This window comes from Lepidochelys kempii, chromosome 18, assembly GCF_965140265.1.
Source record: "Lepidochelys kempii isolate rLepKem1 chromosome 18, rLepKem1.hap2, whole genome shotgun sequence".
Taxonomy (NCBI): Eukaryota; Metazoa; Chordata; order Testudines; family Cheloniidae; genus Lepidochelys; species Lepidochelys kempii.
Window position 1 is genome coordinate 18493964 of NC_133273.1, and position 144179 is coordinate 18638142.

The following is a 144179-nucleotide window of genomic DNA, read 5'->3' on the forward strand; positions in this document are numbered from 1 at the left end:
CCAGGTCTCAGTCAGCACTGCTAACTGCTGGGAAGAGAACACTGTGTAGTTAGCAGATACATTTAAGTTGGTTATATCCCCGCATCATCCCATATGGCTTCCCTCAACTGTAACATGTTCCACTTCAGTTACAACTGTGTGCGAAGACGCAAGCCAGTGTTGCTAGGAATATTTTCTGTCCAAATGTAGCTGGACTGTCGATTCTGGCATATAATCCAAGCCAAATATCCAGACAGGAGAATTTAAAATCTATATTGGATAGAGCGTTGGATTCATAGCAGCACTCTGCACTTGTCTAATCCCTTTCATCTCAGGATTTCAAAGCACCTGACGAAGCTAGGAAAGTATTTTCATCTCTGCTCTGCAAGTGGGGGTGCAAAATCAGAGGGGCTAAGTGTCTTATCCGAGGTGTTGCAGGGAGCCTTTGGAAGAACTGGGAATGAAACTCTGGAGTCTTGAAGTCTGCACTGCCCCCCAGAAGGGAATCTTGAGAGCTGGGCAGCAGGATGTGAGAGCAAAGCGCGAGTGGCAGGCTGTGGGGAAGGTACGAGTCCATTGAGGGCTGCATGTGAGAAGCCATTGAGACAGATACACCTTTACTAAGAACTACCACTTTCCGAAGTCCACTAAAGGACCCAGATGTGACGGTGACTTTCTCCGGGATACTAGGTGCTCACTCAGTTAAGATTATGTATCCCTTACAGCTCTGTGAGCATCCAAATAAAACCCGTGAATAGCCCAGCATCAGAACTTTCCTCAGCTGACCCTTCAGGCCCTGCTCTCACTGCCAAAGTAGCTGAGGTTTGTCTTGGCCAGGTTGTTGAGCTGATTTTTCTAAGCAAGTATATGGTTTAAATAGAAAAAGTTCTAAAGGATCCTGCAGCCAGCAGCTGGTTGGAATTGCACACAGGGAGGCGAGTTCCTGTGCTGATGGTCGCAGCGCCTACCCACACAGTGAGAAAGGAGAGACGCCTGCTTTCCAAGAACCACTCTGGTTTGAAGATCTTGGTCGCCCACTTCCCATCCCGGAGAACCATTTCCTTCCCTTTCCTTTCCCCTTCAGACAGGAGTGTGTGACACTAAACACCCCTGAGCTCCTGTAACTTCTCAGCAGCCAGTTTCCCAGTGACCCGCTTGGGGTCAGACTGGGCGGGGCTAAAAAGTAACAAGATTTCTGCTCATATCCAGAATGTGTCAGATGGTCTCTGTCAACTCAGGTCAAAGGCCTTCGCTGTATTAAACTTCAGTAGCCTCTTGAATAACCGATATAGCGCAGCAATTAGAGCCTCCAGCAGGCTCCTTTATCAGCTGATTCATAGTCCATTCAGAAGAGAAGTGGGTCCAGAATCAGAACCCTCCATCCAAACTTTGCTATTGTTTGGAATCTGAACCCAATCCATATTTTGCAGATAACCCTATAATTTTCTAGAGCAGGCCAAAGCAAGCCTCCAACTCTTCCAGACGTGGCGGGTGTTTGGGTTCTGAATTCAGCTTTTGCAAACTTATACCTATGTGGTCTTGGAACTCAGCCTGGGACTCAGAAGAATGGGGTTCAAAGACTGTGACCTTTGGCATGTCAGAGAGGTTAGTCTCTTTGTGCCTCAGTGTCCCATCAGTAAAATGGGGATGCTGATACTGCCCGCGCTCACCAGGGTGTTGAGAATAAATACAATAGAGTGTGAGGTACTCAGTATTCCGGTGGTGGGAGCCACAGATGTACCTGTATAGATGAATATCAAGTTGAGACACTTCTTGCATTGTTGGTGCTTACTGGCCTGACAAAGGGCTGACGCACTGGGCCGTGGTGGTGTTACGCATACGCTAGTGAAGTTAACGTTCTTCCGGCAGTGTTTGCTAGCGGGGTTTTTCATTTGTGTCAGTACTTCTCAGCTGTAGCACAGACACGACCAGAGGGGTGTAGTTCCCAGCGCGGGTAGACGTACCTGGACTAGCTCTGCTCAAGCTGTAGTGCGAGTGGCTGTTGCCGCACGGGTGGTGGCTTGGGCTAGCCCACCGCCCGAGGTATGTATTCAGGCAGCCACGCTGCTGCTGTTAGCATTGCTCGCTTGAGCAAAGCTAGTGCAGGGACCACAACCCATGCTGGGAACTGCCCCTCCCCGCTGCTTTGTAGAAATACCCTCACTGGACAAGAACCACTAGTCCGAGCCCAGAGACCAAGTGCCCGTTGCAGTTCTAGCTCTTCCTTGCCTTCAGGGCTTTGCCCCGGCTATGTCTCTGCTCTCACTGCCTGCTAGTCTTCCTCCTCCTTCAATTCTAACCGCCCTTTCCTACCCTACCTTCTCCCGTGCTGCCCCCTGCACTGGCTACTTCCTCCCTATGCGCCATGCAATCTGACCCCCCACCCACCCTTATTCCAGTTCTAGTCCCTCTGTGAAACGTACTGCTGCCTCAAAGAGGCCATGGCGTAACAGTGAGGGGAAAATGTTTGTAAAATTTCATACAACCGTTTTTTTAACTTGTTCCAGGACATTTCAAAATCCCAGAAACTTAATTTTTCACTAAATTCCCAGGAAGTGACCAATTCCGCACTGGAAGCATGTGAACTTCCAACCGGTAATAGTTTTGGTTATGAACTAAGGGATTTTTTTTGTCTCAAATGAGATCGTTTGTAAAGACACATCAAAGTGCAGAAATCATCCACTTTCTGAGGATTTCAAATGTCACTTTGGATTTTTTTTTTATTTTTTTTTTTTTAAAAACACTAGCTGGCAGTGAGCATTTACCCTCTTGGGAAAGCAGGAGAATTGCAAAGTCCTGCGTCTCACATGCCTGGCTGTAACCAGATAGCACAGTGATGTCAGTTCATAGCCTCTTGTTATCAAACATCTAATCCTGAAAGGCTGTGCTGGCCGGAAAGGCCAAAAAATCACAAGCACAAGATGAGAGAATTTCTGGCTAAGACTTTCAGTAGCAACTAGTGATTTTGATTTGGTGCATTAAAGGGGCCTGATTGTTCAGGGCATGCCAAGCCCCCTCCCTCTTAAAACCAGGCCCTTTGGAGTCCCCAGTCGAGACTCTTAAAATAAGTTAAGGCACCCAAAACTGCCACTCGCTTCTGGAAAGCTTGATCTCTGTGTCTCAGTCCCAGATCACTGAGCACTTTACTCCCCAAACCAAAACACAACGGGGTCCTTTAGGACTCTCTTGCCCATTTCCAGTAAGGAGTGAGTTGATGTTTAACTTCATCTAAGCTTTTGTAAACTGACCAAAATCTTCAAAGCAAAAAGGCTTTTGCTGCTTTCAGCCCACAGTTGCATTTTTCATTCTGCTCCTGTCAATGGCCTCTGGCAAATGACCGCTCTTCTACCGTGAAGTATCCCTCATGAACCGTTCCCAAGGCATGATGCTGGCTTCTGGATTCCTTTTTCTTCCCCTCCCCTTTTTTATTACATAAAGCTGACAACTACAGATTTGTCCCATGCTGACACTCAGCCAGTCAAATGAAGGAGTTCATGTTCATCCCAGCTTGCTTCACTTTGCTGGTTCCTCCTCCAGCCCTAACTTTCAGCTCAAGTAACATGATACTTCTTGGCAGGGGCTAATATAATCCCTAGCACATTGGAAAGCGGCTTAATGTAAAGTCTGCATTTTTTTAAATTGCTTTTTGAAAGGCTGGTGGTGGTTCCACACAAATTTTGACTGTAGGGCTCCTCGCAAATGCTCCAGATGCAACTGCGAGCAGGGGGGTCACAAATACAGTCCAGAAATTGATTATTTTCTCCCTCCCCCCTTTTTTTAATTAAAGGCAGACATGGATCAAATGGAAGGACTTTCTGCAGACAGAATCAAGGGCTCTCTTTCATCTGACGAAGAGAAGTGTGGTAGATATAAATACATTGTGGGATTTTTATACCTTTTCCCTCTGGTGGCTTTGTTGGCTACTCTGAAAGATCCAGTTGGAGCTGCAGCTCAGAAATCTCAGGTAGGGATGGGATCAAATTCTCAAATGCTTGGAATGGGATACAAAATATGGAGAGAGAGAGAGTGTGAGTGTGTGTAATGCAAGGGTGACCTAAGTTAGCTAGAAACTCCTTTATCGCTGGCTTGTCAACTCCAGTATCTGTTTGTATCTAGTGAGTCCCTTTCTGCAAAAGGATCTGAAAGGGAAGTGAAGAACCTGAAGATTAGGGTTAGAGGCTGATTCCAGACTTCTAACGATATGACAGACATTTTCTTTGCTATATCCAACCAGTAAATTATCTAAATCTCTTGGTGTTTCTGTCCCACAACTTGGCATGTGGAAAAACTCTTCAATTTGGGAGAGAGAGCAAGTAGCCTGAGAACTCAGCTCTCCCAGCCCAGTGTGATGTGGCTCATGCATATCCCAGCCTTGTAGCAGCTGAGCCAGCAGAACTCCGCGGAGAGGGCTATTGCGAGATCAGATGGTCCCCAAAGTAGTGCTGGACCCACCGAACCCAGTAGCTGCTGCTGTGATAAATTATTCTTATTCTAGGGGCATCCATTAGCAAGGTCTTCCGAAGCAAACTGGGATTCCTGGGGAACTAAGGCAAAGATGAGGGGGCTCCCAGTAGCCAATTTGATTTTGCTGCTTATGTCCCATCATGAAAAGTCTCTCTTGCTTCCTCTCCTGTTTGTATGGATCATTGGCTGGCAGTGGTGGTTCTAAGCTATCTAGCTGCACTAGAGCTTCACTAATGGAAATGGGACTCTATGAATCGGACAGAGATAAACGGGAAAGAACTAAAGTCTCTGCAACTCTATGCGGTAAACTAGTTTAGACAAATATGGACAAACAGACTCTGCAATAATTGTAAGAGGGTGGGTGGGTAGTGTGAAATAGGTGTACACATTCATGCTATCTTTGTGTGTCTTGGACTCCATTATAATGAGTAAAGATAGTCCTGAATCAAATGCCTGGATCTGAACACCCTCAAAACCTCTGGGTATTTGAAGGCTTAACTCAGGTGGGCCCCATCTGTACAATGGGCTGAATGGCAGCCCAGGTCAGAACATTCCCAACAGGCTTAAGTTACCTCCGCTGGGTCTGATTCTCCCTTACTCTGTTACGAGGCCAGAGCTGGGGAGGACAACGTGGCTTTAAACCACATTTTTAAACTCCTTTTATCCTGGGTCAGTGCCCAGCCCCTGATGTCAGTCAGAGCAGCTTCAGGGTTGCTTTAATGTACGTTGTGCTTCCCATGAGCCCTGAGAAATAGACAATAGCATCATGTCCCCTTGCTGCACATCCGGTTTGCTCTGACACCCAGGGACTGGGAGCAGGGCAGGGATGGAGTCAAGACACCAGCTCTGCACCAACTGAAGTGGCCCCCTGTTCAGGGTATTCCCAGGGAGCTGTTTCTACCCATTTTTATGGCTGCCTTACATTGCCAGAGCGGCATAAAAGGGCCCTACCGTAACTGAGAATGGGCACCACTAAGGCCAGTGGGATTGCTCCTGCCTTAAGAAAAGCAGCTAAGGCAAAACCCAAGCATGTAGGACTTGCTTAATTCATTGTCATATGTGACCTGCTTTGAAATTCTTGGATCAAAGGTGCTGCAGAAGAGCAAAAAGTACCTGATTAGTTGTTATCCCCCGGTCCACCTGCTCTGGTGTCCCATGCCCAGCACTGACCAATCCCTGGGCACCAAGGCAACCTTGAAGTCCTTACATTTAAAGAATTCAGTTGTTTTCAGTTACTCCCCAGAGAACAGGAATCCATGTCACTAAACTGGGTCAGACCCACAGCTGAGCTGGCGTGAGGCCTGTCTCCCCAGTGAAGACAAGTGGTGCTTCCAGGTTAGGATTCAACCTAAGGTTGGGACAAGGGGGAGAAGCCAGGTAACCTATAGTTGGTGGACCTGGCTGGTGGACACAGAAGAGACTCAGGTTCCCAGCTACAATGGAGTCTCTTGGCCTTTTGACAGGCAATGTTAGCTAAGGGGCAGGCCGCGCTGTCTGGTAACTAGAGCGTGGGCTGGTAGACAGCATGTTTGGGTTCTATCTTGCCGCTGCCCCTAACTTGTTGTGTGACCTTGGGTCTGTTGTTTCACTTCTCTGGGCCTCGGCTCTTTCATGTGAAAAGTGAAGATAATTCTTGCCTTCTACACGGGGGTGTTGTGAGGCTTAATTAAGCCACGTTTGAGAATTATTAGTCGTATTGCTAATGTATTGTATTATTATTGTTTTGACATCCTTGGAGCAAAGACATACAGTAAATACACAGTACGTTAATCCTGAGCATAGGAGGCAGAGTTAGTAGAAGGTAGCCTTCAGGGATCAGTGTTGCACCTCGTCCTTTCCCTGTCTGCCAGGAGAACTCAAAAGAGCCAGGCAGGCCTCTTGCCTAATCCAATAAAGTTGGGGACAGCAGCAAACTAAAGGGATTGCTTTTATTGTTTTTAAAGTGTCTCCAATGCTTCCAGTTTACTTTCAGGGTGTTTCAGGTCCACAATCCAACTTCATAAAGAGCTACCCCGGCACAAATGTGAGCCTGTTTGACTCATTCACCCAGTGTTTCATCTCGCATATGGATGATGCTAGAGAAAGTTGGCAAAATAAAATGAAGTGAGAACTTTCCAGGAACTGCTGCGATCCCTGTGGCCACAGACTCTCAGGCTTTGACTCATTCTGCGCCACCCAGCACAAGTTAGGGCTGTACAGAGGCAGGTCTAGTAACTTACACCACTGACCTAAGGTCCCTTAGACTCCGGAGCAGTGAAACTCTGCTCCCTTTCCTTCCTGCCTGTCCCCTGTCACTAAGAACTCCCCCCAACACACCCCCTTACTCCAGGGTCTGGGGGTATAGTTGTGGGAGCCACCTTTCCCAGTGGGGTTTCCTGGTTAAGAGGAAATTCTCCACTGACTTTCTACTCTATACTGGCATTAGCAGACCAGAGAATCCAGCCAATAGATGTCAGAGACAGAAATGGCTGATGAGCTCCCATCTAGTTCATCTCCTGCCAGGAGAGGACTCCTCTCTTTTGGCCATTCCTGGTGCTTTGCACCCTCTGGTTTCTTGCATAATAACCTTTAGAGCAGGGGTGGGGGGGAGGGGCCGGGGGCTAGCCTCCCCGGCTGGGAGCTCAGGGGCTGAGCAGGACGGCCAGCCCGTGAGCCATAGTTTGCCCACCTCTGCTTTAGAGCATTCTGAATAGTCTGTCAAGATAAATCTTGCTGTGTATTTTCTGTGCTAACACAGTGCAGACTCCCACACATGAATGGACTCCCTAAAACACATTCCCAGCCCCAGGCACTAGGAGGGAGTTGGTCGGGGGAAGATGAGGAGGTTGGTTTTCACCAGATCTCCTCGCTGGGGGTACAGTTTAGGAAGATTGCAGCATCAGACAGTCAATGCTTTGCAGTCCTACCAGAAGCATTACTGTTTTGGGAGGGACACCCAGGGGCCCACAAGTAGGTACCAACATATGCAAGTGCCCTTAAATGGGCAGGTTTAGACACGCTGCTTGAGCGGCTCCAACTCCTTTAACCTCCTGTTTGTCTTTTAAGGAAGATGCCATATCGCCTGGCTTTCGGGGGGTGAGTGCCCCAGCTCTCCCACACCTACCCCGTACACGGAGAAAACGATACACACTTACACCAGGGCAGCTGAAATGGGACCACTTCAACCTGACGTACAGGTATGAACATGTGTTAACTCTGCCTGTGCCGGGTCTGCAATGTTTGCTTTGTGCCTTCCTGCATTTGACACGTACGTTTTCCAGCTGTGGATCCTTGTGCTAATTGAACTGCTTGTGAGCAGTGGACAGCTGGGAACAATTAGTTATCCAGACACACATTAGAGTAGGCTCTCTTCATACAAATACTGCTAGGTCTCTCCCACGGGTTGCACAGATCATGCTCCGAGCAAGACTCATTATATAAGGAACCAATGCATGGTATGCCATTCATGGTATGATGCTTGCTAACATCTGCAGAAACCTACAGGTTTCTACTGGATTTGGTGCTGATCTGGGATGAATTCCGGGTTGACACCCCTACAATTCCCTTTGACTCCATCGTGTGGTCCATTCACCCCTCCAAGATAAATATGTTTGGTCCTAGTTCACTCTGGGTGGGCTCAGCACTGGCTGAACTGCTCTCCGTGAAGTTGTTTGTAAAATTCTCCGTGTCTTCAATGGGAGCAGAGTTAGTCCAGCACAAAAACTCTGAGCTTGTGGCAGAAGTTGAACGTTATCTTTCAGATTAGATCCTAAAAACCAAGGTTTCATAGGGTGGTAGAATTACCTGGCACTTCTCATAAGAATGGAGGGTTCAACTCAATATCAATGGCCAAATTTCCTACCCACAAACATGACTGTCCAGAATATTGTGTGCCAGCTGGCTGCTTCAGAAGTGGCTGTACATTGGTGACACGTTGTAGCTGTAAAGGGAGTGATGATCTGTTCTGGAGGGGGTGGAGCGATATGCATGTACAATGATGATGGCATTTTCCTTTGTGAAATAAGCAGGCTGCTTCTGCCAATAGCTCAAAGACCAAGTATCTGTGGAACCAAAAGATAATAAGGAACCTAATTCACCACTAGTATAAGCTGGTGCAAGTCCTTGAACTTGGTGGTGATGCACCAGGTTGCAGCAGAGAAAATGGCCTTGTGTGCGCTGCACAATATGTGTCATATAGACTCCAACAGGAGAGCACACCCCAAACTTGAGTCAAAACAATGCTCTCTGGAATGACACAATCCTAAATCTATAGGCCAGCTCCTCTGCTGGTGTGAGCTGACATAGCTCCAAAGTTGTGCTGAATGACACCACCTGAGGATCTAGCCCTTTTTTGTTACTTTCTGACCTCACTGCAATAACTGAAATTGCGAAGTGTTCAGCCCTTAGGCAAAACACCCCCTGAAATCACCAATGGATGAATAGCTTCTGGCCTGCCAATGTGTGCCCATCAGTGAGGCAGGCCAACCATGATGGACAATGGCATTGATGTCCTGACGGATGCTTTGCCTCTTTGGGATGCTGAGGAGCAGTAAGCAGACGTGCTGGATGGTGGGGGTCTGTTGAATGTTTCTCACGTACGTTAGCAGGAGTGCAGACACAGCAAGCACAGTGCAGCGAGTGTGCCTGGGGAATCCCTCCAGAGCCAGCTGAGGCCTGGTAGGTGTGACCATGCCATTCTGGTGAACCTCAGGCAGCAGGCCAGGGGTCTGGATGTGGTTTGTACCTCAGCCTTGGCAGGAGTCCTCAGGTGTTGCTGAAGAAAGGTCCCTTGTTAACATCCTGGCTGAGAGGGGAGGGCGCCCTTCTGGGAACTCCTGAGTCAGTTAAAAGTTTATTTAGTGTAATATGTGGTGACAACCACCCCTTTATGATACACCCCCCCCCCAATCTGGCCAGTCCTTTAAAGTACAGCAAGCCCTCTCTGAAGTGATTTGCCAAGGCAGCAGCTGCTTAGCAGATGCAGGTCTAACCAGATTAGTCTCAGAGACCTGAAAGTGGCCTCTGGCAGCAGGGAATGCCTGTCATAGCCTCCACTCTGCATTAGGAGGAGGGTTGTTTTGGGGCAGGAAGAGTCTTGCTCCAGCTGGGAGGCTTCCCAGACCAGGACTGAAATGGATGGGAAAGTCTCTAAACCAATAAACAAGAAAGGAAGGAGGATCCAGTTATATTTGCATTAATTTGATGTAGGCAGCGGAGAGGAATGGGGCTCTAGCTGCCTGTGGCTCTCAACCAGCCCCTTTCACCTACACAGGAGCTACGGAATGGGAGTTCCTGAGGCACTGAGAAAGGGGTCGAGTGGACATTTCAGTGTGAGCAGCAGGCACAGACTGGCACTCCCTGCTCAGTCTAGTAGTGCCACTCCCTGGTTTCCCTGGGTAGCAGTTCCATCTCGCTCCTTCAGCCACATAGCTGTCTCACTGCAACTTGTCCCATGTTCCCCTTCTCCCCAGCACCCACTGAACCATCCCAGTCAGCACTAGGTCAAATCCCCCAGCAGCCATTGTGGGGTCCTTTTCCCCACAGCCTGGCTCTTGGGGTCGTAGACTGTCCTACGTGCACAATTGTCATTGTCACCTTGTCCAGTCAGTGGTGGTGAGCTGCTGGCCAGTCCTTCCAAATGGACAGCAGAGGTCAGTGCCGGCCACCAGCCCAGACAAATAACCAGGGATGCTGCAGAACAGCACAAATGCCCCGGCTCCCTTCAGCCCCTGAGCAGAGCAGTGAAAAGCCAGAGCCTGCTGTAGCATGGGCAAAAATTAAGAGCCATTAACTTGTTGGCTTCATGTTGCCCACCGAGCATTGTGGTATCTCCTCATTACACAGATTAAAGAGTTAATCACCCTAATTAAACTATCTGCTATTCTGCAAATAGGGCCTGCTCTGAACCCATAAAGTCAATGGAAAGGTTTTCACTGATTGCAATGGGCTTTGGACTAGATCAATAGTCTAGTTCAGTGAAACTCTTTAAGAAGGGAACCTTTCCAGGTGAGCAGTACAGGAACCTTCAGTTGATGCAGGAGGATAGTCTGGGATCTGTCTAAAGCCAGTCTGTGCCCTGGTCTACACTAGGACTTTAGGTCGAATTTAGCAGCGTTAAATCGATGTAAACCTGCACCCGTCCACACAATGAAGCCCTTTATTTCGACTTAAAGGGCTCTTAAAATCGATTTCCTTACTCCACCCCTGACAAGTGGATTAGCGCTTAAATCGACGTTGCTGGCTTGAATTTGGGGTACTGTGGACACAATTCGATGGTATTGGCCTCCGGGAGCTATCCCAGAGTGCTCCATTATGACCGCTCTGGACAGCACTCTCAACTCAGATGCACTGGCCAGGTAGACAGGAAAAGAACCGCAAACTTTTGAATCTCATTTCCTGTTTGGCCAGCGTGGAAAGCTGCAGGTGACCATGCAGAGCTCATCAGCACAGGTGACCATGATGGAGTCCCAGAATCGCAAAAGAGCTCCAGCATGGACCGAATGGGAGGTACGGGATCTGATCGCTGTTTGGGGAGAGGAATCCGTGCTATCAGAACTCCGTTCCAGTTTTCGAAATGCCAAAACCTTTGTCAAAATCTCCCAGGGCATGAAGGACAGAGGCCGTAACAGGGACCCGAAGCAGTGCCGCGTGAAACTGAAGGAGCTGAGGCAAGCCTACCAGAAAACCAGAGAGGCAAACAGCCGCTCTGGGTCAGAGCCCCAAACATGCCGCTTCTATGATGAGCTGCATGCCATTTTAGGGGGTTCAGCCACCACTACCCCAGCCGTGTTGTTTGACTCCTTCAATGGAGATGGAGGCAATACGGAAGCAGGTTTTGGGGACGAAGAAGATGAGGAGGAGGAGGAGGAGGTTGTAGATAGCTCACAGCAAGCAAGCGGAGAAACCGGTTTTCCCGACAGCCAGGAACTGTTTCTCACCCTAGACCTGGAGCCAGTACCCCCCGAACCCACCCAAGGCTGCCTCCTGGACCCAGCAGGCGGAGAAGGGACCTCTGGTGAGTGTACCTTTTAAAATACTATACATGGTTTAAAAGCAAGCATGTGAAAGGATTACTTTGCCCTGGCATTTGCGGTTCTCCTAGATGTAGTCCTAAAGCCTTTGCAAAAGGTTTCTGGGGAGGGCAGCCTTATTGCGTCCTTCATGGTAGGACACTTTACCACTCCAGGCCAGTAACACGTACTCGGGAATCATTGTAGAACAAAGCATTGCAGTGTATGTTTGCTGGCATTCAAACAACATCCGTTCTTTATCTCTCTGTGTTATCCTCAGGAGAGTGAGATATAATTCATGGTCACCTGGTTGAAATAGAGTGCTTTTCTTCAGGGGACGCTCAGAGGAGCCCATTCCTGCTGGGCTGTTTGCCTGTGGCTAAACAGAAATGTTCCCCGCTGTTAGCCACAGGGAGGGGGGAAGGTTGAGGGGGTAGTCACGCGGTGGGAGGAGGCAAAATGCGACCTTGTAACGAAAGCACATGTGCTATGTATGTAATGTTAACAGCAAGGTTTACCCTGAAAGAGTGTAGCCACTGTTTTATAAAATGTGTCTTTTTAAATACCGCTGTCCCTTTTTTTTTCTCCACCAGCTGCATGTTTCAATGATCACAGGATCTTCTCCTTCCAAGAGGCTACTGAAGCTTAGAAAGAAAAAAAAAACGCACTCGCGATGAAATGTTCTCCGAGCTCATGCTGTCCTCCCACACTGACAGAGCACAGACGAATGCGTGGAGGCAAATAATGTCAGAGTGCAGGAAAGCACAAAATGACTGGGAGGAGTAAGTGGCGGGCTGAAGAGAGTAAGTGGCGGGCTGAAGACAGGGCTGAAGCTCAAATGTGGCGGCAGCGTGATGAGAGGAGGCAGGATTCAATGCTGAGGCTGCTGCAGGACCAAACCAGTGTGCTCCAGTGTATGGTTGAGCTGCAGCAAAGGCAGCTGGAGCACAGACTGCCACTGCAGCCCCTCTGTAACCAACCGCCCTCCTCCCCAAGTTCCATAGCCTCCACACCCAGACGCCCAAGAATGCGGTGGGGGGGCCTCCGGCCAACCAGCCACTCCACCACAGAGGATTGCCCTAAAAAAAGAAGGCTGTCATTCAATAAATTTTAAAGTTGTAAACTTTTAAAGTGCTGTGCTTAAAGTGCTGTGTGGCATTTTCCTTCCCTCCTCCACCACCCCTCCTGGGCTACCTTGGTAGTCATCCCCCTATTTGTGTGATGAATGAATAAAGAATGCATGAATGTGAAGCAACAATGACTTTATTGCTTCTGCAAGCGGTGATTGAAGGGAGGAGGGGCGGGTGGTTAGCTTACAGGGAAGTAGAGTGAACCAAGGGGCGGGGGGTTTCCATCAAGGAGAAACCAACAGAACTTTCACACCGTAGCCTGCCCAGTCATGAAACTGGTTTTCAAAGCTTCTCTGATGCGCACCGCGCCCTCCTGTGCTCTTCTAACCGCCCTGGTGTCTGGCTGCGCATAACCAGCAGCCAGGCGATTTGCCTCAACCTCCCACCCGGCCATAAATGTCTCCCCCTTACTCTCACAGATATTGTGGAGCACACAGCAAGCAGTAATAACAGTGGGAATATTGGTTTCGCTGAGGTCTAAGCGAGTCAGTAAACTGCGCCAGCGCGCCTTTAAATGTCCAAATGCACATTCTACCACCATTCTGCACTTGCTCAGGCTGTAGTTGAACAGCTCCTGACTACTGTCCAGGCTGCCTGTGTACGGCTTCATGAGCTATGGCATTAAGGGGTAGGCTGGGTCCCCAAGGATACATATAGGCATTTCAACATCCCCAACAGTTATTTTCTGGTCTGGGAATAAAGTCCCTTCCTGCAGCTTTTGAAACAGACCAGAGTTCCTGAAGATGCGAGCATCATGCACCTTTCCCGGCCATCCCACGTTGATGTTGGTGAAACGTCCCTTGTGATCCACCAGAGCTTGCAGCACTATCGAAAAGTACCCCTTGCGGTTTATGTACTCGGCGGCTTGGTGCTCCGGTGCCAAAGATAGGGATATGGGTTCCGTCTATAGCCCCACCACAGTTAGGGAATCCCATTGCAGCAAAGCCATCCACTATGACCTGCACATTTCCCAGGGTCACTACCCTTGATATCAGCAGATCTTTGATTGCGTGGGCTACTTGCATCACAGCAGCCCCCACAGTAGATTTGCCCACTCCAAATTGATTCCCAACTGACCGGTAGCTGTCTGGCGTTGCAAGCTTCCACAGGGCTATCGCCACTCGCTTCTCAACTGTGAGGGCTGCTCTCATCTTGGTATTCATGCGCCTCAGGGCAGGGGAAAGCAAGTCACAAAGTTCCATGAAAGTGCCCTTACGCATGCGAAAGTTTTGCAGCCACTGGGAATCGTCCCAGACCTGCAACACTATGCGGTCCCACCAGTCTGTGCTTGTTTCCCGAGCCCAGAATCGGCGTTCCACAGCATGAACCTGCCCCATTAGCACCATGATGCATGCATTGGCAGGGCCCATGCTTTCAGAGAAATCTGTGTCCATGTCCTGATCACTCACGTGACCGCGCTGACGTCGCCTCCTAGCCCGGTATCGCTTTGCCAGGTTCTGGTGCTGCATATACTGCTGGATAATGCGTGTGGTGTTTAATGTGCTCCTAATTGCCAAAGTGAGCTGAGCGGCCTCCATGCTTGCCTTGGTATGGCGTCCGCACAGAAAAAAGGCGCGGAACGATTGTCTGCCGTTGCTCTGACGGAGGGAGGGGCGACTGATGACACGGCTTACAGGGTTGGCTTCAGGGAGCTAAAATCAACAAAGGGGGTGCCTGTACATCAAGGAGTATTTCAGGCAGGACTTCACGGAGGGTTCCAATAAGAAATGGTGCACCTAAGTTATCGTTCTTATTGGAACAAGGAGGTTAGCCTGGCCTCTGATTGATACATGGCTAGATTTACCTCGCTGCACCTTCTCTGTGAGTGACTGCAGTGTGAACTAGAGGAATGAGTCCCCTAGACAGGGGAGGAGGCAAATGAGTACAAAACAAATCTGGTCTATTTCTTGTTTTGACCCACTCCATCTATCTTTTACATCTTTGGCTGGCAGCAGACGGTGAAGAAGGACTGCATGCCATCCACATCTCATGGCTGCTCGGCAGAAGATGATACAGTACGACTGCTAGCCATCGTCTTGCCTGCCTGGCAGAAGATGGTACAATACGACTACTAGCAATCCTCATCTCTTGCCTGCCTGGCAGAAGATGGTACAGTACGACTGCTAGCAGTCCGTATCGCCTGCCCGCTCACCATAAGACGGTTCAATAGGACTGACTGCAGGACTAAAGAGAATGACCTGGTCAAGTCACTCCAAATTTAGTCCCTGCGCCCATGTCTGCCCAGGCGCTCCCAGCTGACGTGGCCAGGAGCACCTGGGACATGACGATGACGGCTACCAGTCGTACTGTACCGTCTGCTGCCACAAGGCAAGGGGTTGCTGCTACTGTGTAGCAATGCCGTACCGCGTCTGCCAGCACCCAGGAGACATAGGGTGACGGTTACCTGAGCGGGCTCCATGCTTGCCGTGGTATGGCATCTGCACAGGTAACTCAGGAAAAAAGGCGCGAAATGATTGTCTGCCCTTGCTTTCACGGAGGGAGGGAGGGAGGGAACGGGGGCCTGACGATATGTACCCAGAACCACCCGCGACAATGTTTTAGCCCCATCAGGCTTTGGGATCTCAACCCAGAATTCCAATGGGCAGCGGAGACTGCGGGAACTGTGGGGTAGCTACCCACAGTGCAACGCTCCGGAAGTCGACTCTAGCCTCGGTCCTGTGGAAGCGCTCCGCTGAGTTAATGCACTTAATGCACTTAGAGCATTTTCTGTGGGGACACACACACTCGAATATATAAAACCGATTTCTAAAAAACCGACTTCTATAAATTCGACCTTATTCCGTAGTGTAGACATACCCTTTGTCTCCCTGCAGAATCGTGTCCTTCCCGAGAAACCTCATTAATGAAAGTGACACACGGAAGGGGTTGGCAGCTGCTTTCCGAATGTGGAGCAACGTTTCACCATTCAACTTCAAGGAGGTGCCACCCAACTTGTCTAGTGACCTGGAAATAGGTAGGTCTGCAAGCACCCTGGGGTCCTGCGCTAAAGAGAGTGGGCTCTGGCACTAGGGGATGTTCTGTCTCCAAAAGGGGGTCTGTGTTCCTTGGAGCATTTGGTTGCAGAACTTTTGGGGTGAGACCCAGGAGTCCTGCAACTGGAATGCTCCTCCCCACAGCACAGGCTGGACCACACCCTCTGGCTGGTATTGGAGATGCAGCCCCAGACCTTCGGTGCACCTGCCTTCCCTCTGGGAGGAATCTAACTCAGTGTATTTGGCAAGAGAAGGGGCTATAGTATTTATCACTTCCCTAGCGCCTGCTATCCAGGGAGCTCAGAGAGTGAAAACTCCCAACACCCCTGTGAAGCAGGATTATCCCCATTTCAGAGATGCGAAAACTGAAGTGCAGAGAAGTGAAGTGACTCACTCAGAGTCACAGTGAGTCTGTGGCAGACCCCAGAATAGAGCACAGTTCTCCTGGATCCTAGACCGGTATGCTGACTGGTAGCCATGATGCCTCCTGGTATTTTATTTATAGAGAAATCCTAATAGCACTCCACATGCCCCAGGAGGAAGAACACCTCAGCAGTATTCTCCCTGCTGTTCAGCCTGCTTCCTCTTCCTCATGCAGAGCAAGGTCTACCTGTATATTTATATCACACTTGTCCCCAAGGTATCTGAGCTGCTCTTACAGGTACAAACACACTAACTGAAGAGGAAGTTCAATACAGCTTCTCCTTCTCTGGGCTAGCAGTGGTGCCTAGTGGACAGAACACTGGACTGGGACTCAGGTGACCTGGGCTCTATTCCAAGCTCTCCCATTGGCCTGCTGGTGTCCTGGGGCAAGTCACTTCACTTCTCTGTGCCTCAGGTTTGCCATCTGTGAAATGGGGATAATGATACCTCCTTTGTAAAGTGCCTTGAGATTGCCAGATGAAAAGTACTGTACAAAAGCTAGCTATTATTATTCTCTCTCCCCACCCTGCTAGCTCTCCAGGTACTCCAGACCATTCTTTAAATCCGATTAGTTATTCCTTAACTCTGGTTCCTTTCTCACCATCCACTGTGCAATCCCTTGCAAAACCAGGCCTCAGCTTCAACCTCAAGGATTCGGCTGCACGTTGGTAGGTTGCTTCAGCTCCCGTTTCCTTGTTTATCTCCACAGATCTTACTGAGCCATTTCCCTTCTCAGCTGCTATGCAGGTTCACTGGGTGCCTTTCTGAAGCTCTCAGCCCTGGGCAATCACAATGCAGTTTTTAATCCTGGATCATCTGGTTAGTTTCACATTCAAATTCCTTTAAGGATTTATGGCCTATGGGAGACATGATAATTCCTTCCTGTGCAGACTGCGGTGTCTTCAGGATTTCCAGCAAAGTTTCCATTGTTTTGCAACATGTTTCTCGCTCTGCTATTGTGTGACACCACCTGAAAGCAGATGATCCACCTCCCCAGGGGCCTTGCCTAACAGAGCGAAATGCTGCCACGTAGGAGCTCCACAGAGCCCTATTCCAGCAGGCACCTATTAAGAACTGCATGAAATGTAACTAGAGCGCAGGCCTGAGAGCCAGGTTCTGCGCAGTGGCCTGGAGCAAGTCACTTAACCTCTCCATGTCTGTGTTAAATCCAGATTTAAAATGGGGACAACACTTATCTGCCTCCCAGAGGCATTTGTAAAGAGCTTTGGATGGACATTCGTTGCAGGCAAGTGGTTATAACTAAATAACCCTTTATAAGTAGCAGCAGCTCAGCAAAGGAGTTCAAATTATGGCCTGGGCACTATTGTAAAGACTTGGTCCCAGCCCAAGGATCTTTGTATGGCTTTAGATGATCATACCTCGCCCTTCTAGGAATAGGCGCTGACTCCATGGGTGCTGCGGGGCTGGAGCACCCAAGGGGAAAACTTGGTGGGTGCTCTGCACCCACCGGCAGCTCCCCCCCCCGCCTCCTCCCGAGAGCTCCCCCGTTTCATGTGGCAAGTGCTGGGAGGGAGGGGGAGTAAGGGGAATGCAGCGTGCTCAGGGGGGAGGCGGGGCTGGGGAGGGGGCCCAATGGGGCAGAGACGGGGGCGGGGGGGACACGAGCACCCACTAGCACCAGAAGAAGTTGGCTTCTAATGCGTATTTCATCTCTAGATCTCAAAGCTCTTCACAAAGTTTCCCCAGTTTACAGATGGGGAAACTGAGGTGCAGCGATGCGAGTTGTTGATCCACCCAGCAGGCCAGTGACAAAGCCGGGAGTAGAACCCAGATTTCCTGAGTATCAGTCCAGTGCCCTAAACGCTAGGCCACCCTTATAGCAGAGTCTCCACCAGCTGTCAGTAGTAGCAGAATTGATAGTCTCCTCCCAGACCTCTAGGCAGTAGCTAGAGAGCCCACTGCAGACATGGGAGGGCTCACTCCTGGGAAAACATGGAGAGATTCTGACACTGCCTCAATCACTAAACTAATTCCCCTGTGGGAAACCTGGATTAAGCAGAGGCTACAGGCTTGTATGCCAGACTGGTACACGTAGTAGCCCTGTACAAGACACACACAGTGAAAGGCATTTACAGTTGCAAAGAAAGACCAAAATGATCCAAGCTGCATTAGATGACTTAGAGTAAAAGTTCACATAGCTTCTTGTAGGAGTGCAGAAAGCAGTTGTTGACCAGAATGGGTAGAGATCGGGGAAGTGGTTTCACGTGACGGGAGGTGGGCATGCTGGGCTGTGGTTGCTGGTGTCCATACAGTGCTTAGGCTTAGCATTTGATGGATTGGGTCACTGCCTCCTCTTCAGTGCCCTGATTAAAGAAGAAGGAGTTTCCATTGGTGTTGAAACAGGAGCTCCTCTCTGAAGGGAAGCTTGACTTGTGTCCTTTGGAGACCACCCTGAATCCAATGTCAGCCCAAACAGTTCAGAGTTGGACCTGGTTTGTATTATTCAACCCTCATTTCTAACTATCTCTTTAAGTTCGGTTTTCCTTCTGTGCATCTGTAGGATGGAAAACTTGCATGTTAGAATATGTCCCTGAGACACTTGTTCATTCAGTCATGCATGTATGAAGTATACTGACTAGTCTCACTCTATGTATTCTCTTTCACAGGCTTCTATTCCATAAACCACACTGATTGCCTGGAGTCACTCATCCATCATTGTTTCGATGGGACAACAGGGGAGCTTGCCCATGCTTTCTTCCCCAAAAATGGAGAAATCCATTTTGATGACCATGAATATTGGATATTGGGAAACACCCGGTTCAGCTGGAAAAAGGGTATGTAACTTGTCTCCACGGGGATCTACATCTCCAACAGACTGATTGCATCTTTCCACAATGATGTTGCTCACTCTTCTCAAAATCCTGAAAGGTTCACAAGACACACATGCCGATGGAGGAGGTTGTTGTTAGGGACGGACCCGCCATGTTGCAAAGTCTGGTTCCAGACTGAAACTTCCCCAGCACTCAGAGGGATTTTGAACCTATTTTTAGTTGTTATGGAGGCACAGTATCAGTGTCATAATTAAGTCTGCAGGAGCCATTATTTTCTAGATAGATATTACTTTTGATGGACCAACCTGGCGCATGCTACTGACCTATAAAAGGTGTTTCACCCCATCAGTTCAAGCCTTTTGGAAGATGTTTCCAACCATGATCCATTTTTCTCAGTGTGTGTGGAAGGGGGTGATGAACCTGCAGCTAGCTAGATTGCGTTGATATCCATTGTCCCTGCAGAAGGAGAGGCATTACTGACTTCATGAGACTGTGATGGAATGGAATGTATAACTATCAGGGGTTTACTGCTGTAGGGGCCAACTTCCTCACACAGTCTCAGCAGCTTGAATAGAACTGCTTGTGTAAGGTGAGCAAGATTTGGCCGTAGGTCTTTATTTAGGTGCAGATTTTCTCACTGTTTAATCAATACTGGGAGAGACAAAAGGAAAGTTTGGTGTGATTTTTGTGGCTGTTGGTATTGCTGTCGTGTGACTGAACTCCAGCCATGGAATATTCTCGTTTTGGTGGCTGTTCCAGCTCTTTCTGAGTAATTCAGTGGGCTCCAACCACATTACAAATAATCAGGACTGGCTTCAGTCCAAGCAGCTGTGCTATCTCTGGGGAGGGCCACATTATGTTACTTAGATTTCTTGGCATGGTTGTTCACATTTTTGTTGTCCTCTGTAACCAGCTTTCCTGCATACATGGTCATTTTCAAGCTTGTGGGCACCTAAAGTTATCTTGGTTATTTTTTTTTTAAACAATGTCTAAAGTAACATTAAATTACAAGCAGATGGTCCCTGACCAGTCAGCAAGCTCATTTCATAAGGCAAATGTTATTTCTTTGAAGTTAAGTTTTTTGTTTGTTACCAAAAAAGCAGGGTAGGAGAAGCTTTAGAAATGTATCCCGTGTGTTCCAGTTTTTTTATCATTTTAGCAGAAGGTCTTTTATCTCTTTTTTGTGTTTGTGTGAGAACACATGTTCTGTAAATGTAAGTAATATTACATATATGACATATCTGTGCATGTGTATGTTTACTAAGATGTTTTTAAGTGACTGGTGATTCTGGGTTTCCAACTTGAGACCTCTTAGAGGGACTTGACTTTTCAGAGAGCCATGCTCTATTCTTCCTGACAATCAGGGTCATTATAGTACTTCCGATTAGGCAACCAAAATCTCTAGTTGCTTTCAAAAATATTGACATTTTATTTATACACACTATTTTCAATTCACAAAAAAGATCATAACATGACCGAACAGTTGACATGTAAGTGAAAGATTGGGAACACCAAGGATGGAGAGGAATTACTTATGGCTTGTCTCTATGGGGACACTTGGGAAAGTCAGGATATGTCTGCACTACAGAGACTACACTGGCATAGCCCCGTAGTGTAGACGCAGCCTACGCTGACAGAAGGGGTTTTTCTGTTGGTGTAGGTACACAATCTCCCTGAACAAAACACTTGAACTTTTAGGTCACCATAGCTACAGCTATAAGGCATATGAAAAATTCAGATTCCTGACCAAGGTAGCTATGCCAATTTAGCTGCATCTACACTGGGGGTTCTTTGATGGAAGAATGCTTTTGTCGATGTAAAAAGAAAAGGAGTACTTGTGGCACCTTAGAGACTAACCAATTTATTTGAGCATGAGCTTTCGTGAGCTATAGCTCACTTCATCGGATGCATACCGTGGAAACTGCAGCAGACTTTATATACACACACATATATATATATATATATATATATATGCTTTTGTCGATGTAGCTACTGTCAGTCAGGGAGGCGGTGTTCCTATACCATCCATCAGTATGGGCTGTCTTTGCACTTTGGGGTTATGCCAGCATAGCTATAGTTGATAGTCTCCATGGTGTAGATGTACTCAATGTCAGCTGTGTCAATGAAAGCCTTATTTCATTGTCATAGCTGTGTCTACACCTGGTGGTTACATCGCCAAGGGGTGTGTGGTTTTTTCACACCTCTGACCATGTAGCTATGCCAATATAACTCTTGAGGGTAGACCAGGCCTTAATTTGAATTAGCTTCTCAAGTAGATTAGTTAAATCATATTAAAACCCTGTATGTATGCTCTCATTCAGAATTAAAGCAACCTTAGTTTGGTTTAGTTTAATTCACTTTGAAATTAAAGCCGCTTTAATTCTGAATGTGTGTGTTTCCACACGGATTTAATTGGTTTAACTAATCCACTTTAAATGTACAGCGTTTTAGTTAATTCAGATTAATTTTTCCCAGTGTAGATGAGCCCTTAGATAGAAGTAATGGGATACAATTAAGAGAGGGAAAATTTAGGTTTGCTATCAAGGAAAATATCCTGCTGGTGAGAGTTCCTGGGCTAGAATAATCTCCAATGGGAAGTAGTGGAAGCACTTGTAACATGTTATAGTTAAACTGGATAAAGCACTAGAAATAGTTCTGCAGTGATGGGGGAAAAGACAAGGGCTGACTTGCACTGCTATGCACGGGGCCAGCACAGACCTATACACCGTATAATTCCCACTTAGGCCTATAGCAGGCACACAACATCAGAGTGCTTAACCAGTGTGAAATGGGAGGGTCAGATTGGCAGAAAATTGGACAGTTGTTGGGCCACTTCTGAAGGTGGAAGTCAGACTGAGTAAAGCAGCAGCAGCATGAGAGTCTCCTAACTCCCTGCCAATATCACCTCTGTTCTGGAGAGGGTAGTTCAGGCTCTGCGGTGAGCCTGGGTCTCTCTTCTGAGGCTGCCTGTCAGGGGTCAGATATGGGTAATAATTTTTTTTATGTGGACACTGGTCCAGTGGCTTACAGCTCATTACAGTCACTGTGCATCTGAATTGCTGCCTTCAACTAAAAGATCCTGCATTCTACTGCTAAAGTAAGGTAGGAATTAAATGATGTATACAGTCTGGTGCTGGCCCTCTGCACAGGGGTGGATTTCACCCCTAATCCTTTCCCAGCCACTGCAGAATTATTTCAAGTGCTTTTTTACATCTTCAGGACAAGGATTTTTGGATTTTGTTTGACTTTTTAATTTTAACCTGTTGCGAAGTATGTCACATGCTTACAGAGCTATAGAAAAAACAACAAACAGCTCAGACAACAGGGTTATGAAACCAGTTGGGAGAGAGAATTTCAGTGATAATCCAAAATGACTTGTAACAACATTTTTTCCCTCAAAGCACAAGGAAATAGAAACTAGACCAAAACAAAACCCCAAACAAACCTTCCAGGGACTAAGGCTGTTTGTAAGGCATTTAAAGCAGGAATGTCAACGTATATTCAAAGAGAGATGGAGCGAGGTCATGTTACAAGATTCTCTAACATTTGTATTGGGGGAGGGGAGAAAAAACCGCACAAACCCTGAGCTGAAGATTAAATGCATTCCATGGCAGTGTGATGGTGATACTAAAAATCCGATGTTCGTATTTTATGGGTGTTGTCTGCTAGCCAGCAAACCATATACTTATCAACTGGTAACTTGTTTTTCTGCAAACAGCTGCTGGTACAACGTTAACCACATTTGGGTTTGCAGTAGTTACAGTGGGTGAGTGTTTGTCGTCCCCACTCCACCAAGAAGGTGGCAGAATCCAGAAAGATATCCGCATAAACCATGAAGCTCCCTAAAAGCTATTTCGAGGAAACGAGGTATCGCAGTAAATTTCTTAGCCACATCAGGAATGATGGGTACCAAGTGAGGAACAGGGTACATCTGTCAAGGGTTCAGAGCACGAGGGGAACTGAAGAGTTCAAGTTCCTAGCTGAGGGCAAGAAGAGCTGTGTGTGTCACAATTCAATTAAAATCGTATTTCCAAAGTCTCAGGGTACAAAGGGTGGTTCTGGGGCTCAGGCCTCGGCCTGGAACAGGAAGTCGGGAGACCGGAATTTTATTCCTGGCTCTGCCACAAACTCCTAGACCTGATTTCCCACTCTCACTGGTTTGGCAGCAGTGTAACCCCATTGACTTCAGTAGAGATGCTTCTGAGTTGCAGTGACTTGAATGAGAGGAGATCCAGTCCCTGTAATTGCTTGCCTTCAAAACAGCAATGATGATACTGATGTTGCTGCAAGGGTGACTTCACTAATGTTTGTAAAGCACACGGTGCTCCTCAGATGGACGATTCTTCAGAAGGGCTGCAATATGTGGGTGCACAGATGCAAATTAACATCACAATAGACAGGGACAGAAGATTCTCTCATCCACCATCGAAAAGTGCCTTGAGACACAGCCAAAAAACAAAGGTAAACCAGCATTTCCAGAGACTCCCATTTAATGCATTAAGCAAATTTGTAAGATGCGATCTTTCTCTGAGCGCTGCTCTAGTTCAATCACAAATTGACTTGATGCAGAAATTGTTGGGTGAGATTCTCTGGCCTGTCTTATGAGTAGATGATTATCATCATCATCATCATCCTTCTGTTAAAATCTATCCATCTCTGCTGCTAAGTCTCCAAGAAGTTGCAGTTCAGTTCTACATCTTAAGGGGATGCTAAGTCAGTACAACAAAAATGTAACCTGCCTTGTAGGAGTTTTATCCCCAAGTGTACGCAGAACAATCAAAACAGCGTGCTTTATACATGTAAATGGCTAATGGTTTCATCCTTAAATGATCATGTCCTAGTTAAGCATGATGCTGTAGGAATAACAAGGGAGAATGTTGCCAGAAACACATTGGCCTGGTCATGCTGGGGTTTTGTCCTGATTTCAGGCACAAATGTAGCAGCTCTAATGTAAATTCTTACAGGCAAAGCTGCTGTTTGCACAGTGCATGAAACCAGGGTACGAGCTGCTGGTGCAAATATCCACTGCTGATGCACCGGAGATGGAATTGGGGCAAATCCCCAGACAAAACAATTCCTGAACAAAGTCTGAAATTGCGTCCTGACTGAGCTGAATCCATTGTTATACTTTGAGGTGAGTGAACAGAACCATGCTGTGTAACTTCTGCTGCTGTTCTTTTCCCCTCCCAGGTGTTTGGCTTACAGACCTCGTACATGTAGCAGCTCATGAAATTGGACATGCCCTGGGACTCATGCACTCCCTGAACTCTAATGCCCTGATGCACATCAATGCCACTTTAACCGGGAAAAAGACCATCTCCCAGGATGACATGTGGGGGATTCACAGACTCTATGGTGAGATGAGAGGAAAGGGTTTGTTTCTTGTAGCTGTTAGTGTAAAGAGCACCAGACTAAAGGCCTGATCCTGAGCAGCACTGATTTCCTGATGCCTATCATGGCTTCAAAATGACATTGCACTGCACAGCTGTCTACTGGCATTAAGGAATAGTGGGTCAGACTCACCTAGTGTCGTAGCTCCATTGAAGTCAATGGGATCAGACCTTCACCTGGGGCAAATTCACAGTTCCACTGAGGGTCCAGCCTAGTGCATTCACTGCCTGCCCATTGTTAACTAATGTAAATACAGGAAAGTGCACACTACTTATGTTCTTATTTAAGGCTGATTCCTACCCATGGCAGATCAAGCTCACACAATGTGATCCAATGTTGTTTTATTGCACATCACGTTCTTTCACATACAGAAATGGCACTTGTCCCTTTAATGCTTTGTCTCCTTTCATTTCAGGCTGCACAGACAGACTATTCGTATGTCCATCATGGACTCGGAAAGGTTTCTGTGAGACTCGTAGGAAGTTGATGAAAAAGCACTGTCCGTCCAGCTGTGATTTCTGCTATGGTATCAGCTCCTCTTCCAGGGTTAAGGGTCATAAGAGTTGACAGAGGGACAATGTTAAATTGTGTGAGCTATCTGAATGTTAGTGACAAATTACTGAATCCTTTGGTCTGGAAGAGTCTTGTTATCAGTGATGCCCTTAACACCCTTGCTTTGCCTATTGCATTTCAGCCCCAGGGCATGTTGTCTAGAGTATGGAAAAGTCTGCTGTCCTGGTCAGTGTTCCTCCTCTCTGATTTAACTTTATCCCAAGACCCTGAGAGTTTGTGAACACAAGAATTGTTCCATGTGCCTTGTGCTGCTTCCCTATCAGATCCTCTTGAGGGCAAAATTCAGAGGTGAGGTATTTGGTAGCATAATTTACATGGCGAGGTGGGAAAGTTGTGAGCTAAAGTTGGTTAGTCTAACTTGAACTTGACCCTCTAGATCTAACCCATCCCTTTGGAAATCTGAAACCAGGTAATTGCTTTGTTAAACAAATTTTAGGCTATTCCCCCATCTTATCAGAGAGGAAAAAGTATGTCATTAACTGCAGTTACTACACTTTGGCTTTGAAGAATGCAAGCCGATAGTTAGTGCTGAATTGCAGATTAGGTGTCGTTTGTTAATCATGCAGTAGGAACATATTTGTGAGCTCTAAGGTGCCACAAGTACTCCTTTTCGTTTTATATTTGTGAGCCTGGACTAAAGGAAAGAGGGCACTGGGGTTGTGTACCTCCATTCAGACTAATAACAAGTATGTCTTAGAACAGTATTTCAATGACAGTGATTACATTTTATGTAAACTGTTTCCCTGCACAGATTCTCCTGTAAATCCAGGACCTAGGATAAACCTTCCTCTACCCGCCCCCCTTCCGAAAAATCAGCAAATATCATGAGACTTGCGCTAAAATCACAAGTGTTGGCAAGGCTGTGGTGATAGAAAAAAGTCAACCAATGTCATCTTGTGCCATGTAAATGCACTGAGAGGATGTTATTTGTCTATGGAAATTATGATAAAGTAATGCCTTTCCAATACTTGCTTATTTAGGAGGAAGCTTTGAAGAACTACTATACAGAAAAGGAAATCTAAAAGGCAGTGTGGTTCCTCAAATACTGTTATCTTCAGCAATGCTTTCCAATGGCATAAACTGACTTAGCTATTTTTTTTCCCTCCTTCTGGTGGACAGAATTCCCTTTTCCAACAGTAGCACCAACTCTTCCTCCACTCAGGACGAAAACCAAGATTGTTCCTGAAGGCAGGAATGTCACCTTTCGCTGTGGACAGAAGATTATTCATAAAAAAGGCAAAGTTTAGTAAGTACTCTTCCCCCATTCCAATCATTTGGGACACGCTGCATTTTACAGACAAAAACAATATCAGACATCCAGAAATAATGCTCTGAGATGGGTTTTTCTTTGAATTAGTAGTGATTTCACTGGAGTAAAGTGTGTTCAGAACACTTTTCCTCATGGAAGTGACACTACAAAGTAGCAGTTTAGTCTGAGACCCATGGATTTAAGGCTTCTCTTTATAGCCATTAAAATTAGAATGTATCATTGATTATTTGTATTGCAGTAGTATTTAAGAGCCCCTGTCAGAGTGAGATGATGCTGCACAAAACAAAAACACGTTTTACACTTAAATTGTGCGGGACTAAGAACAGGTGGAGGAGCACAACAAACAATGTAGAATTTAACCCACCAGGGAATGCTAGAGCCCCTCCTCTCAATGTGGATGGGATGCTTTACTGAATGCAACAGTTAGCGTCAGGTGGTATTAGTTTGAATTTTTTTAAAGAACCCAGGATCTATGTGCAACACTATCAGAATGTCTCTCTTTCACAGTAGCTTATTTACTTCACTTAAATAGTAGGAACAATAACTCTAACCCCTAGGGAAATTTTCTGGTCTATGTTATACTAGAGTAGATCATCACAATGGTCTGTTCTGGCCTTAAATTGATGAATCTATAAAATTAATACTACTTTCAACCTATTGTGGCAAGTAACAAAGATTAGAAAGGGAAGAAAATCCTTATTTTTCACTTGGCTACAATGTGCATGACAGGGCTGTCTCTAGTCATTTTCACTGTCTCCCTGGGTCTTTCACAGGACAGAGCATGAGAATTGTGTTTTAAACATGATAAAATCACAAATACTGCCAGTAGGACTCAAATGGGGTCCTACTAATAACTCATTTTTAAAATTTTCAGATGTATTTAAAAATGCAGATAAACTGTGAAGTGCCTAACTCCCACTGATTTCAATGGGAATAGAGTACCTAACCTGCTTGGATGTTTTGAGAAGGTCGGTGGCACCTAACTACCTTTGTGGGTCTGGGTCTGGCCCTAACGAACTTAGGAAAATAGAATTTAGGGGCTTAAGTGATTTAGATCCAGATCTTCAAAAGGTATTTAGCTGCCTGATTCCTAGGGATTTAGGTTTCTTCTAGTGGCAATTTCAGACATGTCTAAGTCCCTAGGGAGGTAGAGGCTTTTGAAGTTTAATCTACATTTCAAATTGGTCTTGTCTGTGCTATGATACAACCCTAATACAAATTCTTATTACTGACAAGCCTCTTCAATGCACTTTGATCTATGCTGTATGTTTAACTCTCACTATTTTCCTTATGACAGCTGGTATAAAGACAAGGAGCTTCTGGAATACTCATATCCAGGTTACTTAGCCTTAAATGATGACCACATGAGCATTATTGCCAATGCAATTAACGAAGGAACCTATACCTGCATTGTGAAGAAAAAGCAAAGAATCCTGACTACCTATTCCTGGAGGATTAGGGTTAGACACTAACAAGGGTCTTGAATGAGGACATCAGTTACGGCTAGTTGTTTCAGACAAAAATCCCATCTTCTTCCGCATTTTATGTTTAACCTCCAGCAGAGCAACCCAGCTGCTACCAGGGGAGGGGCAAGAAAGTTGGACATTGGAGAAATTTTTCCAATGATCAAGAGTTTACTATCAAGCAAAAGAGGGGAAAAAAATCTTAAAGCCAAGATTACCCAGGTAATTGTAGATCATTTAAAAACTAACCAATCCACTGTATTAATGGAACCTGGCTTTAGAATAAAAATGGGTCACCAGCTTGATGTTGCAATAGCTTTGGATATATATTGGAAACAAAAGGACTGGTTAATGTTCCAGGGTTTGTCATGCTGTCAAGCATTTCTTTGTACTTTAACTTTCTAAAATGCCAATATATGGCAGCGGGGCTTGAAACAAAAGACTAATCCCTGGCTATATTCTACATGGATGCTGTTATTTGAGCACTGAAGGAGGTCTGAATGAGTTTTTCCAGGGAAAATTTCTCTAATTATTCCAAATGTTACATAACTAAAATAGCCAGGGAATGCGTCTTCCCCCTGTAAATGTTTCTGTGATTTGTATTTATCACAATGTGTTGTTTACCTCTGTCTGTAGCTTCCAAGCCTGCATCAGATGTCATTCTTAGATAAGTTACCAATAAATCACTATGGAAGTGCTTTTGTTTCTTGGATCAAGTAAACATCTGATGGATAATGGGACAGCCCCGCAACAGGGCATTGCTGTTTCTAGACAAAAACTATTACTTGGTTTTAATGCATACATCATTACTGATTATATATTATTCATCTCCTGCAAGTTCTATAGGTCAACTAGAGGACAGAGCCTTAGCCACTGTAAACTTGACTGTAGTGGAGCTAAGTTGCTTTACATCAGTCTAGGGTATGGCTCAAAGTAGGCCCTGTTCATCTTTCTACCACATTCCTTCCCCCCACCAAGACATAGGAACTATTTCTAATACTACTGCACTACCATTTACAGCTGGCTTAGAATAGAGTGTTCTCTGCCTGCAAACTACCTTCTTTCAGAGGGCTTTTCCCTCTCTCCGCTCAGGGAGTCCAATGACTGGTTGGTCCCTCCAACAAGTTTATCCTGTCCTGTTTTAAATGACTCAAGAACTAGGCTTTCCACCGCTGTTCTACAGTCAAATAGACCTTACCCTTCAGGTGTCTTTTTTTTTTCCTGTGCTCAAATTCTAAAGTGTGAATCTCCTTCCATCATTGTTGATGGTCAGGTAAAGGCCGCCAATAATATTATGGAAGTGCTGAAAACTCCTGTGTCTTTAAGAGGAGTTCCCCTTTTCTCACCCACCACCTGTTTTTTATCTAGGGCTACATAGATGGCTTCTGATGTACCATTTCTGACTATTCAGCCCAGAAGCTCACATTTGCTTTCTCTGCTGCCATACTTCATTGCCAGCTACTATCCTGGCTGTTGTCTATCACCATGTGGACATTGCTGCTTTCCTAGAAGTTTCCCATTGACCATACTTTTCATTTTAAAATAGTTCTAACACCCATCATATTTATTGCCCTGCCCTCATTGATGTTTGTAGTTGCCAAATGTAAAATATTCACATTTAACTAATGTGGAGTTTTACCCCTTTCTTGTAGGTAACCAAGATGGTAAATAAACCTACATCTAACACTAATCCCTGGCTCTGATGCATTTTCTTGCCATAAACTCTAAGAACGACTGTCCTGGCAGTTATATATCGGACCATGCTTGCATGCATTTCAGGAAAGACAACACTATTAATTCAAAGGCTGGATGATAATCTAGTGAAGTTCAGCAGTTAAACCTGGGGCAAGCAATAGGACAGGTGTGCGTGTTGAAAGATGTTTGCACTAGACAGATAGGTACAATTGTAAACTGCCCTATGGACAACTTATTTTGGAGTTGAGTTTAAAGCCTTTCCAAAGTGACATGTACTAAACTATGAAAAGCTGATCTTATTCCAGAAAAAGTGTGTCCACAGAGGGATGTATAATCTCACTTTAAATCCACACCTTTAACAGTATAGCTAACTCTAGGAATACCTTTCTAATTCCACATCTCCTGTCACCACCTCATTGTGCCCAAGTATATCACAGGGACAATTTTCCCACAGCTGCTGAGAGACTCAGTAACTGGCTCAGGCAATTTTTTTTTTAACATCTCCTATTCAGTTTAAGCATGGTGGAGCACAGGGAAATCATCATGCTTTATGATAAAGTTTTTTGTTTTACTCCCATTAACTGCTGCTGTAACTATGGTTCTTTCTAAAATTTCACGATTCATTTAACAACCACATGTGATGTTATGTCAATAAAATAGGCATCTTAAAGCTGCAGCAAACTCAAATTACAGAACCAGCTTTCTTCCATCAGTGTTACAACCAAAATGTTCTCAGGTTACTTACAGTGCTGTGGGGTTAAAGTGAACTTCCATCTACCCAGACAGAGACAAGAAGAGATCTGAGGAGGGAAAAGGAAAAAAAATAGGTGTTTCTTTTTAGGGTCTGGGGGTCAGTTTACAGCTAAATCTCACTTTCTGAGACTGCAGAGGCCCTACTGCATCAAATGTTTTGCTAAAAGTCCCTGCCTTGTCTCATGTTTGGGATTAACTGTAGCTCTTAGTTTCTCTTCCACCCATCACAGCGTGGATTTCAATCTCTCTATGCCCCAGCTCCCCATCTGTAATAGGTGGATAACATTTCCCCTGCCTAAGAGGGTTGTAAATTTATTAGTGTATGTGAGCTGCTCTGATAGCGTGTTACAGAAAGCCTATCAACAGAAACTCATGACACCCCTCCAGCCTTGCTTGTGGGCTGAGATCTGCTAACAGAGACCCCTGCTCCCAATGACATTTCACAGGGGTTCTGAGAGAGTGGATCCTGAAGGAGTAACAGCTGTGTGGTTTTGTTGTGGAGGGATGAGTATTTTGTTTATAGGCTTCCTGTAGAGCTAAAGTCTTCTGTTCAGCTGTTTTCCCACAGAGCCAGGCTGGCTGTTGCTCAGATGGATGGTGGAGGAGGGAATGCAGGAAGTGGCTTACTTAGCAAAGGAGAGGATCTGCAAACCATCCAGCCCTGCCCTACTATCTAGATGCCATTCATACACCAACTTTAACTAACCATGATGATTTCTCGAAGGGTAGAACAGGACTATGACAACAAACCTACTATATTTCTAGTCTTAGAATCATAGACTATCAGGGTTGGAAGGGACCTCAGGAGGTCATCTAGTCCAATCCCCTGCTGAAAGCAGGACCATTTTTTGCCCCAGATCCCTATATGGCCCCCTCAAGGATTGAACTCATAACCCTGGGTTTAGCAGGCCAATGCTCAAACCACTGAGCTATAGTCATTGATGGAATCTTTCTGGAAAAGCAAGATAAACACAAGCAAAACAAATTTAGAAATATTTCAGGCCTTCGAAGAGCAAACAAGTGCCAATCCCATTTTCCCCACAGTACAGGAAAAATCAGATATTTAAAAGCCTTGTATTCCCATTCCTATCACCCAACTTTGATACTAAAAACACATCACCATGGTGGAATTATAGTTAAATTTCACGTCTGCTGTTATAACAGTTGATTACTCTATCCTCAAAGCAAACTTTGTTAACAACATTGCAAAATGTGCAAGCATTACAAAAGTCCTTCCATTTCTGCTCATGCTCAGAGTAGAATCTGCACATTGGCCTGTGTTGAAAGCTTATGGAAACAACACCAGACTGAATTCAAATGCTTGAAAAGAGTGGTTCTGAACAAACTGTTTTCGAAGTATTTTCTTACCATAGTTCAGTTTTACAGAGCTTAAGATTTAAAAACAAAATTTACCCACCTTAAAGGCTCAGCTTTAATATGGAAAACACTTGGCCAGTCACATCCAAAATGTATATGTAGGGCCTATAAAAAAAAATATCAGATTTACGGCTGGGAAAACATGATTAGTATTTCACTATTATTTCTGTTTATTTGTACAAAATGGATTAACATGGGACTTGATTTTATCAAATTAATTTAGCTACTTTCTGAGGGTAGGGGAATAGAAAATAATCTTTTTTGTATGGACATGTCAAGCTAGGATCATACACAGTAAGCACTCCATATGGAAAAACAGACATTTTTGAATTAAAAGATTACGTGTTTTCTTTGCTTGTTTCATTAATCTGAGGCAGACCAACTGGAATGCTGCTCCACAGAGGCAAGTAGTAATATTCCCTTCCCCTGGAACATCTGGAATCACACACTTTTCAAAACCAGACAAAATTCCCATCTTAATCCAGCTAAATTTGTTTTACTAAAAAATCCTCTCTTGCTGGGAATCAGACTTTTCTATGTGCAACGTCCATTGGTGGCTATAGCCGCTGTTGCCAAGGGAACGATACAAAAGTTATGATGCGCAAAGTTTACAGTGGCATTTGACACACAATATAAAGTCACATTTTTAATCCTTTATCAGCTATTGTGCCGGTCACAGCCAGATGTTGTTCTGCTCTGCAGTCTGAGAGATGTAGTATGGAGTCTGCTTTTCCATACATTAACAACTGCCACATACTCACAATACAGTATGATCTTGCCAAAATTTTTAGTCTTGTTACCTGTCTGCTTCTGAAATTTCAGAAGCAGACAGGTAACAAGACTAAAAATTTCCTTCCCCTTCCCACCCCCATTCACCACAAATTAGAAAATTAGGCCTAAGAGAAAATATTTGATACACTTCTATTTTCCTCCAAGAATATTTTACTTTTAAAATTTACGACAATCTGTATATATAAAAATCCTGTTTCTAAGGCTCTGATCCAGCAAAGCACTTATTATGCTTAACTTTAAGCACATGAATAGTTGCACTGAAATAAATGGGACTACTCATATCATTCAAATTAAGCACTTTACTGGATTGGAGCCTAATTCTAATTGCATGAATGTCCAGCTTTTTATAGTATTCCTTTCTGACATCTCCGCTGAAAAGGATAGTTCAGTTATAAATTAGAAACGCAAAAGAGTACAACATTTCAGGACAATTCCTATGGAAGGCTAGTCTATGTAGGTGTTGGAAGGTAGCACTGTAAATTCAGTACACCTACCTTTTCTTTTGGGGAAAAAAGGGGAGACATTAACAAGACTACCTTCAGAAAATAATGATTTAAATCTTTTTGATTTATAAAAAGAATATTGCAGTTCTTGGTCTGCACCACAGCCATTATGAATATATACATACAGTAGGTCAATCCATCAGAAACCACTTGGGGCTCTCAGAAAAGGTCAGTAAGTATTAAGCGTGGCACAGAATAGGAGAGACATCAGAAATGCCTTTAGGGTTTCTTGCTGAAATAAGCAACTGAATTCAAAGAGATAATAATCTTTACAAAAGAGCTTTTCTACCTGTGCTGACAATATGCTTCAATTGTGTAAGCACAAATGGGGATGATGGAGAGAGAAAAATCTCTCTAAGTTTCCTCTCTAGAAGATTTAGTGCCACCACCATCCAAGTCTGGTGCAGGTGAAGAAAATGAAATCCTTCACACTGTTAAACAATTAAAAATGGATTTTAATTCTACAAATTTACAAGCAAAAAAATTAAAAAAAAAACAAAAAACAGTTCTGAGATTGTACTTCAAGTTTTCCTTTTTGAATTTTTGTAATGATCCTTGGCTTTTCGGATTAATTCATTCCAGTCCCCTGAATGAAATGCAGCAGTTATATTCCACACCCAGCAAGATGACATCTGGCTATTTCTGTGTAAAATACAGAGTCTTCCTGATGCGAAGAACAAAACTGGAGCACTTTGAAATCCATTCATCAACAGCACGGTTGAAGTCAAAGCTCTGTCTTTTTCCCCTCCTCATATTAAGTTTAAAACTTGAGGCTGAAGCCAGGTCCTGCTGCAGATGCTCCTTGATTTGTGGTAGTCAGGTGAAAACCTGTATCTTTCAGATCATCATCACCCTGTGAAAATGAATATATAATTCATGTGTTTATAAGTAAGAAATGTATGTCTCACTGTTCTAACACTACAATAAAAGCAAAGTGAACAATATTTATAAGATACAGGAAATACCATGTTAAATTTAATGGCCTCACCATTGAGCTCTAAGTGGAGTTTTATTCATGTTATTTAATCAACACCCCAGGGCTATATTTCCAAAAGGACTTCATTATAATTTCCTATTTTGGATGCTTGTTTTTGAGTGCCTTTATCTCTGAGCATGCAAAAACTATTGTGACTACACGATCTGCATTGGTAAATCAGCATATTAACCAACTGATCAAATACAGTTTGGGCACACCTGCCATTTGAGATTTTACACCCTCAAAATTATGGACATAGAAACTTTCGTCAGTCTGTTCACAGGTGATCAAAAGTAGCTTGAGCACAACCAATAAAATGTATTGTCTAACATATGCTGGACTTGGGAAGGGAGAGAAGAAAGCTCTGAATGAGGAGTCTGAAGAGTACAATGAGATTTTGCAGCGGATTCAAATGGCTATGGCTTCTCAAGTCAAGCTTAGCACATAGAAAGCCCAGAAAACGGAAAAGGTACGAGCCTCACTTTTCTGGACTATTCCCCTAGCCCCAATATTGGAGGAAGCAGGGCAGCTTCCCCCTCTGCACAGTGGTGCCTGCAATGTACCAGGCATGGGACTTCAGTCTTCATCCATGATCAAAATGCCACCACACTTGCCACATTCACTTTTTAAGAACAATGAACTTGCTAGTAAGTCTAATGATTTCAAACCCAATACGGTGATACAGTCCAGTCTATCAGTTTTCACAACAATAGCACCAGGAGACACAAGAAGGGACAGTAGGAGATTCTATGCTGGATTACCTCAAAATTTGGCTCTTTACCAATTTGGGAAACTTACCAATTGACTATACCCAAGTCCTCCCTCTGGAGGTCGTGGGCTTGTGCCGCGCTTAACTCTTTGTTGTTCACTTTTTGCTGGCCATGTTGGAAACATGGATGGGTCAATAGGAAGGGGAGTCTCTCGGAAATACTCATGCTTCAAACCATCTTCAGCAGTGATTCTTCTGCCTGGATAGTATGTCAAGAACCTGAAAATTATTCAAAGGGATGGAGTGGGACGGGGTTTAAAAAAAAAAGCAGAGAAAAGGGGAAAAATTAGCTCAAAGGGGAAAAAAATATGCAGACATCCAGTTTAAGATATTCCCATTTTCTGAAAAAGGATTATTTTTAAAAGTAAATAAAAACTGGAACTTTACATTAAATTATTTTTCAGGGGTACCAACACCATACACACTCAGCACCACTAAAGTAAAAAATAACCCTTTTTGAAGATACATTTGTTGAGTTGCAGAGATCAGGAAAAGCATCTGGATGAATGAGTAGTCAGATATAGCTTAGAAAGGATCTAAAGTGGTTCAATTAACACAATTTTATATGTTGCTTCACTCTGTAGTAAGGATGACTCTTACACAATTCTGTAATATAACCTGACCAGTCAATCTGTGGTCAACTATTTCAAGCACTTAACAGTACAAAAGGTTTGTCTCTATTGTGCCATATACCAAGCTTAGCATAATATGACCATCATACTGCAAACATTTGGAGCGAGAGAGAAAGAGAGATTGGTCCCTCTGACTTCAATAATATGTGTAAAGTTTAGCTTGTGCAGGACCAGGGCCTACATACATGCATCCTGCACTAATGATCTCTTCTAAGAGACAAACCCATCTTAACCTAAGTAATTGTGAGTTATACAGCACTGTACTGACAACCATCTTTACTAGGACAGACTTTGGCAGGTTACTTAAGGGATTCGAAGTAATATTGTTATACTCATTCCAAAGAAAAATAAGCAACAGCTGATTGGCATGTTTAGTGGCTAAACTGAGAGGACTGAAAATCCTCTTTTACAAAGGATGGACACAGACTTTCCATAGAACCTGGTACCATCTGTCCTTTCCAGGTACATACACATGGCATGAAATCTAGGAGAACTTTTTAGGGGAAAAAACCCCTCAAGCCATTGCCAGCATCCTTTAAAAAAAAAAAAAAAGGAGGAGGAGGAGGAGAAGAAGAAGGGCAGGGAGAGACAGGGATCAGGGGATCAGGGATCTATGGATAGAACTAATTATGAAGACAACAAGAACAGCTGATTTAACAGAATTGACAAAATACAGATGACTATTTTCTCCCCTAGCTTTCCACTTTCCTCTTATGAATTCTAAGATCTGTTTCCTTTTCCTTCCCACCCCCTCCAGTTTAACTGTAACATTATGACTTCACTGTTGATATCAATGGCCATCAGTAAGCTGCAAGAGGGAAGACTCACAGGACAGGATAATTAAATGCAATATGAATGATCTAAACTACTACTTGGAAAACAAACATTATATTTTAGGACTCCAGTCCTTGGCTCTGCCAGCACAGTGGAGTAATAAGAGGTGTTACATGTCAGGATTCAGGTTCACTAGAGGTAGCTATGTGCAGGCCAAGAATAGAATTTAGGGAGTTGATAATTCAAGAGACTTGAGATGCATCAGTCTCACCTTCCTGAGAAATTAAATTAACCAAAAAGAAAGCCATGCCTTGATGCAGGACTGTAGAAATTCTCCATAATTATAGATCTGTAATAAATGGGTTCTTCCACTATTCCTATAGAAATTTACACTTACTTGTTCATGAGATCAAAACCTGGATCAGAAAGGAGTGCCCCAAACCTCTTGCGTAAGTTGTTATAGGGATACTCTGTGAATGTCATCTTCTTTACAGCTGGCAGTTCATTGTACCCAGGCCAGATTTTCTCACTGGGGGTACCCAGGTCCTGCAAATCAAAATATTATCTTAGAAGAACATACACACCGCAGTGCATCTTTCTTGTTCCTTCCACATATATGATTTGATAAATATCAAAACACATAAAATAAAAGCACAATCTTTAACAACATATTGACCACATGTATATGCTGAACAACAGAAGGCTCTGTTATATCTATATCAGAGCTGGGAGGCGGTGTTAATTTGCTTACTATATCCTTCTAGAGCAGTGCTGGGCTACAACAATTATCAGCGACTCCAAGAGCATCAGTTACCTTAAAAACTTTGTTAATCTGGTCAATTTCTGATTTTCCTGGAAACAGCGGTTTCTGAGTTAATAATTCTCCAAATATACAACCTACTGACCACATATCTATTGCAGTGGAGTATTCCTGAAAATAGATAAAATGTACAAATTACAGGTGGAATTACTTTACTAGACACGGTTTGCCAACCAACTTAATGATGATATGATTACTTTGGTCACTGTACATCATAATTATTTCACTGCATGTGAACCATGCATATTCTCAAGTAGAAGTTACTATGGATGATAAAATAGTTACTTATTATACACAGGAACATCACATACTGAAATGTGACACTCACAAAAATGTTTTTCTCTCACCCCATGTTGAGAATCATTCCCATCACAACTAGCAGAGGGAGTCCTAGCCACTGCCCTATCATACATTAGCACTGTGTTCTGCATTTGACCCCTCTGCCCCAAGAATAGTCTCCGTTTAAGGGGCAAAAATCTGATCACAACAGTAGAACTCTCTTCCTAAACAAAAGTAGTCTTTTCACCTGTAACAGCCTGACATATTGCACAGCCCCTGATTAATAAGATATGGTGAAAATCTTGGACCCAGAGCATAGGTTCTCTCTAACTCTTACACCATCTACTTTTGTGATTCTTGCAATGGTTTTTCTCCCAACCCACATTCTACTAATCAGACCACCAGCTAGAGTTTCATAAAGGCCTCTTCCAAGCCTGCAGTATGGATCAGCTAAACAGCGGGTGGACATCGTGATCGAAGTGGTGCCAAATGCTTTGCTTTGCTGTTTAAAGCTGTGCATCAAGCTTCCACACGTTGTAGAGAATGGGAGTAAGATGCCCCGCCCCCACTGTCCCCTCCCCATCTCCAAAAATCAAGCAATCCAGTTCCCTATATGGCACTGATGAACATCACCAGTCTCTAACAGTAAAACCCTGGTAGTTCGCTCCTATTAATATTCCAAAGAAGAACAGTTACACCCATCCACCTCTCTTCGGAAGCATGTAACCTTTTCCGCTTATGGGAAACCAAGTAAACTTTCCTCCACTAAATTAGCAATTACAGTATGGTTTCGGCTCCATATTTTTCCATCTCTAAATCATGAAAAATCATCCATGCATACTTTGTAGGTCAACTGCAAAATAAATAAGGGGAAAAAAATCAAGGTGCTATTAAGACTAACTGCCATCTTAGTTCACAGATAGACAGAACAAAGCATACCTTGGCGCCAAGTAACAGCTCTGGTGCCCTGTACCATAGTGTCACAACTACTGGTGTGTAAGGCTTCAGAGGTGACCCATACTCTCGGGCCAGTCCAAAATCTCCAACCTGAATGAGAATGGATCATCATTAGCACTAGCCACTAAAAAACGCACAGTAGAAGCTGGTGTCATCTACAATGCCAGTGTGCATTGTGCAGTCATTTTCCTCCACCCTCACTCCCTTAAAAAAAGTTATTCTGCTAATTCCTTGCAAACTTAAACCACTGATTTAAGTTAGTCTTGTAAAATTCTGTTTGCTCCCTCATCCAAGGCGAGTACTTTATTTTGACTGGTAAGGCAAATATAATTTGTTTTTTTTCCATTACTGACCATCATGACAAAGGTCTAGTAGATTTTCTCCCTAGGCTGGTAAATTTTCATGGCAGAAAAAAAATATTAGATGGTGCTAATTGCAATCCCATAACAAACAGCAAAATTTCATATAGTGTGAAAAAGAGCTGTCTTCTTTAGGAAAGGACACAGTATAGGCTGCACACTACATTAATACCCTAAGGTTTCTGAATAATAGTTACTTTGTAATTTTGCCTCTGGATATTAGAGCTGTGAAACTGCGGAAGACTGTTATATCCTGATCCTACTTGTTACATACCCTTCCAGTATTTTTTTTAAATAAATTAAATATGTATAATCTGTCCCCAAGAATGAATACCCACCTTTTAATGTTATTTCCTTCAACAGGAAGAAAAATATTACAATTTAGAACTTATACAAGTACTTTTCAATTAATGTATTAAGTCTTACAATATCCTTGGGAGTTAAAAAAAGTGTTATCCCTATTTTACAGATGGAGAAATTGAGGCACAGAGACTACACAACTTATTTAAGGTCACACATGTAGTAAGAAGAGGGCCTGAAACATAAGGTCTTGTATTAGAGGCCTGATATGAGGCCTGAGTTAAGGTAGTTAAAACCTTGCTGATATGAAGCAAAGTCAAGTAATGAGCAAGAGGCAGGCCCTACTCACAGAATTTGGCAAGCATAGGGCTGATATTGCAAAAACACATACTCCTAAGAGGTGCTAGGCACAAAACACTCACGTAAACACATTCCAGAAGGGTGGTACCAGAACACCCCAATAACCACACTCCCCAAAGATAACAGGAACATGCGGACCGATCTTAAGGATAGGGTCAGGATGACAGCATGATGAATAGAGATGTTTTGATCGAACCAACAGGTACAAGGCAATGTGTGGCGCCCTAATACATCAGAGGGTGATGCGTAACTTGTTTGTATTGGTGTCTAAAGATGTATCTCAGAGGAAATGTCTTTGTCTGGCCTAGGAGATAGTGGAAAGTCCCACCACTAACTGAGCCAGTCCATTGTCACGAGCATATACGAGTATACCTGTAACCATTGAGCTAGGGCATTAGCACCGTGCTTTGTCAGCAATAAACCTGACCAAGCACCTTTGATACGAACCAAGTCTGTGGATTTATTGGGTGGTTCACTCAAAGTCTGATGTGCCAGCTGTCTGCGCAAAGCTGGGAGAACACGCACATGGCCAAACATCTGACAACAAACACATATGGTCTATAGCACAGCTGGGAAAAGAACCCTGATCTGGCTCCTAGTTATGTTGTTATAAAAACAAGACAGTATTTCCCTTGACCACTAAACCATGTTTATTTATTAGTCATATCCTAGCATAAATCGTACAACCATGACAGGGCAGTCTTTGTATCTAATGGAAAATTTTATTCTATTTTGCAACAGTAGGTTTTCTTGCATGCTACAGCTGCAAGAATGGAAATGCAACACACTATCCAGATATTAACTGCTATGATGCAATGAAGTTCAAGGCCTTTAAAAAAACAAAACAAACACACACTGGATCCTTACTTTTAAAATGCCTTTATGACTCAGCAGCAAGTTGGAGGTCTTCAAGTCCCGATGAAGTATCCAGTTGTCATGAAGGTGCTTGACTCCACGCAATAACTGAATCATCAAAGTTTTCACTTCACCTGGAAGGATGAAAGAAAGAACCTTGTGTGTTCAGTTGAAAGATGAAGTCTACTAGTACTATGCTTTTTGAAACAGTTAAATCAAGAGCATAGAACAAAACATACATAACCAAAAAAAGTACTAGTTATGCATTTAATTATTAAAAAAGAACCAACTAGTTTACAGGATTAAGGGGAAGAAAGCAGGGGCTTTTATCAATATGGACCAAATCCTGATCCCACTGAAGTCAATTCAAAACTCTCAATGACATAAATGGTATCAAGATTTGGCTACAGAATTTTAGCACAAGATAGTGAATGAAATGTGTTCAATTTAGTGTTTTCAGCACAGCCCATGCAGAACAGGCATTTCTCACAATGCCTAGGTGACTGTCAAACAAATCAGATAACGCTAACATGTGCCTAAGTTAGCAGAGACAATGGAATTGCTTTTCAAGGGTACAGAGTAATTCTTCCAGGAGCATCTGAGGAAGCTCACACTGCAGCACATTCAGATGGGAGGAATATGGTGCAGTTCTGGGTACAATTAGTTAAATCCCCAAATATTTCATTTTTCAGGGACTAATCTTGTTGCATAAAGTTAAGAGAAGGAAGTCTTGAATACCTGTGTTTCCAGCTTTCCCATGACACCTAATATTTGAAGTGAACTAACTAACTAACTAAAGTAAACCTGCAACCCTAATTAATCAATCAAGGAAACTTCCCCATCAGTTTATATATTTGCTTCATCATCATCCATCATCATATATCTTGCAGTAGCATCCAAAGGCCCTGAGCATCATCAAGGCCACATCATGCTAAGGGCTGCATATATAAACAAACATAGGCTGGAATTTTCAAAAGAGCCTAAGATAGTTGACTACCCTATTGAAACTGAATGTGAATTGGGTACCACACTCCCCATAGGCTCTTTGCGAATCCAAACCATAGATTCTTGGGAGACGCTCGTATATTATAGTGATGGTCACTGATCTAAGCTTCTAAATAGAGAGGCTAGACAGACAGGTAGAAAGATGAAACAGTCCCTGTTCCAAAGAGCTTTCAGAAACAGTTCCATCTTAATGATATATTCTGTCACACACTAAGCCAAAAATGTGTCAGTATAATTCAGGGACATATTATATTGATGTTCTTGTAATTCACATGATTTTAGCTTGGAAAGTTAAAGGATGCTAGGAAATACAGTACCTGGTAAAAATGGCTGTTTCATGGTTTCCATCAGACTTTTGAGGTCATGTTCTACATAATTCATTACGATATAGATTTTATCCATATTACTGCCCACAACAATTTCCTAAGAACAAATACAGCACATTATCAAGGAAACCAAGCAATATTTATAAGTGGTTAAGGATGACTGGCAGGAATGTATTAGCAGGTAAAAAAAGGGACATCAAATTTATAAAATTCACAAGAAATGTATGACACTGAAGTGTTTAGACAAGTTCATTTTTTATAGCTTTTAAACAGATTTTATAGACAAAAATGAGCTATTTGATTATACGAGGCACACAACTGCAAACTGAAAGAAACAAGCTCTAATGAGCAAATACTGTACTTAAATCAGACCATTATAGGGCATTTTAACAGTCAAAGAGTAACACTTCAAGAACAAAATTAATGTTAATATAAAAGTATTGGTGGTCTTACTCTAACAGTGACTATATTTGGGTGCTGTGCTTTCAGAATGGTGTTTATTTCTCTAAGAGAGGTAATGGGAAAGCCTTCTTTTTCCTTTTCCATTTTCAGTCGCTTCAGAGCCACAATTTCATCTACAAAGAAAATAATATCTTAAATACAGAACCCAAATTAAATATCTAATCAAAGACAGGTTAAGAGGCCACTTACAGCACAGTAAATATTTTACTATCTTTTTCAAAGGAAGTCCTTATCCAGGCATTATATTAGCTTGTGCGTTAAAGACTGGACTAGACTGAGGTCATGGATAAGAATAAAATCCAAAGCAATTTTTTCCCTCACATCATTTCCTAGGATTGCTGATTATAGGTTTTATTACAGTTCAATAAAATACAAATGGAAAGAGAAAAAACAAAACTACTACTGTACTATATGATTTGCCTCTCATACAAACATTGAGTTAACTTGCTGGAAGGAAAGAAATGCATCTTGGGTTAAATTCACTTCTATGAAGAAGGCCAGCACCACTTAAAGCCTCAGAATATTAGTGTGAATTATCTGCATTGTGCTAGCACTTACGGGTTCAAATCTGGAGTCAGGACCCCATTGTGCTAAGCACTGTAAAACACATACCAAAAAAGGCAGTCTCTGTCCCAAAGAGCTCACAGTGTAAAAGTAATACAGGATTTAAACGAGGAATAGGCTTTATGCTAGTCCCTGCAGAGGTGAATTTTTCCTCTTATGAATTAATTCTATGAGGTAAGAATATAAAATTAACAGTTAAAATGTGAATCATTAGATATTAAAGTACCCCTATTTATTATATATGTCAATTACAGCGATCAAAGATATCTTTGGCGTGTTGCGGTGGTGACTTGCATAGATCCGGAAGTGAGTGAGCACTTACAGTCAAGCAGACAATGGTAGCTCTCCTTTTGTAAACCATTTCAGAGAGTAATGTTAATGTCAGCCTCAGAGGAAGGCTACATGCCAGGTAGGCTAGAGAAGGAAGTGGCCACTGTAGCTATATAATACAAGCAATGAATTGAAAGAAAATAATACTTTCCATTTGTATAATTCCTTTTCATAGAGGATTTTAAAACACTTAAAAAAAACAATGAATTCTCACTCTGTAAGGATGGTATTACCCCAAACTTGTAGATGGAGGAATTGAACGTTTAAGTTACAGCAAGTGAGTGTTAGAACTGGGAACAACCATAAGTCCTGTCTCCAAGTCTTCTGATCTAAATATCAGAGCAAACCTCCTCTTAACAAATCGCTCGTTTTGCTCAACACGATAAAAGTTTACAAATGACAGGGTTTGTTTTTTGTTTTTTACCGCCTGTCAGATATATTTTAACACATATAAATTTTAAATTTATATATCTATATATGTGCCTTCTGGTGAAAACAGTCAGCTTGCAGGAAAGCAATGTATTATTTGTGACAGCAGCAATAGGGGGAATCGTATCAGAGATGATAAAACAGTTTGCATCTTGCTGTGTCGGCTGCTGTGCACAATGAAAAGAAGAAGTGACACAGTACTAACACTACATATGTTATTACAGGGTTAAATTAGATCCTTCTTCCAGTTGATAAGTCACTAAAAAAAAGGGGGTGTGTGCGCAAATTAGCTTACATTTGGCTTTTGCACTACTGGTATCAAATGGGATAACTTTTCAGCAGGACAGCTACCACCAGAAGCAAGTTCAAAAACCTGGATTTATTTATTAAGTTTTCAAATACACACCACAGTTTATACCTGGTGAGAAGTGTTTCTCAGCATGTGAGCTTTTTAACTACTAATTAAAACAACTTTAGTTTCCTTCAAACAAGAATTAAAGATGGACTTCAAAGCAAACAATAAAAGTGAGCTAACCACAAATTTCTGTAAAGAATGCCCACCACACACAAACCACTTCTTTTATAAAACCATTTAAATCATTTTCCACACCTATAATGACACCTATTGGTGTGTCTACATCTAATCAATTGGCAGATCACCCTGCTATGCTCAACTTTCCTTTCCTTTCAACTAAATCTAGTAGCTCGGAAGCAGGAAATCTCTACCTATAGGGCTAAAAATCCAACTTTTGTTAACAATTTCTACATGACTATGTCTAATAAAAAGACACAATATCTTCAAAAGAATCTTATTTCAAATGCACACCACACTGAGGGGAAGGAGTCACTCATAATAAAGAGCAATAATAGCTAAAAATAATATTTTAAACAGTCTTTTCTTTTCAGTGGAGGATTTAGAAAATGATTTTGCCTTAGACCATAACTCTACAATGGTTAACATAATCAAATCCAAGAATAGAGTAGGTTAAAGCACACACTTATCCAGCTATTCTCCCACTTCATTATATTAGAACATTTGATACAAGAAGAGATAGATTGGTCTTGTGGTTAAAGATCAGGACTGAGAGCTAAGAAATCTGGGTTATATTTCCAGCTCTACTGCAGACTTCCTGTTATGTTCCTTACAGAGTTATTGTACGGCTTAATTCTTTCACATTTTTTCAACACTTTTAGGTCCTGGGATAAAAGACTCTACAGAAATGCAAAGTATTATTACATTAAGTTTGCACAATGTTTATACTTAACTTCAAATTTACCTTCTACAAAAGACTAACTTTTTTCCTATATTGAATGACACCCTCCTCAGAGTTCAGAGCTTAGTGCAGATCCCATGCCAAGCACTCAGAATATCTAACAGGCCAGCACAAGTTCTTAACATGACAACATGACATCCAACTTTGGACTCCTTCTGTTTAACACTGTATACGGCATTACCCACTGTACAAGTACTGTTGTTACATTTCATTCATATTGTTACCATCGTCTTAATGTTTAAATTGTCCACTGCACTAACACTGGCATGTAACATCATGTTGATAGTAATGGGGAAGGTTAATATTGTTTTGAAGAAAAAAGACTTCCAGAAGAATTTCAGCACTCACAGTACAAAACAGGGAGAGCACAAAGTGCTTAGGTTGCATGCAAGAGAATATTCAAAATAATTAGTAACTTCAAGCACAGGTGTTTGTTTTCCAAACTGCAGATCCCTAAAACATACAGCTTCCCTGTAGATCACCAAGAGGTGTAGCCCTAAGATGGGTCACTTAGGTTTTTTTAATATTACATAACACTTTGCCCTTAATGCTTAATAAGTGTTGTGAAAAAATTATGAGTCCACTTAATGAAACCAACATTTTTAGCACTGTTTTAAACAGGCACACTTGTACCAACCAGTTTTTTTGTCTTTTGCCCTGTATACCACACCATATGTTCCTTCTTCAATCCTGTTCAAACACTGAAATTCCTCCACACTACGACATCCCTGAGAAAACAAACAGAAAATTAGTCTGTAGGATTTACCTTTTTAAAGACATATAAGACACAGTATGGCTCACTTTATATGAACAGTTTGTTATCCCAGAAGAATATAAAATAGATCTATGCCCAGGAAAACTATATTTTGTTCCAAAGCATTTTTACCTAGTACTCTAAGAAAGTGTCCTCTCAGGAACAAAAACTATGTTTAAAGAAGTATTTAAAATACTCCACCTCAATAGCTCCTAAGCCTCATTCATTTCTACAGATCCTGAAGAAATGAGGATTTCAGTCTCAGCAGCAGAGGAACTAGCTCCACACCTTAGACTGATGTGTCTCAGGCAGGCCAATGAGCTGCATTTGCATTCCCTAAGCATGTGCTGATCCTAGCCATTGACAGCAAAAAGAGATAGGATCACATCAATCTTGACTGTCTAGATCAGTGTTTCTCAACAACCAGCCCGGCACTGATCCCTGAGATCCACCTGACACAGTTTAGGAAGGCAGCAAGCCGGTCCCCGGTATCAAAAAGGCTGAGAAAAACGGATATAGATACTTCCTCTTGTTAAAATAAAGGTGGCATAACATACATATTAAATACACAAATTACTTCCCATTTTACTTTAGTGTAAATGTAAAAGTAAAACATGCAAAGATTTATCTAGAGCAAATGCTCAGTTATACATAATACACGTGTGTATCTCAGTATTCTGCATCTATATTAGTTCCTATGTTGCTGCCCTAGCACACGACATTGCAATACTGATCTGAGGAGGAGCTCTATCTAGTCCACTATTCTGTGTCTGGAAGTGGCTAGTACAAGTTGCTTCAGAGAAAGGTGCTTTTACACACACACACACACACACACACACACAAAAAAACACAAAGAACTGTCCACGGGGAAGTTTTTTCCTGAATCTCAATCAGTTGGAGCTTTTGTTTATGCCCTGAAACATGAGTTTATATTTCTTACACTTTTTTATTCTGTCTAATGTACCTGTGGATGTTCTCATTATCCATATAAATGCTCAGTCCTTTTTTTTAATCCTATTAAACTGTTGCCTTTATGGATATCTTCTGGGAATGAGTTCCACTGGCTAAGTAGGTGTTGTGTACAAATATTTCCTTTCATCTGTTTTAAATTTATTGTCTTTCAGTTTCATTGAACATTCTTTTTCTATTATGTGAAAAAAGCAGGAATGACAACTATTTGTTTTATAAGCTTTTGAGGGCAAGGGCTGTCTTTTTTCTGCACTTGTACGGTGCTGAGCACCTTGGGATTCAGGTCCGTGACTAGGGTTCCTACGTGCTATGATAACAAACAACAACTTATTTTGCTCACTTTCTCAGTTCCCTGCTTATTCATCTCCTCTATAAACTAAAAACTTTTCACTCTCCTCACAGGGACATCTTTCCATTCCAATAAACATTTATATTACTTGTGAACCTGCCTATACCTGCAGTAACTATTTTCAGATGGGGTCACCAGAATATCACAATATCCCAATGTATTATATCCTTTTTAAAACTAAAAGTTTGAACTTGTTTTCACACACAACTTTTAAAAATATTGTATGTGAATATTTGATTGATGGAATATATGCCTGGGCTCACTTGACACCACAAGATGCTTTTGGTTGACCCCACCACGGTTTATGCACATAATAAATCTGACATTGGGCAAATGCACTGGACAATATGACATAATACCGTTTTATATCCAAGATGCTCTTGAGAGTACATATAAAGAAAAGGAGTACTTGTGGCACCTTAGAGACTAACCAATTTATTAGAGCATAAGCTTTCGTGAGCTACAGCTCACTTCATCAGATGCAAGTACATATATCATTTTATCATTTTATGTCACTATTCATGGAAATCCCATCTAAGACATTCTGGAGCACTTGTGAAATGATCCTCACCTGCAGCGCAGGAAGGTACTTGGGTAGCTCTTGTTTCAACTCAGTGGGCGATGAAGCTGGAGAATCAGGAACATAATCTCCTTCTGTCATTGTATTGGAATGTGGGGTCCCCTCCCCCACTTCCTCCTCTTCTCCTTCACTTCCTGCTGAATCTCGATCAAACCTTGACTCTGTAACTTTAAAATTTAGAATCAGTCGTGGAAACAGGCAGCCATTTGGGATGTTTGAATTAGTTTTAGACAAACTTGTGAGGGAATAAAATTGTGATCATAAAATTGAGATACTAAAGAGCGTGGCATGCAATTTGAGTGTCCTGTTAAGAGATGACAAGGAAGGTATTTAAAGAAGCATGATTCTTTTTTCTATGTTTGGGGAGTATTTCATGAGGTTCAGGTATAGTTCCTTGAATACATTTTCAGGGTTAAATATTGCACGTTATAAAAACTAAACCAGTATATGAACAGTATGCAAAGACTGATTCAACTTTAATCTGACACATCATATAGTGCAATTCTGACTACCAAGAGGATGGGCCCGATTCAAAATCACAGCTAGAACATTAGGTAAGTTCAGATCCAAGCTTCTCTGACTCTTACAATAGGCCAACAAAAAGCCCTTGGATCAGAACTCTCACCCAGACTTTGGGGAAGTTCTGATCCAGGATGTGTCTACTCTTGAGTACAGATGACCCACAGTACCAAATGGTGTGGTGGATTATAATACTGATGAAAATCCACTAGCAAGTTGATTTCAAAAAGCCATGCTCATTTTATGCAAGATTTCAACTTAGACCTGCAGAAGTAATATCCGCCCCCATCCACCAACAGGATTTCTTATACAAGCCTACTTTTCATAATCAAGTCCTGGTAGGCTTGAATATCTTGAAACCCTTTCACATTCTAGACAGTGCATTAAAATCCATAGTTCATGAAACAGAAAAGGAAAAAACTGCTACAGCTAAAGCCAATGTTTGTATCTTACCAACTGGAATGTGATTTCCATTCTCTCGCTCTTCTTCTTCACTCATTTCTTCTTCACTCACCTCTTCTAAAAAACAGAATGCAGTCCAACAGAAAAAGCTTAATATCATTCTGATTTCATGTACATAGATGCTTAATACAGTGAAATAGCAATACAAGTGTTACAGAGTAATGTAGAGGTCCCCAAACTGTGGGATGCGCCCCCCCTAGGGGGACATGGAGTAAAGTTCGAGGGGGGTGCAGCAGACTCAGGCCAGCCCCCATGGAGGATGGGGAGGGAGAGCCACCCAGTCCCACCCCAGCTGTGCTCTGGCCCTGCCCCCAGCCACAGCTCCTGGCCTCACGCCTGGCCATGTTCCCAGCCTGAGCGTGGCTCCGCACCCAGCTGCAGTACTGCTCCTGGCCCCGCCCCCAGCCTTGGCCCTGGGCCCTAGCTCCATTCTTGGCTCGAGGCCAAGACTGGGGGTCAGGGCTGGGAATGGAGCCACACGCAGCCATGAGTGCAGCTGCCAGCCCCCACCGCAGCCCAGCTGCGGCTCTGCTCCTGGTCCCGGACCCACCTGCAGCTGTGGCTCCAGCCTTGGCCCCCTTAATCCTGTCCACATTCCTGCCCTCCCAAGCCATGGCCCTGCCCCCAGTTCAGGGGGCAGGGTGAGGACAGGGGTAAGGGGGGGACACAACCCTCAAAAGTTTGGCGACCACTGGAGTAATGCCATTTCAGCAGTTTTACAGGTCCTGCTCACTATCTACTGTTAGTAACCCAGTACCTCTGTTTCACTTGATAGGCAGAGTTTCTCTGACTGACACAGAGCTGAACTACATTAAGTGAGCCAGGAAACACTAACATTGGTGGCTGCTGTTTCTGCTTATTTTCTTCAATTTTACATTATAAGCTTATAATGTAGCTTTGAAAATAGGTTTTAAAAACCCTTGACTTTTGGTGAAAATGTGGTGCATGAAGAAATTTCATATCTATATCTATATATTTGCTATTTGTGCCCTAAAATGGAAGTTTTGGAAACAAATATGCAAGCAAGTTAAAGTGTTACTGACTGTGATTTAGGGCTCTATTGTGAGGACTCCCACAAGAAAATCAATGACACCTGAAACAAATGATTTATAGACCCATGATTAGTGACAGTCAGAAGTTATGTTGCAGTCACAGGAAGGAAGAAAGTTAGTCCAGTGACATCAGCTTAGCTTAAAAATTTAGAAATTATTGGTGACAGAGAAATTCAAATAACTCTTATAAAACTTCTTAAAATTTGGTGGTTACTTTTCACTGATTTAATAGAAAAACATCCAGCAGTCAGGCCCACATTGTTGTGCTCATTTTTTGTTTACTGATTAATGACACACAGATAGCAATTACTAGATTTGCTTAGTTAATTTCTTTTGTATTATTTCCATTTGTTCTTTCAAAAATGAAAAAAATCTAATAAAATTTCAAGCGGAAAATAATTAGAGATGGTACAGACTTCTCTAGTCCATCCCACAGGCTAGTATAAGACTGTTCCCTATAGAACATTTGCTAGTGTCCAACATGGTTTTAAAAGTAGTCAAATGATGAGGCTTTCAACACCTCTCTTATAAAGACAAAAATATCACCGGAACTGTCCATCTTGGCTTCTTAGATTGATAACTTGAATATGCCCTCATACAGAAAGGCTAATATATTACTTGTCCTCACAAGTTTTAGGTTTCTATCTTATCTGTGACCAAGGAAAAAAAGAAAGTGGGCAACGTAAAACTGTAAGCACAAAAGTGCTTTGGGTGAGCATTTTTGTGGTCATGTTTTACCACTTACCAGCTGACTGTTCAGACACTTCCTCAGAATTGCTTCCTGTCTCCTCTTCCTCCTCCTCCTCCTCCTCCTCTTCTTCTTCCTCCTCTTCCTCCTCCTCCTCCTCCTCTTCCGATTCTCCACTGCTAGATTCCTCCTCCTCTTCCTCTGAACCAGATCCAGATTCTGTCAGGGGATAAGCAGAGAACACAAAAGTAACTAGGTGCACCCTCATGTGAAGGATCTTCTCATAAATATGATTATTTCCTAGGGTAAATTCTATGTATTTGATTGTGTGTAATTACCTCCTGACGAAGACTCTGCTGAGCTAGTTTTTCTCTCACTGTCACTGATGTCTTGCAAATCCGAAAGCAGGTCTCTTTCTTCTGTTTTCTCCTCTTTTACTGAGAAGCAAAAAAACAGACCAGTTTCTAAGCATTACCTCTACTTTATCAAGTGCTGAACACACGAGAACCCTAGCCAAATATTTCAGTCATGTCCAGCAGAATGTACCTGCTGGGCTATTGAATGTACTTGGTATAGCGTCACATACTGTTGCTTTCAATGATACGTAACTTTAAGAACTGCAGTGCAGCAGGATCAACAGTGGAAGAGTTGGACTTTTTTTTTTTTTTTTTTTTTAAAGTGCACCGAGTTATTAATAAACCCCACTACATGAATTGTGAGGAACGCACAATTTGGTAGTTAATTCGGTAAATAAAGTACCCTTAGAGCACAATTTCACAAATACAAACACAAAGATCAGCAGCACTTCTGACTATTCACAGTAACATGTTCAGTGACTACAATCATTTTTCAGGTTTACAACAAAATAAAAACACAACTGAACTTTAACCAGAGGATGTGGTTATTTCAATTCCTGAATATTTTCTGTTAATAATCAGAGTCTCTAAGAATGTGGAAACCCAAAGAGCTATTTTTATGGCTTGGGAGCCAAATTGAACTTTCCAAGCCAGAATATTACCTGAAGTGCTTTCTTTCTTGTACAGGATGAGAATCGTAGTAATATTTAAACTATACTGCAGTTTCTGAAGAGTCGAATTAAGCTTAATAAGCTTAAATTATTCAATGGTTAGCTCCTTTCTCCTCTAAGAGTATTCAAGGGGATAATACAAATGGTGGTTTTTTAGTTTGGGAGGGAATTAAGATACAAATGTAAGAAAAAGAGTCAGCGGTCACTCACCAATGTCAAGAGACTAAGGCATTCAAGCATAGGCAACATTGTTATATAGCAGCGGTTCTCAAACTTTTGTACTGGTGACCCCTTTCATATGGAAAGCCTCTGAGTGCGACCCCCCTTAAATATATAAGAAAGTGGTTTTAATTTATAACACTATTATAAATGCTGGAGGCGAAGCGGGGTTTGGGGTGGAGGCTGACAGCTGCCCCAGGTAATAAACCCCAGTTTGAGAACCCCTGTTCTATAGCATAAGTCAAGTTGAAGTATAATTCATAGCACAGACAACATTTTTAACCCTCAAGGTCAAGAACGATCACTGCAGAACTGTATTTATTTTACAGCAGATGTGATGCATGTTTGCTGGGGAGATAAAATCGGCAAAAAAGTGCTCTAATTTGGCACAACATTGCAATATTTTGGTAGTTGCTACCAGCATAGGTTACAATGCCCTTCAATTCCTGCAGCAACTCTGGAGAGGGAACCATTCTGATGAATACCACGTATGCATATCTGTCTGGTCTGCCCTTATCTTTTTCGAAAAAGGGCCTTCTCTGCTTCTTGGTCATCTCTATCAGCGTAACGTCCTCCAACGTAAGGAATGCCTAAAGAGGTGCAGATGCAGTTACTAACCTGCATCCCCCACCTCTGTCCCCAAAACCCTCTACACCATTTAAGTAATAGCACATACCACCAAACCATGCTGTCCAAACAAGAATAGTCTCCCACTCCTCAAAACATCCTAGAAGCAAAACACAGTTCATTGCAACAAGGTCCGTAGGCACAGGGGAAGTAAGGTGGAAAACAAGTTACCATCACAAGCCTCTCCCGCGACTAGGAAAAAACTAGGAGGATGGCCTTTCAAAATAGAGCGGAAAATATTTTATCATTGCCACCAGAGAGACCGAACTAGGAACCACAACTCTAATTTTATCAGCCCCTCCTCCCCCATCCAGTTCCTTCAAGTGCCAGGCTTCTCAAGGATAGAACTATTATCAGCATCTGAGTGTCTGGCTAACCTGAGGGGGAAGAAATGCAGGGCAAAAGAGTCAGTGTCCAGAAACTTCTTGAGAGCTTCCTGGAAGAGATACCAGAAGAGGAGATCAAGGAGCTGCTTAGGGATGAACTTTTCTTGGAGCAGCTTCATTCAGTGCAGCACCATTTCTGGCCTCAGGTAAGAAGCATTGTCTAGTGGGAAACATTCTGTAAACCTGGAATGACCAGCAGTAGCTGCTTAATTTTAGGATGACAAAGGCCACTTTCACTAGAGATTTGCACAAAGCTCATCCCAAAGCTGCAGCGCACCAACATGAGAGCTCCCTTAAGTGTTCAGTATTATGTGGTCATTGCCACTTGGACGCTTGCCATCCTTGCTTGCTACCAGCCAATAGCTGAGGTGCAACAGCTGACTTCCAAAGCAAAAGCCACCTGGCAGCAAGATCTCAAATACATCTCCATCTCCTTCTGCATATCTGCTGTTGTCAGCATTGCGATATGGAGCACAGTTCTGTTCATGCTGGCTGACAGCAATCTGAAAATAGGGCTGGCTCACAAAAAAAATAAAAAAATAAAAAGATGAATCATGGGATGGCAGGACTGATCATGGGAATTTGTGAGTTTGACTTCATGTCCCAGAATTCCAGTTGCTTCTGCTATGTAACATACAATGAGCTGCAAGGGAAGTCCCAGAATGTAGAAAGCCCAGCAAGGCAAAGCACCATGGGATACCCTCCCACAATGCACACGCTTACTATGAAGAAAAATCCCTGCCATGTGGACAAATGATTTAAATTGACGTAGTAAACAGCTGGATGTATGAATACAATTACGGTGAAATACCTATTACGCAACAGTCAATGCACCAAAGCTCAGTGGAAAGTACACCCTCTAGTTAGACAAGGGCATAATAAATGTTTAGTGAAATTAGTGAGCATTTCTCAAGACTTGTTATTACTAAAAAGGAAAGAATGATTGAGTTTAACAGCATATTATATGGGGTCCCTGCAAACATCAGCAAATCATCCAGATAATAGTTTATTTGCCATTCCTCATCCATACTTTGGTACCATGCCACCATTTGTCCCTCAAACTGAATGATACTTTCAAGAAAGTATCATGGAATTCCTTCTAGCAGTCAAAATAAAGCTTCCCCCATCTTTTTCCCCCAGCAAGTCCTTTTGACGGTCATGCAATGGCATATTACCAAGTGCAAACACTACCTGGCTTCCTGCCATCTCCTTGCTCAAGCTTCTCTCTTTGCTGTCGTAATGGGCTGCGACTCCAGGTTCTTATTTTTACTTTGTCTCCATAATCTTCCCTCACTGTTCTATGATGTGCAGAAACTAGTGAAGAAACAAAAACAGAAACCCAAAAGGCGTTACATTTTCCTGCTCCTAATTACAAAGGTTCTCCTCTTCCATGGCAAGCTGTCTCAGGCTCAATTTTTGTTTCTTTTTCAAAAGGAAAAGAACCCTAACTGCACCTCCCAAAAAAAAAAAAAAAAAAAAGAAAAGAAAAGAAAAAGAAAAAAGAGAGAGACTTTGGTGATAGCTAATGATCTGGATAAGGACTCACTGTGCCCTTCTAAAATGGAATGTAGCACTAAAAAAAAAAAAAAATTAATACATATGTGGGCTACATCTACTGAGGCATCATAACTTAGGGGCAGGAGGTGAGAATCCCTCTCTTTACCACTCTCCGAGACCACATCTGCAATACTGCATTCATTTCAGAGCGCTCATTACCACAACAAAGCAGACAAACTGAGGGAGGTGCAGAAAAGAATTAAAAAGTTAAGAGGCAGGAGGGATTGATTCAGGAGGAAACATCAAACACTAAATAAGGTGAAAATGGCTAAGCAATGACTAAGTTGGAAGACTCGATAATTGTCAATGAATACTCAAAAGGTGTAAATATCAAGAAGAGAAAGGAATTGTTTAGCATGATGAAAGAGAGTACAAGTAAAGAGTAAAAGGGATGAAATTAAGAAATATTTTAGGCCAAATATTTGGAAAAAATTTCAGAAAGACAGACCTACAGGACTATGGAATAGTCTTCCAAAGAGAGTAATGAAAGATACAGAGTATTTTCCCTTCCATTTCCTTTCTACAACATTCATACACCAATATTTGCACAACTATACTATTTTTTTCACCTTTTGGTAAAAAGGTTTATAAGTCGATTCCCACATTCTTATAACTCGTTTTTCCATTGATTTGGCCAAACTCCTTTCTGTAACTACATTCTTCCTGTACACATTCCCCCTGAAGTTTCAAGTGACTATGAATATCCTCTTCACTTCATGTCCTGAATTGCTCTGAGCTGTTCAAAAGCTGCCACATTTCACCCTAGTGGTGGCTATGTTTCAGAGGTGGATGACGTGACCCTTGTGCATTGTTTAAGTTTTATAAACAGTGTGTGTACTGGGGACAGATGAAGTGAGCTGTAGCTCACGAAAGCTCATGCTCAAATAAATTGGTTAGTCTCTAAGGTGCCACAAGTACTCCTTTTCTTTTTGCGAATACAGACTAACACGGCTGTTACTCTGAAATAAGAAACATAAAAAGTACAGTGCATCAATTGCAACCTCTCGAGAGATGGCTTTAGGTAGATCAATCTTTGACCACCATAGTGGAATCTATATAGGCATTTTAATGCCACAGTCGTCATACTGTCTAGGCAATTCCTAACTTCTAGTTACTAGAGCATCTTATATTATTGAAATTGAAATATTTTGCAAAATTGAATTAACTATTTATTATTTAGTGTTTGCTTTCTGTATTTTAGTCAATGTAAACATTTAAGCTAGACTAATTTGTATATAGTAAATTTCATTTACTAGTTCTCATGAAGTTTAAGGGAATGCTTAAATAAATTTTTTTGTTTTTTTTTTCAAAATCTCAAAAACATTTCTATTAATTCGAAGACTCTCCGGTGTCCCAGTGATGGGCACAGTATATAAACCTAAAGAGAGAAAGTACCTGACAATACCCTTTTAAGTATATCTGAAGCATGCAGAAGTCAAAGCAGGTAAATGTCATTATCCCCATTTTCCAGGTGCGGAAACTGAGGTATAGAGATGAAGTGACCTTTTCCAAGATCAGCTAGTAGCAGACCTAGGAACAGAATCCAGGTTCCCTCAAATTCCGGTCTAGTGCTCTATCCACTATACCACAATGCCTCTCATCATACAGCTACCACACAATTTGGCATACATGGCAGTCAGCCTAAGGTCCAGGACTGAAATAGCAAGGGTGCTGCAGCTGAGGACTGAGATGCAGTGGCAAAGATGCAAGTAAGGGACACTTGCATAATGTTTCCCTGCAATTTTCCTGGTTCTAGTCTCACTTTCAGAAGCACCAAATAAAGGGACATTGGAAAACCTATTAAAATGCAAACCTCTATTAAAATGCTTACTCTATACAGTTAACAATGCTGCAATGTTGTGTGCATGCTAAGCTAGCCATTCTCTCTCACATTGGCAACAGAAAGTTCTATACCATGTTTAATTTCCTCAAGTTCTTAAACGGCTACAGTCCCCCTCAGCTTAGTACAAAGTGCAAATGAGAGACTAACAGCATGAGAACTGATTACAAAACAAGAGTCATAATTAAAGGTAATACTGGCATCCTAGATAAAACACAAATGGGGAGTGTCCTTATTTTCTCTGGTGCCTCGATCTAGGCACAAATCAAAAACACACAAACATCAAAAATCCCTCATTTTAATCAATTGTCACCTAAATGTATGATGCAAGGGACGTAAAATATTCTGCAAACTGGAAACATTTCAGGTCCAGTTTGAACACTGTAAGTGGAAATCAGTGACCAGTAAAACGTTTATCTTGTACGTAAATAAAGAAAAGGTAAGCAAAGGATACCATGTCTACTGAAAACTGACTAATGACCTGCTTCAATACCAATAGGTCTGAGTTCCACAGTACAGAACAAGCTATACAAGCTCAAAGACTTTGCATTCTTTATCCCCCTGTGCGATTTTGTCCTCTTGTCCATGACTAATAAAGAAGCCAGACTCTCTCTCTCTCTTTTTAAATAAAACCCTGGCAATGGCCTATATAAAAGATGTTTGTTTTATCTAAATTCCACTGTTGTTCCATTTAACACACCCCCTTATACTGTTTACACTGAGCTAGTTACCTTCTCGTCTGGCCTCCCGTTCCTTGCGCCTTTCTTCAGCTCGCCTTTCCCGTTCTTTTAGTTCCCTTTGCTCTTTTTGTTGCTCTCGCATTTTTCTCTCCCGTTCTCGTTTTCGCTCAAGCTGCTCTAGACGATCCCTGGAAACATTCATTTGCCTATTTTATATAAGTGAAGTCTGGGCTTTTGTTTTTGTAATCTAAAGCTGTTACTATTGCAATAATAGACTACTAAATTATTCAATTTCAGTGCCAACTAGCAACAAAATTGTGATATCATTGTGCATTTGCCCAAGCAGCCCTTTACAGAGGCAGACATTAATCTTTTATAACAGATTTGCTCTAGTCTGCCTTTCTTTATCAGTTGGCACAGAGTGTTGGGACCAACTTAAAATAAGGTTCTGCAGTCTGTCAGAATTTAAATAAAAAATAAGCAGGCTTAAAAAGCTGATTTTTTTAAATGAGCCTTGGAAGCCCACTGTATTCTACAGAACTGACTTGTTCACCAATTATTACGGCACAATAGCAGCAAACAGAGTCTTTAGTGTTAGAAAGATATCCGGTAATGAAATCACTTCAAAAAGTGCTTATATGCAGGTGAGATCCCAGCCTCTTATTCCACCGCATGTTCATGGGGGTAATGGCACTGTCATCAGATTGCACTAAATTTTAATCTAATTGAATTTCTTTGGGTGTTGCAGAGTAAGGTTTGTTTTTTTACCTCTCCCTCCTGGAATGCTCCCTAGCCATTTCCCTCCTCTTCTGCCTTTCCCATTCACGTCGAGCCTTATCCTGCTCTTCTCGATGTCTTTTCCTACGTTCATGCTCACGTTCCTTCTCTTTTACCCTGGCATGCTTCCCTAATAATAAAGATAAAAATAAATGCTGGATTGTTATAGTCAAGATGTTCCTATTCTTCAAAATCAAAAGAACAAACCAGGGTAGAGTAAAGCACTAATTTCATGGGCTTTGTTGTTCTGATCTTAGTATGTACTAGCAAAATCCTGACCTAGGACTGTGTTGTAAATAAAATTAAATGATAATAAAAACTTGCATGTACCATACTCAACGTTAAAAATATAAAGTTGACCAATAACAGGAAAGCAAAATTTATTATTATGTATGACTTTACAGCAACATCATTTTAGGAGCTTGACGGATAGGTATAAAGACAAAGGGCTCAATCCTGCACCGCTGGAGTCCTTGGAAGTTTTAACATAGACTTCAAAGGCAGCAGGATCAGACTAAAGGTCCCTGTCGAAAAGTGGTGAGTGGGGAACCAAACATACGCACACGAACCGCTTAACAGAAGAAATGAAGGAGTCAGACAAAACTATTAAGCAAGAATTCCTATGAATGTCACATTTCTTTTTCAGAATTTTTTACTCCATTTCCTCCACCCCGGCTCCCTAATCTATCCACCTGTTATGTCTTCTCTAACTCTTTGGGGCAAGCAACTGACATTTACTATGGCTGTACGGTGCCTTACACAATGTGCCCCAGTCAACTTGACCTCAAAGAGCTAGCGCAATATAAATGTTAAATAATAACAGCTACAATACCTCCTTCTGCTGAATGACTACGATGTCTACGTTTCTCTTTCCTCTTCTCATCTTTCCTGTGATGTGCTTTTTCCTTCCGTGACATCTGCTGTGGTGGTTTGATAGCCAAGGAATCATCCTCCTCTCCTCTAAAATGCAATTTATATGAATAAGCACAGGAAAGTAATAGGTAATTTATAATAAGTATGAATTGTTGCTCCTTTTCCACCCTTTGTGAGAAGGAATAAGTATTTAATCTAACAATATTTAGCACTTCAATAGCACCTTTCATCTGAGGAGTTTGGAGCATGCTACCAACATTACTAATCCCTCACAACCTCTTGTGAGGGAGGTAGGTATTATTAAATTGTTTTTAATAGATGGGTAAACTAAGATATAAGAATCTCAGTGACTCAGGGTAAGTATCAAAAAAACCCCAGCAAACCTGCTTTAACCACAACACACAGAGAACATTTAGATTTTATTGCTTTTAAGGCAATGTCCACATCCAGAAGCATTTTCTTCCTCTATTCTTACCTATCTTCCATAGAATCTTCTCTCCTGTAAGGTGAATTCCTGATTGTTATCTCCATACGGTGATCTCTCAGCTCCCCCTCTTCAAGGGAATCCCGCTTTGAATCCCGATCATCAGACTATGGTGGAAGGAAGGATAAAAACAAATTGCAGTTAATTTCTCTTGCAGTGAGCTGTATTTTTTTAAACTGATGTTTAACTCCGCTGCTGGCAGTAAAGCGAAATGATCTATAGGATACTCAACACAAATCAGTGGTTTATGTACAGATTTTAATTATAGCTGTCACGCAGTCAAATGTAGTTAATACGTTGTAATATCTGAAACAATATAAATTCAGTCTACTTAAGTAAAACTAACCTGCAAAAACTCAAAGACTTTGCTAATTTATGGTAGTTTTTTAAAGACAAAATCTTTCAACAAATACTACAAACAAGTGGTAATGACACCTGTAACAACCCTTTTGGATTAGAATAAGCAAAAGTTATTTAGGGCCAAAAAAAATTTAATCATTTGACAAAATGGGCCCAACATTTTTTCTGCTGCAGTCAGGAACAGGTTTAAAAACAGGAGCACTATAAAATTTCAAAAAGGCCAAAATAGTCTAATTATACTGCAACTAACACTTCCAATTAACCAGGCTGATTTCTCAGACAGACTTTTCAACAACTGTGAAGCAAAGTAAAAGATCTAGTGTGTTACCAATCAGGTTTTAACAAAGCACAACATTTTGGTAAGCTTTGACACTGAGAGATAGTGCTCACCTGTTAAATATGGAAGTACAAAAGAACTTCATTGATAGTGATAGAGGAAGCCTTGTTCTAATGGAAAAATGAGGGGAAAAAATTAAACCTCCTCACTTTAATTAGAACTATTTCTTTACAAAGAGACAGCTTACATTTTTAATGCGTTTTATCTCTGCCTTCTCTTCTTGCTCCTTCCTTCGTTTTTTTTCCTGAAGAATTTCATCTAAAGTTTTCACTTTCCAAGAGTCCTTTTCATCACCCATTTGAGTCAGAACAAACTGAAACAGAACACCACATTAATGGAGGTAGATATATTTGAAATATAATGTAACCAATAGCATTGCATATATCAATGTTTTAGTTAAGTTTTAAAGGAACTTTTGATATACAAATAAACATTTAAAAATGATATGATGTGCCAAGTTTCACGGAACCTTATGTAAAGGGAAGTCAGTTAGCATTTGACTTAAGCTATACCAAAATAAGCTTGGTTTCAAATCAGAGTATTCACACTGTTTGTGCAACAGTTTAATTAAATTGGTTTAAAGACCAACTTAAGTTAAATCAGTGCAACTTCTGCAATAGTGCCTCATATTTTGCCAGTCATGATGATCCAAAGACACCTAAATGTACTAGTCTTATGACTTATTACTTTAGCACTGTGAGGATGTGGGAAAAGGTAATTTTCTGTGGTTGCACAATTATTTATGAAGGATTTGAGCCCCATCTGTCCTCAAGCTGCTACTGCTCTGTCACCAGCACACAGTCCTTCCACTGCAGTTCATATACCACATTTTCGTTTGGCAAAAAACTCCGCTCTTTCTGCTTTTTTCAAAATTAATTTGATGGTAGTCAAGAAGGCTAGACTGATAATCCTAGTTTTCTATTAATCCAACATTACAGACATAGCAAGGCTATCCCTCAATTACATACCTTGGGTTTGACCAGAAACCATATCCTTAAATTAAAAGGATAATTCTGTCTCTTCAGTCCCATTAAATGCTCAGCCTCTTTGCTAAGACTATCAACAAATATGTCAGTACTAGCAGTGGGCACATACCAAGAGCTGGACTAAGACCCACTAATCAATTTCATTTAGGTAACATAATGGCCATCTAATAGTAGCAACAAATCTTGGCCCTTTTCAACCTGTTTTTATTCCTACTTCATACTATTCTCATTTGCTGCATATCATAGAATCATAGAATATCAGGGTTGGAAGGGACCCCAGAAGGTCATCTAGTCCAACCCCCTGCTCGAAGCAGGACCAATTCCCAGTTAAATCATCCCAGCCAGGGCTTTGTCAAGCCTGACCTTAAAAACCTCTAAGGAAGGAGATTCTACCACCTCCCTAGGTAACGCATTCCAGTGTTTCACCACCCTCTTAGTGAAAAAGTTTTTCCTAATATCCAATCTAAACCTCCCCCACTGCAACTTGAGACCATTACTCCTCGTTCTGTCATCTGCTACCATTGAGAACAGTCTAGAGCCATCCTCTTTGGAACCCCCTTTCAGGTAGTTGAAAGCAGCTATCAAATCCCCCCTCATTCTTCTCTTCTGCAGGCTAAACAATCCCAGCTCCCTCAGCCTCTCCTCATAAGTCATGTGTTCCAGACCCCTAATCATTTTTGTTGCCCTTCGCTGGACTCTCTCCAATTTATCCACATCCTTCTTGTAGTGTGGGGCCCAAAACTGGACACAGTACTCCAGATGAGGCCTCACCAATGTCGAATAGAGGGGAACGATCACGTCCCTCGATCTGCTCGCTATGCCCCTACTTATACATCCCAAAATGCCATTGGCCTTCTTGGCAACAAGGGCACACTGCTGACTCATATCCAGCTTCTCGTCCACTGTCACCCCTAGGTCCTTTTCCGCAGAACTGCTGCCTAGCCATTTGGTCCCTAGTCTGTAGCTGTGCATTGGGTTCTTCCGTCTTAAGTGCAGGACCCTGCACTTATCCTTATTGAACCTCATCAGATTTCTTTTGGCCCAATCCTCCAATTTGTCTAGGTCCTTCTGTATCCTATCCCTCCCCTCCAGCGTATCTACCACTCCTCCCAGTTTAGTATCATCCGCAAATTTGCTGAGAGTGCAATCCACACCATCCTCCAGATCATTTATGAAGATATTGAATAAAACCGGCCCCAGGACCGACCCTTGGGGCACTCCACTTGATACCGGCTGCCAACTAGACATGGAGCCATTGATCACTACCCGTTGAGCCCGACAATCTAGCCAGCTTTCTACCCACCTTATAGTGCATTCATCCAGCCCATACTTCCTAAGCCTCAGTTACAAAGTGAACAAGATCCTGTCTGTATCGCAACTTCTGAAATGTACTAAAGTAGTTAGTAAGGACAGCAATCACAGTACAAATTTAAAAAAACCCAAACATTTTATAAGCATGGTCAAATCCTCTTGGCAGGTCGTCTTCAGCTAAACATGACTTACTTTAAAAATGATTCAATCACAGTACAAACACATCTTTACATAGTTTTCAAATCTGTATTTCAATTTTCAGAGGCACACACGGGTAGAAGCTAGTTTCATATGTAAAGTCCCACTAGTAGAAGTGGCTGAAATAGTCACAAAAATTCAGAAGTGAGCCTTTTGGGAATTTCTTTCAAAGCTGTGCACATTTTCGCATCCATGTCTGTCACCATAGTATATGCACAAAATATTTTTTCCCCCAAGTGGGGTGAGTGAAAATGGGCCAGATGAAGCTAGAAAATGTCAAAATATTTTCTGCCTCTTCAAACAGCCCTTGTTAGAAATCCTGGTATATATCCGACCCACAACTAATCCGAATGGGTCACAGATAAAAAAAAAAAAAAGAGACTCTCTCTGACGAATGAATGAAGACATCCTGGTTTAGCATGTTGTTTATTAAACTGTATTATATTCAAATACTTTTCAAATGTGGGTCATTTTTGAAGTAAGGCAGCAAGGGCTTCCAAGAAAAAGAAAGAGGATGGGTCTCTGCAGGTTGCCTGGACAGAAATGACTTATACTGTATATAATGACTGCGGAGGTGGTAAGGAACAAGGACAATCTTTTCCTCCTTTGTAAAAGTGTAGTGGAAACAACATTACAACCACTTCATGCTATGATTCTCTTGTGGGCTGAGCTGCTTGAGGCCTTGCCTACACAGGAAAATGTTACTGGTTGTAACACACCTGTTCCTCCACATGAACCCTCCTATTTCGATATAAGAGTGTCTGTTTTGGTTTAGTTTGTCACCGGGGAAGAAGTTTAAGCTATACCAAAGAAGCTGGAATAAGCATGTCCACAAGGGAGGTCATAGCCATACAATTATATTGATTTATATTCACACCTTAGGTTATACCAAAAGACTTTCCCCTATAAATAAAGCCTCAGTGCTTGGCCTTCCACGCATGCTGCCCTCCTGCCATTTGTTGCCTCCCTCTTGAAAACAATGATTTTATACTATGTGTAGCATACTAAATTCACATACAAAAAGCAACAATGTGTAGGCAATGCAAGCCCTATTGCCTTCTAAATCCTCTTGGCCTAACTTCTTCAGTGGCAGGATACTTCCAGGTGTGTCTTATTACGTTCTGCTGGACCCTAGATTCCCTATCAGTGAGGACTAAGACCCACAAGTCAACCAACAGCGACGTTTCAGATACCCCTTCCTGGGGACTTCCCAAGCAATTTCCTAATGCAGAGGGACATGGTTTGACGAATTCTGAGTGCAACACCAGGGTCCCCCGTCTCTCCCCACGCTCCTGTGCGGATTTACCCCAACACACAGCACTCTCAGTCTGTCACCTCATGCTCCCAACAGTCTCACTCGCCGGCTCACCCCCGCCCCCCACACCAGTTCCCTAAGCTCCTCTACCTCACCGCTCCCATCCAGCCTCACCCCGTCAACCGGTCCCCAATCGCTACCTCGCCCCTCTACTGATCCTCGCCTCTCACTGGTCCCCTCGCCCCTCAGACACCCCAACATTAAGACCCCCGGCGTGAGCCCCCAAGACTCCCTTGTCCCCACAGGCTCCCCCTCCGCACACCAGTCCCTGGGCGCCCGCCACCCAGCCGCCTCCTCCCCTCCGGGCCCCCCGCCCCAGGGCGAGCCCCGCTTCTAACACAGGGGCCCACACGGGGGAAGCGACTCGCACCGCACTCACCGCCAGCACCGCCCGCCGCCGGAGACTAAGGAGAGAGGCTGCAGCGCCAGCCAGCGCGGAACAAACGCGTCACTTCCGCTCCCAGCGCATCCTGATGACGTACTGACGTGCCCGCGGTGCAGTTGGCCCGGCCCTTGGCCGCGCGCATGCGGCCAACGGGGGGGGCCGGCGGTGCGCGGCGGCCCGGCAGCCCCTAGGCCCGGCGGGGTGAGCGATGCCTACGCGTGAGACGGCTGCCGCGGAGCCTACCGGGCCCGGAGACCAAAGGGGCTACGTGCGGACTCCCGGGGCCCGGCCCCTCAAGGAGGCACGGTCCTGTTGGTTACCAGCACTTGGCAGCTGCGCGCAGTGCCGCCGTTCAGTCTCACCCCCCTGGGGAAAGAGGCGCGTTGTCCCGCTCTTCCAAGTGGGGAAACTGAGGCACGGAGTCTCGGCTGGGGCCCTGCAGGGCGAGGAAAAGACAACACCAGTGCGGCATCCCCGTCCTCTATTTTATAAGCACGAGCCATTCAGCCTCCCTTCTTGCAGTGCCATTAATGAGTTCTTTGCAGATCCTGCTATTGTCGTGAAAATGATTAAACGGTCCATGGGGCTTTCTAGTTCCCGGGGCCACTTCTCAGCCACCTCCCTGGGCCTGCAAATCTCGTTCTGAATTCTGTCTCCTTACGTTTTAGTTCATTAAATTCTTCGATTGCATTTGCAAAATAAGAATAAAAAACTGACACTACAGTTTATATTTCACAGTTACTTGTTTTGAATATTAGAAGTAGAAATTAGGGCTGTCAAGCAATTAAAAAAATTAATCACAATCGGACTGTTAAGAATAGACTATCTTTTATTTAAATTTTTTTGATGTTTTCTACATTTTCAAATATATTGATTTCAATTACAACACAGACTACAAAATGTACAGTCCTCACTTTATTTTTGATTACAAGAATTTGCACTGTTTAAAAGCAAAAGAAATAGTATTTTTTCAATTACCCAGTACTGTAGTGCAATCTCTTTATCAGGAAGGTTGAAGTACAAAAAAAACAGCATTCAAAAATAAACTAAAATTTTAGAGCCTACAAGTCCACTCAGTCCTACTTCTTGTTCAGCCAATTACTCAAACAAGTTTGTTTACATTTGCAGAAGATAATGCTGCCTGATTCTTGTTCACATCACATGAAAGTGAGAATGGGGGTTCTCAAAGCACTGTTTTAGCCAGTGTTGCAAGATATTTACATGCCAGATGCGCTAGAGAGTCATATGTCCCTTCATGCTTTAACCATCATTCCAGGGGACATACATCCATGCTGATGACGGGTTCTGCTTGATAACAATCCAAAGCACTGCAGACTGATGCATGTTCATTTTCATTATCACCAGCAGAAGGCTGATTTTCTTTTTTGGTGGTTCAAGTTCTGTACTTTCCACTTTGGAGTGTTGCTCTTTTAAGACTTCTGAAAGCATGCTCCATACCTCATCCCTCTCAGATTTTGGAAGGCACTTCAGATTCTTAAACCTTAGGTTGAGTGCTGTAGCTATCTTTAGAAATCTCACATTGGTACCTTCTTTGTGCTTTGTCAAATCTGTAGTGAAAGTGTTCTTAAAGTGAACATGTGCTGGGTCATCCCCCCAAACTGCTATAACATGATATATATGGCAGAATGTGGGTAAAACAGAACAGGGGACATATAATTCTCCCTCAAGGAGTTCAGTCACAAATTTAATTAACACATTTTTTTTTAAAATGAGCGTCATCAGCATGGAAGCATATCCTCTGGAATGGTGGCCAAAGAATGAAGGAGCCAACGAATGTTTAGCGTATCTGGCACAAATATCTGGCACTGCCTGCTACAAAAGTGCCATGCCTGTTCTCACTTTCAGGTGATATTGTAATTAAGAAGTGGACAGCATTATCTCCCGTAAATGTAAACAAACTTGTCTGTCTTAGTGATTGGCTGAACAAGAAGTAGGCCTGTGTGGATGTGTAGGCTCTGAAGTTTTACACTGTTTTGTTTTAGAGTGCAGCTATGTAACACACACACACACACACACAAAAAATCTACATTTGTAAATTGAACTGTCACAATAAAGATTGCGCTACAGCACTTGTAGGAGGTGAACTGAAAAATGCTATTTCTTTTGTTTATCATTTTTACAGAGCAAATATTTGTAATCAAAAACAACATACACTTTGATTTCAATTACAACACAGAATACTATATGAAATATAGAAGAACATCCAAAATATATAATAAATTTCAATTGGTATTCTACTGTTTAACAGTGCAATTAAAACTGCGATTAATCGCTATTAATTTTTTTTAAGTTAATCGTGAGAGTTAACTGATTAAATCGGCAGCCGTAGTAGAAATTAAGGGTAAAGTCCCCATAAAACTAAATTTTGCTTATTTTCAATAACCTCTATTAAAATAAATTTCTCATATAAAATATTTAATTTTTATTTAACAACTTAAGCCAAAATTTTTCCTTGTGGTTCTGTAATGAACTAGGAGGTACTAATTACCTCCAGTGTACCAGCTAAATCCACACCAGATGCCTTACCTGTTTATTCTGGATTGGAAATTTACAGGAAACTGTGTGTCCCCACAGTGAAAAAAACACCACAACTGGGAGTCTCACTGCAAGTGTCAAGAGAAGCCAGGACAGGTATACTGATACGTTCGTTATAATATGGGTCATCATTCTGACATTAGAGTGCCTCTGTCTGGTTCAGCTTTTATTGCACATATTCTGTCCATAAATAGGACAACTTCAGGTTTCAGAGCTATCATGCTCTGGTAATCTTTTATCAACATTAAAGATTTTTAGATTTTAAGACCAGAAGGTACCATTATGATTATCTAGTCTGACTTCTGGCATGAAAAAAAGGCACAGAAATTTAACCAAGAATTGCTTGCATTAAGCCCTAATTTCTGTTGAGCTAGAGCAACTTTTGATGAGCTAAAGCATCACTGTTAGAAAGACATTAAAATTAACAAAATCAAGACACCCAAGTTACCCAAAAGCTCTGAAGTAAAGCAATAAATGTCATAGATCAAGGACAGGTTTCAGAGCAGCAGCCGTGTTAGTCTGTATTCGCAAAAAGAAAAGGAGAACTAGTGGCACCTTAGAGACTAACCAATTTATTTGAGCATAAGCTTTCGTGAGCTACAGCTCACTTCATCGGATGCATTCAGTGGAAAATACAGCGAGGAGATTTATATACACACAGACCATGAAAAGATCAAGGAATGAATGCACACTAGGAGGCAGCACATTGAAAGAACAAGCATTACAAATTCTGACATAATGGTGCCTAGACCTTGAAAACAGGCACTGTGAAGAACAAACAGCAGATGAAGAAAGCCATATATGGTTATAGCAGATTAAGAAATTAGATGACAAAAAGCAATCAAAGTGGAATTCAGTTTAATTATATAATTATAACAAAAATTAGCACTGTCAAACAGAAGGGTTGTTGAAACATTAAACCTCACAAACTCTCACCCCAATGAGATACAAATGTATGAATCTTATTTTGCAGATGGGCAAAATTGCTAGGGTGATTAAGCAACTTGCCAAAGGTCTCAAGGCAGTTCACTAGCAGAAATGAGACTGCAATTCAGATGGCATAATCCCCAGTCCCAGACTCTAATGTTTAGACCACACTCCACTCCTAGAGACAGCATTTAGAATCTAAGGATATGACTACACAGGGATAAAAGACCTGCAGCATGGCTGCAGTTGGCCCAGGTCAGCTGACTTGGGCTGACAGGGCTCGGGCAGTGAGGTTAAAAATTGCTGTGTAGACATTTTGGCTCGGACTCCAGCCTAAGCTCTGGGACCATCAACCCTTGCAGATCCTAGAGTTCGGGATCCAGCCCAAACAAACCTGAATGTTTACAAAGCAATTTTTCAGCCCCAAAGCCCAAGCAAGCCCTGTGAGTCAGAAATAGCTGACCGGGCCACCATGGGGTTTTTTTTTTAATCCCTTTGTAGACATACTCTAAAAAAGTCCTGACTTGTTAGCTGCTCTACTCACCACAATACGCTGCTCCCCACTTTCCCCAGAAAGAGATTTACATTGTCTAATAGAAAAAGGCTGGTTTGTTTCCTCATCATCCCCAGTATGCCTGGGGTTTGGGAGTTTCGGCTTCATTACTAAGGTACAGTCACTGATCACTGAAGAAAGTTTTCATATATATTTAAATAACCACATTCACAGACAGAAACTTACATGATGGAATTTTTTATTTTTTTCTTAGAAGAAATAATGAATAAAAACATTATACATTAACTTTCTTCTTTTCAAGAATAAGTAAAAAACGAGGATGTTTAATCATGTCTGTTTGCATCATACACAGGAACAATCACGACTGGTATTCACAGGATCAGATATTTATTACAAACAGAATTAACAGTTATATTTAATTGATTATGCATGAGGGATTTTATTTTTTTTTATAAAGTACTCAAATGTCCTACCTTACATAAACACTGGAATTGTGACTATACAAAATACCTACAAAATAATATGTATCATGTATTTCAGTCCAACATTCGTAGTTTGGTATCAAATACATAAAGGTTTGGCCCTGACATAGAAGCAGCAATTAGAGTTACTGTGTTTTCAAGTTTCTCAGACGCTAAAGTATCTTCCATTTAAAGGACTGCTGAATGGTGAGCCAATACCCTTATCTAGGGTGACCAGAGATCCTCATATTATTGGGACCATCCTGATATTAGGGGCTCTGTCTTACATACAACTATCTCGTTCCCCCGGGGAAAAAAAGGGTCCCGATTTTTCTCACTTGCTATCTGGTCACCCTACTATTACCCACTTGATAAATTCCTCTCTTCTGTAACATACTTATTTAAATCTTCATTTAGAACCGTTTGCCTGCACTGAAACAGCAATTCACTGATTCTTTCTTCTGATCAATGACTAGTTAGCAAAAACTTGGCTCTGAGGGTGCTGAACCATGGCAGCTTTCTGAGGCTTCCAGGAAGCCTTGCTTTATTGCAGTTCAGGAGCTGAAATTCTCTCCAAGTGGATACTGATGACCATTTCTGGTGTCCTGCTCCTCCTCCTCTTCTCCATCCCTTACCGACAGGATAGAGAAGATGTGATTAGATTCTCTCCTAAAAACAGTTAGAAGAGGAGCTGCCCAACTGGGGTAGTTCGAGTCATATTTTCTTAGATAGGGTTACTAATGTGACTAGCAAAATGTGGTTCGGGAAGCTCCATTAAATTAATAAAATGCTGCTTAAATAGGCATGAAGTGTTCAGCTTTCAAGAAGTGGCTTAAAAGCTAAACATTCACCCCAGTTCTGAGGCATCATGTTGGACTGTGCAAAAACTGGGCTTGGGAGCACTTTCATTCCTTAAGACAAACACAAGAGTGAGTATAGAGATCTGCAGTGGCTGGAAAGAGAACAAGAGAAAAGAAAATGTCCGAGTTATTTTCCAGACACCTATCCCTTGCTATTGGTATGAGGGGAAACTTAAAAGCAGCTACACTGGGGATATAAAATATTAAACGGTGAACCAGTAAGCATTAGTCTTACTGGTTAACCCACCCTAACCGTTAACTCCCAACCCTAGGCCAGCTGGCTGAAGCAGCCCCAGTCCCGAGCCAGCTGACCTCAGCCCCAGCCCGACCAACCAACCCCAGCCCCTCTCCCTTTAATCGGTTAACCGATTAAACCATGTAATTTTAATTGTTTAAACAGTTAACTTTTTAAACAATATTTACATCTCTAACCTACACCCACTAAAAGACAAAAACACAGGGGAAATAACCTGCAGAAAAGGGGAGAAACTATGAATAAAAGTCAGGAATAGGCCATGAGCTATAATTTTTAAAACAAACAAAAAAAATATTAGCTTTGATTCATATTTGAAAAAGAAATTATTCCTTATGACTGCTTAAGTAAGTCACTTGTGCTAAAATCCAGGCAGCAGAGTCAATGCACGATAATGGAGTCTTCACAGTAACTCATTTGTACCACAAATGCTACTCAGATTTTTATAAGAAAGTTAGAGAAAGATCAAATTGCAGGGTGACTAGAACACTGGGATCGCTTAGTCATAAGGGGAGAGAGGGATTCAACATGAAATGGTCACAACCTAATTACAATTAACCCAGCATTTTATATCCATGGGGAGATTAATATATATAATAATCATTGTCCAACAGCAGCTTTATTAACCACATCTTCAGATGGCAGATATGTAGTTTTGGGGATAGTATCATCATCGTTAATGTACATAATGAACTGTTTCCTTATATCTGCAAGTCAGTTGGTCCCGTCAGTCAAGCATCAGTATGCCATACTAGGGGTGAGGGGGATTTTAAAATAAATACCCACCCTATCCTACTGTGATTTATGTTTACCCTGTGGTTTTCAGTATCACTCTCCTTGCCAAATTAGCTAGGTATTTACACAATGGTTTATTTGAAGGCCCTTTGACATCCCAGAAATCCAAGGCGATATATTTATTCTGATGTAGTAAAATCATGCATGCAAAATAAGGATATGCCCTTTGATTTTCAAATAAACATATTATACACTTTGGCAACAGGAAATCTGTCATGTTTTCCAAAGAGAAAACATTAGAGAACTCTGTTCTTGGACTTCAATGGACCTCAAAGGCCTGACTGTTGAGCCACGTAATAATCCAAATCCAAACAATCTTTGCATGCAGTTCGCATATTTTCTCTTTAACAAAAAGGCATATGCAATCAAAAAGAAACTGGCAGTGAAAATAATGCATTGGGTAACTTACATCAGGACAAGCTTAAAAAAAAATCAAATGTTTTCATTAAGCCACTTATATTACATCTTAGAATGGCAGTTCATGGAAGATGTGTACTTTTTATAAAAAATATGCTAGACAGTTAAAATATTGGTTCCGTGCACAACTATTGACAATTATCTACCTTTATGTAAGCCAAGAAGAGATACTGGACTTTGAAAATCTCAGTGAAATTGCGACTGTAAATTCTTGGCAGAACGCTAAGTCAACTATTGGAAGGCAGAACTTAAAAATGAGCTTGATCTCACATAGTCCACAGCTTTACCTATGACTTTGCATCTAGATGACATTCATCAGAAATTTGGCTGATTCACGTAGTTGATTTGGCTAGATGTTGAGCTGTCACAAGGCAAATGGAGCTACAGATCTGTTTATCCCTTGTGTAGATGAGAAAAATAGTGCCAGGCTGGAAACATATGCCAATTGGCTATGTGCAGAATGTGTCCAATAAATTCTACTGACTATGCTCAATTTATTTATGGGATAGATGGTGGACTCTTTCATATAGACAGACTCTTCTGAAGCTAGCATCTTGTCAAACAGAACTCCAAGCTTAACTTTTTATTTCCCTAAAGGGATCTAGACATGCAGCAGATTTGCCCAAATAAGTAAACAGGTCTAAAGAGACCACTACAATTGCAAGTTATATCTAACAGCTAAAAGGAAACAGTTTTATATTGCAGCACGTCCACTCTACATTAACTACTGGATTTTTAAACAATGCATAGCTTTGTTTCGGTGTGTTCCCAATATCCCTGACCTTACAGCACAGACCACTCTCCAGATCATGTCAGATGGTCAGACACAAAGCTAGTGCAATTAGTGCAATTTTACTGCCTACATTAGTGTGTAGGCAGTAAAAAAGGATGAACACTTTGAGAATAATACCTTAGCTTTGTTTTTTATTCCCAATTTTTCACAGCCCAAACTCTTCATGATCCCCAGATTGCATCTTGTATGGATTTGTTACTTGTAGTTTAATGCTTTGGTTTACTGGAGAAAAGCACTTATTGTTTGCAGTTGGAGGGGCAATTTCTTTTATATTAAAAGCCCTATATGAGTGAGCAAATCCATCACTTTGTTTGAGAGTGAAATCTGGCTGTACCACAGATCAAGTTGCTATATTTTTGTCTGGTAAAAGTTAGACATGCCTATGGCATGATACACTGTGCTTCACGGCACTGATTTGGGTTTCACTAACATTAGGTAAAACCAGGACTACACCGGTTATTGTAGGGTATTTCTAAATCTTGATTGATGACCATGGCTGCCCTATGGAGAGAGAGGCCTATGCTGTAATTCTGACAACAATGAAGAAAGATTTAGCGTTTTTTAAAAGTGAAATAATCAAAATGAAGCTGAAGCTTTCTACCTTCTTTCTCTCAAAGCACTGATTTTTTTTTTAACATTATATCATGCAAAATTTTAAAAAAAAACTTAAAAGAAACAGACGTCAGAATATTCTCAATTTAAGGTTAAAACTCTATCCATTCTGACTTATCACTGTAACAGGACATACTAAAATATTTGAGCACAAAAGCTAAAGACAGTTGTAACCCCGAATTTCAAGAAGTCTATTGTTTTTTTACTGCTCTCCTATAGATTAAAACAAACAAACTCATTCCCCTCTTGCCTCAAAAATATTTTATGATAAATTACAATGCAAAGGAAACTTTTGTATTTCTAAAATTAAGACAGTACTTACTATAGAAATGCTGATGCCTCATTTATTTCTGAAAATTTCCAGTGGTTTTTGCCTGATAGCAACTATACTTATTTGTGTTGACTCCTAGTTTATAGGCATGTGTGCGTGTTTCATTTTTGCAGAAACATGCATGTGGTCGGTACCCAGGCAAACTGCAATGCTCCAGTTGTTAGAGAATTTCAAAGGAAAGCAAAATTCTCTTTGCTGGCTTTATACTCAAGAGTAGCTGCCTATTTTCATCATTTACACCAACAGCTGTGTAAGCAAAAATTACTGATTTTGTCTTTCAAAGTGCTTTCTCCCAGATCCTCTCCATACACACAGGCAGTCTAGGATGTTTAAGAAGAGTGGCAACTAGACATTTTTTTCCTCCGCACTAGTTTCATCCTACTGCAAGCATGCAGAAAACAGGGATGGGTCATGTTATCACATTACTTTGGTGGGGCTGGGGCACAAGTTATTTTTCCATCCGACACTGAATTTTTATCTCCAGTATAGTCTTGTTATTTATTTGCAGAGTCAAGAAAGGAGTATGACGCCAATGTTTACCATATTGGATTACTCTTGGTCTTCTGTTCTACATGTCAGTTTCTAGTAAGCCAGGGCTTATAGGATCTTCTCCTTTTTTCCTTCTCTGCAGTGAAGTCCATTCTTTCACCTGTTGTGAATTCAAAGAAACCAAGCATTGCCAACAGCTAGGGTAGCGTCCATTTAAGAGAGAGTTCCTCTGAGTTATGTCAGGTTGTGGTAGAAGAATTAAGAGCCGTATCACTCATATGGCTTTAAATCTTTGGATATTAGTGGCTTGGTATCTTCAGTTGTGTTCTGTGAGGCTGCCACTGCCAGGCTTTGTATTGTTTCTTGCTGATGTTGCTTTGCCTTGTTATATAGCAAAACGCCAATTGTTACTAGAACTGTCCCAATGGCTGAGAGGCTTGTAATTTTGTTACCAAACACAATAATACTTAGCCAGATTGACAACGCATGCTTCACAGTACTAGCAACACTGAAACAACAAAACACAAATATTAAGGACTGAAAGGCTTTGACACACACAATATATTCAAAAAGAAGAGTACTTGTGGCACCTTAGAGACTAACCAATTTATTTGAGCATGAGCTTTCGTGACCTACAGCTCACTTAGGTGCTCACGGAAGCTCATGCTCAAATAAATTGGTTAGTCTCTAAGGTGCCACAAGTACTCCTTTTCTTTTTGCAAAGACAGACTAACACGGCTGTTACTCTGAAACCTGACAATATATTCAGTATGCTCTAATCACACTTGGATCTTTCGGTGCTTTATCTTGCAGAAAGTCAGATTCCACTTTTCCTACTTAGGCAAATAAAAAAGTGACTGTGGAATTCTTTAAGTATCAGCAATTACATTTGTGTAATATCCCTAAACTGAGAGCTAGTGGGAATAATTAAAGTCACCAAGTAAGAGACATGCTATTTTTTGAAAAGCGTACAATAGAATGTCACTAATTCTCCCTTGGCTAATCCACTTACCTACTCATTCCCACCAGAAAACTGGCAGTATTAGCAAATATTTTAAAATTAGAATCACATACCTAAAACTTCATTCCGCAATTTGTAAGTGTATCCCTATGTAGTTGCTTATTTATGTGAAATGAGGCCAAGAACTGTGCGTATCTGTCCCACAAGCATAATGCCAAGGGTCAAATCCTGTTTTCCTTACACACAAAAGCAGTAGTCCCTTTGCAACCAATGGTACTACTCATACAAGGAAAGTACAAGGATTTGGCCCTATGTTTGCTTTTAGGATTTGGAAAACATCCTTATTAATTTGGACTACATATAGAATTTATTTTATTTATTCCACCATATAGCATTTTCAATCAGTTACCTGTATGAGATGGTCTAAGGAAGGAAAGAACAATAATTTTGACACAATCTATAATTTTACCTGAAAGTTACAGGAGAAATCTTTCCCATCAAGGCATATGCTGTAACACTCTGCAAATGGAACAAGACTCCATCTATTAGGAGCAGTACAATGACATCTTGGTTGTAACTGAAACGCCTTCCACTTTTCCCAATCACTGGCACATCCTAAAGCCAAAGAATGGAACAGGATTTTAAGAGTCTAGCTGTGTCCTGTTTTCTTTTACAAGCAAACATAGGCTAGGCAACTTAAATTTTACTCCTAGGCCTAAGGGAGACACTTCTTTATACTGGAAATAAAGACAGGAATATTTAATCTAATTTTCAGAAGTAGGAGATGGAATGTTTATACCCTTCATGTTTTATCTTCTCTGCAGGAGAGAGCAAGGAGAGCCTAAGCCCTATCTATCTGAACTTTTCATTATTTGTCACTTATCCTGTGTGATATTTCCTCCTTTGAATATTAACATGTTACAACAAAAAGCTTCTCTATTAACCCTCCACCAACCCTGACACCTAGCCTCAACGTGAAGTTATTATGACAGATTTAATTTTGTAACTGTTGATGTAATTTGATTGTCATGATGACTTGGTCCATTCACAATGAGATGAGTTCGTAACCCACCCTAAACAGAGCACACTGACCCTGAGTTAGTGTCCAAACTCATCCCCTCTCAGTATCTACCCTGAATTCATGTTGAGGTCTTAACCAGCTATTATAACACTACTAATGAAAGGTTTTAGCACCAAAATCTCAGGTGATTCAGCAGAAGAACTCTCTATTCCTGTAAAGAGCCTAAAGTCTGCCAATCTGTTGTAGTCATCTAGCACAGGAATTTATGGTAATCACAATTAGAGGCATACGTTCTCTCACTATTGCTGCTCTCTTCCTCCCTTTGTATATGAAATGGTGATCACACAAGAGGATTTTAAAGAGAACCAAGAACCATGCATCTTCTGAATTAAACACTGATGTGTGCAAGCACCGCATGGGGATATTTTTGAAGACATCTTTAATCTAGCTAGCATGGTTACAATAATTGCTTTTGTGACAGATATTGTAACTGCCTACAGGATCTTTGGTGGAACATATCATATTAAGTTTATATATCACTGTGGTCCAGGGATTGTATGCAGGATTGTGATCTACTGCATGATGGAGGATTATCACAGCTCTTCCAGGAACCAAAACCAGTAGGGGGTTATTAAGATGACTCACATAGGATTTAAACACATCCAGAGGGGTACCACCCTTTGGTATCCACGCATATGCTGGTTCAAACTGGATTTTCCAGAGACCAAGTAACAAACAAAGAAAGGGTTCTGGCAAAGAAGGACTGCAGTTAAAATGACTCAAGGCCTTCTTTCTGATCCAGCAAACAGGATCTTCTCTCCAAGGGGGTAGGGGGGACAACCCTTGTTGAAGCGTTGGAAGGACTTTGTCCTCTTAGGGCCCCAATACACTGACGTGTGACCTTTAATAAGCTTTCAGCATGCATATAGGAACTTCCATTGTTTTGTATAGGTTTTCTCAGTAAAGCTTTTGCTTTAAGAATGAATGTGCTTGATTAGAAGGAACCGTGAAGTAATTTGTAGCTGCTGGCAATACACTGTTCATAGCCGTTTGGGAGAAAACAAAGCACAGGTGCTCACATGTAGGCAGACTGGCTTGCTGGGGACCTTACAGTGCAAGGCAGGGAGCTGTGCAGCCTTCAAACCCCAGTCACGGGGTAGAGAAACGCAAGTCTCCACCCCAAGAGAGGTGATGGCTAGGGAGCCAGACACCTTAAGTAAGTGCCTTCAAGGGACCATGGAGGGGAATATGGGTGCAGTTACTCTGAAACTATGATTGCATTTATCTCCTCTGTTGTCATACATAAGGTAATAGGACAGGTTTATCTATCATTATTTTTGCTATTCTATCACTATCTTACCACAGCATATCATACTTTCATGTACTGTTAATTAAGTCAACTTTTTTCTGCTGCATTTGGTTAATGCAGTTTAATGGTTGGAACACAGAAATGGAAGCTAGGAACCACACAGTTCTACCCAGCCTCTAACAAATTGTATCTACTATGCCTCAATTTCTTCTTTTATAATTAAGGTTACAAGTACCATGTGAATACAAAGTGCTATTATCCAAGAAGCCTACAAACATTAGGATTTATTTTTTAAGTCTTCAAGTGTCTGCCTCTTTGGGTATTACCTCATCCACCTTGCCCCTTTGGAGGCATTTATTCAGACTAAATTACTTGCTCCCTAAACTCCTGAAACAAACTTTCTCTTTCTGGTTTACTTGTCATGTCATGTCTATATGAAACTGCTTCTTAAAACATATTTTCTGAATCTCTTGCTTAAACACCACAAGTAAACAGGGATGCATGCCAGCATGATTGTACGGAAGGGGAAAAGAAAACTGAAAGTTAGCCATTTGGACAAATCAAACAGCAACATTAATCTTTGTTAACAAATAAAAATTCTTACCATGAAAAATATCCAAGCTGGAATGAGCATAATAACTGCAGCAGCACTTGTGTAAAACTGAAGTTCTGGAGCACTATAAATGGAAATCAAATAATACAAAAATAAATATTTTTAAAAGCTTTTCCTTAACTGTAACAGAAAGAAAGCTGTATTACATTTAAATAGAAATCTCTACACTGACACTTTACAGTGGTCAAAAAACCTTTTAAAAGCTTCATGGAAGATAAATTCAAAGTTTCTGAAAGAACTAACAAAGTTTGCTTTCCATGCTGGCTGAGATGGTCTTGAATTTAATAGGCAAGCTGTTTTTAAAAAACAAATTCAGTTTAAAAAAAATTGTGTTTATGGAATTGCTTCTGAACAACACACTGTAGTGTTCATTTAACATTCTGTATCGTTTGTTTTTAAAGGTGTTGTAATTGTGGATAGGCAGAATTTGCTGCAATAATTGATTACTGATTCATGCGTTCTGTATTGTTCATGCCTTCGTGTACTGTTCATGAGTTTTAAACTGTGGAATGGAAATTAAGGGCCTGTTTCTGCAAGCCTACTGATTTCAGTGGGAGTTCTATGCAGATGGAGGGCTTCCAGGTTTGGGCCCCAAGGAGTTATTTTTGTGTTTGGGAGTAAGTGACTGTCATTTTAGGTATCCTGAGGGAATTTCTGGTTGATCATGATTTAATCTCCCCAGCAAATGCTTATGGGTATTTTGGATACAAAAGTTTTTCCTCCCACTCCTGACACACAATCATTTAAAGTATATAGGATACCTGTCATCAGCAAACTACATAGAGAAGACAGAAAGTCTTGTCCCAGTCCCACATGACTATAAACAAGTAGTTCCCAGATGTTTCCTGGGACCGTTCTGTACGCTGTATATTTGAAATATTGTAGATACTTACGAAAACCTATATTTGTCTCCACTGAGCAGCTTTTTGGAAAAAACATTTTGCAAACTGGGGAAATAAAAATAAAAAAAATTATCTGTAGGCGCCATTTATAATGAACAGATGAAGCAATGAACTTAACGGTAATTTCCATAAGACACAAAATGAGGTTTTCGATAAAATACTTGCTGACAGTCGCATACAACTTCAGATTTACACTGGGTTTTCTTCTATTTCATGCATTTAAACAGAATACTTAACAGATCACAACAAAGATGTATTCAGAAAGAAGTCCTTTAGTAAGCAATTTAACTTCTTTTGCTCTGTGTGTGTGTGTGTATATACATATAAAAATAAATACATATCCTATAACATACTGTAAAATTTTTCAGAGTAACAGCCGTGTTAGTCTGTATTCGCAAAAAGAAAAGGAGGACTTGTGGCACCTTAGAGACTAACCAATTTATTAGAGCATAAGCTTTCGTGAGCTACAGCTCACTTCTTCAGATGCATATCGTGGGAACTGCAGTTCCCACGATATGCATCTGAAGAAGTGAGCTGTAGCTCACGAAAGCTTATGCTCTAATAAATTGGTTAGTCTCTAAGGTGCCACAAGTCCTCCTTTTCTTTTTGTAAAATTTTTATATCCTGTTTTAAATTTAATTAATTTGCTTTAAAATTCACATTTTATAAACAGCACACTATTCACTATTAAGTAATACACTTTTTAAAAAGAAATGAAAGCAAGATCAGAGAATTACAGAAGGCACTATAACACAATTACTGTATTGAACAAAATCTTCCCAGACTTATAAAGTTACCACAATACAACAATATTAAAATGATATATGGTATAACAACTGCACTACTTTTTTCTTTTAACCAGTTAAGTCTCAGATTCATATATTACTGTCTTTGGAATATATACAAAACACCAATCTACTCCACACATTCTATATAAATATTGACATACTGCAAGTGAAGATGCGAATTTACATTTTTGCATTGCCTTATTAACTTTTAACATTCAGAAGCAGCATAAGGTTCCTTTGCAGTTAACATTGTAAATATAAATGATTTAGACTTTAAATTTTCAAGTGCTTCACAGAGAACTGAACTAAAATACTCTTTATTTTTCTTTTACTGTTCAGCTGTGCTCTAGGAAACAGTGATAAAAATTAAAACAAGACAAGAATATCCAGCCTGTGATGGTGTAGTGCACTGACATGGGCATTTAGAACAAATGAGTGCGTAGGTTATTCAGTATTCAGACTAATCTACAACACTGCAATTAACCAAAAGCAGAAGCACACACCTGATTTGCAGGTACATAATTTTAAAAATAAAAAATGCACACACCCTCTCATGCCTGTACTTGCATCTGCCTTGAAATATAGACACAAATTATTTGAAATATAGGCTGGAGGCATCACTGTCTTGCACCTTGTATATTTATTTATACTTGTGCTAAGTGAATACAAATGAACATGTGTGGAGAATCAGGCCTACTATCATCTTATCTGCCTATTTTGTTTTAACACAGGGATGGATATCTGGACTCCAATTAGATCTAAAAGGCAAAACTTTTAAAGGAAATGACAGACGCTGGACATGAATACTAATCCAAATACAACCATGGCAAGAACCAGTGTCCCCTGTAAACAATTCTGGACCACAGAATTTGACATTTCGTAAACAAAAATTCCCAGCAGTCTATTACACTGATTATTTTTGAATTGCCCACCATTTAATGGAGACATGCAACTGAAGAGTTTTGTAGACAATCTCGACTGCCTTAAACATATTTAAGAATCAGAAAGTTCTCCGCATTTTAGTTTATTTATTTTACCTTGCAATCAGATATGAAAAGGCTTTCTTTACAGAGAGAAAAGTGTTCTTATAAATAGAAATTTATTAGAAAACTGTCATGGCTTTCTGATTACTTTGAGTTTAACTACAGTCAATGATTTACCATGCCTGAAGTTTTCCATTTTCTTGTGTTATCTGAACTCATTGTTAACCTAGCATATTAAAATATTACCCCAATAACCTAACTTAGGAGTATTTCAATTATCTTATTAGCAACATTAAAAATATATATCTGCTCAACCTGAAGTTTAGAGGTGCTAGTGCTCTTCCATACTATATTAGTTGCAACATATTTGTGCATTACTGGTTTTACGCATTTGGCAATTCTTCCATAACATGGTCACATATTTTATTAAAAAAAAACATAAGCAACTTATATTCACCCTTTGTGTTCACCAGCAATAAGAACCTGCAGTTGACTGGCTCTGTCCCACCCTCCGCCTCGTAGTTAAAAGACAAAGCTACCACCGGCTACAAACCAGGACACTGCTAGTCACAAATGACAAAATGGTTGCATGCTGGTAATCCCTTGTAAATAGACTTTGTCAAGAATCATGAACGGAGATAATTCAATTGTACATGACTTTGTAGCATAGGAGTTGTTCTATTCTTTATCCACTGTGTTCTGACAGGTATGGCATTCTCACCTCTAAGAGCACTATGTTTTCTATTAAGAAATAGATATCTGAATACCAAGAATTAAAATACTGTATGGGAAACACCAGCTGAACTGTACAGCCTGGGACAAGATATGGCTTAGTTTACAAATAAACTAACAATTCCTTCTCTGCTCCACATGCAACCTTCATCAGGCCTCACCAGTCCATGATGTTAGTAGACAAAGCTGCCGAAAAACCCAGAATGTTGAAACTGATTTCAGTGGCTGTACATAGAGCTAATCCTCCCATGACAGGAATGAGAGACAGATTCACCAGCAATCCTGTAAGTAAAATAAATAAATAAATAAAAATTGGCTTTAAACCAGAGCTGAGTGAGTAATGGATTTTTCTGTTTGCTAGCAGTTCCAATTTAAAAAAAAAAAAAAATCAATCATTTTGGGTCACACAAAAACTAATTTTTGGGGAATTTCAGCAAAAGGAAAAAATTGAAAAATATCTGTTTCAAGTTGAACAAAATGTTCTGTTCTACATAAAACTTTTGTTTCTATTTTGACTGCTTAATGTTTTTGCATCTTTTAAAATAAAATTGAAGGTAATTTCAAAATGAAAACATCAAAATGTTTCATTTCAAAAATGTCAAAATGAATCATTGTATGCAGTACTGAGCCCTGTCAGTCCCAGGAAATTAGTGAAACAACGTGGGTGAGAACTTTTATTGGACCAGCGTCTGTTGGTGAAAGAGACAAGCTTCAAAGCTTACACAGAGCTCTTTTTCGGGTCTGGTTTTTCCAGAATATATCCTAGTTATGATATACTTTGTACCACGTATGCCTTGTGAGGTATCACTGGAAAAGTCATAATCTGTTGAACATTACTGTCCTGTTGAAATGTGTGTGTCACTACATATGAAGTTATGAGATTTTGCTATATGTTTGTTACTGAAACGTGTTGAGAGTCTGGGAAATGCCCACAGACCAACTCCTTAGAAATAACAAAGGAACTGTGAACACAAATCTTACATGTCAAGCCTCATGTACACAAAAGCAAGAAATTGCAATTCATATGAAGGACTGAATGCTGGGCAAGTAGGCAATGGGGCTGATGAGGACTGGATTTACCATGAAACAAACCATCCGGTGGCACGGAGCCCCCAGTGACGGGAGGGCGGGGGGAAGGGGGGGCAAAAATGCAGGACAAATCTCATCTCACAACCTGTACCTGAGTCCCGGCCAGCAGCATAGCAGGGCTCAGGCAGGCTGCATGCATGCTACGGCCAGTGGCCCCATGCTGCTCCTGTAAGCGTCCAGCTACTGGCATGTCTCTGCACGCCCCCGGTGTGGGGGGAGGTGCCCGCCCTGGGTAGCTCACGGAGACCCACTGCCCCCTTCACCCCAAGGGGTGCGCATAGACGTGCCAGCAGCAGGGCTAAGGCGGCTCCCTGCCTGTTCTGCCTCTCTCCCTCCATGCTGTGCCGCTCCCGGAAGCGGCTGGCATGTCCCTGCAGCTGCTGGGGGGGTCTCTGTGGGCTGCCCCCGCCCCGAGCGCCGACACTGCAGCTCCCATTGGCCAGGAACTGCAGCCAATGAGAGCTGCAGGGGCAGCACTTGTGGGCAGCGGCGCGCAGAGACTCCTTGGCCCCCCGCCTAGGAGCTGCTGCCAAAGGGGTGTGTGCGCCGGTGGCTTTGGGAGCTGCATCTCCTGAGGTAAGCGCTGCTCCCCTGCCCTCCTCCCACACTCCAACCCCCTGCCCCAGCCCGCACCCCAACTTCCTCCCAGAGCCCAACCCCCACACTCTCTCTTTCACCCCAACCCCCTGCCTCAATCAAGGTACCTCACTTTATTTTAAAATACTTCCCATTACTTATAATATAGGGGGAGGATGAAGAAAAAAAGAATGAAAAATGGGGGCAGGGGGGAGGAAGATGTAAGAGAATGATCTTTTTCTTGGCTGGGTCCCAAGGGAGGGGCCCTGAAAATGAAGCTGTGCACAGGGCCCCACTAACTCTATATCCGCCATTGGGGCTGCCTAACCCCAGGACATAGTAAAGATTTTTCCAGCACCTGGAGGAGAGTATAAAATAAGGGACAGTGACATCATCAGGCCCCCTCTCTTCCCCAACCTTTACTGAAGGCAAGAAGATCACTTGGAAGACAAAGAAACATTTGAACTGGGAGAAGTGGTCCTAACTGGAAGAGGTTTCCAGTTAGCACAGACTGTTGTAGGCTTTTGGGTCAGAGAAACCTTCAAATCTGACTTAACTTGATAAACTTTAGGAATTAGACTGAGATTTTATCTTTACTTTCTTTTTGTAACCAATTCTGATCTTCAAGATTATGTCATTTATAATTACTTGAAATCTATTTTTCTGTAGCTAATAACTTATTTTTATGTTTTATCTAAGCCAGTGTGTTTTTGACTGAAGTTTGGGGAATCTACTCAGGTTACAAAGGCTGGAGCATATTCATACCCTTTGATGGAACAACAAACTAATTAATGAGTTTACCCTGATCAAAGCGGTTTTAAGCAGTGTAAAATGGACATTTCTGGGGTGCAAGTCTGGACTAGGAATATGCGGGTGTTGCCCTGTATGTAATTCAAGAGTGGTTGTGCACAGCACTCTGGTATATGTCTGTGGGTGACTTGCATACTAGAGGGCTGGGGTGGGCGGGCAGAGCAGCCGCTCACATAACAAAGCAGGGCATAGTGCATTCCAGACTGTAGAGTTAAGAGGGCACAACGATCCAACAATCCAGATTGTACTCTGGGGCATGTCACAATTACTTCACGCACCCTGTCTTTCTAAAATGAATAATTACGACTGAGAGTTTTTTTTCTGTGAACAATTCACCTAACCAGAAAGGAAATCATGAATTGTTTCAGTGTCGCTGAATCTGCCTTTTTTCAGTGAAAAAATTCTGGCCAAAAAAATTCATCCAGCTCTACTTTACATTACTGTACTTACAAAACTACATGCGTCAGATAATACAAATTTAGAAAAACTTAATGAGCTCCATCTTAACTTGTTTAGTAATGACTCCTCTCATTTCAAAACTAATGGATATTTTAGTTTCAATCAAAGGAGATTTCAGACAAGCTGTTGACCTGCACTTAAAGATATTATAGGTGTACTGAGTTACCAGCACATCTGCCCTGCAGAGGTAAATTAAAATTGACCTTCTCCAGCCTTGGTTTTCTTGTCAGTGTCCTCAAATGGCAGAAGAAATTAATATTTGCCCTCCATCCCTGCAATGGTGCTAATCCTCCTTCCTCTGGCTTCATTCAGTCCTCAACCCCTCAGACTTCATGTCAGGAAGAATGCACATTGCTGATTAGGGCAAGGTCCCTCAAAGACTAGAAGATTGGAATGCAATTGCAATTCAGTGGTGATTATGAAAAAGCATTTAAGAGGCCAGTTTTATTTTTTAGCCTCAGGCTGGACACAGTGAAGACACTCAAGATTTTTAAAATGCTTGTCAGATCAGCGGCTTTCCACACGGGAAGAACATACACATAAACGTCATTTTTAGAAAAATGTATCTAAAAAATTGTAACAGTATTTTTTTTTTTGGGTCAGAAAAGCAAATTTCCAACCAATACTGTCCTTTGACAAATTACTTTTTATACGGTCCTTGCCTGCTCAATTTATAGTTGAGACTCTGTTCAATAAGGACAACTTTTCCAGCTGCATTAATCACTAAACAACTCAGATGGAATCTCTTTATCAATCACCAAATAGCCCACATTACATTGCAAAATGATAACATTCCAACAAACTACTTACCAGTGTATTCCCCTAAAATCATCCGGGACATAATGACAGTAAAAATAGGTGCAGAGCTTTTAACTGTTTCAGCAAATGAAACAGCCACATTTTTCAAGCTTACTAGACCTAAAACCACTGTTGCAAACCTGAAAGAGAGACATACAAAGTCAAGCAGAGACAGTAAAACAACGCTTAAAAGGCACATTTTAGCTTTAGATGCTTAACATAATTTAGTTACTGTGCCACAATTTTTAAATATACACATTTGGGGTATAGTAACTAAATTATGTATGCTACATTTAAGCTTCCTATTTCATCAGAATGAAAGGTCACTTCTATTCAGTTTCCTTTTAAATCATAAAACACAACAGTGCTGAAAGACTCTGTTCAATAGCTGCTACCAGTTTAGTAAAAAACAGTTTAGACTTGAAGTGAAGGTGAGCCCAAACAATGTTTTAATAGCCTCTCATCAGGCATGATATATAGTCTTGCTCTGTCCAAGGCTATAGCAAATACTTTCTTTTAAAGGTGTAGGTTTAAAAACAAAATGTAATTTTATAAATATTTTAAATAACTTCTGATATAAATTGCTGGGAAAGGATAATAGGAGGACACAGCAACACCACAATAAGTAGTAATAATCAGAACGAGAACAAAGTACTAGTCTTACAGAGAAGAGAAACATCACATCACCAAAAGAAAACACTGAGAGAGAGAGAGAGAGAGAGATTTTTTTTAGATGGCGGATTAAAACCGATGGAGTGCAAAGAGTTTCAAAGACTTGTTTTTCAGAAGAAAAGAGGTGTTTAGAAAGAGCAACTAAAGGATGGATGGATCATTGTGAGATTTCTGAGAAAAAGTTTTGTTTGAACAATGCCCTCTGCCCTTCTCATGAAGGAAGAAGAGATGTGAAAGTGGGTCTCCTGCAAGGCAATACACAGTGCTACCACGTATACTGCCCGCCCTGGAAATATTCAGCCATTTACCTCATCAGTCCAACAAACAACATTGTCATGATGAAATTGGGAGGGTAAGAGATACGTGTTTTGTGCTGGTACAAACAGCACGGAACAAACATTTTTATACAGCCAATGAAAGTGGTTGAAAGCATCTGAACAGCACCTAAGAAAAAATGAGAAACCAAGAGGGGTCAGAAGATGAATACAGCATTAAGTACCAAGCTATTAATTAGATTAATTTAGTTTCAGAGATCCTTGGTAGGTGTCAACAAATATGGATGCTTATCTCTAAGCTTCATAAAATTCTAGTAAAAGCCCTTTCCCTCTGAAACGACCAGCAGGATAAGAGACAAAGATGGAGGATTAACTGTGTGCCTATGCAAATTAGTTCACAGTTACCATGTCCCTCTACTCCTTAAAAACCAGATATGTTAACATGGTCATATGAAGACCAAACCTTTGCAATTCAGTGAGACCTTAGATACATGTAGGTCTCTGGAGATAAGAATACAAATAATTTATTTAAAATTAGACTAAGTTATTAAAAAAAACCCTAAAACACAATTTTACCACTCAATAGACTACAAGGTTTCATTGTATACAAAAATTATATAGCACTCCTCTTTAAAGCGCTTTACAAACATTACCTTACAAATCAACACAGAATCTCTATGAAATAGTTTTATCCCACCTTACAGAGGGGGAAACTGAGGCACAGAAATTTAGCAGATTCACTAAAAGCCAGAGGGAGTCCATGTCAAGTCCAAAATTACAACTTAGGCATTCCTAGATCCCAGTCCTGTGCTTAGACCACTTGACCATGCTGCTCTCACTCTGAACAAACCGCTCGTCAATTTAAGTCTATCGCACAGAATCTGACACTCAAATATTTTAATGGAACCGAAGCTTATAATGAAAATCATAATTACCTAGCATGCTGGGTTCTCCTTCCAGTAGTGAAAGAATGTATTTGTTAAGAAAAAGGGTACAAAAGCTAAAGAAAAACCACAATGTGAGGTAGATCAGAGCATGATAATTCCAGATGCCCAAGTCCGACTCAATGACTGTAGTCTCAGTGATGGTTATTTTCAGTACATTTTCTTCTGGTACACTGTCACTCCTGGCAATTACAATTTTCTCACTCCTGTTAGCAAAGAAGGGGCCCAACTGAAATAATGATTTCCCCTTTGACTTTTCCTCAGGGACAGGAGGATCAAAGTCCGCTAGAGTCTGAGTGTTTGTTACAGACGACATGTTGATGTCAGGAGACTACTGTTTGGTCTTAACATAAAGCAACATTGACTTGGTACAGAACTGCACAGTGAAGAGACAAAAATAATGTCATGTAACTAATCTTTCGGCTCCAATGGTCCATAAAAGTTTATTTGGTCCTCCAGACAACATCTTGTTTAGAAATAAACTTCACATACTGGTGAACTTCACATTCCTTCTGGTGGTCAACTGCTTTTTCTGAAGATTTAAAAAAAGAAGAAAAGTTCACAGTTATCTGAGTACACTTCCATTTTCTGAATATTTCACATCACAGAAATGCCATGTTTCATCTACAGCTTATGAAGAGGATAAAGATTTGTATTTGTTTTAAAAACTGATTTCTCCCTGCTAGCATGATCAAGATATCAAGTCCTAGAAGAAAATCTTGCCTAAACATAGCTTTTGAAGTGCTCAAGATAGCACTGGCAAAATGAAACCCCAAAGGTCTGTTTTTTCCTCTCCATCAAAATATATTAAGTGAATACCTTCACTTTCAATTAGAGAATCTATTCTTATTCAATGTGCTGTTCTCTGTTCTGCTTATTCATAGATTCAAAGGCCAGAAAGGACCATTGTGATCATCTGTCTGTCTCACCTCCTGTATAACACAGGCCATAAAACATCTCCAAAATAATTCCTAGAGCAGAGCTTTTAGAAAAGCATCCAATCTTGACAACCAATTGGTGGAAAAATCTCCATGTAAGAGTCAATCACTGCTTTACAACTCAGTTATCGGCAACAGAGCATGTCTCTTCATTTCTATTCTCTTATGAGTTACACAAAGTCTGGTGAACCACAGAAGAATTTAGTGAGTAACAGAACAAGGAACAACACTCTATGCTGTCTGTTCTTCCACATAAACTAGGTGACATAATCACAGTAAGGCAACTGATCTGTTTTCACAAATAGGGTCCAAAGTTTGCAACAAGGACTAAATTGTTCTACAGTAACTTTTTACCATCAGCATAAAAAGCCACCAACAGATTTACTTTTTTAGTTTTTAGTCCATATTTTGGGAGTGGGGGAGAGTGAAGACAAGAGAACAGCTCAGGTAGAAAGGAAATGAATTATAGGTGGGGCTTTTCATGGTTCCAAACAAGTAGTTCCTACACGAATGAGCAAGTTGGAAAGGTATATTTAGAGCAATGACACAGACTGAGGCTCAAGAGCCACAAAAGTGGCTCTTTACTTTGTCTCCTGCGGCTCTCTGCAGCACATGATGTTAAAACACTGTATGATTTAATTATTAATAAACTAAATTATAAACGGAACAGGATGCATTTACTATGTTATTAACCAATTGTAGTAGATAAAATAATAATACTTGGTCAGTCATTTTGCTATGAGAATACATACACACACAAAATGGTAAATGAAACAATAAATTCACATTACTGCGGCTCTTTTGAGTAACGTTGATCGCTAAGTTGACTCCTGAACCACCGAGGTCTTAGTATCACTGATTTAGAGTATCAGTGGCTCTGAGGACACTCAACTGATTGAAGAGTTTAAAAAATGCCACTATTTGGTGGCAGGTTACCATGGACATTTTGGAAACAATGTCTGCAATGAGGTCGTTATACAACAGTGCATCTGAACAATGGCAGCACAGCAAACACTACACAGCAAGTATAAAACCCACAGGAGTTAGCAAGAGCTAATGCACTGGTTTTATGGGAAAATGTTTATTCAGTAAATTGGCCAGGATACATATTTGCTTTCTTCACTTTTTTTTTTTTAAGCCAGACTTGACAGGGGCATTACAAAACCTTTGATAAATGAGACTGAAAAGTTAATAAGTTTTCACCATATCACACCTCTTGTATTCCCCCTGAACTTCAACTATTTTGTATTGAAAGTTTCTACTTTGCAGATATGACTTTTATTCTGTAGCAAAATGGACCTCCGCCTACCCACCCCTGGCCCTTTTTCTTCTACCAGCAGCAGAACACCCATTGTTATGAAGTGATGCTAGGGCACTGGCTCTTCCTATACTGATTCCAGTACATAATATATTCATGTTGATCCAAAAATGCTTTTATGGTGGTTAATTTCACCCATGAGCTAAATACATTCAGTATTATTTCTTTTAAACAGACAAATTGCTTAAGAGTGCTGCAGCACAAATTCTGGGCAAAGTCCTTTCTTCTCTAAGTCTGACACTTTGAAGCACTGAGTTTTACATAATTGTAAATTCTATAGTAATACAGAAAGCCCCCTTGCCCTCTGATCCAACTAGTTCAGCCTGGATTCGCCCACATGCACCCTCAAACATTCATGCAGAACAAGGCCATGAAATTGTAGGATCTCATGATCTGAGGATGACCAATTTCTGAACCTGTCAGTGAACCAGAACTGCTAACATTTAACATTTCCCTGGGAAAAAATGAACATTTTCTTCTGTTGCACAGGGATAGATTTAGGCTCGGTACTGCTCTCTCTCAGGTACTTATAAGTTACCCCACTACCACAGTATCTGAGAACTTAATCTGATGACTTGGCCTGACCAAAGGAAATGAATGGTAGCAATCTCATTAAAAAATATGTCCAATTCTAAAGCTCGCTAGCAGGAACACCGTTCATATCAGCTCTAGTCATTATCTGCTGATTATAAATTTATTAAGAATAGTGTTAATTTTCCAAAGGTTTCAGGGAGACAGCTATAATATTTGGGAAAAATAAGAGATTCATAAAAGTCAGGTTTGAACCCAGCCAGTCAACCAGCTTCCCAAAACATCCGTCAGCATAGTGAAAGACACGTCCCTGTTCCACAGTGATCCAGGATTGGGGGAACCTACAACAGTGTCTCTGAGGAGAGGCACATGAAATCCTAGAGGTGGGGATGGGAGGTAAGCTGCTTCAACTGCTGACTGGTTCTCAGTAAATCTGTGTTTTATTATACCTGTCCATAAGTTTTGAGAAGTATTTCAACCACTGTATCCTTTCTCACAGAATTCCCTTGATTAAATTTACATTGTACACTGCTGAATCAGTAAAGAATAGGCGTTCAATGAACCATAATGTAGTGAAAAATTTAGTTCCAGTACTAATCGCATTGACTTCAAAAGCATTATCTTCCTTGAGCATAGTTACGAATGTGGAAGTGTTCACAGGATGGGACCCTAAATATATTTACAACATGACAACCAATGAAACATGTACGGGAAACTACATTAATGCCATGATGAACAAACTAAAATAGACTACAGCAGCTGCTAGCCAAGAGAGATATTAAATGTCATAAAATATTTATCTTTATCATTCATAGCCATTTAATGTACAGCAGAATTGGACTGAGTCTTCTGTCTTAAGATCAGTGCTCTGTTTATTGAGCTGTTAATGAAGATAGGGAATCCAAGATTGAGTTCTTTGCCACATATACAGTAACTGTGTCCTCCCTTCAAGAACTTGGTTTTAAAGGGGGAAAAAAGGTACAAGGACACAAACCATGGAGATTACACAGCAAAACATCTTCCTAGGGCAATATGCTGGTCTCTGATCAGGAAAGAATTCACTTGTTGAATTCCTACTACAGCAAAATAGACCTATTTTCATATAAATGCGATTTTTTAAAAAAAATATAAATCAATGGAATAAAAGGGAATGATGCAGAGTGGGGAAAAGCAATGTGTCAGTTACTCACTATAAAGCAATTATACTGTAGTAATACTCAGCTATTTCTGCACAAGCATTACATTTGCAGGGGATTAACATAAACTGAAAAAAATCACTCTCTGGCCTGGAGGTGGGCTTCAACTGTCTTCAGAGCAATCCACTACCTGGAGATATAAGACAATAGTGGCAAACTTCAGGGAGGACTCCATCTCTGGAGAACTTGATGGGATAGTACAATGTTTTTCTGATTCCTTCCAGCATAAGAATTAAGACTTCACAATTCCCACACTCAAGAAACAAAACTCCCAACTGTAAAAATTGTTTATAGTGCAAAGTAACTCCACGCAATAATGAAAGACAGGAAGTGAAGAATATATCCACTTGAAACTGCAGTGGGAGCTTTGGTTGGTGGAATGTAATTACACAAGTTGGAATTTAGCCAAGTCACTTGGGCTTTTTAGTGACAAATGGTCAAAAAATATCAAGATGGCAGCAGTTTTAGCAACACTGTGTCCCCTACTTCCATTCTATTATTTTTGTTCAGTAATGAAACAAAGGAAAGACTGCTACCTACTGAATCAGCATTACTATTTCTTATAGCCCCTGGTACACCTTGGGAGTATTGCATCAAACCAATGACTTGCCATCCCCTTCTGAGATATGAAAGGATCACAACATATGGTGGCTTGGCTTTGCCCCTTGGGTACAGATGTAGTGAATCCAAAACAGTGGCTAATAATTTGTGGCTCCCTTGCGCCCGGTACAATCCTGCTGAAATATTCATAATTTGTAGAGAGAATAGCTACACTTTTTTTCCTTTTTTTATTTGGGTAGAACCATTGTTCCTGGTTTCCTACTTTTTAGCTCAGAGAAAATACCCTGAATATTTAAGATGAAAGTGCCATCGCAGCCTTGAGATGGTGCCACTGGTGCTATAGTAACAAGGGCAACAAAATATAATAATGAGGTTCCCAACCCCCGCACCATTGTTATATCATATTTGGTATCATTTTGTTAAACAGCATGACATTCAGTAAAAGTTAACACTCTAGCAATGAAAGGATTTTAAGAGAAAACAAACACACACACCCAAATTACTGACCTGCTACCTTAAATTAACTGGAAAGTCTGACACTGGCTGAAATAGGTCCCCATCTGGGATTAATTTGGTTGTCTTCCCCTGATACCAACAGTCATGCTGTTTACAGATAGATGAAAACGTGGCAGTAGTTGGGAGACTGGGTTGGATTACACACAGAAATTGAATCTTCTGGCATGTTAGAACAAGCAGCAGGCAGTGTACTTTATAGAGCTTCCCTAGTTCACTCCCAACACCAAAAGTGCATTAAAAATAAAGCATGCTACATTAAAAATTAGAAAATTAATATACAATAAAACCTTTGAGTGACTCAAATCAATGCTGGAGTATAAAAGAAGAAACTAGATAAGAATCCAGAGACTGCTACCTCTTAGTTAGGCATGAAAACATCACATTTGAGAAGCTATTTGAAGGATATCCTGCACTTGTAGACTCATAGGATACATCTATACTGCAAAAAAACCACCCACAGCAGTGAATCTCAGAGCCCAGGTCCACTGACTTGGACTCATGGAGACTGCACTATGGGGCTAAAAATACCAGTGTAGATGTTCCCACTCGTGCTGGAGCCTGGGCTTGGAGAGGCTCCCCGGATTCCAGAGCCTGGGCACATGCCCAAGCCCAAATGTCTACACTTCTATTTTTAGCCCCATAGCACAAGCCCAAGTCTGCTGACCTGGCCTCTGAAACTTGCTGCCACAGGATTGATTTTTTTTTTTTTTTTTTTTGACGTGTAGATGTACCCAAAGATTCCAAGGCCAGTGAGGACCATCATATAACACAGGCCAAAAAACTACCCCCAAAATAATGATTTTTGAACTACAGCGTATCTTTTAAAAAAAATCCCATTCCCCCTTCCTCTCCATTTCTAAAAGTTCACAGTTTGACCATAAATACTCTAAACTGAAACTGACAGCTCACTGAAGCAGCAATATTTTCTTAAGGAATTTGATAAGAAAAATGTTAGACAACAAATAAGTGGCCTTTGTCATAAATATACTCTTACTGATGGCAGCAGCCAGTTTGCACAACTATAGGAACAACATCCAGGTGGCAATCTGTAGGATACTGTGTAATGGATAAGCCTGTCTTATCTAGAAATTTTCTTCAAGACAACCAGTCATCATAACAGTTCTGCAGAGTATAAGGCAATTGTTCTTCTCCAAGTACTCACAAAGAAAACATACTTCTGAAGAAAGATTTTTTTTCTTTCTAGAAAATATGAAAGAAAGGACCAGTGTCCTTTTAAATCAACATATACCTGCCTCTGGAAATTTCCACTACATGCATCCGACAAAGTGGGTATTCACCCACGAAAGTTTATGCTCCAATACGTCTGTTAGTCTATAAGGTGCCACAGGACTCTTTGCTGCTAAATCAACATTGATCAGTAAGATTACTGATAATTACATTCTGCTATCTATCTACAGTTCTTTAGTCAACACAGATTTGTTCATACTAAAGCATAACATTCCAAATTAATGTAACTGAGTATGGTGGACAAGTTAATACATAGGTCTCAATTAAAGCTTATGTAGCAAGATAATCAATTCCAACTAGAACTGGGAGAATAACTGATTTTTCAGTTTGGTGGCAGTTTGAAATTTAAAAATAAAAAAACTGGTTTGGGTCTGTTCTAGAGTAGGGATTCAAACTTGGATCTCCAACACAGGGCCAAATATTATAAGGCAGGGAGAGGTTGGCACTACCTCTTCCTTCTCCTCCTTTTTTGTGAATGGCCAAAACTTTGTGGGTCAATTTTGCAAATATTTTCAGGTCAAACAATACAATTCATCCAAAAATTTTCCTCCAGCTTTACTTACAACAATTTTAAAAATAGGCAAAAGCTTTTACCTCTAGGAATGCATCAGAGATGCCAAGGAAACAAGAGGCAGCTGGTGAAAATCCAGTTGGAGACACTGAGCAGAAATTGAGTACTTGTGGCACCTTCGAGACTAACCAATTTATTTGAGCATGAGCTTTCGTGAGCTACAGCTCACTTCATCGGATGCATACCGTGGAAACTGCAGAAGACATTATATACACAGAGACCATGAAACAATACCTCCTCCCACCCCACTCTTCTATTACCAGCAGGAGAGTGGGGTGGGAGGAGGTATTGTTTCATGGTCTCTGTGTATATAATGTCTTCTGCAGTTTCCACGGTATGCATCCGATGAAGTGAGCTGTAGCTCACGAAAGCTCATGCTCAAATAAATTGGTTAGTCTCGAAGGTGCCAAAAGTACTCCTTTTCTTTTTGCGAATACAGACTAACATGGCTGTTACTCTGAAACCTGAGCAGAAATTATAACACTGACCTGAATTTTCCTTGCACAATCCTTTTGAGAACTTCTGTGGCAGAGCTACAGATGATTGGACTGTTTCCATCCAACTCTGCCTAAGAACACCCAGTAATCTTGTTTACAAAGTGAAAAAGCCAAGAGCCTTTCAGAGCCAGGTTCTCATTAACAACAAAAGACCAGGAAAGATAAAAGTAACTGCAGATTCAAAACCAACTTGGGTATCAAACCTTGTTCTATATAAGACTGCCTCACTATCTAACACAGGATCAAAATCCTCACAACAGTTATTTAAACTAACTTTTTGGAGGCAAATGTAATTATGACCCTCATTTAGAAGTGTGTGTTATTATATATATTATGCAGAAGTTGCATAAGACTAAAATCCAGATACACAGGATTTATGTCATAGATAAAATATGCATGCACACACATTTACTGTTTTAAATTGACCAAAAGAAATACATTAAATACATGAAAGATAGCACGTCAAGAAAAACAATACAAAGAACATAAAAGAATCACATTATAAAAGAAAGCATGTATGCTAACAAGAAATACGATATACAATAGAGTAGAAATAAAAAATATTATTCCCAATACACTTGGTATCTTACTTGTTAAATGCATATTGCAGCTCAATATTTTGAGTACACAGTACACTGCATAACCTTATAACAATCTATCATGGCAGTTCCAATAAGCATCCTGAGTATTTCTATATTTGAAGAATTTTAATTGGAGGGTGCAGAGAATTTCTTGTGTCTGCGATGTGTGGTCTAATAGTTTCTTCTGGACACTTCAATTTCTCAGCTCATGTCATTTTCAGGTATTTCACTGAATCTTTAGCGCAAAATTCTGCCCTTGTACCCAACTGATTGGCTTCAAATCAGATACCCTGCGCACCTGACCTAGGTGTGTCTGCCATTAAGGAAGCAGACTCTAAAGATCAAGATCTGCCCTGTGCACCTGAGAGGAGAATTTTCCTCTTAGTCCACTTATTTTTCAGAGACTGGAAATTCAATAAGCAATCTGAAGAGACTTCTTGTGATGACTGGGACAACAAATTTACCCTAATTGTGAGTTCAAGTGTAAAAAGTATATTAATGTTCATAAGATATTACAATAACCTATAACAACAAATGATAATGAAAGTAGGTCAAGTTGTTTTTAATAGTGAATGTTATAAACAGGTGCAAGAGAACCAGACAGAGAGACTAAATTAGTCCAAACAAAAAGCCAAGTTGATATGATTCCAGGACTATGTTGGAATCATGTTTGGTAAAAATAGATTGTACTGGAAATTAAGGAACCAAAACTGATGTGTTGGATATTAGGCCTACCTGGTGGACAAAATAACAAGAGGATGGGCTATTCCACCCATCACTCCCTTTTTGGGTCCTTCAAAAAAAGAGACTTTGGAGTGAAAGAACAGATGGAGGCTACTGAAGCAAGCTTCACTATCATGGCTGCCAGCCACACAACCTGCTGGGACTCTTGGCCTTTGTCATCCTAATTTTGAGAGGTGTCCTGACGAGACCAGGCCAAAGAGAGGGACACAGATAACACTGCCACCTCTACCAGCTCCAGTTGAAACCCATACACCACCCTGGATGAAACGGGATCAGACTTCAACAAGAGCAGCAGCAGCAACAGCTCCAGCAAATCTCAACTAACTTTTTCTCTTTTGCCCAAAAGAACAGTTACCACCATCTTTGATACCATCTAAGAGACTGTCAGACAAGGGTGATTTTCCTTCTTAAACTCTCTCCAGATAAAGGGAAAGGGAACAAGAAATGTTGCTAAAATTAAAGCCTTACTTAAATGCTTTAACTGTTTTTCCTCCTTTTCTGTATCTCTCCTAAAAGGTTAAAAAGGATTCGTCATGGTACTAAGCAGAAAGGGCGATGGAACAATTTGTATAGTGGAGGTGCTGAGAGCCACTGAACCAAACTGTAAACCCTGTATATGATGGAAACCACTTCAAGCCAGGGGTGCGTCAGCACCACTAGTTCCACCACCTGTGCTAAGCAGACTGAGGTCTCTGCATACCAAACCCTGAACACTGTTCAAAACTGTTTAATGTTGCACAGTGAGAGTTTATAACACTGTTAACACTTTTGATTAATACAATGCCCTCAAGAGGAACACAACCTAGCAAAGAGAACAAAGAAAATCTGTGCTATGTTCTCTCTACCTACAACACCTATATCTCTTATACGAAACAGGATATTCTCCGTGGGCAATTTCTGCAAAGTATACTGTAAACAAACTCTTTTTCATCTCAAAACACCAGAGGAAGATGGTTGCAAACTATTTAAAGTAGTGAATAAAGCTAATCTACTGGGAAAGACAAATCCCAGCCCCCTTCCTCTGCCAAGCATAGTACCCTGCAGACAAAAGCTCTGTGTGCACATCTCTCATTTTAATCTAGTATGCGATATGGGTCACTTAAACATTGCCTACAGAGCGACAAACATGCATAAAATATAATTCTAAACATTTACAAACATGCATTTCATTATACAGAGATCAGAACACTCAAGACACTGATGAGCAAGTATTTAAGATGTGGCTGCTAAGCAAAGACCACGCAACACTCGCTTTTGAGAAATGTCAGCATTTGAACACTAAGAGCAAGACTGAAGTTGTTTGATACTTCATTGTGCCCAATAGGTGAAGCATCTAAAACGGAAGTAACTCAGTGAGAGAATATTCAGCCCTAAGCACCACCCCTCCCTGACCTGATGTCACCAAACAGGGTTTTATTTTAAAACAGCACTTGGAACTAGTGTGTAGATTGGTGCCACAAAAGTGTCTCTGCGCCCACAACAGCTTTGCCAGTGCATCTCAAACCCAGTGCTACCATTCCATGCCTCCATTCTACTGACACTCTGGGCTTGTCTATACTTGAAATGCAATAGCGGCACAACTGCACCACTATAGAGCTTCAGTGTAGACACTGCCTATGCCAACAGGAAGGATTCTCCCATCAGCGTAGTTAATCCACCTCCCTCCCCGAGAAGTGGTACCTAGGTCGACAGAAAAATTATTCTAGTGACCTAGCACCGTCTACAGCAGGGGTTAGGTTAGTTTAACTATGCAGGGATGTGGATTTTTCACACCTCTGAGCGACGCAGTTGGGTCAACCTAACTTTTTAGTTTAGACCAGGCTTAAGATCTGCTAGTGCACCACAGTCTTGGAGCATCTTTACTATTCCAGTTCAGGGAATCCCACACAGCACAGCAAATGCATCTAAATCAATCCTGACCGAAAATCCAGTGCAAGGCCTCTCTAGAACTCAACTGTAAATCATACAGCAGCTTTGCAATGCAGACATCTCTCTCCTGAAGACTAGACTGAGCTGATAAAAAAAAATGAATACACGTGTTTTTTTAAAAAGTAATATTTTCACTCATGACTTACTCCAGGCTTTGAACCTTCATCTCCAGAGGTGAGAAGCTGGTGTATTAAGCCAATTATTAATTAGCCTCCAAAATGGAAACATTAAGAATTCTAAGGCATAAAAATAAGAGCTGTAGTTCAGAAGTGATACTCTTATCTGGAAGGGTCCACCTTGAACAGAAGTGTAACTCAGCACACGCATTTCATGCCACATTCCTGACATCTGCACTTTCTGGACTGCAACAAGCTGCTCCACACAGGCAGAGCCCTGCACTCACATTGAGCCCTGGGTTTAAATACTTATAATAGAATGATACCACCGCCTAGTAGCTGAATTCCTGATAGTCTTATGCAAGGAACTTTGCAGGAGGGAGAAGGGGAGGCCTACAAACTTGCATTTATTTCAAAACCTTTTTTTGTTGTTAGATCACCACTGGTTATGCTATGAAACAAGCCTTAGTTGTTTCAAATTCTGCAAACTGTCAGCCATAAAAGTGTTTTTAGTTATTTTACTTCAGAGGTCAGAAAAGTAAATACTCAAAACTACTGTCTCAGGGAGAAGCAAAACTCATAGTCAAAGATGATCAAATCAACACCTACATAGCACCTCGATCACAGATCCCCAATCATTCTACAAAGCAATGCAGGTGTTATTATGCCCATTTTACTGAGAGAGAAACAGACACACAGACTTGCCTAAAGTCAGTTTGTAGCAGTCAGGATTAGACCCCCACAAGCTCCCAACTCCCAGTCCAGGGACCCCCACCCCAGATTATACCTGCCATTGTGATACTGCACCTACCCACTACCCCCAACAAAGACCACCTCCCCCAACAGAGACCCACCAAATAAACTGCCTACCCCCTCCTCCAGCAAACACCGCCCCCAAATAACCACCTGCCCCTCCCCAGCAAAGACCCCCCCAATAAACCGCCTGCCCCTCCCCCAGCACAGACCACCCCAATAAACCGCCTCCCCCCAGCACAGACCACCCCAATAAACCGCCTGCCCCTCCCCCAGCAGACCCCCCAATAAATCGCCTCACGCCAGCAAAGACGCCCCCAAATAACCACCTGCCCCTCCCCAGCACAGACCCCCCCCCAATAAACCGCCTCCCCTCAGCAACGCCCTACCCAAATAACCGCCTGCCCCTCCCCCAGCACAGACCACCCCCCAAAATAACCGCCTGCCCCTCCCCCAGCACAGACCCCCCCCAAAATAACCGCCTGCCCCTGCAGGGGGCCGGCCCGCCCCACCTGCCTCTCGCCGGACCTCAGCCCGGGCCCTCCCCGCCACCTGCCGCAGTCCCGGCGCGAGCCATTCCGCCACTCGGCTCCCCCCGCCCGGGCCGACCAAAGCTCTGTCCCCGCCCGCTGCCGGCAGGGCCAACCGGCCTCCACCGCGGCGTTGGGAGCGGGGCCGGCGCTGTGGGCTGGCCAGGAACGCCCCACGCGGCTCCACCGGCAGCCTCCGGGGCGGGGGCCCGAGCCCCGCACCCCCGCGGGTGGGGTAACACCCCCCGTCCCCCAGGGGCCCGAGCCCCGCACCCCCCCAAGAGGGGTACCTCCCCCCTCCCCCAGGGGCCTGAGTCCTGCACCCCCAGGAGGGGTAACACCCCCATGTGCCAAAGGCCTGACCCCGCACCCTCCAGGAGGGGTAACACCCCCATCCCTGGGGATCCTGAGCCCTGCATAATCCCAGGAGGGGTAATGCCCCAACCCTGGGTGGCCTGAGCCCTGCACACCCCCAGGAGGGATAACCCCCCAACCACCTGTGGGGACTGAGCCCCCCCATTGCCCCCACAGAAAGGTCAACCCCTCAATCCTGGGGGGCGAGAAGCTGAGCCCTGCATACCCTCCCAGAAAGGGTACCCCTCCAAATCCTTGGAGGGCCTGAGTGCCTTTTGCCCCCCTCCAGCACCTAGGGAGAAGCCCTCCCACAGGGTGTAGTTACACCCGCTCTTCAGACATGGTCCCTTTCACAGCCTCTCCAAAGAAAAACAAGAAGCAATTTTCTGGCAGGGAGCAGAATGCTTCTGAAGAGACAGCCCACCACCACCATTCCAGGGATGGGGAACCTGGGTGGGGTGGCAGGGTGACGGGGGACAGCCCCCTAATGGGGGAAACAAACAAAGGCTGTGAATCCATCCTGTTTAGGAGTGCTAGTTGGGCAGTGCTGAGGTTGCCATCTTTGAGACATGTTGCCACCTCAAGATGTGGCGCTGTCCACAAAGACACTTTGGGGCTGCTTGGACTCTGGAGGTTCAGGATGTGGCCATGAAAACCAGGCTTGTCTCTTGCATAGGCAGCAACCTGTGCAATTGTGTGAAATGAGGACAAGACCTCACAAAACCCACCCACACGACTAGCCCCCCTTAGTGGCAGGCTCAGCAGTGCAGCCAAGCAGTAATGAGCTTTGGGGCCAAAATTCCCTCACATTGCTGGAGAGATTTCAGAAACAATACCTACAATTCTGGAGTAAACAGCATTTAATGAATAAACACACATAAAAATGTAATGGACTAAATGAAGGAAGCCCTGGAGTTATTTGTCTCAGTCCAAAACTCTGCTGACTGTAGACTAAATCTACCCAGTTACACTGCAGAAAATCCAGAATAACTCTACTGAAGTCAATGAATCTGGTCCAGTCTCATTATGATAGATGCAGGCTTGTAATACTGATAGATACATGGGTAATACTGCCCTCTACTGGTACATATGTGTTTCAAACCTCCCCATGTTTAAACATACAAAGTTTAAACTCCCCCCACCACTGCCAGAAAGGAGGCTCAACTTTCATAAACCCACTGAGTCCAAAAGTAAAAGAGAAAACTATGCGTCAAAAGTAAGGTCTGAAGACTCTACACTTCAACCTTTATTATCCAAACTTTCAATATCAGCAATTCCTAATTATCCGCTACAGGATCATATTTTCCAACATCTATTAATCACATTGAAATTTTTCTAAAACCTGGTTTATCTGAAATTATTCATTGTCCTCCTTTACCTTTCAATAACTGAGCTTCATGTGATACTCCACAATATAAACCCACTAGGGCAGGGACCATGCATGATATTCTGGCCCCATTGAAGAAGACAAGGACAAAACACTCCCATTCACTTCAATGAGCCCAGAGTTTCACCCCATATTCTCTAGAGGTCAGAGGCTACTCTGGAGCCTTAATCATAATAAATGTGCACTGACTTGGTTTTTACTGGTAGTCCTGTAAAATGTCAAGAGTATCTTCTATCACAACTGCAGTCAGGAAAGAATGTTATACTTTACAGGTCTGAGTGGGCAAATAATCTACTCAAGTCTTCTCAGTGATGATCAACATCTACAGAAGTGAAAACTAGAGGGTATTATTATTTCAATTTTGCACATTTAAAATGTCAATATAGACAATTTAGTAGTGTGGTTCAGAAAATAATTGGGTATGGCACAGCAACTGAAAAACACAATCATGCACCCTTTAATCTAAGTATATGTACATTGGTGATTCCAGGAGAAACAGACAAATGCTCAACATACAATTTTATGACAAACATTCAACAAAATGGGAAAAACAAATAGGAATTTCTAAAATTGCTAGTTCATTCTGAGAGCCAAAATTGGGGAGGCTACTAGAATCTGGCTAGTTTGTGACTGTGGAGAGGGGATAGTTGGTGTATTGTCTATTACTGGGTAGACAACATGTTCAAAGGAAGAAGATTTAGATTAGAGATAAACAAGAACTACATGTACAGGAAACAGAAATATCAAGTCAGAATTGGATACTTGGGTGCAAAACTCACTCAATTTGTTCTTCAAAGATTGAGAGTTCACTGCTCAGATTTTGGTCTAAACTATTTGACAAGACAAGTTTATTAATGAGAACAAAAAAGATAAGACCAACGTGAACTGATTTAAATAACTGATTTTAATCATTATTTAAACCAGAAAGCAGGAAATCTTGATTAAAATGACCTAGATCAGTTCATGGAGAATAGGTCCATCAATGGCTATTAGTCACAATGGCAGGGTTGGTGTCCCTAGCTTCTGTTAGGTCACTTGATGATTACCTGTTCTGTTCATTCTCTCTGGGGCACCTGGCACTAGCCACTGTTGGAAGACAGGATACTGGGCTACTTTGGTCTGATCCAGTATGGCCATTCTTATGTTCTTATCAGTCTTAACCTTGTTTTGCATTTGTACTTTTAATTATTTTCCTAAAGGAAGGTCGATTCTCATTGATTGGTTACCATTAAAACATCTGTGACTAAATATAGCCTTTACACTACATTTGCTGCTTTTTTTTGGCTAATCAGGAGGATAAACTATATATACACATTTATTTAAGCAATTACAGCATATACATCATAAGCAGCATTTCAAGACTCCAGTAATAAATATAATACTTCTGATAAAAATAGCAAAAATTGGCAACCTGCGCCATAAGGAAGGCTGAGGCTGAAGGACCAAGCTCTGGATTCCAGCCTTGCTGCGGAAAAGATCAAAAAATGCCTGAGAACGGGATATTATTGGTACCTGGGTAAAAAACACTGGCTTCCCTGCTCTGCAGAAAGATGGAGCACTTGATCTAACAGCTCTTTTCTCTCTATCTTCTGTTAATTTATCTCAGTATTATTCTGCAGCAAAGACATGCTCAGAGAAGACATGGTTTGAAAGCTTCTTGATCTTGGTACATCACCAGCCAGAACTGTAACCAGCTCCTTTCAGGTCAGTGGAAATACATAATTTAATAAGCAGAAGCAAGTACTAATACAGCTGCCTGCACGGACAGAGGAGGTTACAGCAACATACTCAGTATACTCATGTCACTGAGCCTAGGCCAAAGGGTGTTTCTGCCCCCAGCATAGTCAAGCACTCCAGTTTTAATGCTCCAGTGTGCACTAGATCAGATCCTCATGGGGAAGATACCTGCATGTGACCACTTAATTATATTTATGTCACAATATATGGGGGGCAGGTTCACCCTCCAGGGACCCCTCTCCAGCACCAGCTTGGGTTGGGCTGTTCAGCCTCCAGGAGCCTCTCTCCAGCTGTTGCAGGGTCATCCTCCAGGGGCCCCTCTCCAGCACTACCTTGGGGGTGGGGGGTTCAGCCTCCGGGGGCCCCTCTCCAGCACTAGCTTCGGGGTGGGGGGTTCAGCCTCCGGGGGCCCCTCTCCAGCACTAGCTTCGGGGTGGGGGGGTTCAGCCTCCGGGGGCCCCTCTCCAGCACTACCTTGGGGGTGGGGGGTTCAGCCTCCGGGGGTCCCTCTCCAGCTGTGGGGGGGGGTCAGCCTCCAGGGGTCACTCTCGAGCTGCGGGGGGGGAGAGGAAAATTCAGCGGCAGCCCAGCTACGGGTCGCGGGCGGGGGAAGTGACGTCTAGCCGGTTGCCAGGCCCCTCCCGGAAGCGCGCCGAGGACCCGGATGCCGAGCCCAGCCGCTGCAGCCATGTAGCCACCGTTACCGGCGCGAGGGGGGCGGAGTGTCGGCGCTGCCATGGAGCCGCTGGACAACAGGTAGGGGAGGGGCGGGGCCTGGTCCCAGCGGGGTCCCACCCCCGGGCTGCACCTTCGGGGGAGGGGAGTCGGGGACACCTTGTTGCCTGAGGGGGGGGAAAGGAGGAGTTCAGCCTCCCCCTCTACCTGTCACTGGTTGGTACAGTCCAGCCAGGAGGGCAGGAAGGGCTCCCTCCGGCCCACACCGTAAGTCCTCACTTCGGTCCGCTTGTGAACGGGGGCGGGGGGATGACATCATTGTGTCAGTGTGCAGCGCCCCCCCCTTCCCCACCGTCGACTCACGGCACTGCCCGGTGAGCTCATCCCACAGCGCTGGCTTCACCACCCGGCCCAGTGACGTCATGCATCTCTGCGCTGCCCTGCGATGAGGTTGCCTCGCTGCACGGCAACGTCACAGGCTCTCTGCCCTGTGACATCATTGGAGCCCGGCCCTGACCCGCGACGTCGTTGCATCATCCCACTTGTCCCATGACATCACAGAGGCAACACGGACGATGACGCACATTGTCGATGACCGCCTGCTGTCCAGGTTCAGCGGTAGCCTAGACGCACTGCATCACGCCACTGAAGATGCCATCGCTTGGCCAGACGGCTGTGCACACACTCAATAAAGAACAGAGGCATTGTGGCACTACACTGCACTGTCACATCAGCGCACTACCAGCATCACATCCAGCCTTTCCCGTAACACATCGCTACTGCCCCAACCTCATGCTAGGCCAGAACGTGCCTGAGGATGTTGCATGAGGAAGGTGCTATGATGCAGCAGCACAAATGCACCCTGACCTCACGTTTTGCACGAAGATGTCACGGTGTGATGCATACCTCCAGTGGCATCCCCCTGCTAAAACTGGGCCATCCTGGAAAAATTGGGAGAGATGGCAACTGAACATCTGCAGCCACATCTCTTAAATAGGTACAGCTTGGCAACCTCATGAGGAGGTTGTAAGACCATGTTTACTAAATGCTTTGAGATGGTTGTACTCCTGTCTTTCCTTCCTGCAGAATATTGCTAATAAAACATATCTTAGTTCCACTCTTTTTTATTATCATTTAAGGGATCCTCTTTTTCCTCCACCTAATGAGACTGCAGATCTTCCACTGCCAAATTTAACACCAAGGCATCAAGAACTTATTCCTACTCCCTGTGGCCCTGTAAGTACCTGTACTATGTAATCTTGATTTAGAATATGTCATTTTAGTAATTTTACAGCAGAAAAGGGTCCATAACCCCTCAAGGAAAATCTCTTACAAACCATCTATAATATGTAATACTTTGGCTCTCTAAGAGGCCAGATGGGCTAGGTGTGTTAGCAGCATATTTAGCTCTTTTAAAGATTGACATGCAGCTGTAAATCATTGTTAGAGGTGAGGGCAGCATGAAAATGCAGATCTAAAATGCGCACAATGGTATCATCTTTAGTGCCATTAATTACAGACACTATCAGGTTAAAATCACATTTTTAAAAACCCACACATTGCCTTTCATAGGTTACAAAAACAACTTAGATTATTAAAAAGGAAGGCATTTTTTAATGCTCTGTAATAAAAATAACTAGTCATTCCCTCTTTAATTTCTAGTCAGTTTCAGAGTTTTGTACTTGTATAACATTGGGTTGCAAGCACAGCAAGAGAATGTGTGTTTAAGACTTCTTCCTACTGGAATTTTAAAAGAAGCAAATGGGAAAAAAAAGTAGAAAATGAACCAGATTTGATCTAGAATTGCTCCCTTAAAAAAAGAAAAAAACAAAAACGAAACAGTAAAAGGTAGGGAGCATTGAAAACATGTCCACATTGTCAGTTGATTCTTTACTAGCCCAAAAGCAAAGTACCAGAAATGCCACAGTCCAATAGTTTAAACAGCTTGAACTGTATTACGTATGCCTGCATAGCTTTTGTTGTAAAAATCCAGAAGACAATAGACACAAATGGTTACTTTATATGTGGTCTCATTAGAAATTTTTAACTAATTACTTGTGTTCATAACTGGCAGAATATTTATGCTGTGAGGTTTTTGTATTTGCTGTTGCTGTGATCTATAAAGTGAAATCCATTATTACATATCACCCACTGTGAAGCAAATTCCATTATTTAACTCCAATGGGTATGTCCAGATGGAGATAAAAGCCCTGCAGCATGGTCGCGGCTGGCCCAGGTCACCCGACTCAGGCCACAGGGCTAAAAATTGTTATGTAGACATTTGAGCTTGGGCTAGGGCCCAAGCTCTAGGACCCTCCACCTTTGCGGGGTCTCAGACCCTGATCCCAAACATCTACACAGGAATTTTTCAGCCCCGGAATCCAAACCCTGCAAACCCAAATTAGCTGACCCAGGTCAGCTGCAGGTTTTTTATCCCCATATAGACATACCCACTGTGGCCAGTGTATTGCCAATGTACTTATGTACGTGCTTAATTTTAAGTATGTGCTGAAGTCCCATTGATGTCAGTGAGACTTGCACATGCTTACATGCTTTCCTGAATAGTGGTGATCTTAAGCATGTGCTTATGTGCTTTCCTGCACCGGGGGGTCTGTGTGAATAAATCCTAATATTTTAATGGAGAAATGTTACTGGTCTATGCAATAGATATTGTACAAAGGGAAAATGTAATAAATACAACCCTATCATATGCAGTAAACTAATATGTAGTAACCTCTTACTGTCATCAGTAAGGGAAAGTTACAAAATGAAACTGTGTGGCAACAATCATGTTCTGCTAAACCCTGTCTCCAGATGACTCATCCGCTCTATGTGCCTGTTAATATTTAAGTCTTTTTCGTGTTGCTAATGGCACAGAAAAATGAAGAACATTGTATCTGTATGGCATAGTTTCTCAGTAACTCAGCTGGATCTGAGGTTTTGGCTGCCCTGGGGAAGAGAGAAAATATGGCTCATTTACATTCTCTGGACACGGCTGAGGAATCTGAAGGATTCAGTTAATTTTCTAACAAAAGTTCTATAGCTAAAAACACTTTTTTGTGTCGATGGGGAAAATATCACTTGATATGTTTTAGTATGTGTATTTGTATGGGTCAAAACCTTGGATTTCAGAGGGTGGAGGGTAACAGCATTCTGGCCTTCTATTCAGGGCTACTAAGAGCAGAATTTGGCCCCTCTGGATAAACTTGAAAATTAATGATCAGGTCTAGGGATAGGAACTACTACACAACAAACTGGCCATCTCTGGTCCTGCATAGTTTTGGAGTAATTTCTTCCGTTCCATAGAGTTTCCCTTCACCTTTGTAAGTAATGCCCTGTAGTTAGACAAGTATCATTTAAATAATTTAGTGTCATGCATTTTTTTTAGAAGTGTTAATGTTCTGATTTTAAAGAGACCTGTCTGAGTTTAAATATTTTCTATTCCAGATAAAACCTTGGTCAGAATTATCCTCTCCTGTCAAGATCTACTTCTGTGTAACTATCCTTTCTCTGTTGAGCGTAATAGGACTAACCACAGAGACCCTCTTTCGACAGACTCATGAAGATTTCACCATTTCTCTTATACAGTTAATTGGAGTTGGTAAGAAATGACCAGTTTCTGCACTTCAAAAATAGATGCACTAATTCATTATTTACTAATTTGGTAAAGAACACTCAGATTTTGGATTTTGTTCTAGTTGATATAATATACACATTGAACCTCAATACCTGCAGAGGCAGCATTACACAAGTTGAGGAGTGTACATGCTAGATACTTCTGTGGCAGTTGTTTTTTGGTGTTATTGTAGAAGGAAGATCGAGTGTCATGTAGAAAGCAGTTCTCTGAATAGCATAAAATAAACACTCTGGTTTTAGGATGTTTTGGCTTAGGACTGTTTTGCTGCTTCTGTTATTATTTGGTTAGTATAGTAGTTTCCCACTGAGCAACTGTACCAATGATTTCGGTTTTGGACAACTATCATTTTACTAGACCAAGTCCTCATCTGTGCCAGAGTGTACCTGTCAGCTCCGGTTTAAATTTCTTATGCTCTAACCCATCACGGAATTTGGGCAGGTCAACGTGCATAGTACTTCTGGTCATCCCTGGTCTCCTTTGAGTGATATCTGGTTCCAAAAGTGCCTTCTTCCACTGCAGGAAAACAAGCAGAGGCAGTTTGGTTCTTAAACATCAGAAAGTGCAGACCATCTCTCTGTGCCAACCCTTGAATAGTTCTTGTCCTTTTAGTTTAAATTGCTGCTCTATAGGAAATCCACAGATAAAATATTTCCAATGATCATAACTTCAATAGAAACCATACCTCACCTTTTGGGATACTCCCTAATTAAATCAAAATGAAGCTTCATTTGAAAATAAATAAAACAAAGGTGTGTGAGGAGGCCCTGGCATGTGGTACTAGCAGGTTTTGGCTGTTAGCTGGCCAACATAAGCCTAGGAAGAACTGCTCGTCTGTGTGGGAATCACACCTGGAGACTGAGAAGGGCAGCAGGTCTTCACGCTGGGTGTAAGCAATTGCTGCCAGCCGGCTTTGGTGTTGTCACCAAAACACAACGAAGGCCGTTGATGATGTTCCATATTCTCTAATTAACACACGCACAAACACATTAATTCATTCGGGAAAACTCTGCTCTGATTAGCAGCTTTTCACACAGGAATCATCAGTACAAGATAGAATTTTGGACACTAGTGCAGAGCACTAGTCCAGCCAATCCAGCATCCTGCCTCTGTTAGTGATAGAGTCTGAGTCTTCAGAGAAAGATGAAGAATCCCATAACATCCCAACCCAACTATGCAGTGTTACAGATGGGGATAGCGAGAGCATTCCTGACTCCAACCTGTTTTTTTCCTACCTCTTATGGTTGAGCGCAGAATACTAAGTTTTCTACTCTCCAGCCAGTAGGTGGAGACAGGAAATCTATCTATCTATGCATCTCTACCACCATGTTCACAACAAGAAAAAGAGGTGTATGTTAACACAGGTGACCGAATAGGATTTTAACACATTGCTTAAGACTCAACGTAGATAAGCCAAATTGCAGTTTTAACACATGAGCTGGTTGAGGTAATGGGAGAATGGGACTGGGACCAGGAACCAAAGGTGGGGAAGAGACGGGGCTGGAACAGGGACAGGTTGGAGGGGATGGGGCAGAAGAGGCCAAGCTTGGGTGGGGAATGGACAGAAGAGGCTATCCCCACTAGAGCACACTCTCTTTCAGAGGCTGGAAGGTAACCCAGGATTCCTTGAGTCTCACCACCTCTCAGCTGTCAGCAAATATCTGTAAAATCCACTGGCTAGATTTTTTTTCTTTTCAAGATCAGTCTCCTGCCCCCCTCCCCTTTTTTTAAAAAAAAAAATAAGATGAGAATCATCACATTTGTTCTTCCTGGTTTTGCTGGAGGACCTCTTGGAGGGCTCAGACATATGATCAGTGAGCTCTCACACTTCACCTTAATTGAAGGGGCAGATGTCTTGAATCTCTAACAAAGATGTCCTTTCTCTCAAATGTGCATGAAGCTTTGGAATTTAACATGTGCTAACAAGACTTGAGTTTTAAAAAGAGTCGGATTAAAATCCCTTTCCCTTTTAATTGGTCAGCTTTCATCTCTCACGGTAGCGTAGTTTCATTAGTTCTGTTATCACTATACAGTCTTCCACGGTGGACAAGAACTGAAGTTCTAATATAAACAAAAATATCAAGCAGAAACCACTTTTCTTTTTGACAAAAACATTTCACATAAACAAACATACAAACAAAAAATTCACAAGGCTAATTTTTCAGTTTTGCCACTTATTGTTAGTGGCCTTATTTACCATCAGCAAGAGTGAAAGAGGAACAGTCCATTGTTCATTTCCTGGGGTGGTTTGTCTGGGGAAGAACACGTATCTATAAAATTATGGTTACATTAGCTGGGAAACTCTGATGATGCTCCATCCACATGTCCCAAAGAGTCAGACCCACTCACATCCCACTGGTACTTGCTCACTCGATGTGGAGGGAAGGAGAGTTGGGCAGAAAGTCAGATGAATGAAATAGAGTGGGATCAGAGAAGCAAGTAGAACAGAGAACTGATTCTGATTCTCACAAAGGGAAGGTTTGTTCCTTTGTTCCAGTCTGGGCAGAAGGTGATGCAGAGATGAACAGAGACTATTGACTAAAAATCTTGGTGTTCTTTGGGGTGCCTCAACACAATTTCACCCTCAAGTATCTATCCTAGGGTGGTTCTTACCTGTTTTAGGGATTACTATAACATCGTTTTTCAAACTGGGGTGAGGTGCGATGAAGTTATCATGGGGGTGCCAGGACCCAAGGTGAAGGAGAACATCCCTGCATCCTTGCTACTTTCTGAGGAACAGGAACCAGCACCTCTCTGCTGGCAGGTGTGGCAGGAGCAGCCAGCACACAACGGGAGACCTGGAGGGAAGGGTTGGAGAGTAACCTACCCTCACAGTGTTTATTGCTGCCCCCCACACCCCCACCCCACTCAGCACATGCCTCAGATGCTAGGTTGGTGGCAGCAGGCAGTGGCGTGAGGAGCCAGGGTTCAGGATCCGCAGGAGATCAGGATTGTACTTGAAGAGGGAAGAAAGGATTTAATTTCCCAGAAACAATATTGTTTTGTATGGTGTGTCTGGGCCAACTGTTATTTTGGGGGACTCTGCACACCTACTCCTAATGTGGTTTATGAAACCGTTCCCCAGCAGTCATATTGCAATGCTTTTGTCTTCACTAGTCACATTTGCTTACAAATCTCATCTGGGAGCACTCCATCTCTCTCAAGGACTTTATCAACATTTGCCTGGGAGGTGGGGGATGAAGCCATTCTTTTTTTAACTGTTCATTGTCAGCCGTGCTAACTGTACTTCGCAGCTGTAATAGAGCACTAAGCCCTACTACGGTTGAAACCGGTCAAGGTTTGGGAGAGTGGACAGCAGGTGCTGTCATTGCCTGCATTGTTAGTTAACTGCATTGTGCTCCAGTTAGTTTTCTGCTTGTGAACGAACCATAAAGAAATACGTACCCCTTTTCTGTGTGGTGGAATTCTGCTGCATTGAAAACTATAGAGCTTTGTGTAAGCACATATCACTAACTGCATTTTCCCCATTCCTCGCCTGTGTCCTTGGGACTGGGGATATTTCTGAACGTGGGGATGGGGGAGAGATAGAAAAATGTGTGGTGTATGACGGCACCAGGCAGTCACCATATTCCATTTCCATGGGGTGTGAATCATGGATATGAGTCAGGAAGAAAAGGGCTCAGTGTATTTTGGGAATGGGGGTAGAGGACTATTGAAACTTGGGACCTGATACACACCCCTTACCCTAGCCATGCTACAGACTGGCACGGGTACAGGGCCATACCACAGCTTGAGGCATGTACTTACCCATACCCCTCAGCTATAAGTAGAGTTGCCAATTTGTTTGGATGTATACCTGGAGGTTTCATCACTTCACATCATCTTTCATTAAAGATTAATCTTTAATTCCTAGAGACACCAGGACAATCCTGTAGGGTTGGCAACCCTAGGTATAAACTAGCTTATTTGTCCTCTACTTGCCTTCAGACACTTGCTTCTGTGACCAATAGGGGGGTTATTTATGACACAATCATGCACATAGACGTGTGTACAGTTGCTAGTATAGATGTACCCTAATGTTTCAACCCAGCACAGAAGTTGACATTAGACTGCTGTCAAATCTGTTTGTCTACCTTTCGCAATAGTCTATCCATTAAGGCTTGAGAGCTATCCCATAATGTACTTAGCCAGTTGAACAGTGCTGTAAACATGTGTGTGTGTGAGCGTGTGTGGTTAATTCCTTGCCATCCATAGAATTATTGCTCTCTCATTAATTACTTCCACTAGGAAGGTTAAATGATTTCCCTTGCTTTTCTTTAACACACACACACAAATCAAATACTATTTCATAGAAGCTGCTAATTGGTTGAGGGAGTTGATAAGGTAATATTTGTCAGATGGAGTATGAAAGGCAAGCCAAAAAATGGATCTCATAAGTTGTGTGTTAAACACATTGTGTCATCTGCATCAGGGGTCAAGAACATATGCCCCTTGTGTGTTCTCAGTCCGAGGTGGTTACTGACCTGTCTTTCTCCTTCTCAGTGTTCTGCGTCTACTATGTAACCAGAGGGATCCTGCAGGAGAATCGCCAAGAGCTCATTGTCTTCGTTCTCTCCATCTTGCTGGTGATGTTTCGATCCATTGTCAACTTCACACTTGTCTCTGCTCAACAAAAGCCAAATGTCCTGGTCAGCATCTCAGTTTCATTCTCTTTGCTTTTCTCTAAATACTGACTTTGAAGATCTTAGGAAAGTAAAGAATCCTGCGAATGTGGTAAGACAGCTGACATGGGGAAAGTCAGGCATCTTATTCCATAGAGTTTTCGGTGTTCTTATAGAAGTTGTGGAAGTTTGATTATCAGAGATGGCAAATTTCTTTCTCTCTGTTCAAGTAGTTTTGTGGTTCTCATCATGGGAGTATCTGAGTGCAGCACAAACATCAATGGATTTTACCTCACAACACTCCCTCTGAAGTAGGGAACTACTATCTTCACGTTACAGATGGGTACTGGCACAGAGCAGGTTAAGTGAGTTGCCTAAGATAGGAAGTCTGAGCTAGGAATTGAATGCAGGTCTCCTGAGCCCCTAGCCAACAACCCAAACATTCCTACCATTATGTTCAGTGGGAAAAGCAATAATTTTGCCATGCTGGAAAGTTGCAGTGTCTGTTGGAAAACAAATGGCTGGTGGGGCTTGTAGTTTTGTTCTAATGGCTTGTTTACACAGCAATTTACTGCACTGCAAGCCAGGGTTACAGCAAATCCACCCTCACTGCACTGTAGCAGTGTCCACACAGGATATTAGTGTGTGGCAAACTGGTGCGCTGTAGATTCACAGCTTGGCTTGCAGCGCAGTACCTTGACATGTAGACAAAGCCCTATGTTATTATAAGCAAATAGGGTGCAGGATTTGGAGCTAAGCTGCATCCTTCACACACCTGTCACACCCAGACTGTCCTTCTAGGTACTCCTTCCCCCTTATTTGCATGCTATCCTCCGGGATGGGAAAGAGGTTCCTTCCTCCAGAGTGACACTGAAATATGAACTCTAGCAGGGAGGAACACTGCAGAAAATAAGCTAACAAGATTAAAGCAGCATAGGATTGGCCTGCTCAGTTTACATAGCAATGGCTCATTCAATTCCTGGTACTTATTGGCAGTGAACAGAATCTTGGGGCTTACCAGGGGAAAGGCATCAAGGAAATGCTGATTAATTTAATGTACAAACCCCAGCTATCTGCCTGTATGGTAAACAAGAACCAGGAAGGAGATGAAAACAAAGCTATGTTTATTGATTCCAGCCAAAAAAGAAGTTTCAGACTCAGGTGAAAAAAACATGGTATTAAAATTAAACTGCTTTTCCCATAGAAACCAGTAGGAAAGATTCTCTCCATCTCAGCCAATTAGACATTTTACTTGGTAACTCCCATGAAGTAAACTCAAAGCCAGCCACTGCCAAAGAAAGGTTGGCCCTTTACAGCTATTTCTTTGATATGTAAAATAAAAATCAAGCATACCATTGCAGTGATGTTATGTTTGAATATCCAAGTTAGGGAATGCAAAGGTTAAGGTATAAATCTCCCACACTGAAGGTAGCGTATGATAAGTTGCACCTTAAACATCATAATTACATTAATGTACAGTAATCCATTACATCAAATGGCCAGAATTTTAGCTTTATGAAGGCATAATCAATGCCAGCTTCTATTCTAGCAGTACATCTTATGTGAAGTTAACTGCTATGTTAGAACTTTTGCATTTGCATGGAACCTGATTTCCTTGTTCCTGGTCCCTGCGATTTTCAGCAACAACAAATGAATATTAAATGTTGTCCCCATTTTTTGAAGATTAACCCGACTGTAGTGTGGTCAGTCCAGGTGTGCCATTGTAACTCTCTTGCTTTCCTTTCTCATCAGGCCCGCTTTATTCTGATCCTCTTGGTTGGATCCTTTGACGTAATCTGCGCCATCATCCTCATTCAGAGTCAAAGCATGATGGCCTTCCGAGTGGGCGGGGCTCTGGAAAGCCTCCAATCTCAGTATTTTATGCTGAATCTCTGTTTTTCCATGTTGACCTTTGATCTTCAGGCGCAGGTATTAATACATTCTACATTGCTTCTCTCTCCCACTAATATTGACCACAACTTGGAATTGGACTAGTGTATGTAAGAGGCAACTGCAAGCCAGGTCTCCCAGGATCTCACCAATTGACTTACTGTGTGATCATCTCTAAAATTTTCCTAGTAATGCTTACCTCCCTAAGTATCCTTCATAGGGAAAAATGGCTAAACCCCATAAAAATAGACCTAAAAAATATTTTCTCATTGTCCTGCCAGACAAAACAGAAGCAGAATCTTATTAGGAAGTCAGTTTGCCTGGAAGACCAGTGATTTCCAGAAGTACTGAAACTCGACTGTTTCAGTTTCCTAACATAGGAAAGGGAGGATAACACAATAACTTTACAGAGTCAAGCTTCCTGCTTCTGTAGCATCCCAACTGCTACCTACACTTGGGAACAGGACACTGAGGTATGAGAGAATCACATTTTGATAAAGAACTTGATGTAGCAGAGCAGTCAGGTCAAGATGCCAACCTGAAACTACAGATATGTAAAGTGAACCACAGAGGCCTATTTGGAGAGAGATTGTACTTCAATACCTGAGCTACTTTGTTACCTATACTTTCACCTGGGAACACATATTGCTGCCCTCCCTGTTCTTTTGCTGGGCTGATACATTGGTAGGGTATAGTATATGCCCTTGTCTCCTCTGTTTGGTGCTGGCTCAGTTTTCTTAAGAGAGAAATCTTGCCTTTTAAACTCTGCCCTTTTGTCGTTGCTGAGAGTTTGTGCCATCTCTTTGGACGCTGCTTGTTTGTGGGCATACACAGTTTAAAACCTGAAATTTCACTCAACTTCTGCCTCTCACTTCTCAGCTCTGCCTTTGTGCCCTGCTGCTAAGGAGTCTGCATGTAATCACCCTCTTGCATAGCATCATCCTAGCAATTGGCGTCTTCTGGGCTTGCCTGAAAGTAACAGTTGGCATCATCGCAGTGAGTGTGAACCTCAGAGTGACTCCATGAACTTTGTAATGGGATGTGAACTCCTTGGAGAATGGGTTATCAATCTGGGTTGCAAATACATGAGAGGAGGTCACTACCACTCCACCCTTCCCATACTGCTGAATCGGAGGTGGGGTCCTGGCTGGACAGGAGGGAGACCCGGGGGAAGGGGACTGGGGCGAGTCCCAGTATGGAGACAGAAAAGAAGCATTAGAGGGCCCTGTTTAAACGTAAATGACTATATTAAGATTGAAAATAAGGGCTTGTGAATTTAAAATTTTGTATTTGATCTTACTCAGGCAAAACTTCCATTGAAATCTTTGGGTGCTCAAGTAGGGAGTGCAGGATTAGAAGCAAAGTAGGTTAACCTCCTTTTGTCTGATACCCCAGGGAAGCATTAGGTGCGATTCAGATGCATTGAGTGTTTTCAGTTTGCTTCAACACTCATGGAAATTCTTAACAGCTGAAGGATAGTTTTATTCTGATATTAAATATATGCTCCTGGATGCCTGCAGTTGGTTTGTTTCCTTGCCCAGCTACACAGAACTAGCCAGAAGCAGGGGACTTTTACAATACTACTTCCTTCTAGGTAATATGTCACATGAAATCAACCCTCACTGGTAACCTAGTTGTAACAGTCGTAGCCTCCTCTTCCTCCTATTGCTGGGAAATAATAGTACAAGCCACCTTAAGTGTTGAGGCCGGGAAGTCAGGTAGTGCAACTCCTGTCTGCACTCCCACTAGCAGCTCCCCACATACCTTTGTAAAGTGTTAGATCTCTGACCCCCATTAGATCCCTGTAGACAGACAGCTGGGGAAGTGGGAGAGGCAGCAAGATAGCATCACTTTTCCTCAGTGACCGGAAGTGCACAGCCACCGATTTGTTTTTCCACCACCACCTGCCAGCCAGTCCTCAGAAACCACCTGGCCTCAGCAAGTAGCCTGCAGAAATCTCTTGGGCCTCCGAGTCACCCGGAGAGGGTGAGCATTAGGACAGTCACTCCCTAATTAGATGGAAAGCTCTGTCCTCACACACACACAGGCCCTACACTGAGGCAGTGCAAGGCTGGGTATCTGTACATTAGTAACAGCAAATGCTCTAGTGGACCATCTGTCTTCTTAGCCTGCTCGGAGCCCTGTCTACACTACAGCTACCTCTGGTGGCACGGCACTGCAGGGGTAACAGTGCTGAATGCCAGCCCCATTGTCCCCCAGTGCAGACACAGCCTTGCACTGCTCAGGAATAAGAGAGCCAGTACTCATGGTGTAACTAAACACCTGGTATATTTAAAGGAATAAAAGGGCAATATCTCAGTGCTACATCTTGCCAGCCTGTGGCACACACTGCTGCAGAGGTCAAAGACAGGGCAGCTAGATTTTAGAAGGGCTAGAGTGTTTCCCAATCAGATCCTTGTAGTTCTGCATTCAAAGGTAGGGGCACAATTCCATCTTGGGCTTTGGGGCATAGGTTCATTGCTACAGGGTCAGGAAGGGGACTCCCTCCCCAGCCCCACAAGCTTCTACACGAATCTACAAGAGGTGTAAAAGCTTTAACAACAATAACCTGGAAGTGCCCCACACAACATGGTCCTGTCTAGAACCTGAGGGACCTCAATTCCACTCCAGCCCTTCCAAAACACCCCCCTGCCTCCATTCCTTTACTGACAGTTACCCCCATCTCACCAGGTTTGGACCTTTATCCTGCTCTTATTTATTCATCTCATCTCCCTTTTCCTCTCCTGATATTTCTTTCTAGTTCCATGGTTTAGTCTGTTGTCCACCCCCATCTCTTTTTCTCCCCCCTTGTCATTTTCTAGTCTCTCTGTTTCCAGTTCTGTTCTTCCTGTTATGCTTCCCAATCTCCCCCATCCTCTTTCTACAGCCCTCGTTCATTGCTACTGCCATAGACAGTGCAGGGAGCATAGCACCACCCAGCGGAGGGGAGAGAACACAGGGCCAGAAGTAGGTGCCACAGCGAATCAGGCATATCCCCCATGAAGGGTTTGGCACCCCCAACTTTTGAATCCTTGCTATAGAGTTTCAGGTACTGACCACTGCTGGAGGCAAGATCCTGGGCTTGATGGACCTGTGGTCTGGTCTGTCCAAACGTGGTAAATCCTGTGGGGACAGTTGTTCCAGACAGGTGCATGGGTCCTCTGTGACTCAGCACTTTCTCCTCTCTTTGGTCAGAGCTACTGTTCTGGTTGAGGAGGGCCAGAGGCCAGTCCTGGGTAGGGTGCTCACTCAGGTGTGATGTGCATTGCACCCTTCCTCTTTCCCTAACCCTGCGCCTGAGCAGAGACAGAAATCACTTTGTCCAAGTTAGACTTTTTTGCCACTCTCTCAGCTCCCTGAATTTAGTCTTCAGTGACTTTCTTTCCCTCCAGGGAGAAAAAGATTGTCCACACCCTGCACTTTTCAGTCTGCAAGCTAGGTAAACATTAATGTTGTTGGAGCAACTCAGGGTGTTGAGAGGAGAGAATGATTTTGAGGCACGTTAAGCAAACACCAGCTTCAAGGGAATTGTCCTCTAGTGAAAAGCTGGTGGCTTCTCCATGTAAACTAGCTGTCAGCCCCATGGGGAGCTTTACAAGGCTGAATGAATTGAAATTCAGGGCAGTGGAGGGTGAGTAGACTGGCTCAAACCAGACAATAGTCAGAACTACACTTTCCTCATACAGCCGGGCAAACATGCTTCAGTTCTGACCTGCACTATCACCGGTCACACCAGTCCCTGTTCCCTCTCAAACAGAGAGCCTCCATCTGTGTGTGGTGAGGAAGGCGAGCAGAGACTAGAGGGCAACAACTGAGACTTGCCCCTATGGGTACAGCAATGAAAGACCAATACATTAAACATTCTGACTCACTGAGCCCCTCTAACTCTGGGCAAGGGCAGGGGGCTAGTTTTGTGCAGAAGTCTTAATTAATCTAGACAGTTTGATGTTGGGTGGAGGCGAGGGGACAATTAAGGCATATGTCCATTCCTGCTAAGGTGCAGCCCTGAGTGAGGGGCAGGAGGGGACTCCCAGAGCTGAGTTAGACCACAGATTGGAACCAGCCATATGCCTCTTCGAAGTCGTCAGCATCCAGTTTTAAAGCTGCTTGTATCCGATTTTATCTTACAGATTTTAAAAGAGTTAAAACCTCTGGTCTGGATTTTTCTGAGTCAGAACATACCAGAAGTGGCTAATCTCATCTACCTGCTCTACATGGTAACTCGTCAAGTGTTTGTTGATCTAAAATAAGTCTGGGGACAAATTTTTACATATTGCTGGGTCCTTGTGACAAAGCTCTACCCCCACACATGCACAATCCGACTCCTGTTAAGGCAGCAGGAGTTGTGCATGTAGCCACAGCTCCCACTGAAATGATTGAGAGCTGCAGGCATGCCGTACCCTTCAGAATCAGGACCATAATATTTATCTGCTAGCCAGAGAAAACACCCAGTGTGATGTTGCTCTTGAGTTGATTGCATACAGGGAGTGGCACTGGCAGTCTCTCCCACCGTCACAGGATCAGGAACAATTAGGGAAAGGAGGCAGAAATCCCCTAGCACAAGATATGCAGCTGTTGATAACACCACCCATCCTCCCTCAAGAGGTCTCTCAGCATACAAGCAGCTTCTAGCCCAGCTGCAGGCCCTCAGGGTCAGAGTGTGCTGAAGATATCCCTAGGCAGCGCAACCGCCACCCTTTCTTCCAGACACAGCTAAGACAGCATAGACACAGCAAACTGAAATGCTCTGCATCTCACGTACGTTTCCAAGGTGCTTCTCACTAAGCTGTCTCCGCCCGTCCGCACCATTTGTGCGAGGAGAGAGGAGGTAGAAGATGAGCAAAAGTCATTTCCAGAGAATCAAAAATGAAGGATTTTATTCGATGTCCGTTCCCGCATCTGGCAGCTTCCCTCCTGATACACAAGTGACAACAGCTCAGGGAAAGTCAAATCCACTTGCACTTCTGCGTTGCCATGGTCAACCTGCAACAATCTTATCTTAGCAAGAGAGCCCGCCAGTGGAAAGCATTAACAAACAACAAGTCTCCAGATAGGAAAGTTAGAGGGAACAGAAGTTACCTCAAAATAATTCATCTGAAGACCTCAGAGTGCTTCACAAACATCAGTGACCCTAGGAAATCCCTACTAGCAATCAGAAAAGGAGTACTTGTGGCACCTTAGAGACTAACAAATTTATTTGAGCATGAAATGCAGCCACCTTCCTTCCCCCCCCCCCCCCCGCCCCGCCCCATAACAGTTTGACAGAAAGTGAAGAATGCAGCATAATCAACTGAAACCACCAGGGAATTTTTATACACAGAATTGAATCACTTGAGTTGGAATTTGGTCAGAATCTTGCTTGTACATCTCAGCTGGGCAACCCCTAGCACCGTGCTGGGACACTAATTCACTTCGGACTCAAAGGGAAGAGTGCACCAGCATCCCTAAGACCACTTCCTGCACCCCTCAATTTTGGTAGAGGGTATTAACCCTCCTGGTTATTAATCTCCTGGTATTAACATGCCCAGTCCTATGCAGCATGAGAGCTGAGTAGCTTACAGCCCCCAACTGGGACAGCTACACGACATGATAAAAAAATGTTTTTAATTGAAAATAACCATTCTGCCTTCACTCTGTGCTCCAGTCCCATTCAAACAAGGCAGTGACAGAATTTCACTCAAAATCATAAATCCTCATAGCAAGCAAAGTGTGGGGAGGAGAGGGAGGGGAGAGAAAGCTTGTTATAACTTGTTAAATCACTAACAAAAATCCAACTACACCAACATACTGCTTTGTAAGTGCCTAACCTTGGATGCTACGTACAAAGCTTGTCCAAGGAAAGCGTGGCAGAGGGTGCAGTTGGGCTGTGTGATTCTTGCACTATTTGGACTTTTCTGCTAAGTCATTATTGAGTTTGCAATATCAGAGCCAGATTAGCTAATGAGATAAGGAATGTTTGCTTGAAAAATTCACAGCAGTGCCCTGCCCAAGAAAGGGTTTGAGATGATGTGTTGGGACGCTATAGTAAGAACATAAGAATGGTCATACTGGGTCAGACTAAAGATCCATCTAGCCCAGTATCCTGTCTTCCGACAATGGCCAGTGCCAGGTGCCCAGAGGGAATGAACAGAACAGGTAATCATCAAGTGATCCATCCCCTGTCGCCCATTCCCAGCTTCTAGCAAACAAAGTAAAGGTGAATAACTAAGAAAATTGGTTGTGTAGGAGCCCAGAGATTTTAGGGTTTTGAGGGATTCGGTGTGTGACCAAAGCTGTTTCTTAATAGTTCTAAGTAGGTTAATGCTGGAAAGGCAGCAGGGACTACTGCGCATGGAACCATTTCATAGGCAATGGTTGGAAGACCCCATTGCTGATTTAAGTAGAAGCACTGGGGAAACAGAAGCTAGAAAGGGAAAGTGATTCCTGAAATAAGCTGTTTATGTAGGCAGATGCTAATAAAAACCTGCAAGGCTAAAGAAAGATCTGTCAGCCTACTAGGAGAGTCATAAAGAGAGCGTCCTTACCATTCATGGCAACATCAGTGCAGTGAAAGCCATGTAAAATCAGCTTTATCCCCAAACCCACAATGGAGAGAGGTAACTGGACGAGAGGGTCCTGGGTGTCTTGTGCCTGATCTGGCTAATCTTTCAGTTTAGGGAGATCTTGTTTTCACATAGCTTTAATAATGCTATTAGTACCAGGCATAAGGCAGTTTGGTTGCCATTCTGTATCAGATCAGTGTGTGGTTTTGTGTGATGGGATCAGGCTGGAACAAGGCAAGGATAAAGAGATGAGTGGGGGAACGTGTTGGCGTTAAAGGACACCTCAAGGGGAGGGAACAGACTCCAAGCTGGAATGTTCAGGGGCCTGAATAAGACGGGTGCAGCAGAACTTGAGAAAAGGGAAATGTTTGTTTCTCCTTCATTTTTTAATATAGTACCAGTGAAAGGGGCAATAGTGTTAGCCATGGAGACTGAAGCACTGCCTATTTACAAAACAGGTACAGCACAGGAAGCAATATGGAAAATTTCCTACCACTATTCCTCCGCCCTGCCCTACAGGGATCACTGCTGTAGCAAAAAGTCTCCCTAGCCCGTTAACTCTAGTCATTCTTCACAGACTACTAACAAGCTGCTGGTTGGGATAGTTTTTGTGATCTCTTGGGGTTGGATTAGGGAATCATTGTGTAACCAACACAAAACCAGAAGAAGAAACCCAACCACATGTCATAAATTCAGCTCCCTCCTTGGCATCCACATGGCTGCCTCTCCACATCCCTGTTTTGGCGGATTGACGGCTCATTACATTCTATGGCAGCAGGTTTCTGTCAATGCTTTAAGTGCTGATTGTTTGGTCTCTCCATTTTTCCTCAGGTTTTAAGTGACTGGGGCCAGGGAACGTCCTACGCCCTGGAAGCTGCCGTCTTCATTGGCTCCTGCATCTCCGTGGCAATAAAATCTGTTCTGTTCTGGGCACTGCTCCATGTCTATCGCAGCTTTGGGCAGGGGCTGAGAGAGAGAAGTGAGTTTCTAAGAGTATAAACTGGCCCATGCAAGATGACTGCCGTCTGTAGCATTTCAGCCACAATCAAGCAGGGAGTTTGGCAGGCAGGAAAGGAGATTTGGAACAACTGAGTTTTATGACAATAGACAGACCCTTAACTACAGCAGATGCTTCTGTAGCCTCTAAATTTTCTGACCTGGCCATAGGCTCCTCAGCTCCTGCAGGGCAGTGCGTGACACGTCCTCTTCATAAAAGTAACGTCAGTCAAAGTTGTCTCTTAGCCTAGGCTGCAGTGGGCACCCGTGTGGAGAGCAGCCTTATGTAAGATTTAATTCATGCATCTAGACTAAACAATCAGGCACTTTTTATTTTCATAGTGCTTTCCAAACCTGCTGAACCTCACAGCACCTCAAGAGGGGCAGCTTAACAGCAGGAAAAACGGAGGCACAGAATGAAGGGACTTACTGGAGTAATTGGCGCTGCTGGGATTTGAACTCGCACACTTCCATGGCCCACTCTTGTGCTTAACCACCCAGCCCCTCTCATACATCTTTTCTATGACAGTACTAGAAGGTGTCTCTGACAATGACCTTCCTTTTCCTTTCTCCTCCACAGTGTTTTCTTCCTATGGAAGGATTGACTCCTGAGGGGCAGCAACCCTGTTCGGTCCCATTTGGTGCTCTTATAAGTGAAACCACAGTGGGAAGGATCCCATCCTTCAACCTACAAAGCATGAGACGGGGTCCATTTCACTGGGGGTTTATTCAGAAAACTCAGCCCAACATGGGGAATTCAAGCACCTTGCTGCTTTGGTCCTACCATTTCACAGTTTCGTCTCTACACGTTCCGTAGTTTGCGTTGTGCTTTCTCAGGTCCATATGTCCAAGCAGTTGTGGCTGTGCAGCGAACTCTTTCCAGAGCCCCCTCTGCTTTCCAGACCAACGCCACCCCTTCCATTCCACCCTTGCTCCTGCTGACAGGATAGCACATCTGGCATTTTATTTCAAATGGCTGCAAGGACCACCACTTTGTGACCAAAGGCCAATAAGACGTGCATGTGAGCGGAGGTTTTACTTATTTACCACCATAGTGGAGATTAATTGCAGAGAGTTTAAAAGCAGAGCAGCAGACTGCTGTCTTCTGGCTCTCACATAGACCACCGAGACTCGGGTTTTCTGACTGAGCAGTGAGGCATAAGCGTGGATTGGCCTGCCATAGTTTCCCAGTGTGGTGTGCAGCATTGTCACCAGTAGGACCACTGTGCATGAACCATCCTCCATGCACTACTGCAGATAGTAAATTGTTTTGTTTTTTTTTTAAAAAAACAAGATGTTTATATAATTGTTACACATCCCCTGGCTTCTGATATAGCTGTGGAATTGCTTGTACCATAACAGCATGGGTAGGCCTCTTGCTCCTCAACTGTTTTCTTAAATTGGAATATTTATTTTTTTAAATCCAACTAAAAAGTAGTTTGCAAAACAAACTCAGATTAACTAAATCTGACTGTGTGAGTGTCTAATAAATGTGCCCTGTCATAACTGAGATTGATGGTTACATTAAGCCTTTAATACTGTAAAAAAGTTTGATATATTAATTGGAAGCTTTTGTTACTGGCTTTGTATTTTTCAATAAAGCGTAAACACAGTTTGGGGGTGGAGAGTGGTTTTACTAAGGTTGTCAGCATGGTAACTTGCAGGGGAATCCATCATATGGACTATGGATTGGAGCTACAACTGCAGTTTTTGTGTTGTGGGCAGAGATTCAGTTGGGGGGCTGATATTAGAAATCATGGATTAAGTGCTGAGAGTAAGTAGCTAGTGTAATATTTTGCATTTTTATGTATCATTTCTTACATCAGATGCTTTCAAAACATTTGAAAAATTAATCCTCTCTGTACTCCTGTGAGGTGGAAGTACATCCACTTCAGAGCTGAAGAAATGGAAGCAGATAAGTCAAATGATTTGTCTGAGGTCACACAGCACATAAGTGGCAGCATCAGGAGCGAACAAGGGAGTTCTGTCTCTGCCCCAAGCCATTGGACAAATACATTGGCTTCACTTCACTAAGACAAAATATTTTTACTTTTATGAATTGTTGCAGAAATGCAGAAGGTCAATGAGATTTGCTCAATATATTTTTTGAAATAAGCAAACTTGCCCTGGCTCTGTCCTCAGCAGACACCGTATGGTATTTGCAATATTTCTGCTGTGCAGCTGAGCTCTGCCAGAATGTTGTTTCAGTTAAAAAAAATGGACACCTTGCGAATATGTCCTTATTATTTACTATTCCTCTCTCACATCATCCTCCTAACAATGTGATAGCAGAAATGGTTTTATAACTAGAAGTAACAGCTGTGACCACACACAAGCATTAATCTAGAAAGCAAAAGTATGTTATACCTCAGGGAATTAACCTTCACCATTTAAGAAAAAAAGGTTCTTATCCCTGACTCAGGTCTTGTTGAACTCCTCTGGCAGTCTCTGTTGCATTTCACATTGAACTCATTTAAAAACAAACTTACTTAAGAGCAACAAGCTACCTATTGAGTTCATTTTAAAAGCACATTAACAGCCCCATGGATGTTTAATTCTTTAGTTACCAGCTCAGCATAACTGTCAACAGTAATATCTGAGCAATAAGAGGTTCTGTTAAAGCTAAGTTTGCTAGTGAATTCAGTGCATGTGCAAGTGAGGGACAAGTAGGGTTGGCTGAATCATGCAAGTTTCCCCACATACAGTTACGCCAGTGCATTGGAGTCATGATCTGCAGCACACCCAGTTATACCAATCCTGCGCACCTGTCACCAGCTCAGCCAACACCCTCCAAGCCTGACCTGCAACACTTTCCATCACGTCCCAAATATTCCAGATTGAATCATTATAGACTAGGGTGAGACAAACAAAATCACTTTCACCAATAACTAAGGCAAGAGCTGAATCTAGCTCTCAAGCTGAAAATCCAGCCTTACTCCACCAGCAACCAGAATATAAAATCATTGATACGGCAAGAATGGGATCATTTGTTCCCAAGAAATGAATCCCAGCTATTTTATACAGAATCTAATGGGGCTACAGCTATCAACAAGCTTCACCTTGGGCAGCATGGATTTAGGGTTGTAGCACCTTTCACCTTCAGATCACACCAGTTCAAATCTGCACCGTGTCAGCTGTTACTGAGTGAAGCTGGCTGAAGACTTCACTCAAACTGTCAACCCAGCCCCTGTCATCAGCACTCAAAGTTTCCCTTAATAGGATTTGAAAAGGCTAATGATTCACAACCATGAAAATTGTAAGTGCACATAATAGAAGGAAGATACAGTTGCTTTTTTTTTTTTTTTTTTTGGTATGATCATCTGACCCATGGCTCTTTTCTCAGAACTGTTTCTAACCACAGATATCTAGAACAATTGCTCAACATGCTGACTTCGCCAGCCCATCTGTCAAAGTTCTTGGCAGTGTTTACTTCCATTTCCCTAGTTTCAGACTCTAATTTTAATTCAGAAAAAGAACCCACAGGGACTTGGCCCAACAGTCCTTGCTCAGGCAGATCTCCTATTGAGGTCAGTGTGAGCTCTGCTTGAGCAAGGACCACTGCTTGAGGGCCAAGATTATCCATTTTATTTTTACTACTGTCTTCTCTCCTTACTGACTACAAGCCCCCCTTTGAGATGTTTGAATTTGCAATGGATTATTATACCTGCTGGCAGCAGACACTGATTTGGCTTTAGGGGAAAAAAAAATATCAAAACATTTGATTTAGAATACACCCCGCAGAGAAGCACATGAATTGGAAAACAAATACGGAAGAAAAGACAACATTTTAGGCCTTCCAACTTTGCAAGTGCTCTAATATACCAATAAGGCATTAATTGTTATTGTGGATATAAATGCCAGTAAAAGCATTTTAACAGTGGTGTTTATTGTGAGACAATCCAGTTCAAGAATGCACTTGCAATTGCACTATATATTCCCTCCTCCCCCTTTTTTAGTATATGTTGATCTTTGAAAAAGTGTTACACAACAGCAGGACAACATCAGAAAGATAGTTCTTACTGTTGTCTTCTTCGGGCCAAATTCTCCTAATTTGCACCCTTTAAACCTCATTAACATTGGAGCTGCACAAAAGCAGAATTTGGCCCTATTTCTTTTAAATGAACTGGATGACATGGTGGGGAGGGGAGAGAGGTCAGGCCCCGATCATAGAATCATAGAATATCAGGGTTGGAAGGGACCCCAGAAGGTCATCTAGTCCAACCCCCTGCTCGAAGCAGGACCCCCTGCTCGAAGCAGGACCCCCTCAGTGAACCAAATTCTCCCCTCAGATATATACATGCAGTTCCCACTGGTTTAAATGGGAGTGATCCAGGTAGCCAAATGGCCCCGATTTTATTGCTACTTTAAATACAAACTGGAAAGAGAAAAGGAGTACTAGTGGCTGTAGCTCACGAAAGCTTATGCTCAAATAAATTGGTTAGTCTTTAAGGTGCCACTTTTAAGTCCTCCTTTTCTTTTTGCGAATACAGACTAACACGGCTGCTACTCTGAAACTGGAAAGGTTTCTGAAGATTACAGGCATTCCTGAAAAGCAGCTTTTTATGAATATAAGTGGTCCCCTTTTGTGCTTCTTCCTCCTCAACCTATAAGAAAAATTACAGGACCTATTTGTTTTTGACTGGGGTAAATCTAAGGGTTTTTTTTTTAAAAGCACTTAAAACCCCGTAATTTAAAACTGGAAACATTACTTGGAACACTCACTTTGACAGGAGACAGAAAGAGAGAGCTTGTGACCCATATGTAAACAACTGTGGGAGTCATCCTGTCAGGTGATGTCAGGAGTCATCCAGCAAGGTGAGTTCAGCCAAATGAGTCCCCTGATGGGGCAATGATATTCCTCCACAGTAGAGGCAAGAAAAGGAATCACCATCATGTGAAAGTCTGGGTGTGGTTTTGGGCCGTGCTTTGGTTACAAATAGCAATGTTTCTCAACTAGTGAGACATCTCTCTGCAGTGAGGAAGTGAAAACCCTCCTGGCACATACTCTCAGGCATGTCAGCTCTAATGTGGATACACCATTCAAAAACGGCCATATTAACCAGGTTCAGCAAACACTAAATTTCCTTCACTGCTTGTCAATTCCCTTCATGTGGCCTGAGAATATGCACCAGCTGTTGCTTTGTTGGACAGATTACAGGCTAGGCTAGTCAAGAAATCCCGTAAAGATGCCTTAGACTCCCAAGCTAATCAAAGATTCCTTAAGTATTTATCTCTGGGTACAGGTCAGGATGAGCTGTATGGCATCAGAGCGGAATGTTCATTCATAAACTTCTTTGGGGTCAAATTTTGCATAGAAGGATTGTGTTTAGTATTCTTCCCAGTGTCTCAGAGGTTGTCCTTAATTTCACTAGTTCTTTATCCCCTTCTCTTGGATCCTTAAGAAATTCAGTGTAGCTATGTGAACACGATGCTTTTGTTTTAGCCTACACAGCGAATGCCAGAAGCTTATTTTGTACCTTTCCCTAAAGATTGGAAGTCTTTTCTCACGAGTGCACACATACTGAGTTTCCACCTCCATATACCAGTAACACTATAGAAGCTAGTGTTCAATATGTACCCTAAAACACACTGTACTTTTGAGAAATTACTGCATATCTATTTCTATGATCTAGAGACAGGTCAAATGCTGATGCATAAAGCCAACTTTTAAAAAAGTTTATTGAACGGTTTGAAAAATATTTGATGTTTCAGGAATATGTAACAAGTTTCCAAAGCATTAACTTGAAACATTAGGATTTTTAAAACGTAAGTATACACTGGATTATACTGTGTTACATCAGTTTTAGTACTTCAGTAACTTGCATTTTCCTTTATTAAAAAAAAAGGTATCCTTTTGGAGATCACCAACTCATTTTTCCTTTCAAAGGAGTAAATTACAAATCTTTAGGCCTTGCCTACATAGGAAAGGGTTTGAAGGTATAGTTATACCAGCAACCCACACGCTAGTAGAGATGCAGCTTGTCTCAGTAAAAGAGGTCTTTTGCTGGTACAGCTTAAACCATTTCCACAGAGTAAGCTACACTGGCAAAAGGACGGTTTTTTTGCCAATATAACTGCATCTACACTAGGGCTTTTGCTAGAATAGCTGTATCAGTAAGGGGTGGCGGAAGAATCATGCCTCTAACTGACACAGCTATGTTACCAAAAACATTTCAGTATAGACCAGGTGTTAGTAACCTGCTTGTGTACGGCCAATTAGGAGAGACAGGTCTTGTAGTGGGGGGGGGGGGGGGCATTCTTAGAATTAGATAAATTCTTAAAGTATTAAAACACAAACTCACTGTTTGGGGTTTTTTGTTTAAGCAAAGCTGGTAAGAAAACAGGATTAAGTAGTTTGTCCGAAGTGAAAACTGAAGCATAAATCCACCAGGTTACTGTCTTCCCTGGAGTCATGGTTGTAGCTCTCTCTATTCAGCTGTGTAGCAATCCACAGATTTTTGTCATCAAGGTGGCTTTCATAGGCAAAACTATGAAGAAACGTCACTCAGAGCCAAATAATGCAACTGCCTGTGTATGTTAGAGTAATTTTAATAAGAAACATAAGTCAAATTTAGAGGGAGTAGTTACATAGGGTTTTAGAGATTACATTTTATGAAATGTACACTGAAAATTGAAGTTCCATAATTTGCTACATGTAATGAATGATATTTACTATTATAAAAAAGCACAAATAAAAAAGGTGCTAAAATGCTAGATTTTAGCTTTTTTTTTAAAAAAAAAACAAGTTCTATATAAGCCTCATTTTTACTTATTTTGCCTTACCATCTTCTCAAATGGTTTATTTTTTTCACTTCCTATCCAGCAAAGCCTTCTGTCCATTCTCATTCATTTTAGTATATTTATACACTAAATGTTAAAATTAAAGGCTCTACTCTGTTCCTTTTCCCAATTATTGCATTTTTAAATAGGGAAATGTATCTTTTTCCAAAACAAAAGGTTTCTGTAGCTCAGAAAGTAAACAGCTATTCGAAAATTGAATACTCTGTCGGCTAAAAAACCCGTAAGCAACTTTAAGCAGTGATATAACCATTATACTGTAAATTCAAGTGAAAAACAAAGATCTAAAGGTTTCAGAGTGGTAGTCCTGTTAGTCTATATCACCAAAAAACCAAGGAGTACTTGTGGCACCTTAGAGATTAACATTTATTTGGGCATAAGCTTTCGTGGGCTAAAACCCACTTCATTGGATGCATGCAGTGGAAAATATATCTTCCTACTGCATTTTCCACTGCATGCATCCGATGAAGTGGGTTTTAGCTCACGAAAGCTTATGCCCAAAAAGGTCTAAAGCTGTCTGAACATACTCAAGGATGTCACAGATTTTGCTGGTCCAGACGGAATTCAACCAATATTCTAGATAACAAAACATTTATATACTTAACATGAATTTATATTAACACAATTTTAGCATGATTTACACTGTTACCAGAGTTTAAATCTGCTGCTTTATGCAGAGTGCTCTCACCTTGATTTGACAAAATTAAACAGACCGGGGCAACATGCAAAAAAAGAGACATTAGCCCATGAATCAGAGGACTGCAGGGTAGGTAGAACATGGGAATTAATACATCCCCCATTGTTACCCCTGACTGCACAAACATTAATAAGAGCAAGACAACCATGAAAGTTCAATAGAGCTTCTTTGCAATCCCCCACTTAATCAGTAAGAAACAGATTCCTCTGCAATAATATGCTGAAGACTTCAAGATTAGCAGAGAACATCCATCCCTTTTAATGGTCTATGCAGAGATACATGAAGATGCTAGGATTTGAACAATATGGTTATGAGAGACTGCACCACAGAGAACATAAATGTAAACATTATAACTGAGTTTGATTTTTAGTAAAAGTGATTTCAGTACAAACCCTTTTTTCAAACTACTTATTTTCATAAAAGCATGTACAATAAAATATGTACATAAACAGGTTAGAAACATTTGAAAGACTTATAAAAGTACATACAAGACTTAAAATATCTTGAAGTGTGCTGAAGGCACCATCGCTACTATGCTGGGAATGTGTCCTGTTTCTGATCAGCCTATCAAGGCAATATCCCTTTTCTCCTTACTCAAGAGCTCCATCCTGCAAGCAGCACACTTATCTTCAATGGGCGTGAAGACCATTCAGATCCTAATTTAGAATGTGAGACTAGTTAACGTAATTAGTGGTTCAAAAGAAAAACAATACAGCCATCCTAGAAGAGACTCTGCTGGTTGGGTCAACAACACTTGATGAAAATCTGTAGTTTACAACCTCAAATGCTGCTGCTTACTCCAGAGGTTAAAAAGAGAAAAGAAAAAATCCAAACCATTTCTAAGGGTCACAAACATGCTGAAAAAGCAAGGAACTGCTCAGGCATAATTAGCTCATCAACAAAAAAGTATGCCACTTCACCAGTTTGTCCACGCAAGCAGTTGTCAATGCTGCCTATGGGGACCCTAAATGATGTCCATTCAAATGGGCAGAAAGAAAAAGGGTTCTCGATACTTACAAAACTATCTGTATTTCTGATAGTAAGTTGTATCTGTAGAGTAACTGTATAGTGGTTCTTTCCCCTAATTCTTGCTATATTTTTATGGAAAGGCAAAATATTTAATTAGTTCACCTGATGGGAAGACATTTTGACTACTATGCATTCATTTACGTTAACAAAGAGCATTTTAAAAAGAAAAATTCCTTTGAGTTTTAGATGAGAAGTCTTAACCACAGAATTACAAATCTACCAAATTAACTGGAATATTTTAATGCAATTTTTCTATTATGTATCTAGGTACAACCTAGAATGCTACTCTGCAAATTACTCGTTACAATCGTGTTTGAGGTGGTTTGTAGATGTGTGTTGATATTGATTAAAAATACCAACCCATTATAAATAAATAAAAAAAAAAAGGCTAACAAATCAGATTCTAAATTCTTCCACTCCTATTCTCAGCAGAGAGGAAGCAACATGATAATCTCTGGTCATCAGCAGAGCAGACTGATATGAGGTAAGTCACTATTTAAAAAATATATGTATTGGTCTATTCCCCCTAGGCTGAACAAACATTTTTATACAAGGGATACTGCCATTTTAAGTTCCCACGAGTCTCATTAGGTGGCGACATTCAAAATTCTTCTTCAACAGCAAAGTGATTTTGCTTCTTCCGAACATTCCAGTGTAAACACTCAGCCAGGCTTTCAAACCAGTCGCTCACAGGATCTCGGAAACAGATCGAAGGGAGGGGATAGCAAGAGGTAGTGATGCTAATACTGCAATACAGGAATACCCTCAGTTAGTAATAAGGGAGGATAAATAGTAGTAAGACTGTACATTTGTGGTTACAGAATCAAACTGTCCTGGATTCCCAGATTTATCTTTTTCTTTCTTTAAATACACCCTTGGGACACTGGCTACATCACTAAAAATTCAACTCTTTGGAGAATGGTCAGTTTCCAAAAAGTCTGGGGGTGGCAAAGATGGGGCACAGTGCCTAAACAATACAATGAGCAGAAACAACAAGGAGTCTGACGACACCTTAAAGACAAACAGATTTATTTGAGCATAAGCTTTTGTGGGTAAAACCCCACTTCTTCAGATGCATGGAGTGAAAATTACAGATGCAGACATAAATATACTGACACATGAAGAGAAGGGAGTTACTTCACAAGTGGACAGCCAGTGTTGACCGGGCCAATTCGATCAGGGTGGGTCGGCAGCTTTGCCTCTCCTGGAATTGACACCTCCTCATCTATTATTGGGAGTGGACTACATCCACCCTGATTGAATTGGCCCTGTCAACACTGGTTCTCCACTTGCGAGGTAATTCCCTTCTCTTCATGTGTCAGTATATTTATGTCTGCATCTGTAATTTACACTCCATGCATCTGAAGAAGTGGGGTTTTTACCCACAAAAGCTTATGCTCAAATAAATCTTAGTCTTTAAGGTGCCATCGGACTCCTTGTTGTTTTTCTGGATACAAACTAACACGGCTATTCCCTGATACTTGTCACAGTGAGCAGAGTGCTTTACAAATGTTGAGATCAAAGCTCTTGGGAGCAGAGGGTTCTAGGCCAATCTGCCTTGCCCATGACCCTCTCTCATCTTACTCCTTGCTGGGGTTTAACAACCTCACCTTTGGACCAACTCAAAATTTAAAGTCTTAAAATATTAAACTGTCACCATGATCCTCAAATTTCAAAAATAAGGGCAGCAAATACTAAAGAGTCTAACTTTTCTACTAAAGGACCAATCACCAAATCTAAGATTGGGATCTCTGACTCTTGCTGTCCACCTAATCTGTCCATCCCCTCCATTCTTCAAGTGGTCAGGGCAATACAGAAGACTCCAAGTGCAAGATCCTGGCAATTTTCCAATTCCCTGCCTGCCCACAAATATGAAACAAAGGCAGCGTGTCACACAGCATGACTGGTCTATGAAGGAAAACACCACACTAAGCAGAAGACAATTTTGGGTTTCTTCTTAGCGTATCCTCTCTGGGCTCTCACACTTCATTGTATCTATAAAGAGGTTAAGTTCTTTCAGCTACAGCACTGTGTCTCATGAGTTGCAGAATCCTGTCACTGAACGTAGCAAGGGCCCATCAATGCATCTGCTGTTGTATAAGTTTATTTGAGCACAACAAAGGGATACATCTTCTCTTTATGATGTTTTATCAGCCTTGCCAATGGCACAGGACACAAACATGGTCTTATCCTGAGAGGTACAGAGTACATGAAATTCACATTCCCTTCACTGTACTCAACAGGTCTCACGATCAGGACCGGTTTCAGAGTAACAGCCGTGTTAGTCTGTATTTGCAAAAAGAAAAGGAGTACTAGTGGCACCTTAGAGACTAACCAATTTATTTGAGCATAAGCTTTCGTGAGCTACAGCTCACTTCATCGGATGCATCCAATGAAGTGAGCTGTAGCTCACAAAAGCTTATGCTCAAATAAATTGGTTAGTCTCTAAGGTGCCACTAGTACTCCTTTTCTTTTTATGATCAGGACCATAACTTGAAGTCCACAGAATTCTTTAAGGACATGCATTAAGTAATGTTTGTATGATTTTTCCTGACACTTCATTGCTTTTAAAATGTAATTGAAAAAAAATTATTTTCAAGTGAGAAAATGCCTGAAACAATATAGCATTTCTAATTCAGCTTGAAATTTAAGGGTCACGATGGTCTATCATAAAGGCTCCAATCATTTCCCTACTAACCCTAACCCAAGTTTGAAAGTGTGGCCGTAGGAAGATTACAAAGGAAGATGATAACAGTCAAAGAAAAATCTTTACCTGTCTCCATGGCAGACTTCCTGTCTCTTCCTCCCATCAAATGAAACCCATGCTGTGTTCCTGGCATCTGGGGACAGCATGATCTGAGGAAGAGTAAAGCAGAAGACTTAAGACTGAAATAATTACAAGAGCTTTTGTAGCTAAAGGGCAAAGAGGAAGCACTCCCCTGAATATTACACTTTGTTATTACTCTTCAGTGATCTAACTGTTGTACTGAAATTTAGCTTCCTCTCCTGCCATTTTTTACTGAAAGGTTTGGCATATTATGGATAAAAGTTTAATATTTTATATACAATTTACTTCATATGCAGCATATATGTCCCCTTGTTATATATGTACATTGGAGCCTTTTCCTAACGATGGCAATAAGCTGATTTACCAAAGGCATCCCAGTTACAAAAGACCTGAGCTGATAAAGAAGTCAATACATGACCCAATTCAATGAGATGAGATTATGAAATTCTCTGCAGACAGAATCTAATCTGCATTCTAGAATGATACATTTGAACTTTGATGCAGGGTGAATCTAAGGCTTGCAAATTTAAAAACAGTTTTTCTTTTAAATAAGACATGCCATAAAGTGATCAACTACCACCATAATAGCATCATCATCTACTGTGTAAATAATTGTGGGTTTATAGAGATGCCATTAATAAGTAACGAATCCATGAAGCAAAAATTTATCATTTCTTTAAACTCTACCCTGCACTCTCCTGGCCACATTTTCTGCCCCGCACCCCTCTAAGAAATAACCCAAGACTTCCATATTATAGATTACTATATAACTGAAACAGTTATATAAATTAATAAACACAAAACACCTGACATTCATTTTTTGAACTCAAAAATGTATTTGTGAAAACAAAATCCACTCTGTACTAAGACCTTGCCTGTCAAACTTTTCAGCAGAACTATATTATTTAAATCACAGCAGTAAAAGACAAAGAGAGTTTATAACAGATGTGCTGATACCACTTTCACTGCACACCCGTGAAAGCTGTGATACTACTTTTGACACCAGGTTCTGATCCTTCACTGCCTTTCACCTTGTGTAGTCATCTACATCTATGCAAAATGGATATAGAACACTTACTAATTAGAATGGTAGTGTATTTACAACCACTCTGCACAGGTACAGATGACTATATAATGTGCAAGTCAGTGGAGACTCAAGGTCTAGAAGTTTATTCTTCTAAGCAAGTATATGTTGCTTCAAGAGTACTTTACAAAGTTCTACAGTATTCAGTAAGGTTTTGCCATGGTGGATAATAATGAACACATTCTACCCCCTTGTTTTTTTTCCAGTTTCAATAGTTATCGCCACAAGTTTCTATCTTTAAAAAACAAAAGAACACAATTTAACCTTGAGCTCAACTCCTGCAGGAACAACAATGGGTCTGAAGGACAGTGAGTGAGGGCAGATTGGGGTGATCATTATTGCAGGAACATTTGGATGAATCATAGATGCTCCTGCTGCAGCCGCATAAGCCGTGCTACCAGTTGGTGTGGAGACAATCACTCCTGTGAAGGGAACAAAAGTTTTATAAATGTGGCTGCTTGGCTTGATGCTGTTATTTAAAAGGAGGCCAAGAAACAGGACTGTTGCACTTCCTCCATTTGAAAATACTTTAAAAAAAAAAAAAAAAAAGAGCTCTTTCCAACTTTAGTCATTAGCTGGATTTCTCCTCCACTCAACACAGGTATAGTAGAGACCGAAATTTTTAGCTAAATGCTTTAAAAGATTGCTTATAAAAAGTTAAATTGGTGAAATGGAAACGTCTAAATCACAAACTCACATTTCATATGACAGGTGTGGTAATAAACACATAACCAGGAGTCAGAAACATCTTTCCAAACCGAGCACTGACACAGACTACACCTCTAAAGCCTTGGGCGAGTCAAACAGAACTACTGTGCCTCAGCTTGCACTTTTGTATAACACAGATCTATTTACTTTCCTTAGAGGGATAGGAGGATTCAATTTTTTGAAGAGCTTTGCAGGTGAAGTGCTAATATTAAATAAGTAGTGACTTCATTAAAAAATCTTAAGATTGCAGCAAACTCAGACATCCAACTCCAGGATCTTCCCAAACCGTTTTTTCCCCCCTTGCCTTTTGTCCCTAATTCCCCTACACAAACAAGTGGAGACTTGACACCAGGCCTCCACAAAATAAGATACAATCTGTAAGCCTCTTTTCTGCTTTCAGTGCTGCTCTATGGACTGCAACAATTGTTTAAATGAAACTTACCACTCCTCTGCAGACCTAGTTTTCAACAACCCAGGAGCAGAAGCCAAGGTCTTGATTTCTACCTCATAAAACAATGCACCCTTTTTTAAAAAAGTAGGCGCAACCTAAGTAAGAGCTGATTAGCCTGTCCCCGTCTTAACAGTATGAGGTATAGGCTTTTTGATTATGAAACGGACTTACCGTCACCTTGCACTGTGGTTATGAGGTGTCCATTTAGAAAAACATCCACATTGGAAAGGTAGGAGGAAGGACCTCGATCCACTACAACTTCATTTAGGACCTGACATAATGTACAATACCACTAATTATTTCCCTGGAAGCATAATATTTGACAAGTGACTAGTTAAGTACGTCTCCCAGATCTTTGAAAGGTTAACCCCCCACCCACCCACCCCATTACAATGTCAGTTTAGCTTAGTCCTGGAGTCACATACTTTTGTTTTAGATTATTTGGTGCAATGGATCAAAAATTAGCTAAAGGGCAAAGAGGAAGCACTCCTCTGAATATTACACTTTGTTATTACTCTTCAGTGATCTAACTGTTGTACTGAAATTTAGCTTCCTCTCCTGCCATTTTTTACTGAAAGGTTTGGCATATTATGGATAAAAGTTTAATATTTTATATACAATTTACTTCATATGCAGCGTATACGTCCCCTTGTTATATATGTACATTGGAGCCTTTTCCTAACGATGGCAATAAGCTGATTTACCAAAGGCATCCCAGTTACAAAAGACCTGAGCTTGATAAAGAAGTCAATATATGACCCAATTCAATGAGATGAGATTATGAAATTCTCTGCAGACAGAGTCTAATCTGCATTCTAGAATGAAACATTTGAACTTTGATGCAGGGTGAATCTAAGGCTTGCAAATTTAAAACAGTTTTTCTCTTAAATAAGAGATGCCATAAAGTGCTCAACTACCACTATAACAGCAGCATCATCTACTGTGTAGATAATTGTGGGTTTATAGAGATGCCATTAATAAGTAACAAATCCATGAAGCAAAAATTTATCACTTCTTTAAACTCCACACTGTACTCTCCTGGCCACATTTTCTGCCCCACACTCCTCTAAGAAATAGCCCAAGACTTCTATATTATAGATTACTATATAACTGAAACAGTTATAAGAAAAGGAGTACTTGTGGCACCTTAGAGATTAACCAATTTATTTGAGCATAAGCTTTCGTGAGCTACAGCTCACTTCATCGGATGCATACTGTGGAAAGTGTAAAAGATCTTTTTATACACACAAAGCATGAAAAAATACCTCCCCCTGCCCCCCTCTCCTGCTGGTAATACCTTATCTAAAGTGATCACTCTCCTTACAATGGGTATGATAATCAAGTTGGGACATTTCCAGCACAAATCCAGGTTTCCCCCCCGCCCACAAACCCACTCTCCTGTTGATAATAGCTTATCTAAAGTGATCACTCTGCTTACAATGGGTATGATAATCAAGGTGGGTCATTTCCAGCACAAATCCAGGGTTTAACAAGAACGTCTGGGGGGAGGAGAGGGGTGTAGGAAAAAACAAGGGGAAATAGGTTACCTTGCATAATGACTAAGCCACTCCCAGTCTCTATTCAAGCCTAAGTTAATTGTATCCAATTTGCAAATGAATTCCAATTCAACAGTCTCTCGCTGGAGTCTGGTTTTGAAGTTTTTTTTGTTGTAATATCACAACTTTCATGTCTGTAATCGCGTGACCAGAGAGAGTGAAGTGTTCTCTGACTGGTTTATGAATGTTATAATTCTTGACATCTGATTTGTGTCCCACAGTATGCATCCGATGAAGTGAGCTGTAGCTCACGAAAGCTTATGCTCAAATAAATTGGTTAGTCTCTAAGGTGCCACAAGTACTCCTTTTCTTTTTGCGAATACAGACTAACACGGCTGTTACTCTGAAACCTGAAACAGTTATATAAATTAATAAACACAAAACACCTGACATTCATATTCTGAACTCAAAAATGTATTTGTGAAAACAAAATTCACTCTGTACTAAGCCAAAAGCCAGTTCTCATTGGCATTGATGGATTTTCCTTTTGCTTATATGAATCAGTGGGAGATTCAGTGGTAAAGATTACTATGAGAAATTTTTTTGTTTTGAAAAGGTAAGGAAACCTCTGGTGCAGATACAGAATATTACAGAAATTAAACACAATGAGGTTGCTTCTGCACACTCCACCCACCCTTCCTTCATTATCCTTAGTAACCATTCTGGAAATTATGTGGAAGCAGATAGCATAGATGTTATAATACTGGGTTAATATAATTTGGTGTAGATACAGTATGCAAAAGAGAACTGGTGATTATCTCAAGTGAAGAGTGAATTATTTCTTAGTTCTTTTGCTTATTTCCTATTTTATGCTATTCAGACTCTGACCTGATATTGCATGATTTGCTTGCCCATTTCCATCTCTAGACTTGTAGAGATCACTCCATTTTCTTCAATACCATTTTGTATCAATGTCTTCTTCTCTCTGTGTTCCTTTACTACTTTCACTTTCAGTCTGCTCCGGAGAACAAGCGCTGCATTGCCTATAAGAAAAAAATAAAACCACACACACTAGAGAGTGGCACCTACTACATTATCAGGAACTGCACCATTTGCACAGCAAGCTGGTAGCATTCACTGTGAAACGTTTTTCCCCATTTTTCAGTTGCTCATTTCTCAAGTTTCTTTTGCAGGAGAATTTTCCATCCTTTGTCTTAATTCAAAACAGAATTTTTTTTTTTAAAGGAATGAGCAAAACTTGAGTCAAATTTGAGTAACACAAGCATAAAAACCCACTTTCCCACATACGTTGTAATGAGAAATCTGAGAATTTACATGTACATAACCTAAAGCTGCTGAACCTAGCAACTTTGCATTTGGCTCAGGGAGACATAAGTAAGACAAAAATGAAGACAATTAGTTCATTTTTAAAAAGGTATGAACTCTGAAAGACAACAATTTAGCAACATGAGAATCCTGTTAATATTTTTGGATGTCTTAATTTTGGGATGCAAGCTGAGCAGCTTTATTTCTCAGCGACCAGTGCCAGCAGCTTTTTTTCCTTTTCTTTTATTTCAAACACAACTTAAATACCAAGAACTACTGTAAATGCAACTTTCAGGTTGAGAAATCAAGCACTCAAGAGTCAAACTTCGAAAGTTAAGATTTCTCCTTCAGTGCTAAGGCACACAGCTCATGATTTTCTATTCCCATTTTCCATATTCGGTGTAAACTTGACTAGTTTACTATTTAACAACATATCAATAGGCCAGATTAGATTCACAACATAACGTTCAAGAAGGAACTTTAATTTTTGGGAAAAAGTAAAGGAGTACTTGTGGTACCTTAGAGACTAACCAATTTATTTGAGCATAAGCTTTCGTGAGCTACAGCTCATTTCATCAGATGCATACTGTGGAAACTGCAGAAGACATTATATACACAGGTTTCAGAGTAACAGCCGTGTTAGTCTGTATTCGCAAAAAGAAAAGGAGTACTTGTGGCACCTTAGAGACTAACCAATTTATTTGAGCATAAGCTTTCATGAGCTACAGCTCACTTCATTGGATGCATACTGTGGAAACTGCAGAAGGAGTTTTTTTTTTTGCGAATACAGACTAACACGGCTGTTACTCTGAAACCTGTCATTGTAAGGAGAGTGATCACTTTAGATAAGCTATTAGCAGCAGGAGAGTGGGATGGGAGGAGGTATTGTTTCATGGTTCTGTGTATATAATGTGTATATAATGTCTTCTGCAGTTTCCACAGTATGCATCCGATGAAGTGAGCTGTAGCTCACGAAAGCTTATGCTCAAATAAATTGGTTAGTCTCTAAGGTGCCACAAGTACTCCTTTTCTTTTTGCGAATACAGACTAACACGGCTGTTACTCTGAAACCTTTAATTTTTGGAGTTTTCTGACTTTTGGATGCTTGATTTCTTACCATTTTAACTTGGCATTGTTTACAAAAACTAAGAAGTTACATGTGATGGGGTCATCTACCGTATGTCCATGCGATTAGATATAGGTTTTTGCATTTTATACTCAGATTGTGCAAAACATTAGTTCTATATTCTTTCCTTACACACCACAACCAAGCAAGGAGTGATTTCTGGACCATTCCAATTTTTCAAATCAGCGAGGAAAACAATATTGAAAGTTAAATATCTATTTATTTATGTATTATAGGACTCAGCTGAGTCCTACTTTAAAGAAAAACTAACAGGACAAATAAAGGATAACTCTCTAAAAAGCAGCAAAGACATCAGAAGGCTTACCTTCTATAACTTGAGTAACTTGGGACTGAAAGTTCTCGAAGTTAAAGGGGGTGAGAAATCCAAGAGATCCCAGATGAAAAGCCATAACTGGAGGTACGCTGCCCTGTCCATAAAAAGAAGAATTGGGAAGCTGTTAAATGTTGCACAAATCAAACATTTATGTTATTTCCATGATTTTTAATCTATAAAAGGTACCATATTACAGCCCAGTCTGTCTGCAAATATCTTAATTATGGGTTTTACTTCAGTTGTGCATAATAGTAAAAAACAAAGGTATAATTCACCTAAGTAGCTCTCATGCTTTTTGAATGAGAAGGAGAGACTTGGCAGGAGCAGAATAAAATAAACACAACTTGGCAGAAAACTTCAAGATTGTCTCTAACATAGAGGACTTGATTAGGGAAAGGACCTCTAATTACTATTCCCTATAGGACTCACCTGAAAAAGTGAAGAAGCATAAAGCAAGGTACCATCTCCTCCCAGGCATATGATAAAGTCTATCTGATTGGAGATATCATCATAATCTAGAGGATAACATTGAAAATAAAGGTTTAATTTACATAACGTGTCACAGGTTTCAATTTATGGAATAAATTTGGTGCAGCACACTGATGCTAATTTACATGTGTAAATGATTGACACTATCAAAATAGCTACATGGGTTTATCAAGGATAGGTTTCCATCAGACAATTCTGATTCATTTGAATGGATCACTAAGGAAACAGAATAAAAAGGCAGTAAACCTAGATTTTAAGAAATCATTTCTGTACCTTCTCTGAAAGTGCAAAATTTCTTCTTCACTGGTCCAAAATTATCATCATTAACTATGGCTGGGTCTTCTAGCACTTTTTTTTCTACATAAACTATCATGTTGTTCTCCTAAAAGAAGCATAATTATTTACTAAAAAAAATCTGTTAATGAAATGACAAGCGCCTGAGCAATATTCTATTAGTTTACAATGATTTAAATTACATATGATTATGTAAAATATTAAAAGACTGATTGCCTACTTCTGTATGTATGGTTACAATTCTGCAGCATTTAAGCATAACACTTATTGTCATATGAAGGCCACATAACGATTGAATTAATTAAACTAAACTTCGGAATTTTCATTACATGCCTGTGATATGGTAACACTGCTATGTTTTCTAATATTTTTTCTCAAGGCATAATCAAATGAATATTTTACCCTATTCATCTACATTAAAGAAGCAGATTCCTTTAAGCTAAATTAAGCTGAGCTCTTATAGCAAGAGTAACTTGTTTTAAAAAGTTTAATAATTTATTATTTCTGTTGTTCTCTGTATGTATTGACTTATTCATACAATTCTACGTACACCTTCTGCAAGAAAGCTAATACATACAAGTTAAATATGAGATGGTTATACTGTAACTATGCAAAAAAGTCTAAACGCTCACAATTTGAATTACCTCAGTAAGATAGACACAGAGTTCTTTAAAAGGCTGTAGCAGACTGGCATCGCGAATCTTTTTGATAACAAGGACACTCTTTGGAGGTTTGTTCCATGTCAACCGCTGACTTGCTGGGTCCTGAATATGCCTGTGGAGGGAAATCAACAGTATAACTATTATATGTGGGAAAATGGATTGTAATTTCTTGACTATCAAGTTAACAGTCCCCTTTTAGTCAAAGTATACTGGACTGAAAGAGAGGTGAATAAATCATGAAAAACCTTAATATTATAGCTAAATTTAATCTAGTAAAGAGACCAGACTGGCTACAATGCAATGCCACACCAGCTTTCAGCAAATATGTGATTGAACTTTTCATTGAGAACATTCTGTTCAGTCTTTATTAAGAAAACGTTCTAAGTTTTAATCATGAGAGGTCCGGAAAGATACAACTAAACAATTATACAGTGATTTATAACGAAAGCAGTTTTCTTGGAGCCAAACAGCACTGCTTTATACTGTATAGGGTTCTGACTAGATGGACCATTTTTCTGCCCCAATATAGCAATTCTTATTTCCCCACTAAGTTGACAGACTAAAGTAATATTAAGGTGCCTACTCCTGCAGGTACAAACATGCTAGAGAAGTTTGAGAACATGGGTCCTTTGTTTCTGGTGGGAGCATAATGATAGCTACTAAAGCCCTTTCTTGAACTACCAGACCACTCCACTCAGGGTGTGTCTACACAGCAACTAGGTTCCCAGTGCTGGCCCATGCCAGCTGACTTAGGCTAGGGTTGCAGGGCTGTTTCATAGCTGTGTAGACTTCTGGGCTTGACCTGCAGCCCAAGCTCTGGGAACCTCCTGCCTTGCAGATCCCAGAGCCAGGACTGCAGCCCGAGCCCAGAAGTCTACACAGCCCTGTGACAGCCCTGCAGCCTGAGCCCTGTGAGTCCAAGTTGGTTGGCATGGGCCACCCACAGGTGTGTAGATGCTGTGTAGACATACCCTAACAGACTTCCAGCAACTGTGCTCCCCGTCTCTTGCATTAGGGGCCACTCCACTTGGACTATCAGAGTGGTGAAGCATTAAATTGAAAATTTGAGGAAGCAGTAACATGAAAGACTACCTATGCTTTTCATCCAACACTAATATTCAGCACGGGTCTATATCAATCTAAAGAACAGTAAACACAGTTTTAATCAATGAGACTCTCAATCTGAAATCATTAAAACCAAAACAAGTCAAGAATTGTAAAAGGGAAGTTTTAAATATTTCAGCTCTAGTCTGGGAAGTTACCTACGTAAACATTTTATATTTCCTCTTGGGAGATATTACAATAGTGCTATTCAGAAGGCCTAACTAATTAGCTTAGCTAAACAGCTGTTCACTTGATTCTATTCCTACACAAAAACTTCACTAAGGTTCTTGCTGGATGAGAGTGCATATTTTCCTTAAAAAAAAAAAAAAAATTTTACTGTCCAAGTCACTTTGTCAAACTCACTTCTAATTTTACAAAAAGAACCTTAGCCTCAGATCTAATCTAACAATTAGACTAATATAACTTTTTGTGGATTTTTTGGGAAGGAAAAAAATCTGTAATGGAACCTCAGTTGCAACCCTAAATATGAAGCAACAACTGTGGATCAATAATTCATTTAGCTGATTTAGGGAACACATCTACATTCTGCTCTATTTCTTTAGCTAAAGCTAAGTAAATCATTTTACACTTGTCCTTAGCAGTTTATAAGCATCTCATCTTTTTCCATATGCTGTAGATGTAATCTAGGCAGAAAAGTGGATTAATGCAAATGCTGAACAAGCCAAATTTGCAAACATATTTGGAATAGCCATCTTTTGATAGAGGGTTAAAACAAACACAACTGTTTTATATCCCCTAGCATCTCCAAAATACATAGGGTCAAAGTTTCATGAAGCTATCCTGAATTGCAAGATAAAAGCTGAAAAGATCAGCTCCTATATCCAGAATTGCTTATACGTATATTGTATGTACATATGTAGCATTAACTACAGACTGTAGTGAAATACCCAAACACCAAGTACACAGTCACTGACAAACAGTACTGTAGTTTTTATATAGATGTAACAGAACGTAAAAGTGAGAACAGGGATCAGAACTCATTTACCCCATACCATCTACAAGGTCTTCAGTTTCCTCCATCCTTTTCTCCACTATATTTAATCCTATTAGATGTTTTAGTTTTGAAGACAAAGAATTGTGTTTCAAAGGTCATCACAAACTAAGGTAACTACACACTTCAAAATCTCCTCCAATTTCACCATCAAACTACTAACTGAACTGTTATTAAAAATAAATCCTGAAGGAGTAAGGAACTGAACAATGAAGAAAAGTCACAAGCAACACATTTGAGATTAATTTTGAATTGCTGCAAAAATAATTGCAAAGGGAAAAGGGATTCAAATTTTACAAGTCATTTTCAACATTAATGACCATGAAGGAAGCAGTGTTGTTTCTCCTCTACAAGTTTTCAGAAAGTAAATTAGAATATCCTCATCTCTGTAACAAAGAAACAGGATAAAGACATTTCAACATAATCAGGCTGGTTCTCTGTCAGCTGTAAAAACTGCAGATTGTATCAGTACGATGTCACTTAGTAATCTGAGAATACATCGGAACTCATATGGACTTTATTCAAACAAACAAGACAAACAGCTTATTATTTCACTGTACTCACCATTTCCGTGCAGTTCTATTAAACGAGGGATCATGCATAACATGCTTAAAGATTTTCATGGCTTTCTTCAAAAGTTGTGCAAGTGCAATAAACAGAACTCCAGAAAAGGCCTTGACCTAATCATTTTTAACTGAACTGCTACCTTAAACAAATCATTTTTGTCTGAAGTTGATATCCAGGTGAACGTTTCAAATAGTCCTGATAAAATGTTTTTGCTGCTTCACAGAAAAATTCCTTATACAAGTGCTACAAAAAAAGTATTTAGACACATCCTAATGTCTTTCATTTGCAAAACCCCCTTTCAAAGAAGTTTATCTGAGCCTAAAAGCTACCAAAAATATAGTATTTGACTTCATTAAAATTCATTCCATTCAGTCATTTCAATAGCTTTTTCACAAACAAACTCTTCAATTCTGTCAAACACTAGAACTGAAAAAGACTCAGATTTTGTGCTTTTATATAAAGTGCTGCCTTCGCACTCTAGTGTAGGATTTTCTGTTACATTCCTCTTGCAGAAAGTATTTTAAATGACAATCAGAAAAATAGCTGACTTTAAAAATACAATTCTTAAAAGCTGAAACTATCATTTACAGTTTAGATTTCTAAACAGCCTTTCACTCTGATGACCTGAGAATGTCCTTATCTCCCCAGCAATTCTGAACACTGCATGAGCTGTCTTTTTCTTGGCAATCAGAGCGCTCTTAGTACTGCCTACAGTCTCTGTACTGGACTAATCTTGACGTACTATCATTATATTGTACAGCTCTGGGTCAGCCCATGGGGAGGAGTATATTTGCCACAATCAGGTGGTGAAATACATGATGTAAGCGAAACTTTAAACAAATTACAGTCTGAGCCACAGACTCCTGCTGACAGAGGGCATAAGGAAGTTAAAGACCTGCCTGCAGATCACAATTTCCTCCACACCCTCACTGGAAAAATCACCAACACACTTTGAGGAAAAATTACTACTTTAAATGCACATTTAAAAATCCAGATCACTTTACTTTGGAGCCGCGATCGGCCGAACCTGCAGACGCGGCAGGTAAACAAACCATCCTAGCCTGCCCGGGGCTTTCCCTGCACAAGCAGTGGAACAAGTCTGGGAACCACTGAATTACAGTAACAGTGCACCCACCAACTTATTTTAAAGAGGTGTTTACCAAGATAGTTAGTCCAAATTGGTATTTACCTTCTCTCTCATCCTACTCCTGTTTACCAAATTAGGAATGAATTCAGCGTCTTCTCAAGAGAAATAGGCATAATTTTTATGCTATGCAACCGATGTCCACTGGCCAAGACCACCTGAAGAATTGAAGTAATGCCTTATTTCTGCACTCACTTTACCAGCAGTGCATGAGGTAAGCAAAACTGCCAGGCTGAGCTGAGTTTCACCTACAGCAGGTGTCACACGCAAAGCTCAATTCGTGAACTGCAACTACAGTATTGTAACTCTAGCACTATCAGCTTGAAACTAAGCAGCACAGGGGAAGAAGCATTTACCACACCATGATACCAATTAGCAGTTTCTGCACTTCACAATGCCTATGCAAATCTTTGTCTCTCCCCCCTCTTTAAATGGAGAAAAATGCCAGTTTATAGGTAGAGTAACACAAGAATCCCAACAGTAAGGAATAAAAGAAAGGATGCCGCTCACAAAGAGGGAAGAAATGGTAAGAGAAGTAGAAGTGGGTGGCAACCTGGGCAGCAGTAACCATGAGATGGTCGAGTTCAGGATCCTGACAAAAGGAAGAAAAGAGAGCAGCAGAATACAGACCCTGGACTTCAGAAAAGCAGACTTTGATTCCCTCAGGGAACTGATGGGCAGGATCCTCTGGGAGGCTAATATGAGGGGGAAAGGTGTACAGGAGAACTGTCTGTATTTTAAAGAAGCTGTATTGAGGGCACAGGAACAAACCATCCCGATGTGCAGAAAGTATAGCAAATATGGCAGGCAACCAACTTGGCTTAACAGAGAAATCTTCGGTGAGCTTAAACACAAAAAGGAAGCTTACAGAAAGTGGAAACTTGGACAGATGACTAGGGAGGAGTATAAAAATATTGCTCGAGCATGCAGGTGTGTAATAAGGAAGGCCAAAGCACAATCAGAGTTTGCAGCTAGGAAGGGATGTGAAGGGTAACAAGAAGAATTTCTACAGGTATGTTAGCAACAAAAAGGTGGTTAGGGGAAATGTGGGACCCTTACTGAATGGGGGAGGCAACCTAGTGACAAATGATGTGGATAAAGCTGAAGTACTCAATACTTTTTTGGCTTTGGTCTTCAGAGACAAGGTCAGCTCCCAGACTGCTGCACTGGGCAGCACAGTATGGGGAGGAGGTAAGCAGCCCTCAGTGGTGAAAGAACAGGTTACAGGCTATTTAGAAAAGCTGGACATACACAAGTCCATGGGTCCGCATCTAATGCATCCAAGGGTGCTGAGGGAGTTGGCTGATGTGATTACAGAGCTGGGAAGAAAGTGGTGTATTCCTGAAACACTTTGTTAAAGCAACCCCTAAAGAAATGTAACCCAGATAACTGGCTGCTGTCACTAACAGCACAAGAAAAGCTAGTTAAACATAGGGGGTAGCAGAAATATGACTCTGAGATAATGCATAAATGTGATTTTTTAAGTTGACAAAAAAATATGAATCATAAACACAGATATAGGATGAGTAAACCAATGACTTTACAAGACTGTATTTATATGTTTTTCTAAATCACAAAGATTAAGCTAATAAGCACACTGATTTTAGTCCAGTTCAATGTACACTATCTGTCCTCCTCACAAGATGTTTTTTCAGGGCTTGTGTGGTGCAAATGGTACATAGATTTTTGGCTGCATCAGACTCTACACAGGCACATCTTAAGCTAACTGAAAAAATCTTTGTTTAAGCACTGGGTAAAATACAATAGATATTGATTAAAAACACAGATCAAGATATTCTCCTGAATGTAGGATGAAAATACTGTGCATTTTAAAAAGAGGCACTTACATTATAGTTTTAGGGTTTTGCAGCATACATGCCTTTGGTCCAAATGTGGTCACTGGGCATGGTCCATGCAAGGAGCGTGTCCTCCTGAAAAATGAAACACATGTAAGGGAAAGCTGAAGTAGGAATGAATTATATTCATTATCCAAATTACCTGTTTCTTTGAAGTAGTTAATGCTAAAAAAGGAAAGGTGGGGGAAATTTCATTTCTAAAGTCTCAGTATGCAGCTGATCAGCAAGTCAACGTAATTCTGTACAAAAAACTGCACACACAAAGTTAAAAATGCAGTTGATGTTATCTACGGGGCTGCATTTGAGCACCATATGTTGTCTTCAGTGATTATTGCAGTTGAAGCATTAGTAGAAGCTCATCTAGACTGTGTATTGAATATTTCTACATAGCATATGACTACACTTCTAGTATCCTAGTACCAAATAGACTTAGGGGTATGTCTACACTACGGAATAAGGTCGAATTTATAGAAGGCGGTTTTTTAGAAATCGGTTTTATATATTCGAGTGTGTGTGTCCCCACAGAAAATGCTCTAAGTGCATTAACTTGGCGGAGTGCTTCCACAGTACCGAGGTTAGAGTCGACTTCCGGAGCATTGCACTGTGGATAGCTAT

The 144179-nt window shown here is 41.6% G+C and overlaps 5 protein-coding genes across 22 annotated transcripts in view; 2 read left to right on the plus strand and 3 right to left on the minus strand.

Annotated features, from left to right (window-relative positions):
- The first annotated feature begins 581 nt into the window (after nt 1-581).
- MMP23B (matrix metallopeptidase 23B) lies at nt 582-29157 on the plus strand. Its single transcript, XM_073317048.1, is given in 10 exon segments — nt 582-1553; nt 1556-1584; nt 3767-3943; nt 7489-7619; nt 15397-15536; nt 18606-18773; nt 23961-24125; nt 24577-24687; nt 25854-25980; nt 27302-29157. Coding segments are annotated over 10 exon segments (1266 nt in total). The 5' UTR covers nt 582-1510; the 3' UTR covers nt 27477-29157.
- On the minus strand, nt 20173-62870 carry LOC140900194 (cyclin-dependent kinase 11B). Of its 14 annotated transcripts, none has more exons than XM_073317026.1 (23): nt 62788-62870; nt 58786-58911; nt 57893-58008; nt 57377-57504; nt 56536-56674; nt 55819-55973; nt 52882-53004; nt 49770-49868; nt 49489-49650; nt 47683-47748; nt 46702-46877; nt 44696-44786; nt 41453-41574; nt 40991-41096; nt 39681-39802; nt 37777-37884; nt 36553-36669; nt 36136-36284; nt 34362-34551; nt 32877-33440; nt 31333-31397; nt 29908-29962; nt 20173-25941 (listed from the first exon to the last, which is right to left on the minus strand). In XM_073317026.1, exons 2-20 carry the CDS (start codon nt 58894-58896, stop codon nt 33348-33350), a joined length of 2373 nt encoding a protein of 790 aa, XP_073173127.1. In that variant the 5' UTR covers nt 58897-58911; nt 62788-62870; the 3' UTR covers nt 20173-25941; nt 29908-29962; nt 31333-31397; nt 32877-33347. The 14 variants fall into 14 exon arrangements, with proteins under 14 accessions (XP_073173127.1, XP_073173128.1, XP_073173126.1 ...); XM_073317027.1 differs by having other exon boundaries at nt 20173-28245; XM_073317025.1 differs by having other exon boundaries at nt 28092-29962.
- Nucleotides 62871-67011: 4141 nt separating this feature from the next.
- On the minus strand, nt 67012-96834 carry SLC35E2B (solute carrier family 35 member E2B). Of its 2 annotated transcripts, none has more exons than XM_073317107.1 (9): nt 96749-96834; nt 84725-85265; nt 83823-83958; nt 82855-82982; nt 79272-79392; nt 76599-76652; nt 75697-75769; nt 73232-73377; nt 67012-72309 (listed from the first exon to the last, which is right to left on the minus strand). In XM_073317107.1, exons 2-9 carry the CDS (start codon nt 85047-85049, stop codon nt 72072-72074), a joined length of 1221 nt encoding a protein of 406 aa, XP_073173208.1. In that variant the 5' UTR covers nt 85050-85265; nt 96749-96834; the 3' UTR covers nt 67012-72071. The 2 variants fall into 2 exon arrangements, with proteins under 2 accessions (XP_073173208.1, XP_073173207.1); XM_073317106.1 differs by having other exon boundaries at nt 96745-96828.
- Nucleotides 96835-100859: 4025 nt separating this feature from the next.
- On the plus strand, nt 100860-120212 carry LOC140900231 (uncharacterized). 3 transcript variants are annotated; one of them, XM_073317109.1, is made up of 9 exons: nt 100860-100996; nt 102055-102151; nt 104363-104516; nt 109053-109198; nt 110924-111100; nt 111941-112057; nt 115192-115278; nt 118435-118582; nt 119180-120212. In XM_073317109.1, the coding sequence occupies exons 1-9, from the start codon at nt 100977-100979 to the stop codon at nt 119209-119211; spliced, it is 978 nt and encodes a 325-aa protein (XP_073173210.1). In that variant the 5' UTR covers nt 100860-100976; the 3' UTR covers nt 119212-120212. The 3 variants fall into 3 exon arrangements, with proteins under 3 accessions (XP_073173210.1, XP_073173209.1, XP_073173211.1); XM_073317108.1 differs by lacking the exon at nt 100860-100996 and adding an exon at nt 101077-101912; XM_073317110.1 differs by lacking the exons at nt 100860-100996; nt 111941-112057 and adding an exon at nt 101077-101912.
- Nucleotides 120213-124670: 4458 nt separating this feature from the next.
- The window catches only part of NADK (NAD kinase), a 47870-nt gene continuing 28361 nt past the window's right edge, over nt 124671-144179 (minus strand). Inside the window, exons 1-10 of one of the 2 annotated variants that reach the window (XM_073316400.1) lie at nt 140562-141432; nt 137864-137993; nt 137199-137307; nt 136866-136951; nt 136428-136530; nt 134539-134693; nt 132326-132425; nt 131260-131417; nt 129897-129979; nt 124671-127869 (exon numbers count right to left, since the gene is read on the minus strand). In XM_073316400.1, the coding sequence (XP_073172501.1) occupies nt 127725-127869; nt 129897-129979; nt 131260-131417; nt 132326-132425; nt 134539-134693; nt 136428-136530; nt 136866-136951; nt 137199-137307; nt 137864-137993; nt 140562-140620 (1128 nt within the window). In that variant the 5' untranslated portion in view covers nt 140621-141432 and the 3' untranslated portion in view covers nt 124671-127724. Of the gene's footprint in view, nt 127870-129896; nt 129980-131259; nt 131418-132325; nt 132426-134538; nt 134694-136427; nt 136531-136865; nt 136952-137198; nt 137308-137863; nt 137994-140561; nt 141433-143555; nt 143640-144179 lie in introns of those variants that run through there. The other variant, XM_073316399.1, reaches the window with a different exon arrangement.

Bases quoted from the DNA above. Each gene is read 5' to 3' on its own strand.
- LOC140900231 (XM_073317108.1), top strand. From the start codon at position 101,875: ATGGCAACTGAACATCTGCAGCCACATCTCTTAAATAG. The intron at 109,199-110,923 runs GTCAGCATCTCA...CTTTCTCATCAG, and splicing joins AACAAAAGCCAAATGTCCTG to GCCCGCTTTATTCTGATCCT. The intron at 115,279-118,434 runs GTAACTCGTCAA...ATTTTTCCTCAG, and splicing joins TCATCTACCTGCTCTACATG to GTTTTAAGTGACTGGGGCCA.
- SLC35E2B (XM_073317107.1), bottom strand. From the start codon at position 85,049: ATGTCGTCTGTAACAAACACTCAGACTCTAGCGGACTTTGATCCTCCT. The intron at 79,393-82,854 runs GTAAGTAGTTTG...TTTTACTTACAG, and splicing joins GATTTTAGGGGAATACACTG to GATTGCTGGTGAATCTGTCT. The intron at 73,378-75,696 runs GTAAGAATTTTT...CTTTGGCTTTAG, and splicing joins CAGCTTGGATATTTTTCATG to GATGTGCCAGTGATTGGGAA.
- LOC140900194 (XM_073317028.1), bottom strand. From the start codon at position 58,896: ATGGGTGATGAAAAGGACTCTTGGAAAGTGAAAACTTTAGATGAAATT. The intron at 55,974-56,535 runs GTAAAAAAACAA...TATATAAAATAG, and splicing joins GAGCATTCCAGGAGGGAGAG to GCAAATGAATGTTTCCAGGG. The intron at 39,803-40,990 runs GTACTGTATTTC...TCATCCTTCCAG, and splicing joins GAAACAGCCATTTTTACCAG to GTGAAGTGAAAACTTTGATG.